Below are 144,179 nucleotides of genomic sequence, written 5' to 3' on the forward strand. Positions count from 1 at the left end.
AAATAACTTGTGTTTTTGTGAAGTTAATATTCAGTCCAGATATTTTTGCAAACCAATCTAATTCTAATAATGATTCTTGTAAAGATTTTTCACTCCCATCCAAAATCAAAGAGGTGTCATCAGCAAATTGTGACAATTTATGCTCAACCCGTGTGACCTCTATGCCACTAATGTCGCTATTTCCCCTTATTTTCAATGCCAGAATCTCAACACATAAAATAAAAAGATATGGAGACAAGGGGTCCCCTTGTCTACAACCTCTTCCAATAGTAAAAAAATCTGAAAGGTTCCCCCCCTGGATGACAGCAGAGTTGATATTTAATATTGTAAAAAACTTTAACCCAATTGATGATAGATTCGCCAAAATTGAAAAATTTCAAAACACTTATCAAAAAATCCCATGATATTGAATCGAAAGCTTTTTCGAAATCAATCAAAAGTAATAACCCTGGTATTTCATGTTCCTCTGTGTACTGTAATATATCATAAATGAGTCTTATATTTTCCCCAATATACCTTCCACTAATAAAACCAGTCTGATCAAAATTTATCAGTTTATCAAGGACACTCTTAAATCTGTTTGCAATAGCTGCTGATCCAATTTTATACACAGTATTTAGTAAAGATATAGGGCGCCAGTTTTTTAAAAAGTGGCGGGGTTTATTCCCTTTTGGCAAACAAGTAATAATTCCTTGTTTTTGTGTAACAGATAGTTCCCCTGTTTTTTTCACCATAATTTAAAGAATTTACAATAAAAATTTGAAGATCCTTCCAAAAAAATTTATAGAACTCTGCTGAAAAACCATCCGTTCCAGGAGTTTTGTTGTTTTTCATTTTTTTTAATGCTTCTCCAGCTTCTTTAACAGTAATTGTACCTTCCAAGTTTTCTTTTTCCAGAGACGAAAGTATAGGAACATTTAAATTTTTCAAGTCTTTTTTAAGATCACTTAAAGTACTTTTAGTATCCCTTTTTTTATAAAGATTGTCATAAAAATATTTAACTTCATTCAAAATATCTTTTTGTTTTGTTATAATTTCCCCATTTTCTTTCTCTACTTTGGGAATAATTTTACTCATAGAATTTCGTGATTCTAATCCACAGAAATAATTAGTAGGTTTTTCCCCTTCCTGTATCCATTGGACACGGGATCTTACTAATTTCCCTTTCAATTTTTGTGTTCGTAAACTTTCAAGCTCATGTTTTTTTGCTTCTAATGCATTAATGGAATGTTCATCAACTCTTTCCTCTAATTGAGTTATTTCATTTCGAAGATTTATTTCCCTTTTTTCATCTTGCTTTTTTTTATAACTTGAATATGAAATTGTCTTCCCCCTAATTTCCATAAGAAGAGTCTCAAGCAAAAGCTGACAGTTAATTCTAAAATGAATGTCTGTATTATCTATTTTGTCAATATTTTCCATATTATAAACTAAAGCACAATATTGTTTTTTCACTTCCTGAATTTTTTGCTTAATAGTATTTATATAGTCTATATCATATAATAAAGAGTTGTTAAACTTCCACAAACCTTTTCCCCTAATGAAAGGGTTAAATTCTAAATCTAGCAAAATCATAGAGTGATCTGACCGATAGCTTGGAAGTACATTACAATTTTTTAGACTGTTTAAAAAGTTTTCAGTGAGAAGAAAAAAGTCTAATCTAGCCTGTTTAAAAGGATTTCTTTTCCTCCAAGTGTATCGCTGTACATCTGGAAAAAGTTCTCTATACGGGTCTATCAAATTTCTTTCTTCAATAAATTCCAATACTTTTTCCCTAGCTTTGGGATTGTTAATATTCACATAGTTGCAATAATCTATACATGGGTTTTGGACAAGATTGAAATCACCACAAATAACAAAGTATTCATTTTCAAAATCATCAATAACAGACATAATATTAGAAAAAAAATCAGGATTGTCTGTATTTGGTCCGTATAGACATACAAGAGTTATCTTTCTATTTTCTACAAGAATATCTAAAATTAAATAGTTTCCATTTATATCTTTTTTTTCTTTCAACACTTTGCATTCAAAATTATTATTGAACAAAATAGCTACACCTCTAGAGTTTGAGCTAACAGATGAAAAATAACACTCATAACCCCACATAGATCTCACTATGTTTTCTATATCATTTGTAAAATGAGTATCCTGAATACAATATATATTACAGTTCTTTGACTTCAGCATATCAAATACGTCTCTTCTTTTTAATGTGTTACGGAGGCCTTGACAATTAACAGACAAAATCTTTAATGAACTCATTGATAGAAAAAAGTTTGCATCCAAATTACATCAAGTAGTTGAATGAAAGAAATAAATATAATTTTCCAATAATGATGTAAACATAGAAAAGTAATCAGAATGGGGATGTCAAACAGGATAATTTTCAAAGGAGTGTTTAAAAATAAACGAAAAAAAATAGAACAATAAATGAGAAAAAGTTTTAAAAAATATTCAATGGATTGAATATGACAATTGCGATAAAGCATTTTCATAATTATGAACAATGTTTCACAATTTTTTAGTTTTTACAGAATAATATCTTTACATTAACATTTGCCATAAGTGTCACTTATAATTGTAATTGTGAGAAGTATATATTTACATGTTCAATTATAAGAATAATAGAAATAAGTGACTCAAGGGAGATAACAAAAAATACAAGTTAAGTCACATGAAACATTATAAATGTCATGATTGTATATGCTTAGGTTTTAAGTATACTAATTTTACCATAAAGTTTCTATATAATATAAATTATCATCAATATTTCTTATTATTATAAAATAGTAATGTATAAACATAATCTACAGCAGAAATACTTGGACATATTGATTCAAGGGAGATAATACAAAATTAAAAAAAAAAAAAAACAAAACAAAATACAACAACATTGAGTCACATTCAAAATAGGTAGTTAAACTATTTCTTATTTCTAGATATAAATTTTTATAATTTTACAGTTACTATTTAAGGTGTCAAAATGAGTACTTGAAAAAACATTTTCTATTAATTTCAGTTAAAACCAAGAGTTTCAATACATTTTGTCTATTTTCTGTTTTGTAACCTTGTCCTTATATTATCAAATAAGTTAAACTTCAGTTGTAAACCATCTTCCATTCTACCATATACTCCAGAGTTGTAAAACCATACAGATTCAAAACAGTTCATGTCTCTCAGTTTACTAATCAGCTGCATGTTTCTCCAGGTAACGTCGTCACTAATGCGTACTCATATATTTGTTTTTAAGATTGACGATGACGGTATGAAATATGTAGAAGTAAGGGATTCTAATAGACAACCTGGTAAAATCAGTCCAAAAATGATTGCAACTAGAGACATATTCACATATATTGTCCAGTTGCCTCATTGATGAAGTATTTGACTAAGCGTAACAAAGCTTCCGAAGACTTCTTCAAACAACCTAGGTGTCCGAAATCTATGACTGATGACAGTTGGTACACATCATGTCCCTTAGGAAAAAGACAACTTGCAAAAATGATGAAAAATATATCTCCAAAGAAGCAGGACTGAGTCGTGTTTATTCTAATGTTGTGTTAAGGAAAACTATACTAGATTCTTTACTTTATATGCCTATGAAACCTGTAAAAGTACAGAAGTTCTTAGTACAGTCACACTTTTATTTATATTTAATTCAAGTGACAATAATATTATTAGCATTTAAAAGAATGATCAAATATCTTGTTTTAACTAGCAATGTGGTTTACAAGTCAGCTTACAAGAATGCATTTTAGATTTTCTTTTTTTGTTTTTATAAATTTGTAAATTATTATTTATATAGTAAAGAGATACAATCCTAGAAATAATTTCATTCCTTCAATATGAATGGGATGCAGACTTTTGTCAATATTCTAAAATACACAAAGGCCCTTGTGGACTTTGTTTTTTCCGTCGCCTGCAGCCCACCTCTAGCAATATTCTCTTTTCTTTGTAAGAAGATTGATTACAAATCATTATTAGCCTTTTTTATAATTGATTGTACTTGCAAATCTTTTAATAAAACAAAAGCAATTACAAAGTAACATGCATACTCCCACTGTGGGCAGGTGGACAAAGCAAAATTCACCGGAGCTTAAGTTTACAATGTAACAATAATGAAGTTGTCATGCTAAGCATACCAAAAACTAGTAATTTAAAGTATTAGCCAACAACCAATAAGGGTCTTGCATATCTTAAAAGTGCCCTCCTTTTTGTTTGATATTGCCATTTTTAAGATTTTAAAGAAAGAAGGAAAGAGTTAACAATCACGACTACAGACCAATATGGAAAAATAATTAGACAGGAATAAAAGGAAATGTTAAGTAAACATCAATTAGACAACTGTCTACTGACATAAAATACCATAAGAAATCAATTAGACAACTGTCTACTGACATAAAATACCATAAGACATCAATTAGACAACTGTCTACTGACATAAAATACCATAAGACATCAATTAGACAACTGTCTACTGACATAAAATACCATAAGACATCAATTAGACAACTGTCTACTGACATCAAATACCATAAGACATCAATTAGACAACTGTCTACTGACATAAAATACCATAAGACATCAAATAGACAACTGTCTACTGACATCAAATACCATAAGACATCAATTAGACAACTGTCTACTGACATAAAATACCATAAGACATCAAATAGACAACTGTCTACTGACATCAAATACCATAAGACATCAATTAGACAACTGTCTACTGACATCAAATACCATAAGACATCAATTAGACAACTGTCTACTGACATCAAATATCATAAGACATCAATTAGACAACTGTCTACTGACATAAAATACCATAAGACATCAATTAGACAACTGTCTACTGACATAAAAAACTGTCTACTGACATAAAAAACTGTCTACTGACATAAAATACCATAAGACATCAATTAGACAACTGTCTACTGACATCAAATACCATAAGACATCAATTAGACAACTGTCTACTGACATCAAATACCATAAGACATCAATTAGACAACTGTCTACTGACATAAAATACCATAAGACATCTAGTTCAGACTTTGTATTGTATACAAAAGGGCTTGGAGAAGTATAATAGAAACGCCAGGCCACAGCCAGGAATTTCCAAAGGGGGGTTATTTAGCCTCAAAAACTTGACTTTAACAGTCACAATTCGAACAGAACGTTGACTTTAACAGTCATTATTTGTTTTCAAGGGGGGTTCGTCATAACCACCCGAACCCCCTGGCTACGGGTATGAACGCGATACAATTCCATTACCAACAAAAAAAATCTTGGAATTGACAAACATAATATTATTAACAAGAAAAACAAAACAACACAGAGAAAACTACATGTTATTTAAAGATTGGGCAGCAGGTACCCCACTAAACAAGGGAAGAACTTGTATGCCCTGGAATGTTGGCAGTCTCTGCTCAATTGGTCCCAAGAAAGAAAATTAGGACAGATTTAAAGACAAGGGAAACATATCCCTGGCCATCTGTGAACAATTTTGCTACACAGAAATAGAAAATGAAAAATGTGATAATTAAAATCATCTCTGTTGATGTAAATTTTAGTTCAAACTTTCCCTAATTATTAATTTCTAGATGTGACAGTTAAGATGATAAGTGGTATCCCTTATTTTAAATTCATTATGATAGGTGTGTTAATATGGTAACCAAACATTTATTTATTCAATGATTGGCCATCATCTTTATAGTGGCACCTGGCAATTAATGACAGCTTTCTCTCATTTTAAGCCAAGTGAGCTTTTTGCATAACTTGAAATCTTTCGTTTGCCGTTGCCATCTTGTCTTTACTTTTACAAATGACTAACGTTCTCCCCTGAAACTTATGGGTCAAATTTAACCAAACTTTGCCACAACCATCATTGGGGTATCTAGATTTAAAAATGGGTTCCCCACCTGCTAAACAAGACGGCCGACATGGCTAAAGATAAAACAAAAGCATGATAAGGATAAAATGCAAGTTTTGTCTAATATTTTGAAAACTGTTATATTTTAAGAGAAAATCTATTAGTAGCTATAATGTTAAGCATGTTGAGCTCTACCAATTGTCTCTAAGTCATAACTGCAAGACGACTACTTATAGGAGTTATTTCTCTTAAATGGTAACATTTTTTCCCCATTAAGGCCTATTATTGTGAAAACTACAATTAATAGATGGAGAGCAAATTTAAATTGTAAAAATGAGCAACAAGACAAGTTCTACAAAAATAGTATACAGTGGTCAAAATCGTCATTTGACTCCTTTCTAAAGTTATTGCCCTTTGATGACAAAAAATTTACCATTTTTGTGGTTTTTTTTTCTTGTATCTTCAATAGTATAATGGATAGATATAAACTTAACTTTGTTTCGTTTTACTTATATGATGCATATCAAAATAGACATTAAAGAATTAAATCACAAAACTGACCCACAACACAAGATATACTTTCAAGTCATAGATAGTAGACTGTCCAACTTTACAGGAGTGATTGCCCTTCACTGGGTATGTATTTTTACCCTCTTTTGTATATTAAACAAAAACTAAAGAAGATAGAAAACTAAACAGACTATTTATTTAACAGCAATACAAGATTAAACAAGAATATATCCATAGTACACGGGTCACTAACTCGCACTATCATAAAAAAAATACCTTGACCAAAAACTTTAATCGGAAGCGGGACAGACAGAGGAACGGACCCACAGACCAGAAAACATAATGCCCCTCTACTATCGTAGGCGGGGCATAATACAGAGATTTTTCTCATGAACTCTATTCTCGTCCACAATTTTGGAGAGCGTCCTTTGTTGAATATCCAAATAAACAAAGGGGAGAGACATAGGTTCCTTAAGAGCCTCTAGCTTGTCTTGTCTACGACAAGTTACAGAATGCGAGACATAGGTTTATCAATCCAGTAGCGCCAAAGAGTATTTGTATTAAGCATTATATTTCAGGTTGGAAGACATAAGACTTTATACCTTCTATACAGATGCCTTATGTGTCAAAGTTTCCGTCTGTCATTATGAGTTGTCCTTGATCTCATTTTCATGGACTATTGACTGACAAAAACAGCTTTTTACAACCACATGTAGTATGTGTAATAGGATAACTATATTTGCATTATTTAGTCATGTCATTGATTAGTGTTCAAGGTTTAAGCTACTTGACTATACCTCTTTATACAACCGCAATAAAAGTTGCGGTCGTATATTGGTATCACGTCGTCAGCGTCGTCGCCGTCAGTGTTGTCCAAAGACTGGTGCTTTCCGGATAATAACTTTAGTATAAGTAAATTGAAATCAATAAAATTTTAATACAATGTTTATAACCACAAAATGAAGCTTGGGATTGATTTTGGGGGTTATGGTCCCTAAGGTTAAGGAATTAAGGGCCCTAAGGGGTCCACAACAAGCATTTATCTAGGTCAGGACAATAAGTTATGTATAAGTATTTCAATTGTTCTGAAATTGTACCACCATGTTTAATACCATCAGTAGAATGTTGGTATATATTTTAGGGGTTATGGGGCAAACAGTATAGGAATAAAGGACAAAAAAAGGGGCCAAAAACAAGCATTTTGGAAGTTTCAAGAAAATAAATTGGAGTTGTCTTTCTTTGTCCAGAATGGTTGTTGACTCACCTAAAACCATTGCTTTATGAAATCTTCTTTGAATATTGGAGTTATCTTTCTTTGTCCAGAATAGTAGTTGAATCATCTTAAATCAATGCTATATACAATATACAATGCAATATTCACTTTCACTACCAACTGATAAATTAAAGCAATCTTTACCATTCAGTGTTTACAAGCACTTTGATTACCATTCTAGGGTTATGCCCCTTTACAAGTGGAAAAATTGAAGAATTTTTTCGTTTCTGTTCTCTTAACTTAGTTTGTCTCAACTAAATTTAATGCTTATTACCTCTTAACTCAGTTAAGTTCAATTTTTGACAGCTTCACTTTTACAGTTCTTGAATTATGTCAATGGATATCCCATGAATCTGATTCTACATTGTATTAAAATATATGATAACATATGAAATGGAATTAAATGTTACAGGAATATTCAGGCTGTCCAACACTTGAAAATTTGTTTTGTGATTTGCAACATTGCAAAGATTTAACCTGCTGATAACAATTTGGAAATTGAGCAACAAAATGCATATCTTACATAAAGTATAATTTGTGACTTCATATTTGAAATAGTTCATCGAAATGATAGCAATGGAACTAAATTACTGCTACCTTATTGAATTTGTTTTCCTTGATTTTGTGTATTTGTATATAAGGTGCACAGTTTTCTCTGCTTTCAAAAGTTTGTATACGAAGCCGTCCAGGTTTCCTTCTATTGGAATTTTATCATGATTATCTGGAAGACATCGTTCATTACTCTGGAGAACCTCATGTTTATCATTGGAGATATGCTTCATAACCTTGGTAGTGGACTTGCTCACAATATACTATGCCCCAGCAGAGACATATTTTCCATTAAAAGTAGTTAGCTGGTTGTTTTTGAGTTTTAGGCTTAGTGTTTTAAGTGTTAATAGTGCTCCTTACATGCATCTGCCTGCTGAGATTACACAATTGAAATCCATTCTAAGAAAACCTACAAATAATTCGACTGCCTATTTCCTCAAATAAACAAGACTAAACACAATGAACCAAGTGAAACCATTGGCAGATCAATTGCCAGAGTTTTCCTGGGGTCGGAATTCCTTTTCAAAATGACTGGATCCTCGCCTGGAATATATCACATGTTGTGGTCAAAGGGTAGAGCTATCTTTTTTTATTAAATAAATGCAAGTAGAATATATAGTATAGTCTGTGTTTTTGTTAGATGTATTTCTATTTGTATCCATCTGATGAGTTGAACCTTTTTCAACTGATTTTTATGGTTTGTTCTTATATTGGAATAGTCTACCATAGCCCAGGGCAGGTTAGGGAGGGTTGGCGCCTGATACCATATTTTAAACCCCTCATTCTGTATGTGTCTTTCCCCAGTCAGGAGCCTGTGATTCAGTGGTTTTCGTTAGTTTCTGTGTTTCATACTTGTTTTTCGTTCATTATTTTGTACATATTTACACCGTTTAAGTTTTCTCCTTTTAATAGTTTTAGATTTGTCATTTTGAGGTCTTTTATACTTAGTTGAAAATGTAGTTATTGCTCTGCCCATTGTTGAAGGCCATACGGACTTCGTTGACCTATCTAGAGTTGTTAAATTCTGTGTAATTTTGGTCTTTTGTTGAGAGTTGTCTCAATGACAACCATTCCACATCTTCTTTTTGACAAGCATGCGACTTTTGTAGCAAAAGCGAGAAAGCGATCCTATATACATTCCGTCGTCGGCGGTGCTGTGTCCACAAATGTTCTTTAATTGTTATTATGTATATATGCAACCCGACTTTAAATAAAGATTACTGCTTTACCATGTTTACTTTAATACTTTACTTTATTGAATTTTGAAGAAAAATAATCTTACTTATAAATGGACTTAGTTTTTTCTGCAAGTTAACCATTGTTAACAGGTGTCTTCAACCTATGCCAACATTTGATAAAAATATATTCAACCTATGCCTACAAACAAAATACAATAGGTGTTGTTTTAACCATTATTAATTAATAACAGGTAAAATACAGTGAGTATTTTTTAGCACTTAATTCTACTATTTCAAAAGTTAGAAACAAATAAAAACATATTGCCAAATTTTGATTAAATTAATGATAAATAATAGAAAAAAAAAATAGAAAATAGAACATAAAAAAGGTATTTTTCTATTTTTAAGATAATTATTTTTTTAATTATTAATTATTATGAGTTATACAATAAAAAAAATACTGAACTGGTGTATTTTTTCAACTCTATACATTCCATGCTTTCGTTGACGGAGCCATCTACCCACTGGTTTACGCATTACTACCCGGTAAAAGCCAAATCATCTACACAAGGTTCTTGACACTACTCAAAGAAGCATGCCAACGCTTTGATCTACATCTACAACCAACTACTATATTCTTAGATTATGAAGTTGCAGTACGTAATGCAGCTTATCAAGTATTTCCTGGTATAACTGGCAAAGGTTGCTTCTTTCACTATACACAGTGTATATGGCGAAAGGCTGAAGATACTGGTCTTCAGACTCACTACAAGAACAACAACGATATCACCAGATTGGTTCGACGTGCAGCAGTTCTTCCACTTGTACCAATGCAACATGTAGAGGACATTTGGTTGAATGCATTAGAAGAAATAGATGAAGCCAACACAAACATCAACACATTAGCATTTACAGACTATGTTACAGAATACTGGGTTGAGACTAACCGCCACCTTTGGAACCATTATGACACAGTAGGCACAAGAACCAACAACCACTTAGAAGGCTGGCATCATAAACTGAAGAATCATGTAGAACACCCACACCCAAACATCTTCAACTTGGTAAAACTCCTGAAGAAACAGCAAGCAGCTATTGAGGTTAGACTCATTCAATACTCAGCAGGTGGTAAACGTCGTCAACGTAAAAGAAAGTACATCGAAATTGACACCAGACTAGCTGACCTAAAGCAGAGACTACAAGATAATAGCATGACACCAGTGGAGTATGCAGATGCCGCATCATATCTGTTACATATTAATTAGTGTAACATTTGAGAAATATCAGTGAACTTTATCTAATTCTGTTTCTGTGTGAATATTGTAAGATTTATTAGTGAACATTCAATAATGATAGTTTGCATAGGTCAGAATCAATGAAATATGTGCTTTAATAGTGCTATTGTCAGTATGTCAATGTATTAATATCAATATATTATTTGATATGAATAAATCCTTTAATAAAATTATAGAAATATTTATTTTCCTTTGTTTTATTATATATTATTCCTAATGAAAAAGAGATCATCAACACATACAATAACCTACATTCAGAATTTCTCTCTAATAAAAATTGTTGAGATTACACTTAAACGATAGATTTAAACTTGTTGTAAATTGATTAGACCCTAATCAATTTATGTTTTGATAACACTTAATCTGTTCAAAATTATTCAACCTATGCCAACATTTTTTCCTACTATTTTATACCTACATTTCAAAATGTTGGCATAGGTTGAATGAACCTGTTAACATTACATTCAACCTGGATTTTTTTTTTATCATAATTTATTTTAATGGTACTTAAGATGAAAAGAGAAAAAATCAAGTCACAATAATGTTTATTTACGATTTCCCATTTCATTGACAAATACAGAGTGGTCCAAAAAATATAGAAAAAAACAGAAAACTGGAATAAAATATTCTGTGCACAACGGAAATAAATAAATTGAAGGGTTTTTTTTAGTTACCATATTATAACCATATATCAAGCGCATGTAATTAATACGCGTTAGTTAGACATCATTCTGTGTATTGACCTTTTAATTTTAGAATAATGGAGTTCAAATATATCAATATCAAGGCCGTAACTAGGCATCTTATTTTAGTGAGGCAAAATAATTGAGCCGAGCGAAGCGAGGCGTTAATTTTTTTTGGAGGGTATGAAATGAATGGTGCAAAATCCTGCGTTCTAGGCATTTTTAGAGAGTTTGATAATGTTTTGAATTTGGACAGTTTTTATATAAATTGTTCATATTTAAAGACTTTTACTAATACCAAATTTTTAACAACTTTATTTGAATTTGTATGTAAGATAATCATCCAAATAACAATTTAAATCTGCCGCCAGAACATAGAACAAACATCGATTCAGTAGAGTTTGCCAATTATTTCTATGGTGGGTTCAGTCAAATTGTTTTAGAATCATAACTTTGGTCTGCTGATATCCTTATCGCGATGAACATGGAGCATGGCAAGACCGCACAACCTCTCGCCACTCATGTATGCTCTTTTCCTAGATTTCAGTCGTTTCAGGGCAGTCTGTGTTTCTAAAGGTAGCACATTATCATCAACACAATGATCAATGTCTTCTTCCAATTCCTTCTCCACCAGCAATTCGGTAGCAGCATCGGTAGTAACAGTTTTGTTTGCAAAAGGGAATTAAGCTTTCCTATTTATAGGCTAGCATCATCATACAGTCTCAGTTACAAAATATTAAACTCGCTTGTATGCTGACAAAGAGTAAACAAACTAGGGATAGAATGAGATAAGATACATGTATATGATCTATCTATAGAGTAAGTATATATGATATGGGTACAGGGGAATTAAAATGGAGTTTTGAAGTTTACATGTAGGTCCGTAATTTCAAATTATTTCTGGAAATAGTCGGGGGTATTTTAGTTCCAGAATCTATAAATTTAGGGGTTAGGGGTTGGGGGTGTCTGATTCCGAAACCCCGAATGTAAAGAAATGAAATTCCGTAGTCCCGAATAAGTAAAGACAAAATCCTGTGATAAAGGTTATATACCATTCCTCAATAATGTCAAATTGGAATATGGGATGTTCTTTCAATTTTTAAGGTTAAAGAAACATGGATCATGAAAAACTAATCCATGCATGTTTCATATTATTTATATTTTATTTATCTGTAAAGAGAAAGATTAAAGTTGATGAAACGGAGAAATGAATACACAAACAGGACTGTCCCCTTGCGATGTCCAGTACTTGATTTGTCAGTCTACTTATCGTTTTTGGATTGTTCTAATGAAGTTATATGCAATACGCAGAAGTCCTACGTTCACAAACAAATTAGTTTACTAGAATTATTCCTTCTTTACCTTCAGTGTCGCTTTTCCTTTTTCTGCAAGAGCCTGTTTTTAACCAGAGATCCATGATGATTATCGTTACTAGGTTAATGTAATTGAGAAACATCACCCGTTGAGATGCTGAGTTATATCCAGGAAGAATAGTTTAAAGGAATGATGACAAGTTATAGAAATTAAGGTTGAGACAGAACAACAAAAGACTATTTTATTTGTATATATGTATAAAAAAAAAATAATCAGTGTCGAAATTTTAGTTTTTTAATTGCCTCACTTGCCTCAAGGGTAGTTACGGCCTTGTAATATTCACGGTTTAAATTATTGTCATTTTGACGTAAATGTTTCTAAACCAATGGCAAGATACGATTTATTTTTCGATTATCTCTGATATATAGTCATATGATATGGTAAAGTCCCAACTGGTTCGAATAAGATCATCCCAGCATATGAGCATTGGTTTCCCTCCCCCTTACTTATATATGCCCCTGATGAGACAGACAATCGACAGCTGAATTGGAAGAATAAGAACGAATTATGTGTTCTTCGGTTTGAAATAACTGATGTCCAAGGCTGTAACAGCTTTATTTAAATCTTAGAATATCCCCTTTTTTAAAATGAAAATTCAGCAGTGTCCACAAAACCAGTAAACAAGACCGACACACAGGTATAAAAGATTTTGTTTTGAAAATTTTATCATAATTTATACATTAAAATTCGCTATATATCCCTAACCGTTGGAAACTGTGCTCGGTTGGTTATCCTGTTTAGTGTAGAACAGTTTGAAAAAGCCATATTAGTGTAGTCTGAGATTACATGGCCTGGAAAAACAGCCTTTGGATGTCAGAGTAATCTCAGACTACACGACAAAACTACTGTAATGGGAGTGAAAGTTTCCACTAGCTTCGTTATTGGACAAACTACGTAAAACTACTTAAATATAAGCAAGATGTTTATTTAACATGTTTAAAGACATACATTATGGTTGAATACAAGTTACATGAATAATACAATATACGGTGGTGGCTAGTCTACTTGTCATTGTGAAGTTCCATATTTGCAAACCAAATTGTATGAGCGTCTGCTCATTTCAAATCCTAAGTGTAGACTGCCCCGAACCGATGAGTGACGTCATACTAAGGCCAAATAAAAAAGTATGTGTGGTTCCAGTTACATCTGAAAAAAAGTTAGGGTAGGTAGGTAATGTAGGTAGGGATTTTTTTTTATTTTATGTTTTTTTTTACATTGAGTCTATGGGAGCAACATTCTGACTTTAACAGTGCTTAATGAAAAACGACAATAAAATATTTAGGGTAGGCTATTTTTAAGCCGCCAAAGTAGGTACTGGAACCACACATACATGTATATTTTTTTTTGGCCTAATAGTTCCTAGGGACAACGAGCCTGGCCGGGCATATGCAAGAACAGGAAGTCCCGACAAGAATAATTTACAGGGCCGGTCTCGGAAGAAAGAGTTACGGAACTATAAGTAATACTAAAGTTAACCAATTTCCCCAAATAAATAGAATAAACAAGTAAACAAAGTGACCACCATTACACTACCATGAGTGGTACCGAAGCAAAATGAAGAATATTGCAAAGTTATATCACTGATCTGTTGGTGCCTTATGTAATCATATAAACACAAGCACTAACAATTTTTATCGTCTATGTGGCTCATTCATGTCTTGTATGAACATGATGAAAACACAATAAGTCTGTTGCAAAACCATGTATGATGAGTGCGAAATGATAAAAAAAAAGATTAGTCCATTACAGTTAACACAATATCGCTACTTTGAAATCTTTTACTTTGTTACTTGTACCAGTATAAGTATTTCCCTGACTGATCTTGATGTTAAATTTATTTTTTAATAGACAACTTTCGAGTTCGATGCATATCCATGAAAAAAATCTGGTTTTAGTGAACGTAATTTGTGCCTTTAGGGGCGTCGTCACTTCCATTCCAATTTTGAGTGAGTGGTTGGAAAACTATAATTCTATATTGTACAAATTGTTCGGCAAATTGAATTCTCAAAATTGACAATCAGCACTGCTGTCATTAGGGAATTGTTATTTATAAGTACCTACAGAACAACCATTACATTGTATTTCTAGTTTATCCTGCACAATGACGATCACTAAGACACTTGATGAACGTAAATAGTGCAGGGATACAGGCGACCCCTCTATCTGGTAAAAGACATCATAAAGGCGCGCATAATTGACCAGTTTTTGCTGGTGATGGATGAACTTGAACTCGAAAGTGGTCTATTGCTACATGTACTTGTAAGTTAGTTTTCTTGTTGCTACATTCTTCTTCTTTTTTTCTTGATGCTTCTAACATGTCTACTAACTAGCATGTCTAGTTGCTAATTAGAACCTTTTTAGTCCAACTATAATTATAAAATCTTGAAGGGCTATTTATTCCTGCCTTGATGATCTCATAATTTTTTGGACTAGTACCACTTACATTACTTAATTTTGCTGTTAGAAATAAACAATTTTTTACAAACATTTTTAAACAGGAATTAACCCGTTTACATTTTTTTTATTCCCCACCTACATGACCTAGGGTCATAATGTTTTTCATTCTGTGCATGTGTTCGTTTTGTTTGTTTTTCTGTCTGTCAGTTTGTTCTGCTTCAGGTTAAAGTTTTTGGTCGAGGTAGTTTTTGATGAAGTTAAAGGTCAACCAACTTGAAACTTAGTACACATTTTCTTTATGATATGATCTTTCTAGTTTTAATGCCAAATTAGAGTTTTGACTCCAATTTCACAGTCCACTGAAAAAAGAAAATGATAGTGTAAGTGGTAGGATAATAGTTTTTGTCAAGGTAGTTTTTGATGAAGTTAAAGTCCAATCAGCTAGAAACTTAATACACATGTTCTTTATGATATGATATTTTAAAAATGGTGTTTGTGAAGTACAAATTAATTGATAAATTTATAAGTGTTAAAGCCTGTTTTGCTTTGGTCTTAAATCTTAATTACAATTAGCATGATTAGATAATTTTTTTTAAATAACATTTGATGAATATATTAGAAGTTTGTTGACATTTGCCTCATAGAAATTTAAAGACTGTAAAATTATATTTCTGTAAATCAGGATAAAAATCATTAATCTTTACCCTTATAAATTGCAATCTACTTTTATTTTAATGTCAATATTTTAAGAAAGTACAGTATTTTTTTTAAAGTATTTAAATGTCCTTCTACCGCTCATTTCAAAGGAGAATGAAAATGTTTAAACCTATTTGATAATCTTGGAGGGATTATCCTTACATTATAATGATATTAATTGATTTATTCAGTCAATATTTTTTACAAGGAGAATAAACATGATAAATAATAATTTACTTTTCTGACTCAGTTCTAAATCTGAATTACATGAATTACCAGCTAACACAAATAAAAACATGAAAAATGAGCTGATACATTATACTATCACCATATATTCCCCATAAATATTCAATTAGTGATAATTTTCATTGTCAATAATTTTGTTTAAAAGTAACTTATCAACTTCTTGCTTCAAAATATAACTTTTGAACTCTGTTTCTAAAACAAAACTTAATAGGTTATGATTAAAACCAGCTTTGATAGTAGTGTTGGAATCAGGGAAAAGGGTGGGGATGCGGGTGGGGGGAGGGGGTGTTCCTATAGAATTGGATCCAATCCTGGATAGTTTAAATTTTCAGTTCTTCCTTCCAGAATTTAAAAAACTTGTGTGAATCATTTTAAAAACAGTTTAAAAAAAATAATAAGTTTTCTAATTCATCGAAACTTTTGTTCAATCAAATAAGAAAGCATTCAAGAGCTGTATCAGGGATATATGTAATCAGACCACATCTGAATGACCTCCCTTTAATTTTCCAATATCACTTTTTATGACTCATCCTACATTTGAATTTATGGACACTTCCACAACGTTTTTACATATTATCAACTGTACAAAATGTATAATGCTTGTGTTTTAAGTTTGTAATATATTTCAAACAGAACACAAAACTTGTATTATTTCAAACAAAACACTGCTCATGGGTTTTGTATTTTTTTACGACTTAAATTTGATATCTGCAACGTATAACCGAAATAATCAAGTTCATCTCAGTATTTTATAACTGTTTAACAGCAGCGCGATGAGCGCATGATACACCCTTTGTCTTGTGTGTAAGGTTTATGCAATAATCATCAATAGTTTCTGAGATAAAGTGCGACATGTGAAAAAAAACCTTTTATAACAAAAAACTCAATAACTCAAAAATAAAATTTTGAATCAAAACCAAAAAGTATACAGATCTTATGATTAATATAACAAAGAAGTGTGTAAAGTTTTAAGAAATAATCATAAATTACTTTTGAGATACGGCACGACATGTGACAACCCCCATCCCCCCTTTTTTTTACCAAAATTTTGAATGGGATAAATTTTGACGAGTGTATAAAAATGATTTATTAAATTAAGCTATAAAAGGTCATGAGATTAACAAAACTTTAAATGTCAGGATAACTTACAATTATTGGTGATTTTCAAGTAAATATATACATGTATGTAACTTTTATACTTTTATGCTTTTTTTTCAGTGAGATAACCTTACACTATATGAAATACACAGAAAGAAGCTAAAGGATACCAGTTATTAGAAATATGGAAACCAGTGAACTAAATTTGTCATGTGAGAACATTGGTGTTTGTTTGAGGAATCAGGACAATAACAGTGAAATGGACAATGATAATAGATTTGAAATGTATATCACACCATTTAATGATGGGACACCCGACAGTTTGAATGACTCTGACACTGGATGTGTGTTCAATTCTCATATACCACAAACTGGGTCTGTAGGCCTTTTATCTACAAAAATGACAAACAGTCCAAATGTGAATCATTTTAAAAACAGTTTTAAAACTAAAAATCTGTTTTCTAATTCATCAAAACTTTTATACAATAAAATAAGAAAGCAACCAAAAGCTGTATCAGGGATTTGTAATCAGAGCAAATCTGAATTACCTTCCTTTAATTTTCCAATATCACTTGTTATGACTCCTCCTACATTTGAATTCATGGAAATAAGACTACCTTTACTACACACTTTCACCGACTCAACAAGAAGTATTACTCATACTGTTATAGATGAACATGGCCTTTTAGAAGGTCAGCAATTCAAATATAAACAGCCATTGTCTGATATAGATATTATTATTTGTCCAGCAAATGACACTTTACTTGAAAAGTTAAAACATAGTCTAACTAGTGAGGACTTTCAGTTTAAAATAAGAGAACATTGTTATCGCAATGATCTTACCGTTAAGGAAAAAGATGAAAATTTATATGAAATGGCGGAGAAAGAGTGCTCATTACTTTGTGCTACTGACAATATTAAACAGGATATAATAATTCAGAATCAAGATGCAGTTGACAATTTAATGAAGAAAAGAAATGACTTTTGTGGGGAACATTTTTACACCCTACCTCCTGGGAAACTTTTGATTGGTCGATCTTCAAGTGGTGAATGGTTGATTAGTTGCCCACAGCCTAAAAAAACTGTTAAATTCAAAGACACCAAGATTCCAAAATGGCCAAGAAAGGAAAATCTACCTCAAGAAAAACTATATTCCGATAGTTTACAAAATATTGAAGAAGAGAAGACTAAAACTGCATTAGGCATCAAGTCAGAGTCTCCTCAGAAAGACCCATCATCCAGTAGTTACATTTGTATTGAAAATCTTAGTTGTATGACGAAAGAGAATCTTCCCTGTTATAAAGAATCAGTAATGAAAGAAAGTACAGGTAAATATTATATAACTCACAGCAACATCAATTCATTTACAAATTTGGCAGCGTTGAGAGTTAAATAAGATGATTATATGATTTAGAACTAATTTGTGTCATAAATTTTCTAATTTAGCTATCATATATATTAGTATACTTGTATGTACACATTCAACATATATACTACACATATTTATACAGATAATCACTTGATGTGGCATAAAGCAACCAACAATCAATCAATCAGATATTCACTTTCACAAAAAGTAAAATCACAAAAATACTGAAGATTAAGAAAAAATTCAAAACAGAAAGTTCCCAACCAAATGGCAAAATCAAAGCTCAAACACATTAAGGAATGAAAAACAATTATTAACAGTATGATTAAAAAAATTATGAATAAAATACTGCTATAATTTTTTCAAATTTCATGAGCTTAAAATATCCGTTCATTGAATTTTTCATTGGAGTACTTGAGTATCACTCATTTGTCTTTGTTAGTGCATCATCACTGATCATGATACTAACTTTTATATTTTTATATATGAAGAACAATTTCCAAGCCGTAGTTCCTGTTGGCTTCTTCATAGTCTTATAGTCTTTCAGAACTATAAAGTTTAAAGAAATTAGTGTGACTTTTAATTTCAGATAAGACAAAGAATTACCAACCAACAATAAAACAAGAAAACCCAACAGACACAATTGATACTTCTATTCAACCAATACCAGTAATGATGGTGTGTAAAGAAGGAGAGTCATTGAAAGTTATACAGGTACCAGTTAAAACAGAAAACCAGCTAGTGGAGGAAAATATCAGTTTCCACTCAAATACATGTGAAAGTATTGAAAGTGAAGGCACAATTAAAGTGAAAGTAGAACCAGTTGATACTGGTTATGATACAGGTCAGATATGTATGTATGGTAAAGATATACAAGATGAGAATTCTCCACTGAATGTCAGATTTCCCAATTTAAAACAGTGTGGTATCCATGGACATGATGAAAATAAAAATACATCAAACAGTGCAGAATCTAAAGTTGGCCATAAAAGAAAGTCACCAGAAGATGACCATCAGTATATCAAGAAATGTATTTCAGTAAGTGCTAAATATTGCATGTATGCAGTAGATAACAAATCTATTTGAAATTTTTCAAAAAGATAGAGACTACTTGTAATAAGTATCAGTTGATACAGAAAATAAAAATGCTCAGCAAAAATAACTTAATAAATGTATGAACATTTCAATTCATGTGTATGTTTGGAAAAGAATGAAAATATAATATGTAAATATAGAAAATAATTATGCCTTGAAAGTTTGGACATTGTTCAATGTTGTACCAAAACATGAACTCATAAAAAAACACAGTATGATTTTCAAACCAAACAGCAAAGGCATTGTATTTCACATAATACAAAATTTTGTCAGTTACTAAAAAAGACTGCTAACCTTCACTACAAACTAGTTGAAACTACCCATGCTATTATCTGTACCATAAAAAAAAAAACGTCAAAATTTCTATCTCTAATGTTATAGATGAAAAAAGGACAAAATGTAGGAGTCCTGTTAGAAAAAAATGTAAATTTTGTTCACCACTTCTTTGATAATATTATAAAGTTTTTTTTAATCCTAATTGCCTGACTGCAAAAACTTTTAAAAAATAGCAGTAAATTTGAATTTACATAAAGATTATATTTTATGCTACACATGTCTATTGAACAAGATCTATTGTCCCTCGCCTAATGAGATGCAGGGGACATGGAAAAACTGGACATACATCCTTTCGTCAGTCTGCGTGTCTGTTTGTAAATCTGTCTGTACATCTGTCTGTCTGTCTGTACTTGTGAGTGTCTGTCCATCTGGTCATGTTAGTGCTCTCGAAGGTACAGTTCTTGCACATGTTGCAAGATTTTTATAAAACTTATACTATAGGTTAATATCAGCAATATCTCTGACAAGTTTTATAATGGTGGCTGGCTGACTTTTTCAAAAAAGAGTTATGTTGCTTGGAAATATTAAATTTATAGAAAATTGCCTCAGTAGCGTTCTAATGGATACAATTCTTGCTGATTCAAGACTGATAGTGTACTACGATTGTACAGATGTTCAAGATGGCGGTATACCATGAATCTTCCTTAACCAGTTTAGTTTGATAAATAGTTGGACAATATGTTACTGCAATAATATTTTATGAAAATTGTCTTGTTACATACATTGTTTTATATACTTAACAGAATCACACAATATGAATTTTAATTTCTCTTCTGCTTCAACATTGCATTGCAGGATATCATATCCTATTAAGGTGAAATGCTAGAATTAAAAGTATAATTTATATATTGATATTTTTATTTCAGGTTCCTTTACAAAAAGATCTGATTGCATTCAACAGTTCCCACTCAGAAGAAAAAGGTAAAAACAGTAATTGATAGGGTACTTTTATGATTCTGCCAAAAATCTGATTAAACACTGTAGTATATTTTATTGTCGAGCCTAGCCTGCAACTGTTGTTGCAGAAAGCTCGACATAGGGAAAGTGATCCTGCAGCGGCGTTAGCTAACTTCTTAAAAGCTTTATATTTTAGAAGGTGGAAGACCTGGATGCTTCATACTTTGTATATAGATGCCTCATGATACGAAGTTTCCGTCAGTTACATGTCCAATGTCCTCGACCTCATTTTCATGGTTTAGTGACCACTTGAAAAAAAAGTTCAAATTTTTTGTAATGTTGAATTCTCTCTTATTATAAGTAATAGGATAACTATATTTGATATGTGCGTACCTTGCAAGGTCCTCATGTCTGTCAGACAGTTTTTACTTGACCTCGACCTAATTTCATGGATCAGTGAACAAGGTTAAGTTTTGGTGGTCAAGTCCATATCTCAGATACTATAAGCAATAGGGCTAGTATATTCGGTGTATGGAAGGACTGTAAGGTGTACATGTCCAACTGGCAGGTGTCATCTGACCTTGACCTCATTTTCATGGTTCAGTGGTTATAGTTAAATTTTTGTGTTTTGGTCGGTTTTTCTCATACTATATGCAATAGGTCTACTATATTTGTTGTATGGAATGATTGTATGGTGTACATGTCTAGCGGGCAGATGTCATGTGACCTTGACCTCATTTTCATGATTCAGTGGTCAAAGTTAAGTTTTTGAGTTTTGGTCTTTTTATCTAATTCTATATGCCATAGGTCAACTATATATGTATATTTGGTGTATGGAAATATTTTATGATCTTTATGTCAGTCGTGCAGGTTTTATTTGACCGTGACCTCATTTTCACGGTTCATTGCACAGTGTTAAGTTTTTGTGTTTTGGTCTATTTTTCTTAAACTATAAGTAATAGGTCAACTATATATGTTGTATAGAAGCATTGTTAGCTGTACATGTCTGCCTGGCATGGTTCATCTGACTTTGACCTCATTTTCAAGGTTCATTTGTCTTTGTTTAGTTATCTTGGTTAATGTTCATGTTTATGTGATAGTTGTAATAAAACTTAGCTTTATACTTAGGACTATCAACATAATATCAATGATTAGTATAGAAGGCGAGACATTTCAGCGTGCACACTCTTGTTTTTATACGACCGCAAAAATTTTAATTTTTTGGTTGTATATCGCTATCACGTTGGCGTTGTCGTCGTCCTGCGTCGTCGTCATCGTCCGAATACTTTTAGTTTTCGCACTTTAACTTTAGTAAAAGTGAATAGAAATCAATGAAATTTTAACACAAGGTTTATGACCACAAAAGGAAGGTTGGGATTGATTTTTGGAGTTTTGGTCCCAACATTTTAGGAATTAGGGGCCAAAAAGGGCCCAAATAAGCATTTTCTTGGTTTTCACATTATAATTTTAGTTTAAGTTAATAGAAATCTATGAACATTTGACACAAGGTTTATGACCACAAAAGGACGTTTGGGATTGATTTTGGGAGTTTTGGTTCCAACAGTTCAGGAATTAAGGGCCAAAAAAGGGCCCAAATAAGCATTATTCTTGGTTTTCGCACAATAACTTTAGTATAAGTAAATAGAAATCAATGAAATTTAAACACAAGGTTTATGACCACAAAAGGAAGGTTGGGATTGATTTTTGGAGTTGAGGTCACAACAGTTTATGAATTAGGGGCCAAAAAGGGGCCCAAATAAGCATTATTTTTGGTTTTTGCACCATAACTTTAGAAATAGAAATCTATGAAATTTAAACACAAGGGAGTTTTGGTCCCAACAGTTTAGGAATAAAGGGCCCAAAGAGTCCAAAGTTGAACTTTGTGTGATTTCATCAAAAATTGAATAATTGGGGTTCTTTGATATGCCCAATCTAACTATGTATGTAGATTCTTAATTTTTGGTCCCGTTTTCAAATTGGTCTACATTAAGGTCCAAAGGGTCCAAAATTAAACTTAGTTTGATTTTAACAAAAATTGATTCCTTGGGGTTCTTAGATATGCTGAATTTAAAAATGTACTTAGATTTTTAATTATTGGCCTAGTTTTCAAGTTGGTCCAAATGGGGGTCCAAAATTAAACTTAGTTTGATTTCATCAAAAATTGAATAAATGGGTTCTTTGATATGCCAAATCTTACTGTGTATGTAGATTCTTTATTTTTGGTCCAGTTTTCAAATTGGTCTACATTAAGGTCCAAAGGGTCCAAAATTAAACTAAGTTTGATTTTAACAATAATTAAATTATTGGGCTTATTTGATATGCTTTATCTAAACATGTACTTTGATTTTTGTCGAGCCTGCAACTTTTGTTGCAGAAAGCTCGACATAGGGATAGTGATGCGGCGGCGGCTACAGCGGCGGTGTTAGCTAACTTCTTAAAAGGTTTATATTTTTGAAGGTGAAAGACCTGGATGCTTCATACTTTGTATGTAGATGCCTCATGTTACGAAGTTTCCGTCAGTCGCATGTCCAATGTCCTTGACCTCATTTTCATGGTTCAGTGACCACTTGAAAAAAAAGTTCAGAATTTTTGTAATGTTGAATTCTCTCGTATTATAAGTAATAGGATAACTATATTTGGTATGTGCGTACCTTGCAAGGTCCTCATGCCCGTCAGACAGTTTTCACTTGACCTCGACCTAATTTCATGGATCAGTGAACAAGGTTAAGTTTTGGTGGTCAAGTCCATATCTCAGATACTATAATCAATAGGGCTAGTATATTCGGTGTATGGAAGGACTGGAAGGTGTACATGTCAAACTGGCAGGTGTCATCTGACCTTGACCTCAATTTCATGGTTCAGTGGTTATAGTTAAGTTTTTGTGTTTTGGTCTGTTTTTCTCATACTTTATGCAATAGGTCTACTATATTTGTTGTATGGAATGATTGTAAGGTGTACATGTCTAGCGGGCAGATGTCATCTGGCCTTGACCTCATTTTCATGGTTCAGTGGTCAAAGTTAAGTTTTTAAGTTTTGGTCTTTTTATTTAATATTATATGCCAAAGGTCAACTATATTTGGTGTATGGAAATATATTATGATCTATATGTCAGTCCTGCAGGTTTTATTTGACCATGACCTCAATTGCTCGGTTCATTGCACAGTGTTAAGTTTTTGTGTTTTGGTCTATTTTTCTTAAACTATAAGTAGTAGGTCAACTATATTTGTTGTATGGAAGCTTTGTTAGCTGTACATATCTGCCTGGCATGGTTCATCCGACCTTGACCTCATTTTTATGGTTCATTGGTCTTTGTTTAGCTATCTTGGTTAATGTTTAGTTTATGGGACAGTTGAAAAAAAGCTTTATACTTAGGACTATCAACATAATATCAATGATTAGTAAAGAAGGCGAGACATTTCAGTGTGTGCACTCTTGTTGATTATGGGCCCAGTTTTCAAGTTGGTCCAAATCAGGATTCCATATCAAGTATTGTGCAATAGTAAGAAATTTTCAATTGCACAGTATTACACAATAGCAAGAAATATCTAATTGCACAATATTGTGCAATAGCAATTAATTTTCAATTGGAGTTATCTTTCTTTGTATAGAATAGTAGTTGATAATATATGTTGGAAATTTGCCAGACATGACTATGATGTCATTTTCTATTTTTATTTGCCAATAACTTTATGTAAATAACTTCATTGGAAATTTGCCAATATAAAATGTTGCTGAGTTCATTAGACCACATTCATTCTGTGTCAGAAACCTATGCTGTGTCAACTATTTAATTTTAGATTTAAATAAGTTTGAAGAAGAAATCTTTAATTGATTTGTAAAATCTTGACATTTGTTTTGTGTAAAAAACCCATATAATGTCAAAAATTTGATCACAATCCAAATTCAGAGCTGTATCACGCTTAAATGTTTTGTCCATACCTGCCCCAACTGTTCAAGGATCGACCTCTGCGGTCGTATAAAGCTGCGCCCTGCGGAGCACCTGGTTTAATATACCAGGGACAATATTCCCCAATATTCATGCAATAGGTCCAAGACCACAATTATTTCGTAGTGCATTTCTTTTAGACAATAAATGCAAATTAAAAAAATCCAACCTGTGCTTTCTTAATAAATTTTTTACAGTGTGTTGAACTACTTTTGGAACAAATTATATCAAAATTATAGGAAACTTCATCAGCCCTTACCCAAAATATAGACAATTTTATGTTAAGGGGGTCTTGAAATCTTTTGACAGCTTCTGACGTGCTAATTTTTAACCTTTTCCAACTGGACCAAATCACTACTTTACTTTAAAATTCAAATATTGTATATTAAAAGTGAACAATTTGTGGTGTATGGGAGGCAACTTTTGATATCTTGTAGGTTATGAAAAAAAATGATGCATGGGATAGTGAAAACTGAAAAGAGAACATAGAAAATGAGAGTGTGAATAGGGGTGCTTCAGTTTTGTATTCTTTATTTTTTTATTTCATTTTAGTTTAGGTCCATTATTCTCTATTCTTTATTTTTTGTCTATTTTTCTGAATACTTTTTTTTTACCTTTAGTCTGCATGTTTTGCCTCTAAATCACTTTTTCTATAAAACCCACCAAGACCCTCAAATATTACTCTTTTTTGTTTTTATATGTAATTATATACAAAAATGATTTATGTCTAATGCCTTTAACCAATTAGTGATGTTGAAGTATGAAAATTCAGATTTTTTTTCTCTAAAATATACTCTTCTGTATGGTAAAATTTAAAATTTTTAATATAATGCAATACAACTACTATTTTTGGTATTACAATACTTAGAGACCAATTAAAATAGCTTGATTCTGGGTCCTACTTGTTTGTACCACTACTGTATATCTATATTATATATATCGCATGGTTTGATAAATTGAATAGACTATTGTTTGAACTCAGTACTATATTATAAAATTAATCCTATGATAAATGTTGAATAAAACCATATTTGAATTAGATGATAGGAATACAAGGGCACAACATGTGCAGTATACTTCAACGAGACAGCAAAAAAGATTTGATGGTCAATATGCAGTCATGTTCAGTCCACTAATAGACTATTTTGAAATTACTGACTTTTGACTCAAGAGTATATAATTATTCTGCATATGTATGCAAAAAGCATGCAGTAATACAAAATATCATTGCAAAATGTAGGATGTGCCTTAGAATTACCACAAAAGTTTTAATCTTTTTAAACTTCTCAAAAGTTTGGAAAAAAAATGATTACATGTACGTTCACCAGAGATACCTTACTTAAGCATGTTTAGTAAATGTACTGATAAGTCTTGTGAAAGAAAGCAAGTGTGACTATCAATTTAACTACTTAATTTTAAAGCTTGTTCCAGTCTGTTAGAGGACAACTACTCTGGTTCTGGAGCAGAGGATTCAGAGACCAGCAGGAGTGGACAGGAATACTCTGGTATTAGATTTCCCGTAATGAATGACAGGGAAACAGATGCTTTAATGGATATTGAAACAACAAGAGGTACAAAGAGACAAGCAAGATGGGGAGTTAAAATGTTCAAGGGTTAGTTTATGTTATGGCAACTTGTATTGTATTACAGTAGTAAAAGATTACCATATATGTAGTCATTTTCAAGGTTAACTTAATTGTTCATGTAGTTTCTCAATGTCTGAAGTATGACTGAGGACATATATCTGAAGTTATGTGCTAAGAGAATACCATCTTTATATATCAACAGTTCAAGCTTTCAACAGCACTGAGGATAGAATATTTGATGTAATGTGCTAAAAGAGGGACGAAAGATACCAAAGGGACAGTCAAACTCATCAATCTAAAACAAACTGACAACGCCATGGCTAATAATGAAAAAGACAAACAAACAACAGCACACACGACACAACATAGAAAACTAAAGAATAAACAACACGAACCCCACCAAAAAACTAGGGGTGATTTCAGGTGTTCCGGAAAGGTAAGCAGATCCTGCTCCACATGTGGCACCTGTCGTGTTGCTTATGTGATAACAAATCCGGTAAATAGTCTTAATTTGGTAGGTCACATTCATGAAAGGGAAGGGGATTGTAGTTACGATGTAAGGAACATATCCGTTATCATTTGTGAAACGGTTATTCCATAACTGTCAACCAACTCGTGATGGCGTCCGTAAAATTTACGAAGGGATGATTTCAACTTCACTATTTGGAACTCTTGGTTTAATAGCTTCCTTGTGAGCAGCAACCCTCTATCAAGAAAATCATGATAGGAAATGCAAGCACGGGAATATCGTATCAATTGGGAGATATATACCGCAAACAGGTGCTGCTGGAATGTTGCTACTTAGAAATGGAAAGTTCACAATTGGAAAGCTGAAATCATCTCTTTTGTCATAAAGTTTTGTTTTCAACCGACCCTCATTGTCAATTTCTAGATGTAAGTCAAGATATGAGGCCAACTTAACTGTATCTGTAGTATCCTTTATCTCTAGCTCGATTGGATAGACGCGTTCCACATAGTCACCAAATTTTGAATTATTTAGAGAAAGAACATCATCTATATAGCGAAAAGTAGAATTAAAGGATATTGCTAACTTCTTATCTTTCTTCCTAAGAAGTTCCTGCATGAAGTCAGCCTCATAATAATAATGAAACAAGTCGGCAAGTAGAGGGACACAGTTTGTTCCCATTGGAATGCCGACAGTCTAATAAGAGGATCCCATCTCTTTATTATCAATAGTCCAAGGACATACATGTATATCTGAAGTTATATGTGCTATGAGAATACCATCTCTGTATCAACGATCAACAGTCCAAGCTTTCAGCAGCCATTTTTACACTGTGTTGTTGTTTTTGGTGGAAGAAGACTTCAAGTCTTCTGAAGGCCAATGGTGCCGACTTTAAATTCATTGAGCCTCCGTATGCAGCATTCGTTTCTGTGTATTACAATTTCATAACAAATTCTGATTACTGACAATGATTTTTATACGACCTGCAAAAATTGAAAATTGTTTGGTCGTATATTGGTATGATGTTGGCATCGTCATCTGCGTCGTCGTCGTCCGAATACTTTTAGTTTTCGCACTCTAACTTTAGTAAAAGTGAATAGAAATCTATGAAATTTTAACACAAGGTTTATGACCACAATAGGAAGGTTGGGATTGATTTTGGGAGTTTTGGTTCCAATATTTTAGGAATAAGGGGCCAAAAAAGGCCCAAATAAGCATTTTCTAGGTTTTCACACTATAACTTTAGTTTAAGTAAATAGAAATCTATGAAATTTTGACACAAGGTTTATGACCACAAAAGGAAGGTTGGGATTGATTTTTGGAGTTTTGGTTCCAACAGTTTAGGAATTAGGGGCAAAACAAGGGCCCAAATAAGCATTATTCTTGGTTTTCGCACAATAACTTTAGTACAAGTAAATAGAAATCAATGAAATTTAAACACAAGGTTTATGACCACAAAAGGAAGGTTGAGATTGATTTTAGGAGTTGAGGTCCCAACAGTTTAGGAATTAGGGGCCAAAAAGGGGCCCAAATAAGCATTATTCTTGGTTTTCGCACCATAACTTTAGTGCAAGTAAATAGAAATCTATGAAATTTAAACACAAGGTTTATGACCATAAAAGGAAGGTTGGGTTTGATTTTGGGAGTTTTTGGTCCCAACAGTTTAGGAATGAGGGGCCCAAAGGGTCCAAAATTGAACCTTGTTTGATTTCATCAAAAATTTAATAATTGGGGTTCTTTGGTATGCGGAATCTAACTGTGTATGTAGATTCTTAATTGTTGGTCCCGTTTTCAAATTGGTTTACATTAAGGTCCAAAGGGTCCAAAATTAAACTTAGTTTGATTTTAACAAAAAATGAATCCTTGGGTTTGTTTGATATGTTGAATCTAAAAATGTATTTAGATTTTTGATTATTGGCCCAGTTTTCAAGTTGGTCCAAATCGGGGTCCAAAATTTAACTTTGTTTGATTTCATCAAAAATTGAATAATTGGGGTTCTTTTGATATGCGGAATCTAACTGTGTATGTAGATTCTTAATTGTTGGTCCGGTTTTTAAATTGGTCTACATAAATAAAGTCCAAAGGGTCCAAAAATAAACTAAGTTTGATTTTAACAAAAATAGAATTCTTGGGCTTCTTTGATATGCTGAATCTAAACATGTACTTAGATTTTTTTTTGATTATGGGCCCAGTTGCACATTATTGTGCAATAGCAAGAAATTTTCGATTGCACAGTATGGCACAATAGCAAAAAATCTTCAATTGCACAGTATTGTGCAATAGTAAGTATTTTCAATTGCACAGTATTGCGCAATAGAAAGAAATATCTAATTGCACAATATTGCGCAATAGCAAGAAATTTTCAATTGGAGTTATCTTTCTTTGTTTAGAATAGTAGTTGAATCAACTTAAATCATTGTTTTATACAATATATATACAATGTATATTCACTTTTACTACCAACTGATAAATTTAAACCATCTTTACCATTCAGTGATAACAAGCACTTTATTTTACATTTTAATTTTTTATGATGTATTTAAATGAGTTGTTTTTGTTGCAAACTCCATTAGAAATTTGAATTGAGATCAGTTTAGGAAAAAGGGAAAGGGGGATGTGAAAAAAAAAATGGGGGAGGGGGTAAATTTTTCTCATTTCAGATTTCATAAATAAAAAGAAAATTTCTTCAAACATTTTTTTGAGAGGATTAATATTCAACAGCATAGTGAATTGCTCAAAGGCAAAAAAAATATTTTAAGTTCATTAGACCACATTCATTCTGTGTCAGAAACCTATGCTGTGTCAACTATTTAATCACAATCCAAATTTAGAGCTGAATCCAGCTTGAATGTTGTGTCCATACTTGCCCCAACCTTTCAGGGTTCAACCTCTGCGGTCTTATAAAGCTGCGCCCTGCGGAGCATCTGGTTATACCATATTAGGGTACTGAAAATATGTGTTATATAGGCATGGTGATAAATTTTTGATGGAGCATAAAAGTTGCAACTTCCTGAATCAGTGCAAAGATCAAATAGTTTGGTCCTTCTTTCATGTCTTATTTGGTTATGTAGCATCCCAAGTATTTTTGGAAAGTTTGCTATAGCTACTTTCCATAGGCGTCGGCCTCAACTTTCAGTGAGACAGACTATCGCAATGTTCTGCTCCAAGATAATGTAGTACTAGTGTTTGAATTTTGATTCTTGGATATTTTGAGTAACTACTCTTTTAAAAAGATTACAGCTTAAATAAATGAAGGAATGAATGTTCCCGACAATTCAGATGAATTTAACTTCATTTTGAAATAGGTATCGCAAACACTACTTTGCGGATGCCCCGTTGGCTGAAGAGAAAATCAAAAGAAATCTATGCGAGATAGCGTTTCATTCATGAATATTTCATGAATGAACATTTTCCAGCACTATTTTTTACTATGTACGATATTTACAACTGTTTATTATTGAATAAGTAAAAGCCCAAGTGTATCAAAAGAATCCGGTATGCGAGAACAAGTTGATATTTGACCAAGTTGTCGGATAATTGACACGTTTTATTTTAACAATACACAGGTGATAGAATATAAAATAATTGATAATTATATGGCTTATATGTCTCACGCCAAGGACGGGTAAAGGTAAATACAGGCTTTAATAGAAGAGTACATTGTTTTTGTCAAACTGACATCGATCTGAAAGTTTTGAAGCCAAAAATCATTTGAAAACTTTTAATTCCGTTATTTATAAAATACAAGCTGTTTCACTTTCCAATGTGGATATAAGGACCTCCACTCGTTCAACATGCTCAATTGGATCAAACTGACAACAGAAAAACATTGTCTAAATTAAAGGATGCTTTTGTCCAGACAGAGAAACTATGCCATAATTATTTTAATTTTTGATTTGACAAAAACAGTTGAATTAAGGCAGTGGCTATTTGACCGGCACCGGCAAATTTGCTATTTGACCGGCACTGGCTAAATAGCAAATTTGCTATTTAGCCGGCACTAAATAAAACTGTTCATTGATGTGATTAGAAGAGAATAAAAAAGCTTAATAATAATTTTAAATCATTTTATCACAATATCAAGCATTAAAGATACAGTACAATAAAAAATAAAAGATTTCATAAATAAATAATTTATAACTTTATAATATTAATTAAAATCATGAAAACACATTTGTAAATACATTATTAAATATATTTTTTCTAAAATATTTATAACAAAATGTTGATTTTCAAATTTAAATCTGTGTAAAATCTATCATGGTTTAAATATTCTGCCAGTGATAAAAATAGTGTTATGCAAAACTACATCATAAAACAGATATGACAGACAATATTAATAGTTGTTTGCTATGAATTTCAAATGGACACATGATTTAACATTTGCAATTTGAACTTAACATAACCTCATAAAAATCATATAATAATTTGAAGAAAAAAAATAATTAGAGAAAAACACTCTCACAATCAGTTTGAAAAGTTTCAAGAAGAAATATTCAATTGCAGAGTATTGTGCAATAGATTTGTAAGATCCGTTTGACCACATTAATTTTGTGACAAAAACCCATATTATGTCAAAAATTTGATCACTATACCCAAATTCAGACAGTATCAAGCTTGAATATTGTGACCAAATTTGCCCCAAATGTTCAGGGTTCGACCACTGGTGTCGTATATAGCTGCGCCCTGCGGAGCACCTGGTTCACCTTTTCATTCTCAAATATAATTCTAAAAATCAAGGAACATATATCCTTCTTATACTGAAAAAAATGTGGCTGATGAAATTTTTATTTTTTCACGGTTTTTGTTTAAAAGACCAAGCCAGATAATCGCTTGATTATTATTGTATTTCTCAAGTCTTCCCATGGTACTGAAAGACCATTCTGCGATTGCATTGGCAACACAATCACAATGCTGGTTCCGTAAATGAATAGAGTATACTAGTTTCCGAAATGTATTATAGCTACAAAGTGACTATTATCATATCTGTATTTTAATTTTTAGCTCACCTGGCCTGAAGAGCCAAGTGAGCTCTTCCCATCACTTTGCGTCCGGCGTCGTCGTCCGGCGTCCGTCATTGTTAACTTTTACAAAAATCTTCTCCTCTGAAACTGCTGGGCCAAATTAAACCAAACTTGGCCACAATCATCATTGGGTTATCTAGTTTAAAAAATGTGTGGTGTGACCCCGCCAACCAACCAAGATGGCAGCCATGGCTAAAAATAGAACATAGGGGTAAAATGCAGTTTTTGGCTTATAACTCAAAAACCAAAGCATTAAGAGCAAATCTGACAGGGGTATAATTGTTTATCAGGTCAAGATCTATCTGCCCTGAAATTTTCAGATGAATCAGACAACCCGTTGTTGGGTTGCTGACCCTGAATATGTAATTTTAAGGAAATTTTGCTGTTTTTGGTTATTATCTTGAATATTATTATAGATAAAGATAAACTGTAAACAGCAATAATGTTCAGCAAAGTAAGATTTACAAATAAGTCAACATGACCGAAATGGTCAGTTGACCTCTTTAGGAGTTATTGCCCTTTATAGTCAATTTTTAACCATTTTTCGTAAATCTTAGTAATCTATTACAAAAATCTTCTCCTCTGAAACTACATGGCCAAATTAATCCAAACTTGGCCACAATCATCTTTGGGGTATTTAGTTTAAAAAATGTGTGGTGTGACCCGTCCAACCAACCAAGATGGTCACCATGGCTAAAAATAGAACATAGGGGTGAAATGTAGATTTTGGCTTATAACTCTGAAACCAAAGCATTTAGAGCAAATCTGATATGGGGTAAAATTGTTCATCAAGTGAAAATCTATCAGCCCATAAACTTTCAAATGAATAGGACAACCGGTTATTGGGTTGCTGCCCCGAAAAAAGTAATTTGAAGGAAATTTTGCAGATTTTGGTTATTATCTTGAATATTATTATAGAAAGAGATAAACTGTAAACAGCAATAATGTTCAGCAAAGTAAGATCTACAAATAAGTCAACATGACCAAAATTATCAGTCGACCCCTTAAGGAGGTATTGCCCTTTATAGTCCATTTTGACCAATTTTTTCGTAAATTTTTGTAATCCTTTACAAAAATCTTCTCCTCTGAAACTCCTGGGCCAAATTTAACCAAACTTGGCCACAATCAATATTGGGGTATTTAGTTTAAAAATTGTGTGGCGTGACCCGTCCAACCAACCAAGATGGCTGCCATGGCTAAAAATAGAACATAGAGGGGAAATGTAGATTTTGGCTTATATCTCTGACACTAAAGCATTTAGAGCAAATCTGACTAGGTAAAATTGTTTATCAGGTCAAGATCTATCTGCCCTGAAATTTTCAGACAAATCAGACAACCTGTTGTTGGGTTGCTGCCCCCCAAATTAGTAATTTTAAGGAAATTTTGCAGATTTTGGTTATTATCTTGAATATTATTATAGATAGAGATAAACTGTAAACAGCAATAATGTTCAGCAAAGTAAGATTTACAAATAAGTCAACATGACCGAAATGGTCAATTGACCCCCTAAGGAGTTATTGTCCTTTATAGTCAATTTTCAACAATTTTTATAAAATTTGTGTGTAAATTTTTACTAACATTTTCCACTGAAACTACTGGGCCAAGTTCAATATAGATAGAGATAATTGTAAGCAGCAAGGATGTTCAGTAAAGTAAGATGTACAAACACATCACCATTACCAAAATACAATTTCTGTCATGAAACCCAGATGTAGCCAGGTGTATAGTGAGGCTGATAGAAAGTGACATATTTGATGATAAGATCTTTATTGTTTTACTAGTTAACAAAGGTGGCAGGTAGTCCTGCAAATACACAAAAAGAAAGTTTTTATAATACAATTGTCTACATGTAGAACACAACTTCAGTTATAATGTACACTATAATGTAAATGATATTGATCAGCAAAATACATAGTTACAATAATTTGCTTGCCCTAGCCAATATTACTCAGTATTAATACCAATAACTCTTGTATACATTTAATATGACAAAGTATGGTTTATATGCAGTAAATAGTACTTAATCATTTCATTAACTCTCTTTCATATTCAAAATGAAGTTTACTTAATCAAAACACTCATTTAAATAGAATTACAAAATATTGTTAAACCTGCGTTCCATAACAAGACACATTAATGTTAAACAGGCTTTCCATAGTTTTTATAGCAAATAGCTCTCGTGTACAAAATAAATGTTAATTAAACTTTACAGAAGTGAACACGGATGGTTATTGTTCCATCATTATAGATGCATGTGATTAATATACCAAAACAATTATTTAACAATGAAAAATACAATGTTTATGCAACAAAAACAACTAACCTAAATTATAGTATTCTACGTGACATAAATTATGTGTCACATAATTACAGAAGATATAATATGATATGTTTGTCAGTATTATTAATTCATAGTGCTGCTGTAAACACCGATAATGATACAAAAATATGGAAATATGTCGGCAATGGTTTGCCGTATAAATATTGTTTGTTTTGATGTGTTTATCATGTTTATATATGTGTTGAAGACTTTACACAAACAATAAAAGCAATTTATAATAATATAAAAGCCAGGAAATAATTAATACAATAATAATTTACCTGTAGATGGTATAAAAAGGCTTATTTTAAGATGTTTCTTTCATTCATTCCAGCGTTATCATAAGTGCATATTAATACGTCATCAAAACGGTGGTTCCGGTTACAATAAAAATAGAAAATTACCGGTTACACATAAATAAATTCCGGAATCATAAGTGACTTGCTCACATACTCCCCTGCTTATAAAAGTAACGTCCTCGTTACTGCAACCATAACACAAAAAGTACAATTTTACAGTATAGGACTCAATTTCAAAATATGATACAACTCATAATCATAATAAAACACACACACAAAAATAATTTCTTACTAGCAAGGTGTGATTATCTTTAACTTCAAATGCAATTACAAGTTATCTTTGACTAGAACTTGACTTCAAAACCTTCAATGCAATAACAGATTTACACAAAAAGGAAAAAATCAGCAAAAAGTCCAATTTTAAAGTGTCAAGAAAATAAAAAAATTCAAACAGGCACCTTTTAAAAATGAATTAAACAATTAATCAAATAGCATTAGCAAACAACCTTGACTAGAAATGGTAACGTACATCCCTTTAAAAGTCATTAAACATTTTACATTGGTACAATATAAAAAAAATATTTGATTGTCAAAAATTGTCAAAGGCATGAATATACAATTTTAAACAGTTGATCTTGGTTCATTATAAACATTTGAGTGTTCACCAAAGTTAGTTCTGTTTGATCGTCTCAGCTGTCGGTATCCGTTGTATCCAACTGCAATAGGGTCTTCGTCTGAACTACTGTCACTGTCTGTTTGTGGTTTGAATTTGCACACTTGTAAATTTGTTCTATTTTCGACGCGAGGTTGTCCAGATTTATCAATTGGTTCAATGAGATAAACATGACGGTCAGAGTCTAAGCACTTTATCACTTGATATTGTAAGGAATTCCACTTGTCCTGAATTTTATTTCGGCCTTGTACTCTATTACGAATAAGTACTCGAGTACCAACTTCAAGTTTATGTTCGGACGCTTTTGTGTTATGAGCTTTCTCTCGTAAAACAGCTTCTTTCCTTAAGTGCTCCCCTGCTTTTTCATACGCAATCTTCATTTTACTAAGATGTTCAGAAATATATTCATGTCTATTGTCACTAATATTTCCATCTTCTTCAAAGTCAAAAAGAGAGTCAACAGGTAATCTAGGCTGTCTACCCATCATTAGATAAAACGGAGAAAAGCCTGTAGACGCATGAACTGTTGAGTTGTATGTAAAGATTAATTCTGGAAGAAAATTTGGCCATTGCTGTTTCTGTTTTGGTGTTAGTGTTCGAAGTAGGTCATGTAAAGTCCGATTAAACCTTTCACATTGACCATTACCTTGTGGGTGATAAGGAGTAGTTCTGCTCTTTTTGATGTTGTAAATATTACAGAGCTCACTAATAAGTTCAGATTCGAAGTTCCTCCCCTGATCCGAATGAATACGTTCAGGTATTCCATAACGCATGAACCATGATGAAACTAGTACTTTGGCGGTAGTTGCTGCAGTTTGATTTCGTGTCGGAATCGCTGCTGTAAATTTCGAAAATACATCTGTTATAACTAAAACATTTTCTCTACCATCACTTGCTGGTTCTAGAATAGTAAAATCTATAGCTAGGATTTCATTTGGTTTGCTTGCTAAAAAATGACTCATTGGAACTGATATGCGGGGACATGGCATCTTTGCAACATTACAACGTTCGCATGCCTTGCAGTAATTGTCAATATCTTTGAACATTCCTGTCCAGTAACACCTTGAACGAATCAAGCTTGTTGTTCTTTCTATACCTTGATGACCTGCTTGTTCATGTAACATTTCTAACACTTGCTTTTGTAAAGCCTCTGGTACAACGAATTGATGTGTTTCCCCTTGTTGTGGGTCAGTTACCTTTCTATATAGAATCCCGTTTTTGTGAAACATTCTGTCCTTTTGACGTAACATAGATATTACTTTAGGAGACTCTTTCATACGCTCACTTTATGACGGTTTTCTTTGTTCATTAAAGTATATCAAAAACTGTTTAATTGTATTGTCACTATTTTGAATTAGTTTCATGTCACTGTTACTATATCTAGGTAATGCACTTACTTCATTACATAACGCTTGTAATATTCCATCCTTGTCAGGCTGTTCATGTTTTTTCTCAACTTCATATTCGATTGATTCTACGGTTCTCTGGTATGCTATAACACGTAAATCGGTCGGTACGTCTGTCGTGTGACTGGGTAATCGTGATAAAGCATCAGCAGCGCCATTTAATTTTCCAGAACGGTATGAAATTGTAAAGTTGAACTGAGCTAACTGAGCTGCCCATCGTTGTTCCACTGCTGCTAGTTTCCCGCTAGTTTGTAAATGTGACAGAGGATTGTTGTCTGTTATAATTTCAAACTTAGAACCAAGTAAGTAGTCTTTCAATTTTTCAGTTACTGCCCATTTGACGGCTAATAGTTCAAGTTTAGCAGAACTATAATTGGCATCATTTCGTTCACTAGGCCTAAGTGTGCGGCTAGCAAAGGCTATTACACGGAGATCTTTTCCTTGTTTTTGCATTAAAACTGCTCCAAGTCCTCTGAAACTAGCATCAGTTTCTAAAATAAATTCAGATTTATAATCTGCAAACCCTAATATAGGTGAAGTTATCAGCTTCTCTTTTAGATGTGTAAATGCGTAGGAGCATTCCTCTGTCCATGAAAGTTGCATTTGTTTGTTTGACTTCTGTTTTGTCTTTTCCTTGTTACAAACACTGATTAGATGATATAAAGGTCTAGCTACGTGTGCAAACTTCGGAACGAATCTACGATAATAACTCGCAAATCCAAGAAAAGAGCGCAAGTCCTTTACAGTCTCTGGTTGCGGCCATTTCTTTACAACATCCACTTTGTCTTGATCGGTTGCGATGCCATCTGAAGATATAATGTAACCTAGATATTTTACTTGTTCTTTGAAAAAATGACATTTCTTTCCTTTTAGTTTCAAGTTATGTTCTTTTAGCTTCGTTAGCACTTTATCCAATCTTGTCAAATGTTCTTCTATTGTTGAAGAGTAAATAATCAGATCATCTAAGTATATAAGCAAAATTTGGAAGACGGAATCATTAAAAATGTGCTGCATCAACCGTTGAAATGTGGCTGGACTGTTGCACAATCCGAATGGCATTCTAGTATATTCAAATAACCCAAATGGTGTACTGAAAGCAGTTTTCTGTTGGTCATCGGGGTGCATTGCAATCTGGTGAAAACCACTTGCAAGGTCCAAAGTACTAAAATATTTTGCTCCATGAAGTGCATCCAAAGTTTCATCTATCCGTGGGAGCGGAAATGCGTCCCGGACTGTCTTAAGATTCAACTTCCGGTAATCAACGCATAGGCGTATAGACTGGTCTTTTTTCCTTGCGACAACAATTGGGGCTGCATACGGACTTATACTTTCTTTTATGATATTTTTTGCCAAAAGGTCTTTGATATGCGTTTTAACTTCTTCGTACTGACTTGGTGGTATACGTCTATAAGGTTGAGCTACTGGTTTATCATCAGACAATTTAATTTGATGTTGCATGGTAGTGGTGTATCCTAGATCTAGTTCTTCAGATATGAAAACATCTTGATGCTTCTCGATCAAATCCACTATTTTCTGTTTTTCAGTTTCGCTACAGTTTAATTCTTTTAAAAAGTCCCGAGAAATGTCTTGTTTAGAATTGATTTCATTAATTTCAGCTTTTAAAACTATTGTTTCTTCATTATCATTGGTTTTAAAATATTCAACTTCTGATTCCTCTTGGTTTACCAAACAAGTTACTTCTCTTATAACACCAATCCTAGTATTTGGTTTTAGCCATAGATCAGATGATTTCAAATTTGCTATCCTCACGGGATATCGGTTTCTTTCTGTAGTTGACACAGAGTCAATTACCATAACTTCTGTATTTCTAGATAATGGTTCAATGTTTATAATTTTGTCCTTTGACCTTGTCTGTGTTGGTCCTACAACTGTTACAATACTAACAGAATTAGCTGGTACACAAATTTCAGAACTTCCGGCTACTCTTGCAAATCCCTTAATTTCAGAATGTTCTGGTTTAATTGAGTTGTTTATAGTTTTGAAAAGATCCATACATTGAGATATTATGTTCATACCAATAAGGCCAGACGAGTCCTTCCTGTTTACTCCAGGAGAATCCTTTAAAATCAAAATTCCTCTGTCCTTAATAGTTTCACCAAATAAAGGTAAGTATACATCTGTTTCTATATATCCAACGTACGGAATGTCTAATCCATTGGCTGCCCTAAGCCGAAGCCAACTCTTATCTTGATGCAATTCAAAATTTGACTTTAACATCTTATTGAAAAACGATTCGGAAATAGTACTAACCATTGATCCAGTATCTAAAATACATGATACAACTACATCTCCAATTTTCATGTCAACAATAGGACTACTTCCAACGGATTTCTTAACAAGGGACGAGCCATTTGTACCAGCGCCTACGGACCGGCTCCCTGCCGTAGACTGTTTTCGTTTAAATCATTTGTTTCATTCTTTTGGTTATGTGTAGCATTACCTTGATCTCTGATGAAGCTGCGACAATTCCTTTTTATGTGCCCAGTCTTACCACAATAGTAACAATCTCTTGGTTTTCTATATGCTCCTTGTTTTTCTTCTTTTAACGTTTTTACTTCTGATTTAATGCTTTGGAGTTCAGATTTGAGATCTTCAAGTACTTTTGCTATGTCGGAAGTTCCAGATGGTTTGGCCTGAGTAGCAAAAATGGGGACTTCAAAGTCGTCTGTCCTGTTGTCTTGTTGTTGGCAAGTTTCTTGAACATCACCGTCCTCCATGAGCAAAGTTGCTTCCTCTCGAATGTCATTAAATGAAATTATGTGCGTACCTCTTATGCGTTTCTTTAATTCTCTTTTGAGCCATGTTGGTCTTACATTCTCAGCAAACTGGTTGCGCAAGACAATGTCTCGATCTGTTATGCATTTGTGGTCTCGCTTGCATATCTTGTCTAGCTTACACATGAGGATATGTGAAAATTCTTGTAGTGTCTGGGTTTCTGTCTGTTTGCAAACATAGAAATCTGACAATAGTTCTGATATTGTTCCCCTTTCACCAAATACTTCCCTGAGTATACTTAACACACTTTTTGTTGTTTTCTTTTCAGAGAGTGGTCGGTACCTAATCTCTTCTTTAGCTGGACCCTCTAACAGACTAATTATAAAGTTAACCTTTTCTTCCTCTGGGGTGGGCCTACTCTTTATTGTCAATTCAACATCTTCGATAAACTCCTCTAATGTTTGCGAGTCCTCTTTCCTACCTGAGAATTTCTCTATTTTCCTTTCTCTTGGTGTAAAAACAACCTTCGGTTCTACTGTTTCTTTACATGCTATTACCTTAGCTAATCTCAGCTTAACATCATCTAGTTCCTTTTTCAAAGCATTGACATCTCCGTCGGCCATCTTGAATGTTGTTCTCCGTCTACCACCTTCAGTAAAAAGTTGTCACATTAATCCTGTCGACGACGCCAAATGTAGCCAGGTGTATAGTGAGGCTGATAGAAAGTGACATATTTGATGATAAGATCTTTATTGTTTTACTAGTTAACAAAGGTGGCAGGTAGTCCTGCAAATACACAAAAAGAAAGTTTTTATAATACAATTGTCTACATGTAGAACACAACTTCAGTTATAATGTACACTATAATGTAAATGATATTGATCAGCAAAATACATAGTTACAATAATTTGCTTGCCCTAGCCAATATTACTCAGTATTAATACCAATAACTCTTGTATACATTTAATATGACAAAGTATGGTTTATATGCAGTAAATAGTACTTAATCATTTCATTAACTCTCTTTCATATTCAAAATGAAGTTTACTTAATCAAAACACTCATTTAAATAGAATTACAAAATATTGTTAAACCTGCGTTCCATAACAAGACACATTAATGTTAAACAGGCTTTCCATAGTTTTTATAGCAAATAGCTCTCGTGTACAAAATAAATGTTAATTAAACTTTACAGAAGTGAACACGGATGGTTATTGTTCCATCATTATAGATGCATGTGATTAATATACCAAAACAATTATTTAACAATGAAAAATACAATGTTTATGCAACAAAAACAACTAACCTAAATTATAGTATTCTACGTGACATAAATTATGTGTCACATAATTACAGAAGATATAATATGATATGTTTGTCAGTATTATTAATTCATAGTGCTGCTGTAAACACCGATAATGATACAAAAATATGGAAATATGTCGGCAATGGTTTGCCGTATAAATATTGTTTGTTTTGATGTGTTTATCATGTTTATATATGTGTTGAAGACTTTACACAAACAATAAAAGCAATTTATAATAATATAAAAGCCAGGAAATAATTAATACAATAATAATTTACCTGTAGATGGTATAAAAAGGCTTATTTTAAGATGTTTCTTTCATTCATTCCAGCGTTATCATAAGTGCATATTAATACGTCATCAAAACGGTGGTTCCGGTTACAATAAAAATAGAAAATTACCGGTTACACATAAATAAATTCCGGAATCATAAGTGACTTGCTCACATACTCCCCTGCTTATAAAAGTAACGTCCTCGTTACTGCAACCATAACACAAAAAGTACAATTTTACAGTATAGGACTCAATTTCAAAATATGATACAACTCATAATCATAATAAAACACACACACAAAAATAATTTCTTACTAGCAAGGTGTGATTATCTTTAACTTCAAATGCAATTACAAGTTATCTTTGACTAGAACTTGACTTCAAAACCTTCAATGCAATAACAGATTTACACAAAAAGGAAAAAATCAGCAAAAAGTCCAATTTTAAAGTGTCAAGAAAATAAAAAAATTCAAACAGGCACCTTTTAAAAATGAATTAAACAATTAATCAAATAGCATTAGCAAACAACCTTGACTAGAAATGGTAACGTACATCCCTTTAAAAGTCATTAAACATTTTACATTGGTACAATATAAAAAAAATATTTGATTGTCAAAAATTGTCAAAGGCATGAATATACAATTTTAAACAGTTGATCTTGGTTCATTATAAACATTTGAGTGTTCACCAAAGTTAGTTCTGTTTGATCGTCTCAGCTGTCGGTATCCGTTGTATCCAACTGCAATAGGGTCTTCGTCTGAACTACTGTCACTGTCTGTTTGTGGTTTGAATTTGCACACTTGTAAATTTGTTCTATTTTCGACGCGAGGTTGTCCAGATTTATCAATTGGTTCAATGAGATAAACATGACGGTCAGAGTCTAAGCACTTTATCACTTGATATTGTAAGGAATTCCACTTGTCCTGAATTTTATTTCGGCCTTGTACTCTATTACGAATAAGTACTCGAGTACCAACTTCAAGTTTATGTTCGGACGCTTTTGTGTTATGAGCTTTCTCTCGTAAAACAGCTTCTTTCCTTAAGTGCTCCCCTGCTTTTTCATACGCAATCTTCATTTTACTAAGATGTTCAGAAATATATTCATGTCTATTGTCACTAATATTTCCATCTTCTTCAAAGTCAAAAAGAGAGTCAACAGGTAATCTAGGCTGTCTACCCATCATTAGATAAAACGGAGAAAAGCCTGTAGACGCATGAACTGTTGAGTTGTATGTAAAGATTAATTCTGGAAGAAAATTTGGCCATTGCTGTTTCTGTTTTGGTGTTAGTGTTCGAAGTAGGTCATGTAAAGTCCGATTAAACCTTTCACATTGACCATTACCTTGTGGGTGATAAGGAGTAGTTCTGCTCTTTTTGATGTTGTAAATATTACAGAGCTCACTAATAAGTTCAGATTCGAAGTTCCTCCCCTGATCCGAATGAATACGTTCAGGTATTCCATAACGCATGAACCATGATGAAACTAGTACTTTGGCGGTAGTTGCTGCAGTTTGATTTCGTGTCGGAATCGCTGCTGTAAATTTCGAAAATACATCTGTTATAACTAAAACATTTTCTCTACCATCACTTGCTGGTTCTAGAATAGTAAAATCTATAGCTAGGATTTCATTTGGTTTGCTTGCTAAAAAATGACTCATTGGAACTGATATGCGGGGACATGGCATCTTTGCAACATTACAACGTTCGCATGCCTTGCAGTAATTGTCAATATCTTTGAACATTCCTGTCCAGTAACACCTTGAACGAATCAAGCTTGTTGTTCTTTCTATACCTTGATGACCTGCTTGTTCATGTAACATTTCTAACACTTGCTTTTGTAAAGCCTCTGGTACAACGAATTGATGTGTTTCCCCTTGTTGTGGGTCAGTTACCTTTCTATATAGAATCCCGTTTTTGTGAAACATTCTGTCCTTTTGACGTAACATAGATATTACTTTAGGAGACTCTTTCATACGCTCACTTTATGACGGTTTTCTTTGTTCATTAAAGTATATCAAAAACTGTTTAATTGTATTGTCACTATTTTGAATTAGTTTCATGTCACTGTTACTATATCTAGGTAATGCACTTACTTCATTACATAACGCTTGTAATATTCCATCCTTGTCAGGCTGTTCATGTTTTTTCTCAACTTCATATTCGATTGATTCTACGGTTCTCTGGTATGCTATAACACGTAAATCGGTCGGTACGTCTGTCGTGTGACTGGGTAATCGTGATAAAGCATCAGCAGCGCCATTTAATTTTCCAGAACGGTATGAAATTGTAAAGTTGAACTGAGCTAACTGAGCTGCCCATCGTTGTTCCACTGCTGCTAGTTTCCCGCTAGTTTGTAAATGTGACAGAGGATTGTTGTCTGTTATAATTTCAAACTAAGAACCAAGTAAGTAGTCTTTCAATTTTTCAGTTACTGCCCATTTGACGGCTAATAGTTCAAGTTTAGCAGAACTATAATTGGCATCATTTCGTTCACTAGGCCTAAGTGTGCGGCTAGCATAGGCTATTACACGGAGATCTTTTCCTTGTTTTTGCATTAAAACTGCTCCAAGTCCTCTGAAACTAGCATCAGTTTCTAAAATAAATTCAGATTTATAATCTGCAAACCCTAATATAGGTGAAGTTATCAGCTTCTCTTTTAGATGTGTAAATGCGTAGGAGCATTCCTCTGTCCATGAAAGTTGCATTTGTTTGTTTGACTTCTGTTTTGTCTTTTCCTTGTTACAAACACTGATTAGATGATATAAAGGTCTAGCTACGTGTGCAAACTTCGGAACGAATCTACGATAATAACTCGCAAATCCAAGAAAAGAGCGCAAGTCCTTTACAGTCTCTGGTTGCGGCCATTTCTTTACAACATCCACTTTGTCTTGATCGGTTGCGATGCCATCTGAAGATATAATGTAACCTAGATATTTTACTTGTTCTTTGAAAAAATGACATTTCTTTCCTTTTAGTTTCAAGTTATGTTCTTTTAGCTTCGTTAGCACTTTATCCAATCTTGTCAAATGTTCTTCTATTGTTGAAGAGTAAATAATCAGATCATCTAAGTATATAAGCAAAATTTGGAAGACGGAATCATTAAAAATGTGCTGCATCAACCGTTGAAATGTGGCTGGACTGTTGCACAATCCGAATGGCATTCTAGTATATTCAAATAACCCAAATGGTGTACTGAAAGCAGTTTTCTGTTGGTCATCGGGGTGCATTGCAATCTGGTGAAAACCACTTGCAAGGTCCAAAGTACTAAAATATTTTGCTCCATGAAGTGCATCCAAAGTTTCATCTATCCGTGGGAGCGGAAATGCGTCCCGGACTGTCTTAAGATTCAACTTCCGGTAATCAACGCATAGGCGTATAGACTGGTCTTTTTTCCTTGCGACAACAATTGGGGCTGCATACGGACTTATACTTTCTTTTATGATATTTTTTGCCAAAAGGTCTTTGATATGCGTTTTAACTTCTTCGTACTGACTTGGTGGTATACGTCTATAAGGTTGAGCTACTGGTTTATCATCAGACAATTTAATTTGATGTTGCATGGTAGTGGTGTATCCTAGATCTAGTTCTTCAGATATGAAAACATCTTGATGCTTCTCGATCAAATCCACTATTTTCTGTTTTTCAGTTTCGCTACAGTTTAATTCTTTTAAAAAGTCCCGAGAAATGTCTTGTTTAGAATTGATTTCATTAATTTCAGCTTTTAAAACTATTGTTTCTTCATTATCATTGGTTTTAAAATATTCAACTTCTGATTCCTCTTGGTTTACCAAACAAGTTACTTCTCTTATAACACCAATCCTAGTATTTGGTTTTAGCCATAGATCAGATGATTTCAAATTTGCTATCCTCACGGGATATCGGTTTCTTTCTGTAGTTGACACAGAGTCAATTACCATAACTTCTGTATTTCTAGATAATGGTTCAATGTTTATAATTTTGTCCTTTGACCTTGTCTGTGTTGGTCCTACAACTGTTACAATACTAACAGAATTAGCTGGTACACAAATTTCAGAACTTCCGGCTACTCTTGCAAATCCCTTAATTTCAGAATGTTCTGGTTTAATTGAGTTGTTTATAGTTTTGAAAAGATCCATACATTGAGATATTATGTTCATACCAATAAGGCCAGACGAGTCCTTCCTGTTTACTCCAGGAGAATCCTTTAAAATCAAAATTCCTCTGTCCTTAATAGTTTCACCAAATAAAGGTAAGTATACATCTGTTTCTATATATCCAACGTACGGAATGTCTAATCCATTGGCTGCCCTAAGCCGAAGCCAACTCTTATCTTGATGCAATTCAAAATTTGACTTTAACATCTTATTGAAAAACGATTCGGAAATAGTACTAACCATTGATCCAGTATCTAAAATACATGATACAACTACATCTCCAATTTTCATGTCAACAATAGGACTACTTCCAACGGATTTCTTAACAAGGGACGAGCCATTTGTACCAGCGCCTACGGACCGGCTCCCTGCCGTAGACTGTTTTCGTTTAAATCATTTGTTTCATTCTTTTGGTTATGTGTAGCATTACCTTGATCTCTGATGAAGCTGCGACAATTCCTTTTTATGTGCCCAGTCTTACCACAATAGTAACAATCTCTTGGTTTTCTATATGCTCCTTGTTTTTCTTCTTTTAACGTTTTTACTTCTGATTTAATGCTTTGGAGTTCAGATTTGAGATCTTCAAGTACTTTTGCTATGTCGGAAGTTCCAGATGGTTTGGCCTGAGTAGCAAAAATGGGGACTTCAAAGTCGTCTGTCCTGTTGTCTTGTTGTTGGCAAGTTTCTTGAACATCACCGTCCTCCATGAGCAAAGTTGCTTCCTCTCGAATGTCATTAAATGAAATTATGTGCGTACCTCTTATGCGTTTCTTTAATTCTCTTTTGAGCCATGTTGGTCTTACATTCTCAGCAAACTGGTTGCGCAAGACAATGTCTCGATCTGTTATGCATTTGTGGTCTCGCTTGCATATCTTGTCTAGCTTACACATGAGGATATGTGAAAATTCTTGTAGTGTCTGGGTTTCTGTCTGTTTGCAAACATAGAAATCTGACAATAGTTCTGATATTGTTCCCCTTTCACCAAATACTTCCCTGAGTATACTTAACACACTTTTTGTTGTTTTCTTTTCAGAGAGTGGTCGGTACCTAATCTCTTCTTTAGCTGGACCCTCTAACAGACTAATTATAAAGTTAACCTTTTCTTCCTCTGGGGTGGGCCTACTCTTTATTGTCAATTCAACATCTTCGATAAACTCCTCTAATGTTTGCGAGTCCTCTTTCCTACCTGAGAATTTCTCTATTTTCCTTTCTCTTGGTGTAAAAACAACCTTCGGTTCTACTGTTTCTTTACATGCTATTACCTTAGCTAATCTCAGCTTAACATCATCTAGTTCCTTTTTCAAAGCATTGACATCTCCGTCGGCCATCTTGAATGTTGTTCTCCGTCTACCACCTTCAGTAAAAAGTTGTCACATTAATCCTGTCGACGACGCCAAATGTAGCCAGGTGTATAGTGAGGCTGATAGAAAGTGACATATTTGATGATAAGATCTTTATTGTTTTACTAGTTAACAAAGGTGGCAGGTAGTCCTGCAAATACACAAAAAGAAAGTTTTTATAATACAATTGTCTACATGTAGAACACAACTTCAGTTATAATGTACACTATAATGTAAATGATATTGATCAGCAAAATACATAGTTACAATAATTTGCTTGCCCTAGCCAATATTACTCAGTATTAATACCAATAACTCTTGTATACATTTAATATGACAAAGTATGGTTTATATGCAGTAAATAGTACTTAATCATTTCATTAACTCTCTTTCATATTCAAAATGAAGTTTACTTAATCAAAACACTCATTTAAATAGAATTACAAAATATTGTTAAACCTGCGTTCCATAACAAGACACATTAATGTTAAACAGGCTTTCCATAGTTTTTATAGCAAATAGCTCTCGTGTACAAAATAAATGTTAATTAAACTTTACAGAAGTGAACACGGATGGTTATTGTTCCATCATTATAGATGCATGTGATTAATATACCAAAACAATTATTTAACAATGAAAAATACAATGTTTATGCAACAAAAACAACTAACCTAAATTATAGTATTCTACGTGACATAAATTATGTGTCACATAATTACAGAAGATATAATATGATATGTTTGTCAGTATTATTAATTCATAGTGCTGCTGTAAACACCGATAATGATACAAAAATATGGAAATATGTCGGCAATGGTTTGCCGTATAAATATTGTTTGTTTTGATGTGTTTATCATGTTTATATATGTGTTGAAGACTTTACACAAACAATAAAAGCAATTTATAATAATATAAAGGCCAGGAAATAATTAATACAATAATAATTTACCTGTAGATGGTATAAAAAGGCTTATTTTAAGATGTTTCTTTCATTCATTCCAGCGTTATCATAAGTGCATATTAATACGTCATCAAAACGGTGGTTCCGGTTACAATAAAAATAGAAAATTACCGGTTACACATAAATAAATTCCGGAATCATAAGTGACTTGCTCACACTTCCTTTGTTTAATAGTCACATAGACCAAGGTGAGCGACACAGGCTCTTTAGAGCCTCTAGTTAATTTATCTTATTACTTCACTTCTATTCATAATAGATTCACCATATTTTTATTTTTGTAAAATTTTCGATTTGTTCATAGTTTTTTTAATTATTTTTAGATAAGAAGTTTAAGTGTGTATATGATAAACAGGAACAAAAGTTTTTAAATAGAAAATTTTGATATTTAATTATTATTCTTAAATTTTAATTCTAGTTGGATATAATTTAATTTTCTATTTTGCCGGTGCCGGTCAAATAGCCACTGCCTTGAATTAATAGCGAGAGGACTGTACATATTACCTATGCGTAATTTCATTGGAAATTATAACTATATATTTTTTTTTCACCACAGCGAGATGCATTGCAGGGTACATAAAATATCGCACGTTCATTCCTCTGTCTGTCTTTCCGGTCATTATGGTTAATTAGATTTTTCATGTGTACAATTCTTGTCAAATTTCTTTTAAACTGATATCGTATGGACACGTTCGAAAATGAGTGCATATCAACTATCCTTTAAAAGATACAGCGAGGACTGTGAAAAAAAACACACCTGGTTTGGTTACTCAAAATTTAAAGTTCACCAAAAATATACAGATCGTTTGACCATCATGAAAAAAACCAACCATGACATTAGGATAATATGCTGTACCATGATTCATGTTTACGACGGACAGAGGGAAGCCGGACATTTGTATACCATAATACGTCCCATCAAAATTTTTGCATGAATTATTTGCCACTGGATGTTAAGCAACCAACAATTAATCAATTTAATTGGTATTAAGCTGGCATTGAAGATCTCACAGAAACAGTAATGTGTTTTATTTCTTATGGTTTTATTATACTGTTATCATGTCAGAATCAAATCCACTAATATAACTGGGGTAGAAGTAAGATGCGGGAGAAACAGAAATTGGAGCATCGAAAAATCCACATTTACGTTTCTAATTACGGAAAATTACACTCATTACGTCCCGAAAAAAGTGACGTTTTGCGGGAATTTAAACACTTAACGTCGTGCCAAGAGTTAACTCCCTTGAAACTGTATCGGATGCCCTTAATTAATGACAATTAGTAGCATAGCATCTGTATAATTTAAAAGCAACCAAGTCTTAATATACTTCTTAGAATATTATAGTTCAGTGTTTCCCCCGTAATTAATATTGCCAATAATTAAGAAGTTCCGGATCGAGTCCGACACCGATACCAATAGTATATTCACCTGTTACCTATTGCCATATCTGTACGTTTCGAATCTGACAGGCGCACCACCAAACGGTATTTTTAGAATTATGCTGTATACTGTTGAGTAAAAAATACTCCATTTCAGGCCCTTTTGTTTTCCAAATTATTAATATTACCAATAATAATTGATAGGTTCCAGGTCGACGGGTTCAAACAGAAAGATTTTGCAAGCAGAGAAAACTGTGCGTCTTATAATCGGCATGACTTTATCAGATGACAATACCAATACTAAAATAAGGCATACGCATAGTTATATACTTTAAGGTAGCACAATACAAAGATTTTTCATTCCCAATCAAGAAATCTTTAAACTGATGTAATTCCACTCATCTTTCTTCAAATTTCATAAATGAGGTACCAAAAGAAAGGAGAAGGATTAATCTTTCAAATTGTGATAATTTCATTATGACATAATTGTTATGTAATTAATTACTTGTCATTCTGTGATGTCCATACTTGAATGAATTTAGCTTCTTTGTTCTTCATAGCATCCTAAAAAATTCTATAGATTCTTGCACAACACAGTTTGACCTCCAAAACTGTGTCTCAGATTTTTCCTATTGTATTTCATTCTCTCATAAATCTTCAATGAAGTTTGCAATATCAATTCATTAGAGACCACTAAGTTCAATTGGGTATAAAATTTGTTCTATTGATGTTTTTGGAAATCTGAGACACAGTTTTGGAGGTCAAGCTGTGTTGTACAAGAATCTATAAAATATTTTGGGATGCTATGAAAAACAAAGACGCTAAATTCATTCAAGTGTGGACATCACAATATAGCGACTAATTACATAATAATTAATTATGTAATAATTATGTCATAATGAAATTATCACAATTTGAAAGACTAATCTTTCTTCTTTCTTTTGGTACCTCATTTATAAAATATAAAGAAGGATGAAGTGAATTATATCAGTTTAAAGTTGTCTGATTGGGAGTGAAAAAATCTTTGTATTGTGCTACCTTAATAAGTCAGCCATGGACCCGCGATATCACGGGTGTGTTCTAGTATAATACTAAAATAACGAGGTCAATTTGTCAGCTGTCATGGGGTAAAAATGACTAATCAAAGAATTCAATTATATATATATATCCAATATAGGACAATGGTGTTGATTAAAAATTACACCACTCCAGGCCCTTTTTTCCCCACATAATTAATATTGCCAATAATTAACAAGTTCAGGGTCGAATCGGATACCGATACCAATAGTATATTTACCTGTTACCTATTACCTTATCTGTACATTTCTCATCTGACAGGCTCACCACCAAACCGTCACGGTATTTCGAAATTTGCTATTTACACAGGTTAATTGATTGGACTTCAACATCATCAAAAACTATCTCAACCAAAAACTTTAACCTGAATGGGACAGACAGACAAACAAACAGACGGAAGGATGGACGCACAGACCAGAAAACATAATGTCCATAAATGGGGCATTAAAAGTGATGTTTGGAAATTGCTGCCGAGACAATGGTTTTGTTTGAAAAATCCAAACTGTGATTAAATACATATTTGAAAATATACACGCCTATAACCTATTTGAAATAATACACATATACAGTTGCAAACTTTCCAGAGATGCTATCCAACACTTTGATTTTATACATCATCAGCTTTCTAAACACTAATTTCTGAGCATTCCCTTATACAGTTAGTCAAGAAAACACCTTGACCTATATATAGAAATTTGACATGATTTTAAAACTGAACACAATGAATATAGGTTAATTATTAAGTTGGTATACATAGATAACTGTTTTATATATCAATTTTAAGTGTTGTTACTGTTTTCATTTTTATGTGACACATTGATAGTCTTGCTATTTTCCTTTCAGAATGGTTGAAACAAGGGGAATTTGATCCAAATTTTGAAGATTTATCCATAAAAGTTCTTGATGAAAGACTTGAAAAATTTTATGCTGAATTAAGAACTGCTGATGGTAAATTATATGCAGCAAACTCATTCCGAGGCATCAGAGCTTCCATCAACCGTCACCTGACTACTAACCCGTATAATAGGTCATTATCCTTATTCACTGATCATGACTTTCATAATTCAAACATGGTCTTCAAAGTTATGATGCGGAAAATAAAAATGGAAGTTGTGAAGAAAGAACTACCACCACCAATTTCAGGAGAAGACATGACAAAGTTAACAAGATCACCTGTTTTAACTATCAACACTCCCAAAGGATTGCAGAACAAAGTGTGGCTTGATTTGACCCTTAATTTCACATACAAAAATTGTCTAAAACAACGTGATTATAGAACTCATATGTTTGTTTTTAAGACTGATGACAATGGAATGGAATATGTAGAGATAAAGGATCCTAATAGACAACCTGGTGAAGTCAGTCCAAAAATGGTTGCAACTCGAGACATATATTGTCCAGTTGTCTCATTGATGAAATATTTGACTAAGCGTAATAAAGCTTCAGAAGACTTCTTCCAACAACCTAGGTGTCCGAAATCTATGACTGATGACAGTTGGTACACGTCACGTCCCTTAGGGGAAAGACAACTTGCAAATATGATGAAAATTATATCCAAAGAAGCAGGATTGAGTCGTGTTTATTCTAATATAGTGCTGAAGGAAACTATACTAAATTCTTTACTTTATATGCCTATGAAACCTGAAAAAGTATAGGAGTTCTTATTACAGTCTACACCTTTATTTATATTCAATTCAAATGACACTAATATTATCAGTATTTAAAAGAACTATTGTGTTTTAAGATTGCTAGCAATTTGATTTAGAAGTCAGTTTAGAAGATGAATTTTATATTAAGGTAGCACAATACAAAGATTTTATAACTCCAACTCCCAAGTTTTAACATGTTGTAACTTTCTTAATAATGCTTCAAAATTTATAAAAGTGGTAGTTTTGGATAGCTAACAGATTACTCTTTCAAATTAATGCAATGTTAGTATTATGCAACAATTATGTAACCAATTATAATGTTAGCTGAGTCTAAAATATTTTTCACAAAATTTCCACTTTCAAATGAAATTAGCTTCTGCATATGTATCCCTAGAGGGTTGATTTTATTATATGTTGTTCCTATGGCCATTATCTACAAAAGGGTGTCTCAGATTTCAGATAGAATGTATAGAACAAATTTTACACGTAATTAAACATTTTCTTCTTTTATGTGGTTAGGATGTTTACACTAATTAGAGATTGATGAGAGAATGGAACACCATAGAGACAATCTGAGACACCCTTTTGAAGCCCATGAAGTGTTGATTAAGATTTGGTTAAAATTTTCTGTATAGTTAAAGAGATGATAGAGCTAAATTCATTCAAGTGAACCTACCCAGATTTTGCCACTAATTACATAATGATTGCATAATAAAAATATAGCATTCATTTAAAAGATTGATCTTTTATCTATCTATCTATATATACCTCTTTTTTTATTTTCTATGCATTCATAAGAAAGTTACAGCATTTAAAAGTTTAGTGATTGGAAGTAAAAAAATCTTTGTATTGTGCTACCTTAAAAAGTCATTTTTTAGCTCACCTGCTTACAAAAATCTTCTCCTCTGAAAGTACATGGCCAAATTAATCCAAACTTGGCCACAATCATCTTTGGGGTATCTAGTTTTAAAAAATGTGTGGTGTGACCCCGCCAACCAACCAAGATGGCCACCATTGCTAAAATTAGAACATGGGGGTAAAATGCAGTTTTTGGCTTATAACTCAAAAACTAAAGCATTTAGAACAAATCTGACGTGGGGTAAAATTGTTAATCAGGTCATGATCTATCTGCCCTGAAATTTTCAGATGAATCAGACAACCCGTTGTTGGGTTGCTGCCCCTGAATATGTAATTTTAAGGAAATTTTACTGTTTTTGGTTATTATCTTGAATATTATTATAGATAAAGATAAACTGTAAACAGCAATAATGTTCAGCAAAGTAAGATTTACAAATAAGTCAACATGACCGAATGGTCAGTTGACCCCTTTAGGAGTTATTGCCCTTTATAGTCAATTTTTAACCATTTTTCGTAAATCTTAGTAATCTATTACAAAAATCTTCTCCTCTGAAAGTACATGGCCAAATTAATCCAAACTTGGCCACAATCATCTTTGGGGTATCTAGTTTTAAAAAATGTGTGGTGTGACCCCGCCAACCAACCAAGATGGCTGCCATGGCTAAAAATAGAACATAGGGGTGAAATGTAGATTTTGGCTTATAACTCTGAAACCAAAGCATTTAGAACAAATCTGACCTGGGGTAAAATTGTTCATCAAGTGAAAATCTATCAGCCCCGAAACTTTCAAATGAATAGGACAACTAATTATTGGGTTGCTGCCCCGAAAAAAGTAATTTGAAGGAAATTTTGCAGACTTTGGTTATTATCTTGAATATTATTATAGAAAGAGATAAACTGTAAACAGCAATAATGTTCAGCAAAGTAAGATCTACAAATAAGTCAACATGACCAAAATTATCAGTTGACCCCTTAAGGAGGTATTGCCCTTTATAGTCCATTTTGACCAATTTTTCGTAAATTTTTGTAATCTTTTACAAAAATCTTCTCCTCTGAAACTCTTGGGCCAAATTTAACCAAACTTGGCCATAATCATTATTGGGGTATTTAGTTTAAAAATTGTGTGGCGTGACCCGTCCAACCAACCAAGATGGCTGCCATGGGTAAAAATAGAACATAGAGGGGAAATGTAGATTTTGGCTAATATCTCTGACACCAAAGCATTTAGAGCAAATCTGACTAGGTAAAATTGTTTATCAGGTCAAGATCTATCTGCCCTGAAATTTTCAGACAAATCAGACAACCTGTTGTTGGGTTGCTGCCCCCAAATTAGTAATTTTGAGGAAATTTTGCAGATTTTGGTTATTATCTTGAATACTATTATAGATAGAGATAAACTGTAAACAGCAATAATGTTCAGCAAAGTAAGATTTACAAATAAGTCAACATGACCGAAATGGTCAATTGACCCCCTAAGGAGTTATTGTCCTTTATAGTCAATTTTCAACAATTTTTATAAAATTTGTAAATTTTTAACTAACATTTTCCACTGAAACTAATGGGCCAAGTTCATTATAGGTAGAGATAATTGTAAGCAGCAAGGATGTTCAGTAAAGTAAGATGTACAAACACATCACCATCACCAAAATACAATTTTGTCATGAATCCATCTGCTTCCTTTGTTTAATAGTCACATAGACCAAGGTGAGCGACACAGGCTCTTTAGAGCCTCTAGTTTTATAAATTTGTGATTAATTATATAATAAAGTGATACAATCCTAGAACTATTGTCAGTCCTTTAAATGTGTGTTGGATGCAGTTTTATTTCAATATTCTATACACAACAGTCCTTGTGGATTTTACTTTTTCCACCTGGACAGCCCATCTGTGCCCACTCTAACTGCTTTCCCTCCTTTTTAGCTCACCTGGCCCGCAGGGCCAAGTGAGCTTTTCCCATCACTTTGCGTCCGGCGTCCGTCGGCGTCCGTCGTCGTCGTGAACTTTTACAAAAATCTTCTCCTCTGAAACTAGTGGGCCAAATTAAACCAAACTTGGCCACAATCATCATTGGGGTATCTAGTTTAAAAAATGTGTCCAGTGACCTGGCCAACCAACCAAGATGGCCACCATGGCTAAAAATAGAACATGGGGGTAAAATGTAATTTTTTGCTTATAACTCAAAAACCAAAGCATTTAGAGCAAATCTGACATGGGGTAAAATTGTTTATCAGGTCAAGATCTATCTGTCCTGAAATTTTCAGATGAATTGGGCAACCCGTTGTTGGGTTGCTGCCCCTGAATTGGTAATTTTAAGGAAATTTTTGCTGTTTTTAGCTCACCTGGCTCAAAGGCAATGTGAGCTTTTCTCATCACTTGGCGTCCGTCGTCGTCGTCGTCTGTCGTCGTTAACAATTTTTCAAACATCTTCTCCTCTGAAACTGCTGAATGGATTTGAATGAAACTTAAAATGATTGTTCCTTAGATTATCCTGCACAAAGTGTGTGCTTCGATTTTTGATCCGTCAAAAAACATGGCCGCCATTACTTAAAATAGAACATAGGGGTCAAATGCAGTTTTTGGCTTATATCTCAAAAACGGAAGCATTTAGAGCAAATCTGACAGGGGGTAAAAATGTTCATTAGGTCAAGATCTATCAGCCCAGAAATTTTCAGATGAATCAAACAAACCATTGTTGGGTTGCTGCCACTTAATTGGTAATTTTAAGGAAATTTTGCAGTTTTTGGTCATTATCTTGAATATTATTATAGATGAAGATAAACTGTAAACAGCAAAAATGATCAGCAAAGTAAGATCTACAAATAGGTTAATATGACCAAAATTGTCAATTGACCCCTTAAGGGGTAAATGTCCTTTAATGACAATTTTTCACAATTTGTTCATCATATTTGCTAACTTTAAAAAATCTTCTCCTCTGAAACTACTGAATGAATTTGGATGAAACTTAGCATGATAGTTCCTTAGATTATCCTGCACAAAGTGTGTGCTTCAATTTTTGATCCGTCAAAAAACATGGCCGCCCTTACTTTAAATAGAACATAGGGGTCAAATGCAGATTTTGGCTTATATCTCAAAAACGAAAGCATTTAGAGCAAATCTCACAGCGGTAAAAATGTTCATTAGGTCAAGATCTATCAGCCCTGAAATTTTCAGATGAATCAAACAACCCATTGTTGGGTTGCTGCCACTTAATTGGTAATTTTAAGGAAATTTTTGCAATTTTTGGTCATTATCTTGAATATTATTATAGATAAAGATAAACTGTAAACAGCAAAGTAAGATCTACAAATAAGTTAATGTGACCAAAATTGTCAATTGACCCCTTAAGGGGTTATTGTCCTTTAATGACAATTTTTCACAATTTGTTCATCATATTTGCTAACTTTAAAAAATCTTCTGTAAAACTACTCAACCATTTCAACTAAACTTCATTTAAATTATCAGTACGGTGTATAAAATAAAGTTTGTGTTTTTAATTTCTATTTCGTCAAAAAAACATGGCCGAAGGCATTGTTTACCAGGTGAGCGATTCAGGCTCTTGAGAGCCTCTTGTTTATTATTATCTTGAATATTATTATAGATAGAGATAAACTGTAAACAGCAATAATGTTCAGCAAAGTAAGATTTACAAATAAGTCAACATGACCGAAACGGCCAGTTGACCCCTTTAGGAGTTATTGCCCTTTATAGTCAATTTTTAACCATTTTTCGTAGATCTTAGTAATCTTTTACAAAAATCTTCTCCTCTGAAACTACTGGGCCAAATTAATCCAAACTTGGCCACAATCATCTTTTGGGTATCTTGTTTAAAAAATGTGTCCGGTGACCCGGCCATCAAATCAAGATGGCCGCCACAGCTAAAAATAGAACATAGGGGTAAAATGCAGTTTTTGGCTTATAACTCAAAAACCAAAGCATTTAAGGCAAATTTGACATGGATAAAATTGTTTATCAGGTAAAGATCTATCTGCCCTGAAATTTTCAGATGAATTGGACAACCTGTTGTTGGGTTGCTGCCCCTGAATTGATAATTTTAAGGAAATTTTGCTGTTTTGGGGTACTATCTTGAATATTATTATAGATAGAGATAAACTGTAAACAGCAATAATGTTCAGCAAAGTAAGATCTACAAATAAGTCAACATGACCAAAATGGTCAGTTGACCACTTTAGGAGTTATTGCCCTTTATAGTCAATTTTTAACCATTTTTCTAAATCTTAATAATCTTTTAGAAAAATCTTCTCCTCTGAAACTACTGGGCCAAATTTAACCAAACTTGGCCATAATCATCATTGGGGTATCTAGTTTAAAAAAAAATGTGTCCGGTGCCCCGCCCAACCAACCAAGATGGCCGCCATGGCTAAAAATAGAACATAGGGGTAAAATGCAGTTTTTGGCTTATAACTCAAAAACCAAAGCATTAAGAGCAAATCTGACAGGAAGTAAAATTGTTGATCAGGTCATGATCTATCTGCCCTGGAATTTTCAGATGAATCGGATAATTGGTTGTTAGGTTGCTGCCCCTGAATTGGTAATTTTGAGGAAATTTTGCTGTTTTTTTGTTATTATCTTGAATATTATTATAGATAGAGATAAACTGTAAACAGCACTAATGTACAGCAAAGTAAGAACTTAAAATAAGTCAGTATGACCAAAATAGGCAATTGACCCCCTAAGGAGTTATTGCCCTTCATAGTCAATTTTTAACAATTTTCTTAAAATTTGAAGATTTTCAATAACATTTTCCACAGAAAGAACTGTTACAGATAGAGATAATTGTAAGCAGCAAGAATGTTTAGTAAAGTAAGATCTACAAACACATCACCATCACCAAAACACAATTTTGTCATGAATCCATCTGTGTCCATTGTTTAATATTCACATAGACCAAGGTGAGCGACACAGGCTCTTTAGAACCTCTAGTTTTATTTTTTTAAAGAAGATTGATTACAAATCCTTATCTGCTTTTTCCAATTGATGGTACATGCAAGTCTTTTGATTCAACAAAATAAATTGCATGTCTACTCCCACTCTGGGCGAGTGGACAAAGCAAAATCCAAGTGAGCTGTGGTGTACTGTGTACATTGTAACAAAAATGAAGCAGTTCTCTTGCTAAAAAAACATACCCATAACTTATTTAAATTTAAAAAAAAAAAGGCATTAGGGGTCTTCCATATCTAAAATACTGCATGGTGCCTTATATGGAGCAAGATCTGCTTACCATTCTTGAGCACCTGTGATCACCCCGTTTTGGTGGGGTTCGTGTCTGTAGTCTTTAGTTTTCTATGTTATGTCTTGTGTACTATTGTTTTTCTCTGTTTGCCTTTTTCTTATTTAGCCATGGCTTTGTCAGTTTATTTTTGATGTCCCTCTGGTATCTTTTGCCCTTCTTTTAAAAGTGCTCTCAAACCAAAGAGGAACATAATTAGACATGAAGAAAAGGAGATGTGGAGTATAAAACAGTCTAATGATATAAAAAGTAAAATAACAAAAATACTGATCCCTAATTGAAAGTCAGTCAAATGGCAAAATAAAAAGCTCAAACACATCAAAGGAATGGATAACAACTGTCATATTTCTGACTTGGTACAGGCATTTTCTTATGCAGAAAATACCATAAGACATGTAGTTTAGTGTTTGTACTGTATACAAAAGGGCATGGAGGAGCAAATGATAAAACTAGCATCATATATTGTTATCTAATGCTGAGTTCACACGTAATTCGAATTCGATTTGGTATTAACTAATTCGAATTAGAATTCGCATCAAATTCGCTTTACTGTTCAAACGTTGTTATCTTGTAATTCGCATTATCAATTAAGTAATTGAATAATTTAAAAAGATTTAAATCAAAACAAAAACAAAATATTTTGGGGTCAATTGCGTCTCTAACATTGCTCTTGTGTGGATGATTTTCCTTTTCAGTATTTAAACATTTCAAGATGTGTTTTATAGCTAATATTTCGTATCTATTAGCTTTATTCTATTTAGTATTCATATATTGAGTATATATTGACATTTGAGTTCCTTTATTTGTTTTAAGTTTTCCACAATTTGCAATGTTATTCACTTTTGCTTACCATTTTGAAGGAAGTTGTTTAAATAAAAGACAGGCGCGGATCCAGAGGGGGGGTTCCGGGGGTTGGATCAATGCATTTGAATGCGAACATATAGCTGGAACCCCCCCTTTACTCTGCGTTGGGAACCCCCCCCTTTTTTTTAAATGGCTGTATCCGCCCCTGAAAGATAATAATAATGTTAAATGATCACTCTGACAGAATGCATTTTCTGACTAGTGTGTATACATAAGTTGAGACACGAAGCCAGTTTGAAATATAAAAATAGAGACACGAAGCTGTTCTGTGGCATATATGACAAGAGATTGGATTTTGATATAATACACAGATCGACTATATTATACCTCGCTACCATTAATAAATCAATTGTTCAGAAATATAAAATAAAAAAATAATACATTCGAATAAGTATGTATGTGTCTGTCCCAAGTTAGGAGGATGTATAAATTCATTGTTAAATATTTGTTTTTTTGCTATTTTTTTTGTACATAATTTAGGCCGTTAGTTTTCTTGTCTAAATTGTTTTACATTTGTCAAGGCCTTTTATAACTGACTATGCGGTGTGGGCTTTGCTCACTGTTGAAGGCCATATATTGATCTATATTTGTTAATTTCTATGTCATTTGGTCTCTTGTGGAGCATTTTTTCATTGGCAATATATATATATATATATGGTGGTGTTTAACGACCTTGACTGGCTATACAGCACTCGCACGGTCGGCTCGGTGCCCGAAGCCGTTTGGTGAGCTTTAACATGTTTTGATGCCGTGGGTCAGGAACAAGTAGTGGAGGTCGCAATATGTAGGCCGCCATCTTGGTTTTGGTGAGTAGATTTTTCTTTGTTTACTATTTTGATGTTTATTTTCACTAACGGCTGCTTTCAGGGCCAGTTTGGTCAGCTTGGCAGCCCGCTAGCCTCGATGATGGAGTACAGGTAGATGATCTCGGACGTAGTTCGAAAGATGACAGGAAGCATTATCAAGACCAAAGCCGTGAGGCAGTGAAATGAAGGTCATATCACCCAACAGCCTAGGATACAGCCCTCGGACGTTAATCGGCATAACACTCCCCATAATACAATGGTTTTGGAGTGCATGTTAACGCGGGTACGCCAACTACTACGTCTATCTGTACGGCATGGATTGGTTTCTGTCATCTTAAGTAGTAAGTCGTTGATATCTAACTGTAAACCCTCATCGAAGATAGCGGGTAAAGGAGAGCTGGCCCAGCACGTCCGTTCAGCTGTAATGACTGAGACGTGACTGAATATGTGATTCTCATTGGCAATAATACCACATCTTCATTTTTATATGATGTTACTTGTGACGTCACAAATGACGTACGTGTTCGGTATTCCTTGCAAGACACAATATATGGAGCACATAATTCGCAAAAAAAATGTGGTATCCGGTCGTTCCGGCCCCAAACCGATCCGGCCCCAAGTCAATCCGGCCCAAAGTCGATCCGGCCCAAGTCGATCCGGCCCACGTCGATCCGGCCCACGTCGATCCGGCCCCAAGTCGATCCGGCCCCATAATAAAATATGAATAAACTATATGCACTATATGGAGGAATTTGTCACAAATTTGAACAGTATAAACGGAATTTGCAAAAAGTGTCGATGATGGACGACAACAGATAAGTGAAGTATTGGAGTACCAGTTAAAGAACTATTTTAAATCGATACGAAACTGAGTGTTATTGTGTCTGTTTGCATATAAATAAACTCATCATATATACCAGGACTGTATAGCAGCTCCAACATATTTTAAAATGTGAAGATATTTTCCATGTTGACTTTGAATGTCATGGCGATTTTTATTTTATTTACTTCTCACACAGAGTAGCTAAATAGATATTTACAGTCCAATGGAACCGTTAAAATTTAACTCATCATAATGTCTTGTTTAACCAAATCATTAGTCTATAATTGGTTTGTTTATTCAACTATTGTCTGATGATTGTGAACTAAGGTAATGCCAATCGTAATCACTTAATTCAATCAAATCCTGATTAACTAAAGTTACGAAATCAACGTTTGATCTTTTGTTTGGTATTTATAATAAGTATTAATTGACAATGTATATTTTTTTTCAGGTAACATCAGAGGCTTCTATAACACTTGTTTTTTTGTAATATCGAATATAGTCAATATATTTTTTTTAAAGTTGACAATATTTTGAATAGTTGTGTGAAGATAAATAAAAACAAGTTATATGAGTATCCATTATGCTTTATTGCAAGAAAATAACATGACATTACATGCACAGGATTAGGCAAATCAAACAACATTTTAGAAATTTAAAGTCATATGAAACCTCAAGTTAAAAAAAATATGCATATGTTTTTTAAAACTAAATGGATAGTTTTCATTATACAACTTATGTGCATATACTTTTTTCTGAGGAAAATTCTTTAATTTGTCCACATTTAGAAGAAGTTTACTTATTTTTAATTGCTTGCTGCCAGGAAGCAATTCGTCGACATATTTTCCGTATGCATAGTGACCTAAGCGTGACCCAGCCTCCTCGTATCTGAGCATACATGCAAGCTACGCCACTGATTTGTTATATACGTTTTAATATAATTATACAATAATCTTGAAAACTTGTAATAAAAATATAACCTAGTTGTTTTATACCAGAGACATATAATACAAAAGAAAGAAAATATTTTTCAAAAGGCCTTTTTTATTTTTTTTTAACGTACACCTTTTACATTATAATAAAAATCATAAACATTTATGAATTACAATTAATATATATCTTTATTTTTATTCCTTTTAAATATATTTTTTATTGGGGCCGGATCGACTTTACATATGGGCCGGATCGACGTGGGACGGATCGACTTGGGCCGGATCGACCCGAAAGCAAAAAATGTTTAGCTTTGTTCTTTTTATTATAATGAGACTAGTTTTTTTCTGTAAGAATACAGAGTAAAAGAATAAAGAGGAGAATGGTCCTTCAAAATCAAAGATAGAGGAGAAAACGAAACTTTTTCCTATCTTTGCAACGAAGGCGAAAAATGGCATGTATGTTGTTCATAGATCTTGCCAGCAAGCCATGCACAGAAAGAGCGTTGTTGGCAAAAGAGAGAACAAATGACATATACATTGATGCAATAAGTGTTTGGTGAAATTTGGATTGGAGGCACAATATTAGAATTTCAAAGGAAACTTTTAGTTTCTTGGAAGAAGAGCTTTGGTCCACATATAAAAAGAAGGATACAGTGATGCGGTCGGCTGTTCCTGTTAGCAAAATGACTCTTTGGTATCTTGGTACACAGATGGCCTTTGATCTTTGGCCGCATTATTTGGAGTTGGAAAATCGACAGCGTGTATTAGTGTACACGAAGCTTGCATGACAATAAGACAAGTTCTAACTAAAACATTCATAAATTTCACAAGAAACCAAGCGGCTGATGATGTAGTAAGCGTCTTCGCCAACTTAGGATTCCCACAAACCGTTGGTGCTATAGACGGCACGCACATACCTATAATTGCGCCTTCTGAGAACTCGAGTGACTTTTACAACCGAAAAGGTTATTACAGTATAATTATGCAGGCTGTGGTAGATCATTCTTATAAATTCATAAATATACATAAAATTGAGAAAGGAAATGGGGAATGTGTCAAAGCGACAACAACCCGACCATAGAGCAGACAACAGCCGAAGGCCAACAATGGGTCTTCAATGTAGTGAGAAACTCCCGCACCCGTAGGCGTCCTTCAGCTGGCCCCTTAAAAATATGTATACTAGTACAGTGATAATAGACGTCATACTAAACTCCGAATTATACACAAGAAACTAAAATTAAAAATCATACAAAACTAACAAAGGCCAGAGGCTCCTGACTTGGGACATGCGAAAAATTGCGGCGGGGTTAAACATGTTAATGAGATCTCAACCCTCCCCCTATACCTCTAGCCAATGTAGAAAAGTAAACACATAACAATACTAAACATGAAAATTCAGTTTATTTCAATAACTCATGAAAGGTTTTTTACCAAAATTTTAGCAGATTCTATATTTCATGCTTTCGATTGAAGACTCGAGTAATACCAATGCAAATATTAGGCAAAAGTATGCGTTAGCCTTTTCCATCCTCTGTTTATAAATAAAATATCTCGAAAAGGAGTTCCATAACCTATCAATGTTTTAAGCTTATTTTGTTCCTTAATGAATGCTCTTTCGACAAACAGTATTAATATTAAAGTCATGATTTTTAAGATCTAAATGAAATATTTACCAAATGTTTCGTCCCTCTTTCTTTTCCGTGACTTGCAGATACATGTAGGTTTCTTTTGATTTATTTTTTTTTTCTGTTCTTTCTCTTCAACTAATTGGTCCAAATTAGCATCAATGCCATCATTGAAATTCTGTGAAGTCTCTGTCTCGAATGGTTCGTTTTAAAAAAGGAATAAAAGTATTATGAATGATTCCACTATGATTAGGACAAACAACACTTGTTTTCTCAAAGTGATTAACGGTAATAGTGTTGTAAATCGTTTAACGTAATAACTGTAATTATCGGTCAAAAGGACCGTATCGAATATCAAAAACACTTACCATCGATCACCTTTTAAAGTTTTAAGATATTGTAATTCTAATATAAAAATAAAGGAGATTTGGTATGATTGCCAATGAGACCAATATCCACCAAAATTAACATAAAGATTAAAACAGATGTAAGTAATTATGGCCTTCACCAATAAAAAAAAACCCAGCTAACCGTATTGTAAAATACGAACTAAGAAAAACGGGCTTAAACATGTTTGCAGGCGCCAGGACTGTGCAAAGCGAACCCTTATATAATGTCTTAGCATAAACCTTCATCTTATCATAAAACACTGCAAGTGTAGCGAAGGACTTTATATATAGAAATGTCGATTAATCGTGTGAAAGATGTACAAAACTGTTTATTTGGCAAGAATAGTTTTCCAACATCACCGTGAAAACAAATAAAAAATAATTTTATTTCTTACCATTTGAGCTTTCTAATTATAAGTCGTCAATTGCAATATTCACATACTCAGCTCCAGCGTTCACCACCAACTCAGGTTGAACTATTGGTCTGGTGCCATGAATTTGTCTATTTCATCAAAGTATGAAAATCTTGATTTGCCATGTCCTGATGTGTTGTTATGCATTTTTTGCCTTCCTATATTGAACTCTGAGAGATTTGACTTTAGTTCTGCATGCCTCCCAGTTTCTTATATATATCCGTGCTCCTTCATTTTGTATGAAATTTTTTCAAACACATGCCGATTCCTATGCGTACCAGACAACTCGGCTTCAATTGCATCATCTGCCCAACATTGGATAAGGCAGAAAGTCTCCATTCAAAATCACAGTTATATAGACTTTTTTTTCAACGCTTTCAGATAATGGGCTGATGTTTTGCATGTGAGTTAACCAAGATGAATTACAGATCAAATTTAAGTTTAGTTCCGCTCGGCTAATTATTGCTGTAATTTTGGGCTTTGGTGATAAACTTTTCGAAAATCACAGTTATACGGACCTTTTTTCTAAATTCTTTCAGATATTAGGCTGATTTTTTTATATGTGAGCTATAACCATGATGAGTTACAGATAAAGTTTAAGATTCGTTCCGCTCCACTAGTTTTTGCCAAAATTAAGGGTTTACAACTTCAGATTTGAGGTGATTTTTGATATTTAAGACTACCATCGTGTTTGTGTCCGCATGTGTTATTGAAAGTGCAGATTTTTTTCAACTTTTTGAGACTGGGTCATTCGTGTCGCTTTGATACTCTTACAGATTGAATTTTAAAAGTCTTGCTTTGAGTCCTTAACACCACTAGCTTACTGGAGAATCAGTAAATACAAATTTGAAGTAATAATGTAAAAGTCAAAAGTGAATGGAAAAAAGTAAAAATGGTTATGCTTGTTAATGCATTTACATCATAATATTGTATATACACTAGTATAGTCATTGTAGGCAATGGAATCAAGTGCGTGAGCGATTCTAGTTTGACCAATCTGTGTTGAACATCTACACCTTTTGAATGGGCACTATCAGATACGTTGTCCTTTTTTTGACATTTTTACTCTTTGAGTATGTTTGTTTTGTTCATGCATCGTTGACAATGTAATGGAATTTGATGCGACTGTCATACAAGTGAGAGGTTTAGCTAGCTATAAAACCAGGTTCAATCCACCATTTTCTACATTAGAAAATGCCTGTACCAAGTCAGGAATATGACAGTTGTTATCCATTCGTTTGATGTGTTTGGACTTTTGATTTTGCCTTTTGATTTTTGATTTTCCTTTTTGAATTTTCCTCGGAGTTCAGTATTTTTGTGTTTTTACTTTTTAATTGTATGGTTTCATAGTTTATGAAATATAAGGAGTAAATAAACTCAGCATAGATACTAAAATTGAAATTATGAATTTGCGCCAGAAGCGCGTTTTGCTCGGTCTACAAAAGACTCACCAGTCACGCTCGAATAAACAAAAATAAAAGGCCAAATAAAGGACGAATATGAAGAGCATTAAGGACCAAAAATTCCTAAATTTTTGGCCAAATACAGTTTATATAATCTATTCCAGAGGTAGAAAAGCCTTATATTTCAAAAATTTCAAAGTTTTGTTAACAGTTAGTTTATAATTATGACTATATCAATGACAACTCAAGTCATCACAGAAGTGCTGACTACTGGGCTGGTGGTACCCTCGGGAAATAAAAACTCCACCAGCAGGCATCGATCCAGTGGTTGTAAACAAACTCATCATAGACATCAGGATTGAAGTTTTGAATTTGCACCAGTCGCGCGCTTCGTCAACAAAAGACTTTTCGATCAGTGACGCTCGAAATTCGAATCAAAAACAGTTATAAGGCCAAATAAAGTACGAAGTTGATAGAGTCATTTAAATAAAGCGTAACAAGAAGGTTTACAATTCATCTTTATTGACTGTTTTTTATTTGGAGTATTTAAACTTATTATAGGTTCGTGGTCTTCTCTCTGGCTAGAATAAATTATATGTTTTGCTTTTGGTATTATTTCTCTAGCATGCATCTTTTGCAGTCACGAATAATACAAGCGGATGTACAAGTGAGGTCACTAACAACAATATCATAAATATTTTGACCTGAAATAAAAAGTCAATTGCATATATTAGGTATAATAGTACTAACAATAATATAGAAGATATTTTTCAATTGTATAGGTATTAACCATATATAAAATCTGCTCATGAACATATTTGTTCGTTCTACTTTCATTTCTCAGCTTAAATAAAATTTAAACGAAAACAGGTATAGTAAAAACGACTAGAGGCTCTCACGAGCTTTTGTCGCTCACCTGCATATTCAGCAATAGCATTTTTTGGTAAAAATCATGATAGTGCAATTACTATTTAAAGTGTTAACTGACAATTTCGTTTTGTAGATCTTATCCCAGTGATCAGTTTTGCTTTTAAAAATTCTATCAATATTTGTATCTATTATATACTTCTAGCAACACCAAAAAACGACAAGTGAGGAGAAATGCTCACTTGCCCTTTGAGGCAGGTTCGCTAAAGATATGTAGCAGTATACTTCAAAAGTTTGGATCATGGCTCAATCTCTGGATCAGGTTGAACATGTCACAATCGAGACAGGATCACACGCACAGGCACTTGTCTCAGTCATTTTTTTTTCATTTATAACTTTATATTACACGTGTTATATTAATTAAGGTATACTAGAAAGAAAAAAAAAAATTCTGAGACAAGTGCCTGTGATCACACGTTCCTTTGTGTGGTTGAATAAAGATATTTAATTTTATTTTAAATACTCAATTTTATTTAGATGATGACGCTATTTTGTACATCTAAAGCTGCATCAAATAAATATAATTAATATATATTAATGACTATAATGTCTTAAGAATTAGTTTACTTAGTGATGTGTATGTTAAGTTGGACACCTAAAAAAATATAAGATAATACGTGCATCAGATAGTTTAGGTGTTACTGTACACACATCATTCAGGAGTCAATTTATGGATCTTTGCAACACATCTCAGGCTGATCAGTCGCAGTAAATATATTTCCCGCCATATTCTATAAATCAAATATCTCGAAAAGGAGCATCTAAAAAGGAGCTCCATGACCTTTCAATATTTTTAGTAAGTAAGTAAGTAAGCAAGTAAGTAAGTACGTAAGTAAGTAAATTTTATTTAGAGTCGGACATGCTATGTGCAATTCAACAAGGTAAACATTAGCTTATTTTGATCCTTAACTAATACTCTTCCGGCTTCAAGTATCAATTTTGATTTCTTAATTTATTTAATTTTACCGTAGATCACATATGTACATCCTTAATATAACACAGTATTATATAAAGGTATACATGTATAGGGGAAAAATCTAAGACAGTAACACATATATCTTTCTCGTATTGATCAGTGAAATAGAAACTAACGAAATAATGGACGTCGTCTTCTATCATTTGTGAAATGTAATATTGGTCTTTGGGGGGATTTTCTTTTTTGTGAAGGTAGAAAAGGTCAAATAAATATTTAATGAGACAGACGATCGAATCGGAAGAATAAGAACGAATTATATGTTCCTTCGGTTTGAAATAACTTCTGTCCAAGGCTACAACAGCTTTATTTAAATCTTAGAATACCCCATTTTTTGTAAAATGAAAATTCAGCAAAAAAAAGGGTCCATAAAACCAGTAAACAAGACCGACACACAGGTATAAAAGATTTTGTTTTGAAAATTTTATCATCTTATACATTAAGATTCGCTATAAATCTAACCGTTGGTAACTGTGCTCGGTTAGTTGTCCTGTTTAGTGTGGAGCAGTTTGAAAAAGCCATAAGTGAGTTTAAGTGTAGTCAGAGACAATTTACAGCGCCTGGCAAAACAGGGTAATCGGTATCAGGTCCGTTCGCGCCCAATATACTTTCGCACCCTACACGTTCGCACCTCGCACGTTCGCACCCAAGGTCCGTTCGCACTCTACACATTCGCGCCCAATTTTAATTCAAATTCCAGTTGAATAATTGGAAAATCATCATTGTTGTTTCTAATTGCTTTCGTGTAAATACTGAATGTATTTATAGCTTGGTATGAGTAAAAGATTGAAGATTATAAATGAAAAACACAAAAGATAATTGTTTTTAACAGCTTAGTCCCTTTGATCTGAAACAATGAAACAATAAAATATAGCAATACACTATTATAACCAAAACATGATAAAATTTATTCAAGACTAAAAAAAAAACGTAGTCAGAATCTCACTTCATTTTGAAACAAGTCAACGAAACAAAGTTATAGTAATACACTAACCAAAACATGATAAAGAGTTATTCAACACAAAATAAAACGTTGACAGAATCCCACTTTATTTAGAAAGGAATATTTTTTTTTTAACAATACACTATTCAAAACATGATTAAGATTTAGTCAACACAAAAAAATGCTGTATCACTTTATTTTGAGACAATGAAAACAATAATATTTATAAGAATACTACTTGATTACAAAGTTGAAATTGGGCGCGAACATGTAGGGTGCGAACGGACTTTGGGTGCGAACATGTAGGGTGCGAAAGTGAAAGGGAGCGAACATGAGTGGGTGCGAACGTGAATGGGCGCGAACGGACCCGGATTCCAGAGTAATCTTACATATGGGACCCAACCGGCCAAAAAAAAATCAAGGCAATTGAACAAGTACAGAAAAGAGCTGCACGATTTGTGAATAACAACTACACAGACCGAACACCTGGCTGTGTCACAAATATGGTAAAAAATCTAAAGTGGGAAAGCCTCGAAGAACGGAGGAAAACAAATAGATTATGCATGCTATTCAAGATCCAGCATGAACTTATAGATATAGACCGTCACCAATATTTGACCCCGAATGATAACCGGACCAGAGGTAAAAACCGCTTCTTCCAAAAAAGAACAAGTACAGATACCTACGGCCAATCTTTCTTCCCGAGGACAATCAGGGACTTGAACAACCTACCAACAACAGTTACAGCGACCAATACCGTTGAAGGATTCAGAGCTGCCCTGAAGGCATGCTCTGAAAGGAAGTAGGAAAACCAGTTGTAAATAATTTTAATTGTATATTTTTTGCAAACGTTTTAAATGTAATTTGTAAATAGCCAAGAGAAATCTTTCTGTGTTGCCCGACACTGCGTAAAGTTTTCGCGCGGAACCATTAACATTCAGCAATGAATCAAGTTCCTTACCTGGAAGAAGAAGAAGAAGAATCTCGGACTACACTTCTACTTCTTCTACTATATATAATGAATGCCTTCAACACGTTGAAGTTTACGTCACTTGTACTGCGCATTGCTTTGTGAAGATATATATATATACAGTGAAATATAACAAATTTGTGATAGTAAACAAAAAACAAAAAATTTTTACATAGTGGTAGTGCATATTTTTAATTTATTATTTTTAAATATTAAGATAAAACTATTTACACATGATGAATTTACGGGCTGTAGGTGTAGTTTGAGACGGCTACTTTGAACGACTCTATAGAGTCGCTCATCACAATACTCGGGGGAAGGCTGTTCCAGATTTTAATTGTGCGTGGGAAAAATGATTGTTGTCTTATTTGTGTTCGGCAGGATGGAATTTGGTATGAGAGTGTGTGCATGTTCCTGGACTGTCTGAGCGGTTGAATTAATCTGTCTGTTTTTGTGATAGCAATGAGGTGATATGAGATTTTATAGAACATGACCAGGCGTGCATTGGTTCTTCTGTGTGCCAGGTCTCTCCATTGTAAATGATCTAGCATGTCACGAAGGCTAGAGGTGTTTCTGTGTCGGTTAGTGACATATCTAGCAGCCCTTCTTTGTACTTTTTCTATCTTGTTAATATCCTCAGTAAAGTAAGGGTCCCAAACTGAACAGGCATATTCTAGCGATGGTCTGACTAAAGATTTATATGCCTGTTCCTTTACTGAGGTGGAACTGATGTTAAGATTCCTTCGAAGAAAACCTAGTGTGCTGTTGGCTTTATTACAGATGTTGTTTACACAACAAAACAGCCGTTGGGCTTCATAGTAATCTCGGACTACCATGAGTGGTACCGAAACAAAATGAAGATTATTGCAAAACAAGATCTGTTGGTGCCTTATGTAATCATATACACACAAACACTAACAATTTCTTATCGTCTATGTGGCTCATTCATGTCATTGTTTGTCAGTATACCTGACTGATCTTGATGTTAATTTTTTTTTCTAGTTGCTACATGTGTAAATTAGTTTTCTTGGCTTCCATGTCGATCCGGCCCACATCTATCCGGCCCACATCTATCCGGCCCACATCAATCCGGCCCCATATCTAAAGTTGATCCGGCCCAAATAAAAAAAATGTTTTTATAAGGAATAATATGGGGACGAAGTCCCCTATTAGAAAAATTAAAAAAAAAAAAAAATCAGGAAAATTTCCTGAAATTTTTATTGTACAATGCACTAATGAACTCAAAATTGTTCAAACTTTTTTATGTCGTTTTTTTAATTCCCGCATTTGCGCAGAACGCAGAAATCAACTTCCTTCTTCCGGTCTCATTGCCAGTAGAAAAATTAAAAAAAAAAAAAATCAGGAAAATTTCCTGAAATTTTTATTGTACAATGTACTAATGAACTCAAAATTGTTCAAACTTTTTTATGTCATTTTTTTAATTCCCGCATTTGCGCAGAACGCAGAAATCAACTTCCTTCTTCCGGTCTCATTGCCATGAGACTTTGAGTAGTCTAGTAAAATATAGGAACTTAAGCATGTTAAGGAACACAATACCAATTTTTTCATTTTTAATAATTCTTTGTCTTTGATATTAATTTACATTACGGTTACCGTTACCTGATGCATTGCGTTTCTTTGTTTCGTTACATTGAACTTGACATCATAACTTAAATAACCTCACAAGTAACATCCCTAATAACAGAACCAAAATCGAAAACGTTACGGTATTTCCGTTTCTTTTTTTAGCTCACCTGGCCCGAAGGGCCAAGTGAGCTTTTCTCATCACTTGGCGTCCGGCGTCTGTCGTCGTCGTCCGTCGTCGTCCGTCGTCCGTCGTCGTTAACTTTTACAAAAATCTTCTCCTCTGAAACTACTGGGCCAAATCAAACCAAACTTGGCCACAATCATCATTGGGGTATCTAGTTTAAAAAATGTGTGGCGTGACCCGGTCAACCGACCAAGATGGCCGCCACGGCTAAAAATAGAACATAGGGGTAAAATGCAGTTTTTGGCTTATAACTCAAAAACCAAAGCATTTAGAGCAAATCTGACATGGGGTAAAAATGTTTATCAGGTCAAGATCTATCTCCCCTGAAATTTTCAGAAGAATCGGTCTATCGGTTGTTGGGTTGCTGCCCCTGAATTGGTAATTTTGAGGAAATTTTGCTGTTTTTGGTTATTATCTTGAATATTATTATAGATAGAGATAAACTGTAAACTGCAATAATGTTCAGCAAAGTAAGATCTACAAATAAGTCAACATGACCAAAATGGTCAGTTGACCCGTTTAGGAGTTATTGCCCTTTATAGTCAATTTTTAACCATTTTTCGTTAATTAAAGTAATCTTTTACAAAAATCTTCTACTCTGAAACTACTGGGCCAAATGAATCCAAACTTGGCCACAATCATCTTTGGGGTATCTAGTTTAAAAAATGTGTGGCTTGACCTGGTCAACCAACCAAGATGGCCGCCACGGCTAAAAATAGAACAAAGGGGTAAAATGAAGTTTTTGGCTTATAACTCAAAAACCAAAGCATTTTGAGGAAATCTGACGTGGGATAAAAATGTTTATCAGGTCAAGATCTATCTGCCCTGAAATTTTCAGATGAATCGATCAATCGGTTGTTGGGTTGCTGCCCCTGAATTGGTAATTTTGAGGAAATTTTGCTGTTTTTGGTTATTATCTTGAATATTATTATAGATAGAGATAAACTGTAAACAGCAATAATGTTCAGCAAAGTAAGATCTACAAATAAGTCAACATGACCAAAATGGTCAGTTGACCCGTTTAGGAGTTATTGCCCTTTATAGTCAATTTTTAACCATTTTTCGTAAATTAAAGTAATCTTTTACAAAAATCTTCTCCTCTGAAACTACTGGGCCAAATTAATCCAAACTTGGCCACAATCATCTTTGGGGTATCTAGTTTAAAAAATGTGTGGCGTGACCTGGTCAACCAACCAAGATGGCCCCCACCGCTAAAAATAGAACATAGGGGTAAAATGCAGTTTTTGGCTTATAACTCAAAAACCAAAGCATTTTGAGGAAATCTGACATTGCATAAAAATGTTTATCAGGTCAAGATCTATCTGCCCTGAAATTTTCAGATGAATCGGTCAATCAGTTGGGTTGCTGCCCCTGAATTGGTAATTTTGAGGAAATTTTGCTGTTTTTGGTTATTATCTTGAATATTATTATAGATAGAGATAAACTGTAAACAGCAATAATGTTCAGCAAAGTAAGATCTACAAATAAGTCAACATGACCAAAATGGTCAGTTGACCCGTTTAGGAGTTATTGCCCTTTATAGTCAATTTTTAACCATTTTTCGTAAATTAAAGTAATCTTTTACAAAAATCTTCTCCTCTGAAACTACTGGGCCAAATTAATCCAAACTTGGCCACAATCATCTTTGGGGTATCTAGTTTAAAAAATGTGTGGCGTGACCTGGTCAACCAACCAAGATGGCCCCCACCGCTAAAAATAGAACATAGGGGTAAAATGCAGTTTTTGGCTTATAACTCAAAAACCAAAGCATTTTGAGGAAATCTGACATGGCATAAAAATGTTTATCAGGTAAAGATCTATCTGCCCTGAAATTTTCAGATGAATCGGTCAATCAGTTGGGTTGCTGCCCCTGAATTGGTAATTTTGAGGAAATTTTGCTGTTTTTGGTTATTATCTTGAATATTATTATAGATAGAGATGAATTGTAAACAGCAATAATGTTCAGCAAAGGAAGATCTACAAATAAGTCAACATGACCAAAATGGTCAGTTGACCCCTTTAGGAGTTATTGCCCTTTATAGTCAATCTTTAACCATTTTTCATAAATCTAAGTAATCTTTTACAAAATCTCCACTGAAACTACTAGGCCACAATCATCTTTGGGGTATCTAGTTTGAAAAATGTGTCCGATGACCTGGCCATTCAAACAAGATGGCCGCCACGGCTAAAAATAGAACATAGGGGTAAAATGCAGTTTTTGGCTTATAACTATGAAACCAAAGCATCTAGAGCAAATCTGACAAGAAGTTTAATTGTTAATCAAGTCAATATCTATCTGCCCTGAATTTTTCTGATGAATTGGACAACTGGTTGTTGGGTTGCTGCCCTCCAATTGGTAATTTTTAAAGAAATTTTGCCGTTTTTGGTTATCTTGAATACTATTATAGATAGCGATAAACTGTAAACAGCAATAATGTTCAGCAAAGTAAGATCTACAAATAAGTCAACATGACCTAAATGATCAATTGACCCCTTAAGGAGTTATTGCCCTTTATAGTCAATTTTTAACAATTTTCATTAATTTGGTAAATTTATGTAAATTTTTACCAAATATAGTTCTCTGTTACTAATGGGCAAAGTTCATTATAGATATAATTGTAAGAAGCAAAATCGTTCAGTAAAGTAAGAACTTCAAACACATCACCATCACCAAAATACAATTTTGTCATGAATCCATTTGTGTCCTTTGTTTAATATGCACATAGACCAAGGTGAGCGACACAGGCTCTTTAGAGCCTCTAGTTAACAAATATTTAAGTAACAAAAAAAAAAATTCATACAAACTTCGTCCCCATTCACAGGTAATGCCTGCCTCATATTAATGAAGATATATAACAAAGATTGCCTGGTCCCCCACGTACTATATTCATAAAGATGAATGGCAGTTTCAATAAAAACAAAAATGACAGAGCCAAAATAATTCCCAACAGAGCAAAATTGCTTGTAGAAAACAGTACAATGAACTAGTACCTTCTTTAACAATATAGTGGCCCTAATTATTTAAAAGGGAAATAACTCTATCCTAGTTATTGTTGTAGAAATGAAGTACACTGTACTGCTGGAAAACAAAAGGCAAATTTAACTTTGTCAATTTATTTTGAACTACAATGCCATCCCAGTAAATACTATGTCAGAGGCTTTTTTTCTAACAATGCCCAGTGCTGATGCTGTTACATCTTTATGTACATGTATATAATATAAAAATCACAATATTTTAAAGAAACTTTACTTGTAATAAAAAAATCAGGAAAAAATGGGTTTATATATAAATAAGAAGATGTTGACGTATAATAAGGTCAACTGTCATTCAATTCTATATTAGATCAAATTTAATATGAAAGTGATATTAATAGGGTTTGGAGTTAAAATAAACTGATTCAAAGCAATGGTGTTTGTGAAGTACAAATTAATTGATAAATTTATAAGTGTTAAAGCCTGTTTTGCTTTGGTCTTAATTACAATGAGCATGATTAGATAAATTTTTTAAAATAACATTTGATGAATATATTAGAAGTTTGTTGACATTTGCCTCATAGAAATTTAAAGACTGTAAAATTATATTTCTATAAATCAGGATAAAAATCATTAATCTTTACCCTCATAAATTGCAATCTACTTTATTTTAATGTCAATATTTTAAAAAAGTACATTATTTTATAAAAGTATTTAAATGTCCTTCTATATATATAGCTACCGCTCATTTCAAAGGAGAATGAAAATGTTTAAACCTATATGATAATCTGGGAGGGATTATCCTTACATTTTCATTATAATGATATTAATTGAATAGTCAATATTTTTTACAGGGAGAATAAACATGATAAATAATAATTTACTTTTCTGACTGAGAGTTCTAAATCTGATTTACCAGCTAACACAAATAAAAACATGAAAAATGAACTAATACATTATATTATCACCATATATTAAACATGTTAAATATAGATTCTACCACTGCATTGAGTGTAATACGATATTTATCCACTCGAGACAGTTAAATTTTCAATTTTAGAACGCGAGGCTTGACCGAGCGTTTTAAATATTTAAAATTTAACTGTCGAGAGTGGATAAATATCGTATTACTCGAGATTTGGTGGTAGAATCTGTTTCTCTAATGATTTTCTAACATTATGCAGTCAAACTTATTCCTTCTTTTCGAATGATCTGCAAAAGATGTGTTCTTTTGTATGTGACGTCATCAGGCATGGTCGCCTTTTTTCATGCTGCACAATAGGAATTTCAGAGGAAAGCAAGAACATTCGACGTCATAATCGGATTTTAACCAATGAAGTACTGAGATCAAACAAACCACAGGTTGATTAATTTTTTTTTATACAATGGATGTAGAAAGGGATAAATTGACAAAGAATTAGAGAACCTGAAATATTAAATTAGTGTTAATTTTCATTGTTATTAATTTGTTAAAGTGACTTATCAACTTCTTGTTTCAAAATGTAACTTTTGAAATCTCTTTCTAAAACAAAACTTAATAGGTTATGATTAAAACCAGCTTTGATAGTAGTGTCAAAATCGGGGAAAAGCGGGGAGGGGGGTTCCTAGTGTTGGAGCCAATCCTGGATAGTTTAAATTTTCCGTTCTTCCTTCCAGAATTTAAAAAACATTTTTAGTAGACACTTCCACAATTTTTAACCGGATTTTTGTGACAAATATGTCGGTTATTGATTAGGGGATGTACGGCGGGCGGTCGGTCGGACGGGCGGCAATCAAATGTTGTCCGTGCATTTACTCATGAACCATTCAACCAAAGCTTTTGAAATATTTATATGTTGTTACTGATGACAAAATAGAGCTCAAGTTCAATAATGACGATTGTGACTTTTACCCTTCAGGCGTTATGGTTCTTGAAAGATTGTAAAATGGTGTTTCCATTCACGTTGTTGCATTTACTCATGAACCATTCAATCTAAGCTTTTCAAATTTTAATATGTTGATACTGATGACAAAATGGAGGTCAAATTTGATATTGACGATTTTCACTTTCACCATTCATCAGTAATGGTTCTTGTGATATTGCCAGGACACAAATAAATATTAATAAATCCGGTTTGCTGTCGTTGTGACAGCCTCTTGTTTTTACATATTGTCAACTGTACAAAATATATTATGTTTGTGTTTTAAACTTTGTAATATTTCAAACAAAACACAAACCTTGTAATATTTCAAACAAAACACTTTTTGTGTTTTTATACAACTTAAATTTGATATTGCAAATATAAGAAAAAATCTCATTGAATGATATACAAAAGTTAGTTCTGCAATGTATAAGCGAAATAATCTATCAAGTTCGTCATGGTATTTTATAACAAAAAATGATTTATTAGCTATAAGAAGTCATGAGATTACAGTAAGAAAACTTAAAATGTCAGGAGAACTTACAATTATTGGTGATTTTCAAGTAAATATATATGTAACTTTTATACTTTTATGCTTTAATTTTATTTCAGTGAGATAACCTTACATTATGTAATACACAGAAAGAAGCTGAAGGATACCATTTATTAGAAATATGGAAACCAGTGAACTAGATTTGTCTTGTGAGAACATTTGTGTTAATTTGAGGAATCAGGATAACAACAGTGAAATGGACGATGATAATAGATTTGAAATGTATATTACACCATGTAATGATGGGACACCTGACAGTTTGAATGACTCCGACACTGGATGTGTGTTCAATTCTCATATACCACAAACTGGGTCTGCAGGTTTTTTATCTACAAAAATGGCAAACAGTCCAAATGTGAATCATTTTAAAAACAGTTTTAAAACTAAAAATCAGTTTTCTTATTCATCAAAACTTTTATACAATAAAATAAGAAAGCAATCAAAAGCTGTATCAGGGATTTGTAATAAAATGACATCTGAATTACCTCCCTTTAATTTTCCAATATCACTTGTTATGACTCATCCTACATTTGAATTCATGGAAATAAGACTACCTTTACTTCACACTTTCACGGACTCAACAAAAAGTACTACTCATACTGTTATAGATGAACATGGCCTTTTAGAAGGTCAGCAATTCAAATATAAACAGCCATTGTCTGATATAGATATTATAATTTGTCCAGCAAATGACACTTTACTTGAGGAGTTAAAACATAGCCTAACTAGTGAGGACTTTCAGTTTAAAATAAGACAACATTGTTATCGCAATGATCTGACCGTTAAGGAAAAAGATGAAAATTTATATGGATTGACGAAGAAAGAGTGTTCGTTACTATCGGCCCCTGACAATATTAAACAGGATATAATAATTCAGAATCAAGATGTGGTTGACAATTTAATGAAGAAAAGAAATGACTATTGCGGGGAACATTTTTTAACCCTACCGCCTGGGAAGCTTTTGATTGGTCGATCTTCAAGTGGTGAATGGTTGATTAGTTGTTCGCAGCCTAATAAAACTGTTAAATTCAAAGGCACTGAGATTTCTAAATGGCCAAGAAAGGAAAATCTACCTAAAAAAAACCTCTATTCCGATAGTTTACAAAATATTGAAAAAGAGAAGACTAAAGCTGCATTAGGCATCAAGTCAGAGTCTCCTCAGAAAGACCCATCATCCAGTAGTTACATTTGTATTGAAAATCTTAGTTGTATGACAAAAGAGAATCTTCCCTGTTATAAAGAATCAGTAGTGAAAGAAAGTACAAGTAAATATTATATAACTCACAGCAACATCAATTCATTCACAAATTTGGTATCATTAAGAGTTAAATAAGATGATTATATGATTTAGAACTAATTTGTGTCATAAATTTTCTAATTTAGCTATCATATATATATTAGTATATGTACACATTAAACATATATACTAAACATATTTATACAGATTATCACTTTCACAAAAAATAAGATCACAAAAATACCAAGATTAAGAAAAAATTCAAAACAGAAAGTTCCCAACCAAATGGCAAAATCAAAGCTCAAACACAATACAAAACGGAAAACAATTATAAACAGTATGATTTAAAAATTTCAATAATGCAGAAATTATGAATACAAACATGCTATACTGCTATAATTTTTTTAAACTTAAAATATCCGTTCGTTGAATTTTTCATTGGAGTATACGTACTTGAGTATCACTCATTTGTCTTTGTTAGTGCATTATGATACTTATTTTTATAATTTTATATATGAAAAACAATTTCCACGCAGTAGTTCCTGTTGACTTCTACATAGTCATATATATAGTCATGACACAGGTTATGTTCTTCTCATATATATTATGATGGTATCATATGATACTAAACCCCTCACTGGAAGGATTGTGCCTAATATTCATATGATGAAGACATAATCTTTCAATCAGTTTAATTGAAGTCTGGAGCTGGCATGTCAGTTAACTGCTAGTAGTCTGTTGTTATTTATGTATTATTGTCATTTTGTTTGTAAATTTTCTTTGGTTACATTTTCTGACATCAGATTGGATTTCTCTTGGACTGAATTTTAATGTGCGTATTGTTATGCGTTTACTTTTCTGCATTGGCTAGAGGTCAATGGAGGTATAGGGGAGGGTTGAGATCTCATCAACCTGTTTAACCCCGCCACATTTTTGTGCTTGTCCCAAGTCAGGAGCCTCTGGCCTTTGTTAGTCTTTTATTATTTTTAATTTTAGTTTCATGTGTACAATTTGGAGTTTAGTATGGCATTCATTATCACTGAACTAGTATATATTTTTGTTTAGGGGCCAGCTGAAGGACACCTCCGGGTGCTGGAATTTCACACTGCATTGAAGACCTGTTGGTGACCTTCTGTTGTTTTCTGCTCTATGGTCGGGTTGTTGTCTCATTGACATATTCCCCATTTTTATTCTCAATTTTATTCAGAAGAACTAGAAAGATTAAAGAAATAAGTGAAACTTTTAATTTCAGATAAGACAAAGAAAAACCAACAAACAACAGAACAAGAAAACCCAACAGACACAATTAATACTTCTATTCAACCAATACCAGTAATGATGGTGTGTAAAGAAGGAGACTCATTGAAAGTTATACAGGTACCAGTTAAAATAGAAAACCAGCTAGTGGAGGAAAATATCAGTTTCCACTCAAATACATGTGAAAGTATTGATAGTGAAGGGACAATTAAAGTGAAAGTAGAACCAGTTGATACAGATTATGATACAAGTCAGACATCTGGTAAAGATCTACAAGATGAGAATTCTCCACTGATTGTGAGATTTCCCAATTTAAAACAGTTTGGTAGCCATGAACATGATGAAAATAAACATACATCAAGCAGTGCAGAATCTAAAGTTGGCCACAAAAGAAAGTCACCAGAAGATGACCATCAGTATATCAAGAAATGTATTTCAGTAAGTGCTAAATATTGCATGTATGCAGTAGATAACAAATCTATTTGAAGTTTGTCATAAAGATAGAGACTACTTGTAAGAATGGCCATTAAGGAATATGCACATATTTGTTGAATTTTTTAATCAGTCAACACATGGTCAATGTCAGGTGATACGGAAAATCAAAATACTAAGCAAAAATAAGTTACAAACTCTTAATAAATGTATGACGATTTGAATTCATGTCTATGATCGATTGGAAAAGAATGAAAATATAGTATGCTAATATAGAAAATAATTATGCCTTGAAAGTTTGGACATTGTTGTACCAAAACTTGAACACTAAAAAACAGACTAAGGTTTTAAAACAAAACAGCACAGGCCTTTAATATATATCAAGATGCACCGGTATATAAATAAATCATAATAGTTTATAATTGTTGTGACTAAATCAAAGATATATATATATTATCACACTTATATTTATAATATCTATTTCAAAAAAATTCTATATTTTGTTACAAAATTTTTAAATTAAAAATTTAATTATAAATATTTCCTTCCCATTGCAATTATCTTCTATAAGAGGCAGATTTAGAGGGGGCAGGGGCTCCCCCCTCCTTTTCTGGAAAAAAATTGGTTGATTATATAGGGAATCACTAAAGCATGACCAGGGTGGCCCCTTCTTAGGGAGTCAGTGGATCCGCCACTGTCTATATCATAGAAATTTATGGCAGCTTCGAAATGAAAGATAAGAGTAGACATATCACTGAATTTGTGAATTACAAATCTTTATAAATCCATCTGACGTTTGGAACTGAGCACAATAGTTGAAGCCACACAATTCTGATTTCAAAATTACCTTTCCAAATTACAAAAACTTCTCAGTGTTGAAAAAAAAGACTGCCAACCTTTACTTCAAACTACCCATACTATTATGATATTATCTGCACAATCAACAACAACCTCTAACATGTAGGAGCTTCAAAAATCTTTTTGAACAATGTAATCAAAATCTATTTATGTTTGTCATTGTTTTTTTTAAACATGTTAAATGTGTGCATGTATTTTAAATATATAAAATGACTGAATAAATATTCAACGATCAATCTTACAGGGCGATGGATCATGTAATATGATTCTGTACACTACAAAATATGATATATAACAAGTCAAAAAGGGTACAACATCACCATTAAATAACTATAAAATGAACAAAATTTTTTTTTTAGATATTTTGGATAACAGATATCCTTCTACAATAAAAGCACGATGTCAAATGAATCATGTAAATATATTCAAACTGAGAAACTTTTTCTAAATCTTGAAATTTATTCAATTTAAGCGAACACCACAGACGCTGATACAATTTTTAAATTTCCAAACACGGCGCAAAGATTACAAAGATATGCCAAATGAAAAAGTTATTTTCGATGTGAACTGGCACAACTCCAAATTTCCAAAGGTTGTGACAGTTTAGATGTTATAACTGCATTGGGCAATTGCAAAAGAAACTACATATTTAAGCCTCCCAAACGAATAGCAGTCTAATAATGATTAGAAAAATAAGTTTTTTCTAATGAGGTAAAATAATTGAACGTGGCTACGTACTTATACATCCATCCCCAATGAATGGAGCCCTGTAATTTAAACTGGTATTTTAAAAAACATTCAAACTGTAAAGCCAGTACTAAAGCCGGAGTTACTGGAAACAAGTGATGATAGGACAATGAGGGACTAATTCTATGTTTTTTCATTTATGCCCTTTTAAATATATATATATATATACCGGTATATCATGTATATATATATCATAATCTAATCACTTAACATGATTATAAAGAGTAAAAATATTTTCCCAAATTAATTTCAATAAATGTATAATGGGAATTAAAAAATAAATAATCGAAACAACTCTATTTAAAAAAATATCAAAACCGCCATCTCTCCATCTCTCATGTGATAGACATGATAGATGTAAAATATGAGTTCCAGTGAGAAAAATGTGTAACATTTTTCACCCTGTCTTTTATAATATGATAACATTTTTATAAAAATTCTAAACTGCATAATACCTCTCAATGAAAGCAGTACATATTGTATAAAGATTATATTTTAATAATACAATTTGCCTTTGTATGTAAGCTGTTCTATTTCTTAACATGGTCACAAAATATAAATTGTTATTTCTCCTCCTTAAATATTGCATATAATTTCCTATTAAGTTGTAATGCTGGAATTAAAAGTATTATTTATATATATTGATATTTTATTTCAGGTTCCTTTGCAAACAGATCTGATTACATACAACAGTCCCCACTCAGAAGAAAAAGGTAAAAACAATAATTACATGTAGTTGACAGGGTACTTTTATGATTCTGCCAAAGGTCTGGTTAAATACTAGCATATTTTGTTTTCAACATTGATAATTTCATATTTTGTGTACTTTTATGTAAAGAACAAACTTTAGTTATGCATTGGACCAGGAGTATAGTCTCTAAGTTTAAGCAATGGGATAAGCAATTTTACATGTATGTGTTCCTAATATGGATTGATTTAACTTTGTTTATTTGTTATCCCATGAACTGTTAGCTTACAAATATTCAAAACCACAACTTGAACAGTCTTAAAGGGGAGAAAAATCAAATGTTTTATTAGTGAACATTGTGTATTAAACATTCTAAAATAGTACAATTAGAGGTGCATGGGAGACAACTCTTGATACCCATTTCTTATGAAAGGCATGTTTCATTGAACAAAATATGAAAAAAAGTTGCATGGGAATGTGCAAAGAGAAAATAAAAACAATAAGATGTAATTTTTTATGCCCCACCTAGGATAGTAGAGGGGCATTATGTTTTCTGGTCTGTGTGTCCGTTCGTCCGTTCGTCTGTTGGTCTGTCCGTCTGTTCGTCCGTCTGTCCCGCTTCAGGTTAAAGTTTTTGGTCAAGGTAGTTTTTGATGAAGTTGAAGTCCAATCAACTTGAAACTTAGTACAAATGTTCCTTATGATATGATCTTTCTAATTTTAAAGCCAAATTAAACTTTTGACCCCAATTTCACGGTCCACTGAACATAGAAAATGAAAGTGCATGTTTCAGGTTAAAGTTTTTGGTCAAGGTAGTTTTTGATGAAGTTGAAGTCCAATCAACTTGAAACTTAGTACACATGTTTCTTATGATATGATCTTTTTAATTTTAAAGCCAAATTAAACTTTTGACCCCAATTTCACGGTCCACTGAACATAGAAAATGAAAGTGCATGTTTCAGGTTAAAGTTTTTGGTCAAGGTAGTTTTTGATGAAGTTGAAGTCCAATCAACTTGAAACTTAGTACAAATGTTCCCTATGATATTATATTTCTAATTTTAATGCCTAATTATATTTTTTATCCAATTTCACGGTCCATTGAACATGGAAAATGATAGTGCTAGTGGGGCATCCGTGTACTTTGGACACATTCTTGTTACGACATGTATTAAAGCTTTTTTAACCAAGTCACCAAGTTTTATCAAAATTATAATTATTAATGCTTCCCCAAAATTCTTTGGGGTTCTTTGGGCTTATCTCATTTATTTGTTTTATCAAGGAATGAAAAAAATCCTTTTTCAATTTATTTTTCAATTTATTGTACTCTCTTTTACAGTTGCAATAAGTCAATCTTAATGCATTATTATTAGGGGCTTTAGCTAATCTATTTCCAAGGGAGCGAACTTCTTTTCTAAGGAGTAAGCAATCATTTGACATCCATACTTTTTTTTAGGTTTTGCCTTTTTTGTATGTCTTTGCATTATGGACTTTTTTAAACTTGCTTTAAAAGAAACTGATTTTTTTGCAGCCTCTAAATAGATTTCATTAGTTTTGGTCACTAAGAAGTCAATATCATTAAAATTATTATCATCAATTAGTTTATTTAAAGATAGAAGGTCTTCTACACTGTTTTCTTCTAATAAAGCATCAACATAAATTTGTCCTTACTTTGATCCGCCCATTTAAATGTACCAGGAAGGGACCATAGTTCTTCCTTATCTATTTCTTTAGAATTTTTATAATTAAAAATATTCAACGCTATTAAACAATGATCTGATAGATCAGAAGGTGGTTTTACCATAAAGTTATTGATGGTATAAAATAAATTCTGTGATGTCAACATACAATCTACTGTGCTCTTACCATTACTATAATAAAATGTAAAGTAGCCAAGTGAGTCACCAAGGAATCTTCCATTCACAATTCTCATTTGAGAGGACTTACAGATATTTACTAGTAAATTCCAATGTAAATTGTTTTTTTGATCTAATTGATTTCTTTCCAAGGGTAAATCAGGTGTATAATCTTCCGGTACTGGACAGTCTGTAAAATTGTCATTAACACCATCATTTTGAATAAAGTCATTTAATCTTATTATATAAACAGATTATTTTGTTTTAATGTTTCAGATAAATGCTCGTCAACTTCAAGATAATTTTGAATCGCAGAGCATAACTTGTTTGTACATACTTAATAAATTACAATTGCCTTTTTTTTTTTTTTTTTTTAAATATGAGGGTGAAGATGGGGAGTCTACATTTATATCTATGTATATTCTTTAATTTATTACACCATTAGTCTCTATTCTATATATTTTTGGTCCATTATTCTCTATTATATATAGATTTTTTATTTTTTTTGGGGGGGGGGGGGATTCTATTTTTCTGTTGTTTTTGTTTGTTTGTCCTTTATTTTGCATGTTTTTAGCCATATGTTTTGAAAGTTTTGAAAAAAAATGATCACATGAGAGTTAACCAGAGATATGCTTACTTTTGTATATGTACTGAAATGTCTTGTGAAAGGAAATAAGTATATACCTATTTATTTGCTACTTTTATTCAAAGCTTGTACCAGTCTGTTAGAGGACAACTTCTCTGATTCTGAAGCAGAGGATTCAGAGACCAGTAAAAGTGGACAGGAACCCCTTGGTATAAGATTTCCTGTAATGAATGACGGGGAAATAGATGCCTTGATGGATATTGAAACAACAAGAGGTACAAAGAGACAAACAAGATGGGGAGTTAGTACTTTCAAGGGTTAGTTTAAGTTATGTCAACTTGTATTGTATTGCAGTAGTAAAAGATTACAAAAGGGGCATTATGTTTTACACATATATCCGTCTGTACGTACGTACCTCCCTCCTTACATCCATACGCCACAAAGTTGGTTTTCATTCTCTTACTTCAGTTTGCCTCAACCAAATGTGCTGAAACTTGTACACAATGCTTATAACCACAAATAATATGTCAAATTTGCATTTTTGGGATTGTCACTAAGTTTTCTAGAGTTATGCACCTATCAAATGAAAAAAATATACATTTTTTTGTTTCCGTTCTTTAAATTAAGTTAGCATCAACAAAATTTCATGAAACTTATACACAATATTTATTACCACAAAACTTAGATCAAGTACAAATTTGGGTAGGGTCACTTTCTTCAGTTATGTTCTTTATAACTTTATATAATATCTCTTTATCTGATATACAAGCATCATCTGTGTCCCATGGACACATTCCCTGTTTATTTGATCAAAGTAAAGTTTTGTTCATGTAGTTATTCAAAGTCTGAAGTATGACTGAGGTATAGATAGGGTATAAGGTGCTAAGAGAATACCATCTCTAAATATAAAAAGCTCAAGCTTTTAACTGCAATTTCTGTACCAATAGTTTGTTTTAATATGGACATTTTCTTCTGACCCTATCACTTTGACTCATTTTACAACCAAAATTGGAAATCCCATTTTTAGCTCACCTGACCTGATAGGTCAAGTTTACCCAAAAGACCAAATTTACCCAAACTTAGCCACAATCATTTGGGTATCTAGTTAAAAAAATGTGTCCGATGACCCCGCAAACCTACCAAGATGGCTGCCATGGCTAAAACTAGAACATAGGGGTAAAATGCCGTTTTTGGCTTATATCTCTGAAACTAAAGTATCTAGAGCAAATCTGACATGGTGAAAATGTTTATTAGATGAAGATCTATCTGCCCTGAAATTTTTAGATGAATCAGACAACCTGTTGTTGGGTTGCTGCCCCTGAATTGGTAATTTTAAGAAAATTTTGCAGCTTGAATATTATTATAGATAGAGATAAACTGTAAACAGCAATGATGTTCAGTAAAGTAAGATCTATAAAAAAGTCAACATGACCATTTTGGTCATTAAACCCTTAACAAGTTATTGCCCTTTAGGCCAATTAAAATTAATTGATAGATTTTCATCCCCGCCCGCTCCTCTGAAATCGTCCCGCCCCGATTTTTTTTATTTTGAAAATTTTACGATTTCCGGATTTTGTTCCTTTCCGTTACCGGTAACCGTCGATAATTTCGTTTTATTCGAACTTCCTGTTTCGAATTTCGGTTTTCATCTTTCTTGTTTCGAGTACTTTAAAACGATTATGTTCACAAATTCTGCTGCTCAATGATGACAATATCATCTACGGAGAATAGAGATAGATTACCAGAAGGGCATGAAATATTCGGGTTATGAGTAAAACGCTGTGTCCAAGAACGCAAATCGCGGTATGTTACAAATTGGAAATTTCTGTCATTAGAAAACCGTGGATGTTTTTTTAATAAAACATTGACTTATTGTCAGCGAATTTGGGCTCTGAAAGATTTCAAAAGCGCAAGAATCGTGGAACACATTGGTAGAAAAAAAACAGAACTGGATTAAAGAAACTGACAAAAGCACGAACCTGTTAGATCTATGACCGTATATTGAGTTCAAAGAGTCGGCAAACATACACATTGTGTTATAGAAAGCCCTTAGATTTACCCATTGCTATTGTTTTTGTTCAAAAACACCAAATACCCTTAAAAGAGTCATTAAACAACTTCATGCTTTACATTGTAATTATATTTGCTTCAGTCTTGCATAACTTGAGAATCTTAAAAGGCGACAACCCTACTATTACCAACACTGTTTGAGTCCTCATTTCATTCATAATACTTGTGATGCATACCATTGCATTTGCATAATTTTATGGGGACTACAAACCATTGCTTAAAAAGGAGTCCAACTGAATAGAGAATTTCTCCATTATTTAACTGTTTACTGGAAATAGCTTTCTAAAGTAGCAATTGCATAGAACAGTCGTTGCCAATCAGAGATATTTATTTAAGAATTTGAAAAATTATGTATGATTCTTCATACATGTTTACACATGTACATGGTATAAGCTAATTATAACACTTGCATATATAAATGAAGTTCATGTCGCAAGAAGGTTTCATATTAAATAAAATTTAAAAAATAAAATCCTCCCACCCGCCCCATTTTTTTCAAAACTTTGGATGAAAATCTACTAATTAATTTTAGTTGGCCTTATACTAAACTTTTGTTAATTTTTTCGTCAATTTTTGTAATCTCTTATTAAAATCTTCTCCTCTGAAACTACTAAGACAAATTTAACCAAACTTGTCCATAATTATCATTAGGGTATTTAGTTTAAAAAATGTGTCCAATGACCCCGCCTGGCGAACTAAGATGGCTGACATGGCTAAAAATAGTACATAGGGTAAAATGCAGTATTTGGTTAAAATCTCAGAAACCAAAGCAAATCTGACGAAGATAAATTTGTTTGTTAGGTTAAGGTCTATCTGCCCTGAAATTTCCAGACCAATCAGGCAACCTTTTGTTGGGTTGCTGCCCCTGAATTGGTGATTTTGAGAAAATTTTGCAGCTTTTGGTTATTATCGATATCTTGAATATTATAAAAAGTAAAATCACAAAAATACTGAACTTAGAGGAAGATCAATTGGGAAAGTCCATAATCACATGGCAAAATCAAATAACAAAACGCATCAAAAACGAATGGACAAAAACTGTCATATTCCTGACTTGGTACAGGCATTTTCAAATGTAGAAAATGGTGGATTAAACCTGGTTCTATAGCGCTAACCCTCTCACTTTAATGACAGTCTCATCAATTTCAGATATTTTTACATTGATGCGTTAAATAAACAGACACAATAAATATAATAGTCAAAATATGGGTACATCAGTCATCATCGTTTAACAATTTTAAAAGGAACAATTTAACAGAACACAAAAACATCTACTATCTACGAACACATTTATTGATTTGAGTGTCTGACGTCAGAAAATTTTATACGTCATATAAATTTGTCATTCAATGTACGTACAAACAATTTAAAAATTTTCATGGGAATGTTAGCATACAGGGTTAAAAAATCAAAAGTATGTGAGAATAAATTTAAGAAATAGACCGAGATTTAAACTAGTCCAAAAGTTATATATAGAATTTATAAGAATCCAAAAATAGTTAATTCCACTACGCGATTGAATGATTTTGACGTTTGTGGTTCAATGTATATTGTAATTCATAATAGAAATATATCATAATGACATATAAATAGAACAATATCATACTGACGGGATCTTTTAAAGTACAGAGTCACGTTATAAGAACAAAAGAAATACAAAAAGTCGCAAATACAAAACAAACCACAAAAAAATGAAAGTCGATACAAACACATTGCAAGATGTATAAGTACCGAGCCACGTGAAACGGAAATCACATGAAACCATTCAACAGTAAAAGTAATATTAATAATAGAACAAAGACAAATGAAAGAACTATAAAACACGTTGTAAAGATGATAAACAACATCAGTATTTATCTCTATTATAGATAGAGATAAACTGCAATAATGTAGAGCTAAGTAAGACCTACAAATAATTTCAATGATCAAAATGGTCAATTGACCCCTTTATAGTCAATTTTTAATAATTTTCATAATTTTTATAAATCTTGTAAAATTTTACAAATATTTTAACTACTAGGATAGATTCATAGGTTCATTATAGATAGAGATAATTGTTCAGTAAAGTAAGATCTACAAATGCATCACCATCACCAAAACACAATTTTGCCATGAATCCATCTGTGTCCTTTGTTTATGATATGCACATACATTTTGTAGCATGCATAGACCAAGGTGAATGACACAGTCTCTTTAGAGCCTCTAGTTTAAATTGAGAGCGTGTCAATTTATGAATGCTTAGAAAGTTGTTTTGTTTTAGATTAAGCTTTTAAAATTTTTCACCAAAACCCAACCTAAAACAATAAATAATAAGTCAGTATATTAAATATTTGTCAGATCACAAAAATTTGGTATGTTAGAAATTAATTTACAACTATCATGTGACCATTGTGTAATTAACACACTTCTTGTGGACTTTTAGTTATTTATAGTGTTACAGGATAAACATGATAAAGTAGTTGTCATTTTTTCAGAAAAAAAGACCCTAGTTTATTTGAGTTTATGATATCTTCCCCTCTGTAGATTTTAGAAAATTCAATTGGTTGTGTGACATCTTGATCAAAATATTTAATTCACATCTACGCCCATGCTCCATATAAAATTTAGTAACCATTTTTATCCCATATTATGGTACTGAAAATATTTGTTATATAGGCATGGTGATAAATTTTGGATGGAGCATATAATAGTTGCAACTTCCTGAGTCAATGCAAAGATCAGATGGTTTGGTCCTCCTTTCATGTCCTATTTGGTTATGTAGTATCCCAAGTAATTTTTTTAAACATCATCAGCTTTCTAAACATTTATTTCTGAGCATTCCCTTATACAGTTAGTCAAGAAAAACACCTTGACTGATATATAGAAATTTGACATGATTTTAAAACTAATCACAATGAATACTAAAATTTATGATAAAAGAGATGATTTTTCATTTCCTATGGTTAATTATCCATTTTTAGTTGGTGACGTTCCCTTGTCACCATCTTACGGTGTTTATATATGTAGGACTCTAAAGTGCGATGGTACTCTAAAGTACGATGGTCACGCTAAAGTTCGATGGTCTACGCTAAAGTACAATGGTGCCTCACGCTAAAGTGCGTTGGTTGTTTGTATGCTAAAGTACGATTATATATCACGCGAAAGTGCGATGGTCCAAAAAGGGTTATGACTAACACGTTAAAGTATATGGATTAAAATTATATGGCTAGACTAAGTATGCTAAGGTCTTTCATATGTGATGGTCTTTATAATTTACTTGTAGGCTTACGTGATTGTTTCTAATTAAATTTAAAAGACCGAACACGTAATAATTGCTAAAAAGGTAATTTTGTTGTCATAAAATGGTCCATTTCCTGTGGATAATTGGTGTAGATTGCCGTTCACACAGTCTATTACTAACGTAAAGTCGTCATTGTAAATTACAAATACAAAATTCGTTCATTGTCGGAAGGTGTAACATTTATCTGTATATTTGAAAAAGTCTACTCTCTTTAACATAAACTGTTAACAAATGTAAGTTTAAAATTTTTCATACATTTTGAAGGCCTCTTTTTCAGATTGCATGTCGAAATTTGCCGAGTTTTTTCCTTTTTTGTTGCTAGGAAAGATACATGTTATATTTTCCTACAATGTACAAACTAATGTTTTAGCCGACAATTTATAATTTACGGTTGAAAACATGTTCCTTTATTTGATCGAGGTTACTTTTCAATAAAATCGATAATATTTTTATAGGGACAGCATTTAGTAAACTGCAACGCAAATTATGATTTTATTTATATAAAAACAAAATGTGTCCGTTTGCTTCCAATAGAAGCAGGATACAGGATACGTATTTCGTATATAAAGTAAAATGATCGACTGCAGGAAACAATTCCTTCTTCCAGCCCCCCCCCCCCCCCAAAAAAAAAACAAACCCCAACAACATTTGCTTCATCCGACAAAGCACGGTTAAGGTTAAATAAATTTAAGTCATGGAAATTTGTATAGAATCTGTTATATCACATCAAATATTCTTAATTTATCTTCCGGCATGAACATTTTTGGTTTGTACAAACGGCTGTTGACGTCATAATCCAACTACGTTTAGTACGTCTATACTTTCGCGGACCACCGCACTTTACCGTATGCAGGCATCGCACTTTAGCGCAGACCATCGCACTTTAGCGTGACCATCGTACTTTAGCGTCCCCATCGCACTTTAGAGTCCTACAACTTGTACGATTCGCTTGTGTATGTAACAATGTTTTAGATTTTAACGAGAAAAATTTATGTATTACTGAAAAATTATTACACCAGGGTTTTTGATATCACAAATTAGTCAAAACATTTACTAAATTTTATCATCGGTATAAGGACATCATTCGTAAATATAGCTCAACATGCAGACTTCTTATACGTTCAGGTATTTCACATCCAATTTTTTATGGAAATATTCTTTATAAAGCACAAAGGTGTCAGTATTCACCTCAAAAACTAATCAAACCTTTGAATAGACTTATTAAGAAGGGATATAGTAACGATACTGTTGTCAGGTCATTAAAGATTGCATATTTTGGCGTTAATATTGATTCACTTATAGGGTCTTTGCATCGGAACTAAACACATTTATTCAAAAACCAGTTGTTGGCATGACACAGGTTATGTTCTTCTCGTATATGTTATGATGGTATGATACTAAACCCCTAACGGGAAGGATTGTGCCTGATGTTCATATGATGAAATCATAATCTTTCAGTCAGTTTAATTGAAGTCTGGAGCTGGCATGTCAGTTAACTGCTAGTAGTCTGTTGTTATTTATGTATTATTGTCATTTTGTTTATTTTCTTTGGTTACATCTTCTGACATCAGACTCAGACTTCTCTTGAACTGAATTTTAATGTGCGTATTGTTATGCGTTTACTTTTCTACATTGGCTAGAGGTATAGGGGGAGGGTTGAGATCTCACAAACATGTTTAACCCCGCCGCATTTTTGCGGCTGTCCCAAGTCAGGAGCCTCTGGCCTTTGTTAGTCTTGTGTTATTTTAATTTTAGTTTCTTGTGTACAATTTGGAAATTAGTATGGCGTTCATTATCACTGAACTAGTATATATTTGTTTAAGGGCCAGCTGAAGGACACCTCCGGGTGCGGGAATTTCTCGCTACATTGAAGACCTGTTGGTGACCTTCTGCTGTTGTTTTTTTCTATGGTCGGGTTGTTGTCTCTTTGGCACACTCCCCATTTCCATTCTCAATTTTTTATTGGTTAATTATTAAGTTGGTATACATAGAAAACTGTTTTATATATTAATTTTAAGTGTTGTTACTGTTTTCATTTTATGTGACACATTGATAGTCTTGCTATTTTCCTTTTAGAATGGTTGAAACAAAGGGAATTTGATCCAAATTTTGAAGATTTATCCACAAAAGTTCTTGATGAAAGACTTGAAAAATTTTATGCTGAATTAAGAACAGCTGATGGTAAATTATACGCGACAAACTCATTCCGAGGCATCAGAGCTTCCATCAACCGCCACCTGACTACTTTCCCTTATAATAGGTCATTATCCTTATTCACTGATCATGAATTTAATAAATCAAACAAGGTCTTCAAAGCTATGATGCGGAAAATAAAAATGGAAGTTGTGAAGAAAAACTTACCACCACCAATTTCAGGAGAAGACATGACAAAGTTAACAAGATCACCAGTTTTAACCATCAACACTCCCAAAGGATTGCAGAACAAAGTGTGGCTTGATTTGACCCTTAATTTTACATACAAAAATTGTCTTAAACAACGTGATTATAGAACTCATATGTTTGTTTTTAAGACTGATGACAATGGAATGGAATATGTAGAGATAAAGGATCCTAATAGACAACCTGGTGAACTCAGTCCAAAAATGGTTGCAACTAGAGACATATATTGTCCAGTTGCCTCATTGATGAAATATTTAACAAAGCGTAATAAAGCTTCAGAAGACTTCTTCCAACAACCTAGGTGTCAAAAATCTATGACTGATGACAGTTGGTACACGTCACGTCCCTTAGGGGAAAGACAACTTGCAAATATGATGAAGAATATCTCAAAAGAAGCAGGGCTTAGTCGTGTTTATTCTAATGTAGTACTGAAGGAAACTATACTAAATTCTTTACTTTACATGCCTATGCAACCTGAAAAAGTACAGAAGTTCTTAGTTCAGTCTACACCTTTATTTATATTTAATTCAAATGAGAATAACATTATAAACATTTAAATGGATTATCAAATGATTATCAGATATCTTGTTCAGGATTGCTAGCAGTGAAGTTTAGAAGTCACCGAACACCAATGCATTTTACATCATCTTTTTTTTTTATATAAATTTGTGATTATTGTTTAGTAAAGTGATACAATTCTAGAAATAATGTCGTTTCTGCAAATATGCATTGGATATATTCTTTTGTCAATATTTTAGTATGAACAACAGCCCTTGTGGAATTTGCTTTTTCCTCCTGCCCATAGTGGACAGCCCATCTGTGCCAAATCTAGCTACTGTGGATTTTTTTAAATTGTCGTGGTTAACAATTTTTGTGGATTAAAGAAAACTAACATGTTCATGGATATTTATTTTGAGATTTTGCCTTAGCCTGGATACAAGCCTATTAGAAAATTGTCATTGGTTGAACATAGAATTTCGTGGTTCACCTTTATCCACGAAATAAACCCAAATTGATATCTAACAAATAGTAATGAATACACAGTAAATTCTCTTGTTTTCGTAAAAAATTGAAATCTTAAGATTTTTTTTATCAATTGGTTGTACTTGCAATTCTTTTAATTCAACAAAATAAAGTGCATGAGCTATTGCCATTTGATGACAAGATTTATAAAATTTTGGGGATTTTTCCTTGAGTCTTAAATATAAATGTATAGAGATAATTTAAATGAGCAAAAAGGATCAACAAGACTAGATAGACAATTAAATATTTTATAGATGAAATGGTTGGATGACTCATTACTGTAGGCTCTTAAATGAAGATTTTTCGGGTTGTTTTTGTTTGTTTCGTTATACATATTAAAATAGACAAATAAACACTTTAACTTTAAGTCACAAAAGAGATCAGCAAAACCAGATCCACTAATAAGTCAAATATTGCCAATATAGTTAGTAGACTCCCACTTTACAGGAGTGATTGCCCTTTAATAAGGATTTATTTTTACTATCTTTTGTGTATTTAACAAAAAACTAGAAGATAGGAAACTAAACAGACTAAATGACCAGCAATACAAGATTAAAAAACAGATTTTTATCATGAATTATATTCTCATCCACAATGTTAGATAGCATTCTTTGATGAATATCCACATAAACAAAGGTGATAGATACAGGCTCCTTAAGAGCCTCTAGTTGTCTTCACCCTTGCATAATACAGAAGTTACAGAATACAAAACATAGGGATATCAATTCAGTAGCAGCAAAAATTATTAGTGTTAAGCTTTGTATATCAGACATAAGACTTCATAACTTGTATCGGTATACTGATGCCTTATGTTTCAAAGTTTCTGTCTATGATAAGTGCATTGTCCTTGATCCAAATTGTTTTTTTAGTTATGTGAATTTCTCAACTACTATGAGTAAAAGGATAACTATATTTTGTTTGTTGGTTCCTAGCGATGTCTTTGTGTGCCAGACAGGGTTCACCTAATATTGACCTTATGCATGTCGTTGATTATAATTAGTGATCAAGGTTAAAGCTACTTGATTAGACCAGGGTTGAAGTCATAGAACTTTGCTCAGTGCTCTCGGAGCACAACAATCATGCTCGAAACATGAAATCCAACATTTTGATTGGTTGATTTTGGAGTGCGATTACAAAAAACTGACTTGAAAATTTTTCGACTTCAAGGCCTGGTTCTCATAAGTAATTGGTCAAAGGTTCATTGGTCGAAAATTAGTTTTCCTGGTTAAATATGTTTCTCTGGTACTGTAAGAAATAAGGTAAACTATATATTTAATGTATGGAATGATTGTAAGGTGAACATGATTGTCTGGTAGGGTTCATCTAACCATGAACCAATTTTTCACGGTCAATATTTAAGTTTTCATGGTATTGCCTATTTCTTGTATACTATATACTAGTTTTAACAATAGGCCAACTAAATTTGGTGAATGCAATGATTGCAAGGTGTATTTTGAACTATCAATGTAAAATAAATCATGAATTTTAAAGCAGGAGAGACATTTCAGTTTGTGCACTCTTGTCTTTGGAAGTTTCTATATGAAGTAAATGCCTCATAAGAATAAAGGAACAATTCGGCAAGCAGAGGGGCACAGTTGCTTACCCTTCCGGACCACCTGAGAACGCCTCTAGTTGTTTGTGAGTTCGTGTTGCTTATTCTTTAGTTTTCTATGTTGTGTCATGTGTACTTTTGTTTGTCGTTTTCAATTTTAGCCAAAGCATTGTCAGTTTACTTTCGAATTACGAGTTTGACTGTCCCTCTGGTATATGTCGTCCCTCTTAAATTGGTTCCCACATGCAAGCCGATTGCCAGTTTCAGTGATCGTTTTGTGTCAATCAATGATTTTTTTTATTACAACGTATGAATTATCCCTTCCTTTAAAAGATATTTGTATTTGAATTACAGAGTGTTTTTTTGAAGTTTAAACCGACAAGTCTGACTTGCTCTGAATTCTAAACACCGCTAGCTTACTGGCGAAGAAGCAAATACGAATTTCAAGTGTAAATATGATGGTCACAAGTGAATGAAAATTGTAAATGTTTGCTTTTTTTAAAACCTTATCAATGCTGTCCAGGGACATCCAAAAACACGACTATTTAAGCTGGTTATGGCATATACATCATGATAATGTATAGTGATAGTAGAAAATCTAATGACAGTGAGTGTTTCACGCTCTTAAGAGCTATTTTGAACTCTGTGTAGAGTATTTAAACCTTGTGCATGTCCACTATCAGATCCGTAGTCCTCATTTATTGTATAAGTCCATAGTATGAAAAATCAGGAAAAAGAGAGTCATTTAGATAAAGCGCAACAAGAATGTTTGCAATTCATATTTATTGACTTTTTTCGACTTTGGAGTACTTCGATATTGTTACAGGTCCGTGGTCTTCTCTCTGGATGTAACAAATACTTTGCCTTCGGTATCTTTTTTCTTGCATGCACCTTTCGCAGTAATGAATAATATGAGTGGATGTACAAGTGACGTCACTAATAACAATATCATGAATATTTTAACCTGAAATAAAAAGTCAATTGCATTGTGCATTGGTATAAAAATACTAATAATAACTGACATGTGATTTTTCATTTGTATAAGTATTAATAATATTAACCTGCTCGTGAAAATATGTGTCCGTTTTACTTTCATATATATTTCAGCTAAACAAGTTATTGTTAAAAATCCAACGAAAGCATGCATAGCAAAAACGACTAGACGCGTTAAAGAGCCTGTATCGCTCACCTACATCTTAAAAAATCATCATGAACAGAAGGCGATAACTCTACAAAGAGTTAACTGACAATAACAGTCATGCTGACGTTTTGTGAGCTTATATATAAATCCAAGCAGAGACATATAATACATATGTTTTATATGTCTATGATGCAAGTTTCTATCAACATTTATATTTATTATATTTTGGGTAAAACGCATAAATCAAATTACTAGTCGACCATGAAGATTTCAGCAATGATGACTTATAGTACAAAATGTATGTAGTAAAGTGATACAATTCTAGAAATAATGTCATTCCTCAAATAGGTATTGGATGCAGTCTTGTGTCAATATTTAGATATGAACAACAAACCTTGTGGATTTTGCTTTTTCCTACTGCCCAAAGTGGACAGTCCACCTGTGCCAACTCTAACTACTGTGTTTTTTTTAATTTTCGTGGTTACCAATTTTTGTGGATTAAAGAAAACTAACATGTTCGTGGATATATATTTTTGAGGTTTTGTCTTAGCCTTGATACAAGCCTATTGGAATAGTTATCAAAGGTACTAGGATTATAATTAAGTACGCCAGACGCGCGTTTCGTCTACAGAAGACTCATCAGTGACGCTCATATCAAAATATTTAGAAATCCAAACAAGTACAAAGTTGAGAGCATTGAGGATCCAAAATTCCAAAAAGTTATGCCAAATACGGCTAAGGTAATCTATACCTGGGATAAGAAAATCCTTAGTTTGTCGAAAAATTCAAAATTTTGTTAACAGGAAATTTATAAAAAATGACCACATTATTGATATTCATGTAAATACAGAAGTGTTGACTACTGGGATGGTGATACCCATGGGGACGAAATGTCCACCTGCAGTATCATCGACCCAGTGGTGTAAATAGTTACCAATTATAATTTAGTACGCCGGACGCGCGTTTTTTTCCTTCATTTTTTCATATGTTGAACATTGAATTCCACGAAATAAATATTGAAGATTTCAGCAATGATGATTTATTTATAGATCTAGATCATGTCTTGTTGATTATTTCGGTCCTTTAAAGTTCCATCTATCTATTACAGTTTTTCAGATACCGGTATTTCTACTGGGCAACCAAAACAAAATGACATGCATGTAAATAACAGCCGGAAGATCTGATATTATCATTTTTACAATTTTGTTTCTGTTAGATTTCCTCCACCCAGCAATTTTCGAGATAATATAACAATCTTACATTATACCAATATGTTAAATTTTTAACCATGTTGGCCATGATGGTTGGCAAGCGGGGTCATCTGACATTTTTTCCAAACGTTTAAACTAAATACCCCAATAACGGTTGTGGCCAAGTTTTGTTAATTTCGGGCCAATAGTTTCAGCGGAGAATATTTTTGTAAAAGATCACGACGACGGACTACTAAGGACAAGCGACGAGAAAAGCTCACTTGGTCTTTTGGTGTCTTTTTTTGCTAAGTTAACCAAAAATATGTAGCAGTACACATCACTAATTTTGATCATGGTTAAATCTCTGTATCACGTTAAACCGTCATAATCTAGATAGGATCACACGTTCCTTTTTGTGGTTGAGTAAAAATATTTCATTTTATTTCAAATGCTTAAATTCATATAAATGATGACGGTATTTAGTACATCTAATGCTACGTTAAATTTTTAATATAATATATAAGGTCTACTTAGTGATGTGTATGTTAAGTTGAACAATTGAAAGAAAAAAAATAATTCTTGAACACGTGCATCATTTTGCATTAGATAGTTTTAATAGGTGTTATTCACGCAAGGAGTCGATTTCTGAATCTTAGCAACTAACCTCAGTATGCTCACAGTAGATATAAAAGACAATGAATTATTGTATTTCCTAATTTTGTAATAAATAATCCCTATCGTTTATTTACTTCGTCTTTTTTATATGATATGGCCACATGTGTTTGTGGAGTGGAACTCCTTTTTTTGGTTAAGATAGAGGGAATATATATATCTTTTTTACTAATATTGTTAAATCGCATAGAAAAGACTTTGAACACCTTAAATAATAAAACTAAGTTAATCAAATCTACAGACACCTGTGGATATGACACAAAAGCATTCCTGTATTCCGAATTATTTTATAACTGTTTGCTTACCTGGAATTGTGCATTAGTAGATTGGTTGTACCACAGAAAGATAGCGTACTGTGACAAGGAAAAAATTCCTCCAGTACACAAACCCAAAGGAAATATCACATTGGTATGGTTTAGTGGATATCTAAAATACAGAAAGTATATTTAGAAGTGTTTTCTTAAATTTTTGTGCAATGCAAATATAAATCAGACATATATTCGTCTAAACATATATGAGCACTTGTAATATATATAATAAGTGATCCTAAAATCCAAGAAGGTTGAAATGCCTTTTATTGTCAGGCTCCAATGTTAATTTTCGACAAACGTACGCGTCAACTTGTGGTGGTTTGTCAAACTAGCTTTATTTGTCAGACGTCTGAATTATTCAAACGTTACCGTAATAATGGAAAAATATACCCTGATTCGTCAAATTCATTTGATTTTTGAATCGTCTTTGAGAAATTTACTCAATGTTTCATTGTGGAGTTTTTGTGGTCTTTTGTTTGAATTTTCGTCCCTTTTTAACATGATGGAGTCTGACTTATGAATTCTTCATGTCCCTTTGCATTGTTTTCTCGTTTAAACAAAAAAAAGTTATTTACGTTGCATTCAACATATACATGCATCACATTTTGAATTATTTCAAGCATTCACTTTAGACCCCAATAACTCTGTTTAAATTTTCTTAAAGCATTCAGGTTGTCTTTTTAAAGGTACACGGATGTCTGTCAACCTAGTTTTAGATTTAATACAAGTCAAACAATTTTGTTAAACGATGATCTTTTTTTATATATCTTTTTAGAAATACAGTTGTTGTAATCAAATATGAATACATTACATCATTTTACACAGTATATTAATATCATAGGTTATAATCTTATCAATTTGTTCTTTTAAATACAAATTCACATTAGCCATCTGCATTCCTGCATCAAATTTTGCTAACTTGATTGCAGATCTTGACCTTGGATTCACCGTTTTTTTTTTACAATTCAAGATAGCGAAAGACACCCTTACCACCTTAAAAGACTGTAATGTATTGGTAGTATATGACTAAAGACTTTAACTGTATCTGACAAAAGTTCTATTGATGAAATTTTTAAAGTTTTTGAAATGTATGAAGCCAGTTCAGGCGCCAAAATAAATAGACAAAAATCAGAGATATTGCCAATTGGCAAAAGTAGAATAGCTGATAATGAAAAAAAACAAATATAATTTGGAAGTTTGCGAAAACTATATTTTATTGTTAGGAGTGTATGTTGGCAAAGACAAAACTGTTTGTGATCATTTAAATTCACGGCCGACACTCGGCTAACCGAGAGATTGGTCGGTTAATCTATATTGAGTATGCGGCTATATCGGCGGTTGGTCTGTTAATCGGGTTGGCTAAAGTCTGTTAATCAGGTGTTATCGAGAAAATCATTGAAAACTCAGCATGTTTCATTGTATAACCTTTTAAATATATGTTTATCATAAAAAATATTTATGTCTAACAAAACTATTCAATGTACTGAATCCAGTGGTGTAATTATTATTTTTCTAGCTTCTATGTACGATCTATTAAATGAAAAGGCAAGTTACTCATCAATAAATTTATACACATTTTACACACACAAAATGTACACAAAATGACACTTGTGTTGAATTTACTTGCATGCAATATTTTGAACATCGAAAAAAGCCAGGCATTATGTGTGTTAACCAAATTGATATCATTGTGTGAAAAATCTACACGAAAATCCGTATTTTGGTGACATAAATCAATCTTTTTTTAAAACCTGGTCTGTTAATGGGTCGGATGTATAAAACCCGGTCTGTTAATTGGTCTGTTAAGAGTAATGAATGACAATAAAAGTATAATTTTATTACTATATAGTGTGTTAATTTGGTAGGCTCAAGACGAGCGGCTAAAATATACGGAAACAACACTTGAGCAATGGAACATAAAATATATACGGAAACAAAACATGAGCAATGGAATATAAAATATACGGAAACAAAACACATGAACGATTAACAATTTAGGCAATGGATATTGAAAATTGATAAAAGTGGTTTCAAAAACTTTTAAATTAAAGTAAAATTAATTTTATCCGAGAATGGTCGCATATATTCTGTGGATTCTGTTTTATTGTCATGAATGACACCAATTTGTCATCTACATTTGTAACCAGTATATAAATCAGAGATTAACGTCGTAATGTAACTAAACATTAGTAAGTAAAAATATATTGGGATGCCTAAATATAAAGAATAGAGAAAGAATAATGAGTAAGATAAATAAAATGTATAGAAAAGTAACATATCAATTTAAAGAATACAGAAATAATCAACACCCCAATCCGACCCTCATGGTATACACGAGAATCTGGATGGAGATACAGAATATAAATAAAAGATAAGGACAGTAGAGAGTGATGTATTGCTGATACAGAATATTAATAAAAGATAAGGACAGTAGAGAGTGATGTAGTGCTAAAAAAGAGAAAAAAACAATAATTATTTAAGAATAAAGACATGAAACCACCCTGGGTGTTGAAACAGTAACGGATTGCGATGTACTCATATTGGTAACAAATGCTTGAAGTTTACATGTGGACATTTGCAGTTCTCCAATGCACATATGTAGAAAAGGAACTAAACGGAATAACATGAATTCAAACTTAATACAACCAAATGTAGCTGCATTCGCTCCTTTCCATTTACTTCTTTAGAATGATTTATAAACAACAGATGATTAAGTAATAGAAGACAAGAACCAATTGAATGATGCTGACGAATTAGAGTTTAACGTCCAGTGACAAATATCATGTACATATGAGCCCGACAACACATTATATGTACCCTGTGTTGTATAAGAAAGACACGTTCAGTCGGATTTGAGAACATGCTACTTTTTGCAGACACAAAAATTAAGGCTGATTGAAATCGTTAATAATAAATTCATGCATATTCCAGAGGCCGACCCAGATCACGCTATATTGAAGTGACACACTCTTTAATCAAATGCAAAGAAAGTAAAAATAAAAATGCGTTTACTGGAAGGATAGTGCTGCACCGTGTTATCATTTTTTTACTCTCATTCTTAACTTATTCAATGGGAAAATATAAAGGTAGCAAAACTATTTTCGTTGCTAAATAACTCTTAACTGACACAATTTCAATTGTCCAACCCATTAACAGACTTTATAACCCATAATTTTCACTAAAACGTGGTATTACTCACGTTATATTACAATTATGAAATATTTACTAATGTCAATTTATATGCAAGAACCGAAGTAGTATTTTGTGTCTTTTAAATGATATCTAAAATTGTTTGTTTCGCCTTTTATTAAAAAAAATTGCTATGCGTGTAGTCATAAATACTACATACTTGCTCGACGCCTTTTACTTTTACTGAAAACTGCGTAGACTATGAAATGTTTTTAAAGGTGGAAAATGTTCTATGATAGATATCATTTTGTCAGACACTTTTCTTTTTTTGATTTGACTCTTATAATATGCCAAAAATCTGTATATTTGATAGAGTTTAACATTAAATTGTGCGTTTTACTCTTAACAGACGTATAGCCAACCCGATTAACAGACCAATCTCCCATATAGCCGCATACTCAATATAGATTAACCGACCAATCTCTCGGTTAGCCGAGTGTCGGCCGTGAAATTGGAGTGGCAAAGTTAGTAAAATTAAGTCCTTATTGAATATGTGGATGCAGAGGCAATTGACAATACAGGGTAGAGTGAATGTTATTTCTTCTTTATTTATGTCAAGATTATGGTATTCTTTGTTTGTAACATCGATGCCAGATCAAGTTTTACGAGATATTAAAACTGCATGCGTTAGTTTTGTGTGGAATAATGGTGCACACTTAGTAAAATATAACACCATCATTGATCAAAAGTGTAATGGAGGTTTACAGTTACCTGATATTGAATCAAAGATGTATGCATTTAGATTAAAATTTTTAGCCAGGTTTTTAGACAAGAATTATAAAGTGCTATGGAAGTCTACATTTAAATATTTTATTTCAAAAATTTTAAATATGAACTTATCAGAAGAAATATTATTCATGTCTTTACCTGAAAATTTGAAGTGTATTCCTAGTGTTTTCAAAGAAATGTTTAAAGGTTTTAATCTCTTAAGAGATGATATTGAATTTGATCTTAGCACTGAAAATGTATACGATCAACCCTTATTTTGTAATCCAAATGTGTTGTTCGATGGAAAAACTGTTATATGGTATGATTTTATAAATGCTGGAATTGTTCAAGTAAAAGATATAATATATGTTATGAAGTTATAGAGGTTTTTTTTTTTACCAGAAATGGCTATAGTTGAGATGATACAAAATGTAACTAATCATTGTGATATTAACAGTATTGTAAAAGATATAATACTTTAAAAGTTGTATTGCCTAAAGAATGGACAGAAATTATTCATAAAAATATTCATAGGAGAAATGTTTCTCGCTCTATAAATATTAATGTCATTTTCAAAGACAAATTGTCAGAGTTTTCTATGTGTTCGACAAAAGAATTGTATTTATTACTTACTAGTAAACTATGTCAGCATCCTATTTGCTATAAAAAGTGGACGGAAGTTTTTGAGATTGAAGAGAATGATCTTTGTAAAGTATGGAAAAACGTTAATTTTTATTGGAAACCATCTATATTAATGGATCTAGATTTCAAAAAAGCACATTATTGTATTTTCACAATTTCTAAACTTATGACTATGAAACTTATAAATTACAATGTATGTGATGTATGTGAAAAGGAAGTAGAAAATATCATTCATTTATTTCTATTATGTTCTGAATTGGTAGAATTTCATCTGTTTATGCAACACAAGTTGTCAGTTTTATTTGATAATGTTGATTCTGACAAAATTGATAATTTAGTGTATGAAGAGGTATTTATGTTTGGTTTATTTGGATCTATCAAAGGCGTAAATGTCAATTTCATGTTATCTGTAGCAAGATATTGTATCTTCAGAAGAAGGAATTTACTTAAAAATTTAAACAGTAATGTTGATCTTATTAGACTATTTAAATACACTGTAAAACATTATATAACTTACCTGTATGAATATTTGTGTGATGCAAGATGTATGAGAAATGTTTTTGAGAAACACTTTTTAAAGAATAATATTCTGGTACAAAAAAACCGAAGGTGTCATAACATTTAATTTCTAATTATTGTGCTGATTATATATGTGATTATACTTAAAAACATTGCCTTGTGATATTTTTGTGTAATATGTAATATATCTGTTGTATATATATGTTGAAGAATTGAATAAAGATAAAAAAAAAAAAGTATATGACTAATGAAACTTTAACAGCATAACAACGTGAAATATAACCAACTGAAAATTGAGTTTCTCCACATTTTGCGTACATTTAACATTTACACAAGTTTTCTTTTAAAAAAACTGTGAGGAGAAAAGGAGTATTTTTTTCAGGAATTCTCTTTTAATTTCATGATCTATATGTTTTAAAAAGAAATAAAAAAGAAATGTAAGATTTAACGCACATTTTTTAAATAACTATACATGGAAAAAACATGTAAAAAAACAGGAGTAGCAAGCATCCCTTATGGTGTGTAAACTACTTCAACAAGCCTGTGGTGTACTCAATTGATATTCGAGGGATGCTAAAATCTCCGTTTATAAAATTACAAGAATCTCCATTTTATTCGCTCACCTGGCCCACAGGGCCAAATGAGCTTTCTCATCACTTGGCGTCCATCGATGTTCGTCGTCGTCGTCCGTCGTCGTTAGTTTTTAAAAAAATCTTCTCCTCTGAAACTATTGGGCCAAATTAACCACAATCATCATTGGGGTATCTAATTAAAAAAATGGGTCTGGTGACCCGGCCAACCAATCAAGATGGCCGCCATGGCTGAAAATAGAACATGGGGGTAAAATGTAGATTTTGGCTTATAACTCTGAAACAAAGCATTTAGAGCAAATCTGACACGAGGTTAAATTGTTCATCAAGTCAAGATCTATCTGCCCTGAAATTTTCAGATGAATCGGACAGCTGGTTGTTGGGTTGCTGCCCCTGAATTGACAATTTGAAGGAAATTTTGCCGATTTTGGTTATTATCTTGAATATTATTATAGATGAAGATAAACTGTACACAGCAATAATGTTCAGCAAAGTAAGATCTACAAAAATGTCAACATGACCAAAATGGTCAGTTGACCCCTTAAGGAGTTATTGCCTCTAAAGTCATTTTTAACAATTTTTCGTAAATTTTTGTAATCTTTTACAAAAATCTTCTCCTCTGAAACTACAGGGCCAAATTTATGTCAGCATCCTATTTGCTATAAAAAGTGGACGGAAGTTTTTGAGATTGAAGAGAATGATCTTTGTAAAGTATGGAAAAACGTTAATTTTTATTGGAAACCATCTATATTAATGGATCTAGATTTCAAAAAAGCACATTATTGTATTTTCACAATTTCTAAACTTATGACTATGAAACTTATAAATTACAATGTATGTGATGTATGTGAAAAGGAAGTAGAAAATATCATTCATTTATTTCTATTATGTTCTGAATTGGTAGAATTTCATCTGTTTATGCAACACAAGTTGTCAGTTTTATTTGATAATGTTGATTCTGACAAAATTGATAATTTAGTGTATGAAGAGGTATTTATGTTTGGTTTATTTGGATCTATCAAAGGCGTAAATGTCAATTTCATGTTATCTGTAGCAAGATATTGTATCTTCAGAAGAAGGAATTTACTTAAAAATTTAAACAGTAATGTTGATCTTATTAGACTATTTAAATACACTGTAAAACATTATATAACTTACCTGTATGAATATTTGTGTGATGCAAGATGTATGAGAAATGTTTTTGAGAAACACTTTTTAAAGAATAATATTCTGGTACAAAAAAACCGAAGGTGTCATAACATTTAATTTCTAATTATTGTGCTGATTATATATGTGATTATACTTAAAAACATTGCCTTGTGATATTTTTGTGTAATATGTAATATATCTGTTGTATATATATGTTGAAGAATTGAATAAAGATAAAAAAAAAAAAAGTATATGACTAATGAAACTTTAACAGCATAACAACGTGAAATATAACCAACTGAAAATTGAGTTTCTCCACATTTTGCGTACATTTAACATTTACACAAGTTTTCTTTTAAAAAAACTGTGAGGAGAAAAGGAGTATTTTTTTCAGGAATTCTCTTTTAATTTCATGATCTATATGTTTTAAAAAGAAATAAAAAAGAAATGTAAGATTTAACGCACATTTTTTAAATAACTATACATGGAAAAAACATGTAAAAAAACAGGAGTAGCAAGCATCCCTTATGGTGTGTAAACTACTTCAACAAGCCTGTGGTGTACTCAATTGATATTCGAGGGATGCTAAAATCTCCGTTTATAAAATTACAAGAATCTCCATTTTATTCGCTCACCTGGCCCACAGGGCCAAATGAGCTTTCTCATCACTTGGCGTCCATCGATGTTCGTCGTCGTCGTCCGTCGTCGTTAGTTTTTAAAAAAATCTTCTCCTCTGAAACTATTGGGCCAAATTAACCACAATCATCATTGGGGTATCTAATTAAAAAAATGGGTCTGGTGACCCGGCCAACCAATCAAGATGGCCGCCATGGCTGAAAATAGAACATGGGGGTAAAATGTAGATTTTGGCTTATAACTCTGAAACAAAGCATTTAGAGCAAATCTGACACGAGGTTAAATTGTTCATCAAGTCAAGATCTATCTGCCCTGAAATTTTCAGATGAATCGGACAGCTGGTTGTTGGGTTGCTGCCCCTGAATTGACAATTTGAAGGAAATTTTGCCGATTTTGGTTATTATCTTGAATATTATTATAGATGAAGATAAACTGTACACAGCAATAATGTTCAGCAAAGTAAGATCTACAAAAATGTCAACATGACCAAAATGGTCAGTTGACCCCTTAAGGAGTTATTGCCTCTAAAGTCATTTTTAACAATTTTTCGTAAATTTTTGTAATCTTTTACAAAAATCTTCTCCTCTGAAACTACAGGGCCAAATTTAACCAAACTTAGCCACAAACATCATAAGCGTATTTAGTTTAAAAAATGTGTGCGGTGACTCAGCCAACCAACTAAGATGGCCGCCATGGCTAAAAATAGAACATAGGGGGAAAATGTAGTTTTTGGCTTATAACTCTGAAACCAAAGGATCCAGAGCAAATCTATCAAAAGTTTAATTTGTTAATCTAGTCAAAATCTATTTGCCGGGAAATTTTCAGATGAATTGGACAACTGGTTGTTGGGTTGCTGCCCCTAATTGGTAAGTTTTGAAGAATTTTACCGTTTTTGGTAATTATCTTGAATACTGTTATAGATAGAGATGAACTGTAAACAGCAATACTGTTCAGCAAAGTATTATCTACAAATAAGTCAACACAACCAAAATGGTCAGTTGACCCTTTGAGGAGTTATTGCCCTTTATAGTAAATTTTTAACAATTTTCATTAATTTGGTAAATTTTTGTAAATTTTTACAAAACATTATCCTCTGTAACTAAAGGGCCAGTTTATTATAGATAGAGAAAATTATAAGCAGCAAGAATATTCAGTAAAGTAAGATCTACGATCACATCATCATCACCAAAACACAATTTTTCATGAATCCATCTGTGTCCTTTGTTTAATATGCACATAAACCAAGGTGAGCGACACAGGCTCTTAAGAGCCTCTAGGTTAGCTGCTGGTACAACTGGATAATTTCCATTTCAAATTCATTCTTTACTGTAAAAGATTAAATAACTTTTTTCGCATGATAGAGAAAATATGACAGTTCATGTTGAAATCTTTTTGATGTTGTTCGACCTTTCAGGGGACATTTGTATTATTAATTGCTTGCAACACAACAAATGAGAATCTATTAAATACCATATCTCTTCCTGTGCGACGTTTAAATTATGACGTTAAACGCGCGATTCTACGTTAGAGTCAATGTAAATCTAACCATTCGGTCCTGTTACTACAAATTTTTCAATCGTTTATGTGTGGATTTAAAATACGTAAATAAAATTCAAAACTAAGAAAGCAGTGGCCTTTTTGTGCTTCTTTGTTAAATATTTGTTTGTTTTTATTGTGATTTAGATACTTTTGGTACTTGTAATCCTGTCATTATTGTTTTTGATATACTCGTATTCTTGTCTTTTGTTTTTACTGATGCGCTTTATCTATATGCCATTTGGTATTACTTCGATACATATAGCGTGGCTCTGTACCTTTACATCCTGTTATTGTGTTATTGTAAAACATGTTTGTTGCTTGTCTGTCTTGTTTTGCCATGTGCTTTGTCTATATGTCTTTTTTGTGTTTTTTGTGACATACATGAAGTGGCTCTGTGCTTTAACATACTGTCATTGTGTTATTGTAATATTGTAAATAATTTTTTTTATTGTCTTTTATTTTTTGCTTATATCACTGATTCTAAACCACACCGGCAAAAATTGTTCGGACTCGATGGTATCTAACATCCGGCACAATGACGGAACATCAATAGACAGAAGAAAGGTAGGTTTCTCCTTATTCCTTATTTTTTTTTATGATATCGAGGAATATATATCATTTCTATTGTGAGATGCAATATTTTCTACAACCGTTCTATATTAACGGAGAAATAAGTAAAAATGCACGTCAAAATGACGAATTGAGTGAACCTTGCCTCGAAATTGTTTAATGTCTCGTTAAATTGTTCACATGGTACGGAAAGAAAGGTACGGGAAGATAGATACTGACACGGAGATTGCAAAATTAGTCATTATGAACATCTCAATACTTGTATTACTGAGTATGGAACGAAAGAAATGGGTCATGTCAAAATGGAACTGGCCGGTTTTGTCAATGTTTACCGCCCGGTTTCGTCATAGATTTCACAATGCATAACCCAGTTTGGTCAAACGATCTGTAAACCTTTTAGTGAAAATGAAATTAAATCTTTTTGAGTTACAGGACTTTGTAAGTAAAACAGGAGTGTGTTTTTTTAACATGTCACGCCATATCTCAAAAACGATTTATTATTATTGCATCAAACTTTACATAATTCTTAGATATATAAATCTTAACTTCTGTATACTTTTTGGTGATATTTTAAATTTTGTTTAAGCTTTATTGTGTTTTTTTGTAAAAAAAAGGGGGGGGGGTGGGATCACATATTGCGCTGTATCTCAAAACCTATATAAAAAAAAATTATAATGTTATAAAATAATTAGATATCAGTGTTTGCTATTGAGCATTAATATTCCATTTAAAATTAGTTTGAAATTAAGTGAAATAAGGGATACGCCTTTCATTAGAAAAATGTGCATTACTATAATTACCTATGTCCAAAAGTATAAAAAAAGGAAGAAGATGTGGTATGATTGCCAATGAGAAAACTTCCCACAAAAGACCAACATGACACAGACATTAACAACTATAGGTCACCGTACGGCCTTCAACAATGAGCAAAGTCCATACCGCATAGTCAGCTATAATAGGCCCCGATAAGACAATGTAAAACAATTCAAACGAGAAAACTAACGGCCTTATTTATGTAAAAAAATGAACGAAAAACAAATATGTAAGACATAAACAAACGACAACCACTGAATTACAGGCTCCTGACTTGGGACAGGCACATACATAAATAATGTGGCGGGGTTAAACAGGTTAGCGGGATTCCAACTCTCCCCTAACCTGGGACAGTGGTATAACAAAAGTGCCCGTTTAAAATTAATTTAAACACGCCAAGTTTACTTTACAATCAATATATATTCAAATTCTTTCGAAAGACAATGCTCAGATCCGTGTTAACGTTGCTTTTCCTAAATTGTTGGTTTAAAATAAAAAAAAAAACGGGTGATATATATAGACGAAACCGGGTGATTGTGTAGTTAACAACATTGACAAAACCGGTGTATTCTAATTTGACATGACCGATTTCTTTCGTCCCATACACAGAAATACCAGTATTGAGATGCTCATAATGACTAGTTTTGCAATCTCCGTGTCAGTATCTATCTTCCCGTACCTTTCTTTCCGTACAATGTGAACAATTCAACGAGAAAATAAACAATTTCGAGGCAAGGTTCACTCAATTCGTCATTTTGACGTGCATTTTTACTTATTTCTCCGTTAATATAAAACGGTTGTAGAAAATATTGCATCTCACAATAGAAAATAGTTGTATATGTATATATATTCTTCGATATCATAAAAAAAAATAAGGAGAAACCTACCTTTCTCCTGTCTATTGATGTTCCGTCATTGTGCCGGATGTTAGATACCCTCTAGTCCGAACAATTGCCGGTGTGGTTTAGACACAGTGAATATGCTCAATCCATATGCCATTTGTGCTCTTTGTTACATATCTGTTTTTTTTAGTGATTAAGATTATAAGACAATGTTGACTGCTGTATTTTTTTCATGTTTACCTACAATGTATTATGTCTGTTTGTTTTTGTCGCGCATCGTTGTTAATATATTGGAATTTGATGTGGCTGTCATACAAGTGAGACCTTAAGCCAGCTATCAAACCAGGTTCATTCCACCATTTTCTACATGAGAAAATGCCTGTAACAAGTCAGGAATATTTCAGTTGTTATCCATTAGTTTGATATGTTTAAGCTGTTTGATTATAGACTTTTTATTATTATTATTATTATTATTATTATATAGTTATACAGTATTTATAACAGCGCATGATATAAAACTAAAATTACTCTAAGCGCTTTACAACATGTATCAATTCACATATATAAGTATTTACAATATAGTATGAAAGCCAATGTTAAAAATTCTTAAACAAACAGATTTTAAAAATATAGCACTGATAAACATTAAGATTTATATAAAACGGGCATGATAAAATTAAGGAGATAATGAATCCGTACCAATAAAAGTAAGTTAAAACTTCAAAATATTTGCAAAAAAAAACCATTAAAAGTAAGTTAAAACTTCAAAATATTTGCAAAAATAACCATTAAAAGTATGTTAAAACTTCAAAGTAATTGCTTAGAAATTCATAACAAAATTACAATGATATAGAAATATTTCAAGAACTATGAAAAGCATGTCTGAATAAATGAGTTTTCAGGTTTTTCTTAAAAACGTTCACACAATGGATGTTCCGTAGATCACTTGGTAAAACATTCCACAGAACGGCTGCTGCTTTGTCGAATCTTTTTTCCCCATATGTTTTAGTTCTTACACGTGGCGTTGTTAAAGTCATGTAATTTTCAGATCTAAGTGCTCGCATTGGTTTATATAATTGAACAAGTTCTTGAAGGTAGACCGGTGCCTCCTTGTGCAAAGCGTTGAACACATACACAAGAAGTTTATACTGACATCAATATGTTACGGGCAGCCAATGGAGAGACTTGAGGATCGCTGTTATGTGGTCGTACTTCCTCTTCCGTGTAATGACCCTGGCTGCTGTGTTTATACGCAGTATGAGGTCCTGAATGAAATCTTTATCTCCCGTAAGACACGTCGTCGCTTATAGTTTACTTCGAACTATAATTGCCTGATCCATAGACAGTCTTTGGGTATTGGAATATTTCGTCACTTGGTAAAACTAAGTTTATAAATGTTTAAACATTTTTGAAACACTATTTTTATACATGTTTCGTTGTATGCGCTTACCTGACTTATGTCTTCCTTTTGCTTTTATGTTCTGTCATTGTTTGATCATATATTCCTACAGGTGCATGTTTATATAGCCTTAGACAATGTTAGGTTAAAACTGTCAAAAGTACGATTTCCTGACCAGTTTAATTTAAACAAAAAGCTGTCTGGATGCAAAAGATTTATACAATTGAGAGTTTATAAACGTTTAAACATTTTTGAAACACTAGTTTTATACATGTTTCATTGTATGCGCTTACCTGACTTCTGTCTTCCTTCCCTGTAGATTTTTCTTACATTTAACATTATCATCTTTTTCCTTTTCAAATATATTTGAAAAAAGAATACCAAGGATTTTATGCGATTTTTGAAACAATGTATGCGTTTATATCTAATGTAAATTAAATTGTGGACAGAAAAGTAGGGATTTTATAGCAGGCAAACTTGCTTAGTCCCGTCACATTTTGTATGTTAATTTCCAAAGTCATGAGACTGTTATTTCTTTGTTGCTGTATATCAAAATATCAAAACAGTATAAGATTATGTTTGCCATACACAGTTATAAGTCTAGTTTTGTTAATTGATTGATTGAACTGAAAATGTACTGCATTATTATACGAAATATTCCAATACCCAAAGACTGTCTATGGATCAGGCAATAATAGTTCGTAGTAAACTATAAGCGACGACGCTGTCTTACGGGTGATAAAATGTCATCCAGGACCTCATAATTTATAATCATTGCAAACATACTGCGTATAAAACGACTCTATTTGATTTATGATGTAAAATATGTATTTTTTTAAATTAATTGTTTACCAGAGCATTCTGCCTTCTTTAAATAATTTATAAACAGCCTTCAATTATTGTAGCACATTTTTCACTGAAAGGTTAAACAACATGTGGTTTCCTGTCAATAAATGTTAAGGTGTTAAATTACTTGTTATTGAAAAACGTCACATGATATATTTAAATACACCAGTGATTTAATCGATTAATTTAAATGCAAATCAAGGAATCAGTTAAAGGGGCACTAGCTGTCAAATTCATGTTCACCGATTTGACTCAAATTTTCATATTTTTTTTATAACAATGTAAAATATTTTTTCCAAACTATCAAAAGTCTAAAATAAACAATTTACAGGACATGGTTTCAATTATATGTAGGTTCGTTTCGTGTGTATTTTTAGTTTACACACCATCTTATTAACTATCGAGTTGACCTTATAAGACCATATAAGCGATGTAAACATAAACATAAATATAAATAGATTATGCAACTCGTGCAATTGGAATTTTATTGGTCTATTAAATTTCGTGTTATCGATTAAAATATATGTTTATCGTTGTGTTTACCTGTATAAGATTTTTTTTTGTGTGGATCGAATCAGTCAATCAATTGATTTACCTTTGTTTCACTTTCAATGTTGACATTCTTTTTCTTTAAATAACCGTACACGGACAATGCATGCGTTATTCAATCTCTTTCTAAGGGGTTAAATTGGAGTTCACATGAATACGAATTTAATGAGGTCGAACTATTCACTTATTCATTATCAATGTTTATTAGCTTAATTTGACAACATTGAACCATTTTAGCTGCTAAAAGCGAATTATCATATCACTATTTCACTTTCATTAATGATTGAACAAAAATAAATAAATCATACTTTAGATATTTTATATATTTCGTGCCCCTTTAAGGTAATGTCTCAAACAATTATAACAACTCAATATTTAATTAAAACTAAACATCACAGATGCAAGGAGGATCATGTCTTCCAAATTTCAAACTACTAATGAACAAAATATATACATGTCTTGAAATGTGTTATATATTTGCATTATAAATTGGTTCGTTTATTATATGTTATGAAATAAACCAAAACAATTGACAAATTAGCGTGCAATTTATTTTCATGTGCGCCATATTGGTAAATCTAGAAGATTTCTATTAATCTGACAAAATAAAACCTATATTTTCAACACAAAAAAAAATATTGTTTGAATGCCAATGACACAACTCATACATATTGACCGCTTTCATGCCTGCTTGCGTATAAATAGATATGATCTTTGCGATGATGAACCAAAGAATTATAAGTCACAAAGGAATAAGTAAACAGCTTGTGTCAGATTATAAAGTATATACATGTTACATGTAACAACAGTAAAGGTCAATTATGATGTTCTTCAAACGCTTTGAGTACACACCCGTGGTAAAACATGATTATATTGTATTAGCTGTTCCAATTATATTTTCATATCATAAGTTTTTTTAATAAATGAGTTGTTCGATGTTATTTTAAAATGACGTAGGAATACAGTAATTAAACGGGAAAATGCATGATTGTGAAACCAACAATCATCTCAATATGGAAACGTGAACAAACGATGCTAAATTGATTGGATTATATTTTGACTTTTGCAATATTGAAACATGAACATTCTGTACGTATAAGTCTGCACTTCATAGACTTTCGTATACAGGCAATCACGTTATTAACATGTGCGTATGAGTTGTTCTAAATACTGATGAACTCGTCTTTGTATTGTATTTAATGGAATTTGTGAGCTCAGAAAAAATATATTTAAGACAAACCGTCACCAAACATAGCTTCAGTCGAATCATAACTAGATCATTGTTTACTGTCACACTAAATATTACAGATCTTTGAAAATAAAAACCTATTTCAGGATTCGTTTAGAATAGTTTATCCCCGCTGTTGGTGAGATCAAGAAACATGCTCGATAACTCTTGTCGTATTATTTTTGATTCTATGTTCTAAGTACTTAGACTGGTTTTGTCATCAAACTTTTGAATAATATTTGCATACATGTACTCGTGCTACTCCGACTAATTCTCTGTGTTCTGTTATGTGTACTGTTCAGCTTTTTTTTGTATTTGTTGCCATGGCATATTCAGTTTGTTTTCCAATTATGAGTTCAAATATCACGTTGGTATCTTTTGTCCCTCTATCACTTACGTTATTCATTTTGAATTAGCCTAAAACATTTCTAGACAGTTTCTAACACCAATTTTTCCGTCATTTATATTCTTTTCAACACAATATCATTTGCATGTTTTTTTAAACAGAAAAAAAAATATTTTGGGCTAAAAAAAAATTCATATTTCTACTCTTATTCAAATACTTCTGATTATGTTGATAGGAATAGACAGATATGCTTGACATATGTCGATAAGTTAGAAAAAATGACGAAAAAAACATGGAATGATCATATATGTTTACAAAAGAGGAACGAAAGATAGTAAAGGGACAGTCAAACTCATAAATCGAAATTAAAGGTGTCATACCACCAATTAAAAGTCCCTATCTGTTCAACCAAATTTTGCAATTTTCACAGCTTTCTAAATATTTTACCTTAAGTTTAACTTCATAGAAACTAGGTATATCCTGAATTGTACCGGTGTCACCTTTCTGCATGCCAATTTTCAACATACATTCAAAATCATATAAGAAAGCAGAGAGCCTCCGAAAGGAGGTACCACTAAAAATAACCCCTGGTTTTCTGGAAATCTTAAATTAGTATACTATGGAGCGCATTAATCCTCAATTTTTAATGCAAACTCATAGACAGGTAAATTTTGACTCAAAATGGTCTTAATATATTTCTCTTTCAATAAAACTTTCATTTCTGCAAATTTGTTAGTTAGTTTAGGTGAACAATGACATCAAATGCACTTTTTTTGTCCGAGTAGACCTACTTTCACATACGTTCTAAATTTGAGGGAGTAATTGGTGGTATGACACCTAAACTGACAACGCCATGGCTTAAAAGGAAAAAGACAAACAGACAAACAATAGTACACATGACACAACATAGAAAACTAAAGAATAATTAACACAAACCCCACCAAAAACTAGGGGTGATCTCAGGTGCTTCGGAAGGGTAAGCAGATCCTACTCCACGTGTGGCACCCGTCGTGTTGCTTATGTGCCAACAAATCCGGTAAATAGTCTAATTCGGTAAGGAACATATCCGATATCATTTGTGACCAACCACTTTGATGAACATTTTATCGTGAACATTTTGTTTGAACTAGGAGCTCTGATTCAAACCTATATATATTATTTTTATATTATCTAGTAGCCAAAATAATGCTGATCTCATAACACAAATCGATAACCATTCGATGATAATAATGTTATGAAGAATGGTACTTCTTTCATCGGACAAGAGGCAAAATTTCTAAACTATAATACTAATGTGGTGATTGATAAAAAGTTTTTAAATTATTTAAATATACGTTATAGATCTTTTGTCTCAATCGCTAATTTGTTGACAAACTAGATGTGTCTGTGTCTCAAATTATTACATAAGCTACCCGAAAAGTTGTCTGATATATATATAGTTATCAAAAGTACCATAATTATAATTTAGTACGCCAGACGCGCGTTTCGTCTACATAAGACTCATCAGTAACGCTCATATCAAAATAGTTATAAAGACAAACAAATACTAAGTTGAAGAGCATTGTGGATCCAAAATTCAAAACAGTGGTGCCAAATACGGCTAAGATAATCTGTTCCTGGGACAGAAAAATCTTTAGTTTTTCGAAAAATTCAAAGTTTTGTAAACATGTATATAAAGTTACTTGTTGTGGCATGACAATGCTTTCACGCTGCTACTACGTCCTAACTACGCTTCTACAACAATCCCGCTACGTTTATACCACGTTCTCCTCGCGATTATTCTGCGACCTCACTACGCTTATCAAGATCTTTTTACGCTCATCACGTTCTCACTACGAACATACCACGAATTATCCGAGGGCAACATGATCTTACCACGCTTCTACTGCGATTATAGCACGTTCTTTCCACGATTATACTACGTTCATACCGCGATCTTACTACGTTCTAAGCAATAACGTCAATATCGTGTTCCATATCAATACAGTTCCATTCTTTCTATTTCTGATTAATACGTAGATTTCTCGGAAACAATGCAGTCATGCCACCAAAATCTACTAGAACACGTGGGCGTGGTGGTATTGGTTGATGTAAAGGCAGAGGGAGCTCTGATAGTAACGAATTCTGATCAAGCAGAGATGTAGGACCGATCCAACCTAAATTACAACCTATTGTTGGTCCATAAAGCTCAAATGACGATATCTTAGTGAACAATAGCAGAGATTACACAGATGTGTCAATAGATAAAGGAAGATATGGTATGAGTGACAATAAGACAACTTTCCATCCAAGTAACACTTTATAAAATACCATTATAGGCCAAGGTATGGCCTTCAACACAGAGCCTTGTCTCACACCAAAAATTTCTAGTGTAAAACCATTCAAACGGGAAAAATTAACGGTCTAATCTATATAAAAAAGAGAAGCATGGTTGAGCCGTTAGAGAAAATGGACAAGACGACCTAATTACATACAGATAAATAAACAAATCACCACGATCTTGAAGACCTCACCACGAGCGGGATACGACCTTACTGCGATCTACGCGATCGTACTGCGATGATCAAAATTCGCATTTTTTTCACAGATCGTAGTGCGATCGTGGCCTAGTGAGTGCGGTATAAAGAACACGCAAGTAGACAGACTGTAAATATCTGTGCAAGCTTTTTTTAATTTTTTTATATGATTATATATTCAATGCATTTCAAAGTATTTTTAGAATGTATCATAAACTGAGCATTAACTTGTAAACTTTTACTATGTCTTATTCGCATCATATCAATAGTATAACAATATATATATTAAATAAATATAAATCTTTCACTAAACGATCAATCAACCCTTATGTTCCGTATTGAATCCTCGATAAACCATTATGCTGAACACACTAAAAGGTAAAATCAAACAAATACTGAACATTGAGGAAAATTGAAAAAGGAAAGTCCTTAATTAATTAATTAATTATGAATAATAACTGTCATATTCCTGACTTGGTAAGGCATTTTCTTATGTAGAAAATAGAGGATGAAACTTGGTTTTACAGCTAGCTAAATTTCTCACTCGTATGACAGTCGCATCAAATGTCATATATAACCTTCGGGCCTGGTTAGCTAAAAAGATCTCAAGGGTTCAATCTAATCACATAGGCCGGGTTGAGCTACACAGGCCCTTAAAGAGCATCTAGTTTGTCTTGCCTGAGGCAGAATTTGAAGTATGCGAGACAAAGGGATTACAATCCAACAGAGGGGAAGACTATTTGTATCAAGCTTTATACTTCAGAGTGTAGAAAACGGAAGACTAGTATACAGATGCATTATGTTACAAATTTTCCGTCTGTCATATGTGTGTTGTCCTTGATACCACTTTTATCGACATCTGACAGTTTTTTTGTTTTGTGAATACCTCAGTTACTGTGAGTTATAGGTCTGGATAACTACATGTATATCTGATCTATGGCAGTTCTATATGAAATAAATGACTCTTAAGAATAGAGGAACAAGTCGACAAGCAGAAGGGCACCGTTGGTTTCCTCATGACAGCCGATTTTCAGTTTCAGTGATCGTTTTGTGTCAAACGGAGAAGTAATAGTTTATTACAAAGTATGATGTATCCCTTCCTCTATAAATAAGACAATATTTGAATTAACATTTCCTTCTCTTCCTATCTGTCTTCATGTTTAGAACGTGGTATACTTATGACTGTAAAGCACAAGAAGGAAAAATACTATTTTTATTTATGTTATTGCATTAGGAGACAGATTCTAAGTATTCTAACAGATCTTTTTTTTCCTTTTTTGTTTTTTTTTAACCAACACAATGTTGCTCGACTCCTGACAAATTTGTTATATAGATGATACAATTTATCACAAAAAACAAGGTCCCATCATTGTAAATACTAGTTTCATGATTTTCCATTCAAGCTTCACACTTTCTTGTTTTCATTTTGTCTATCAAAAACTATTTCCATATATATATATATATATATATATATATATATAAAAGATTTGTAATCAGCAAGTAATCATATGGAATGTAATCTTAAAGTAATCTAAAAGTAATCATGATTACACTTGTTTACCCAAAGTAATCGATTACATTTTGATTACTTGTAATCAGAAATGGCATGATTACTGATTACATAGTATTACACTATAAAATGTAATCAATTACAGCTGATTACGATTACTGATTACGATTACCACATGTCTGACACAAAAGTGTTGACTATTTGGCTGGTGATACCCTCGGGAAAAATAACTCCACCAGCAGTGGCATCGACCCAGTGGTTGTTAACAAATTAAAACATCATAGATACCAGTATTAAAGTTTTGAATTTGGACCAGTCGCGCGGTTTGTCTTCAAAAGACTCATCAGTGACGTTCGAATCAAAAACAGTTAAAAGGTCAACTTAAGTACGCAGTTAGAAGAGTCATTTAGATAAAACGTAACAAAAAGGTTTGCAATTCATTTATGGCCTTTATTTATTTGGAGTACTTTAATCTTGTTATAGGTTCGTGGTCTACTCTCTGGCTGGAACACATGTTTTGCTTTTGGTATCTTTTTTCTGGCATGCATCTTTCGCAGTCACGAATAATATAAGCGGATGAACGAGTGAGGTCACTAATAACAGTATCATAAATATTTTAACCTGAAATAAAGAAAAAAGTAAAATCACAAAAATACTGGACTTAGAGGAAGATCAATTGGAAAAGTCCATAATCACATGGCAAAATCAAATAACAAAAGGCATCAAAAACGAATGGACAAAAACTGTCATATTCCTGACTTGAAAATATTGCATAGGTATAGTAATAATATTATTAAGATAAGATTTTTCATGTTTATAGGTATTAACCATATTAAACCTGCTCGTAAAAATGTGAGTTCGTTTTACGTTCATTTCGAAGCTAAATTAGAAATTCAACGAAAACACGTATAGCAGAAACGACCATAGGCTTTGAGAAGCTTGTGCCGCAAACCTGCATATCCAACAATAGTCACCTTTTGTTAAAAATCATCATGACAGGGCAATAACTATTTACGAGTTGACTGACAATTTTGTTTTTTAGATGTTATACAGTGACTGGCCAGTTTTGCGTTTTTAGTTTCCATCATTTGTATCAATTATACTTTTAGCAAAAATCACAACTCCAATCACGAGTCGACTGAAGATTTCAGCCATGATGACTTATTTTCACTTGTTGGTCATTTCTTTTAAAGTTTCAATATATCTATTACAGTTTTAAAGATATAATACTATTAGACAAAAACTTGTCGGTCATAAAGGTTGGCAAGCGGGTTCATCTGAAAATTTTGCAAACTGTTTAACTAAATACCCTAATAATGGTTGTGGCCAAGTTTGGTTAAATTCGGGGCTGTAGTTTCAGACGAGAATAAGTTTGTGAAAGACGAACGACAAGTGATGAGAAATGATCATTTGACCTTTGATGCAGGTTCGTTAAAGATATGTAGCAGTACACTTTACTAGTTTGGATCATTGCTCAATCTCTGAGTCAGGTTGAAACTGTCACAATCGAGACAGGATCACACGCACAGGCACTTTCTCAGAATTGTTCCCCCTATATATATACCTTTATATAACATGTGTTATATTAAGGTATATAGAAAATGTTGTTTTTTTCTGAGACAAATGCCTGTGATGACACATCCCTCTGTGTGGTTGAATGAACATATTTCATTTTATTTCAAATGCTCAATTTTATATAGATGACGACGCTTTTTTGTACATCTAAGTTGCATCAAATAAATAATTATAATGTATACATACAGTTTTACTGAGTGATGTGTATGTGTAGTTGGATACTTAAAAAAAATAAAATATTAGAGCTCTTGGACACGTGCATCAAATAATTTATGTGCAACTAATAGACCCTTTCAACAACTATCGACACCGACTAATGACACATACAGTTTACAGGTAAAATGAAATGGTCGTTTCAAATACAAACACGTCTGATTATCATTACGTATATAAGTTCGATTTGGCGGTTATATATATCTACAGAAGATATATATAAAAAAAAGTAAATACAGTTAATTTTCTATCATATAATATTGATATTACATGTATTTACACAACATTTCACGTAGAATAGATTTATAAATTACAGCAATCATTCCGTACCTGTCGTGCTCAACTGTAAGTGTAGAAAATTGTTGAAAAGGTTTAATAGCAAGAGTCAATTTCTGGATATATGCAACTAACCTCAGTATACTGAACAGTAAGTATACAAGACAATTGTATTTCCTCATTTTGTCATAAGTATGTTCCAATCATTTATTTATTTTGTCTTTTTTACATATGATATATGACTCAAAAAGAATTCTTGAATTCCGAATTTTATCACTGTCAACTTACTTGATATTGTGCATTAGTAGATTGGTTGTACCACAGAAAGATAGCGTACTGTGACAAGGAAAATATTCCTCCAGTACACAAACCCAATGGAAATATAACATTGGTATGTTTTAGTGGATATCTAAAATACAGAAAGTATATTTAAACATTGAATAAACTGTAGAAGTGTTTTCTTAAATTTTCGTGCAATGCGATGAAATATAGATAAGATATATATTCGTCTAAACATACACTAGCCCTTGTAATATATATATATATATATATGATAAGTGATCCTAAAATCCAAGAAGGTTGAAATGCCTTTTATCGTCGGGCTCCAATTTTAGTTTTCGACTACCGTAAGCGTCAACTTGTTGTTTGTCAAACTATCGTTATTTGTCAGACGTCTGAATAATTCTAACATTACTTTAATAATGGAAAAATATACCCTCATTCGAAATGATTTTGAATCGTCATTGAGAATTTAACTCCATGTTTCATTGTGGAGTTTTTGTGGTCTTTTGTTAGAATTTCGTCCTTTTGTAACATAATGGAGTCCGACTTATGAATTCTAAATGTGCTTTTGCATTGTTTTCTCGGTTAAACAAATAACAGTTATTTACGTTGCATGCAGCATATTCATGCATAACATTTAGAATTAATTCAAGCATTGCGATGTTAAGACCCCAATAACTTTGTTTAAATATTCTAAAAGTATTCAGGTTCTCTTTTTAAAATACACGGATGTATGTGACCCTAATTTTATATTTCTTTAGAAATAAAGTTTTTATATGATATAAAAAACCTATATTATCTCATTTTAGATTTTAAAATGTACGTTACTTGTATAGATATTTGAATGCACACTAATATCAATTGGATCTTAATCAAACACATGACATATAATGTATAACGAAGTACTTTCAGACGAGAATGATTTTGTAAAAGACGAACGAGAAGTAATGAGAAATTATCCTTTGACCTTTAATGCAGGTTCGCTAAAGATATGTAACAGTACACTTTACTATTTTGGATCATTGCTCAATCTCTGGGTCAGGTTGAAACTGTCACAAGCAAGACAGAATCACACGCACTGGCACTTTCTCCGAATTGTCCCCCTATATATATATACCTTTATATAACATGTGTTATATTAAGGTATATAGGAATTTTTTTTTTCTGAAACGAATGCCTGTGATGACACGTCCCTTTGTGTGGTTGAATGAACATATTTCATTTTATTTCAAATGCTCAATTTTATATAGATGACGACGCTTTTTTGTACATCTATAGCTGCATCAAATAAATAATTATAATGTATACATACAGTTTTACTGAGTGATGTGTATGTGTAGTTGGATACTTGATAAAATAATAGAGCTCTTGGACACGTGCATTAAATAGTTTATGTGCAACTAATAGCAAGAGTCAATTTCTGGATATATGCAACTAACCTCAGTATGCCGAACAGTAAATATAAAAGACAATTATATGTCCTCATTTCGTCATGTTCCCATCATTTATTTATTTTGTTTTTTTTACATGATATATGGCTCAAAAAGAATTCTAACGTTACCGTAATAATGGAAAAATATACCCTGATTCGTCAAAATCATTTGATTTTTGAATCGTCATTGAGCATTTAACTCCATGTTTCATTGTGGAGTTTTTGTGGTCTTTTGTTTGAATGTTCGTCCTTTTTTTTTTAACATAATGGAGTCCGACTTATGAATTCTAAATGTGCTTTTGCATTGTTTTCTCGTTTAAACAAATAACAGTTATTTACGTTGCATTCAGCATATACATGCATAACATTTAGAATTAATTCAAGCATTGCGATGTTAAGACCCCAATAACTTTGTTTAAATATTCTTAAAGTACTCAGGTTGTCTTTTTAAAAATACACGGATGTCTATGACCCTAATTTAATATTTTATAAATTCTAAATTAATATATGTTATAAAAAACCTATATTATCTCATTTTAGATTTTAAAGTGTACTTTGCTTGTTTAGATATTTGAATGCACACGAATATCAATTGGATCTTAATCAAACACATGACATATAATGTGTAACGAGTATTTTTATATTTTACGAAAGCCGAGAAGGATCATTCATAATTCAGAATTCACAACTCGCAAATCAAGAAAGATAATCCTGTTTTATTGCAGTTGCAATCCAATTGAAGGTCTTTCCATCTCGATAATAAGAATGAAATTTAAAAAACGATGGTAGAAAATGTCACTCCTTGTTGATGCAATTTGGTTCTTCAAATTGATATAAAAAATAAGACTGATAGGTAGATGCAGATGACTTAATTGTTTTACTATGAACTGAACATAATTTTTAGCAAAGGTCAAAATCTAGAACGTCAAATTGACCTTTGACCTTGACCTCAATTTCAAGGTCAAAGGTAAGTGATCTCAAATCGAAAGACCCCAGGTCAATCATTTATATGGTTGTGGAGAAATACTGATTTCAAATACATAAGTGGAGAAAACTCCTATAAGGGTTAACCAAAACACTTCGACGGAAATAGGTTGAAGTTGCGCCTTTTTGTAAACAGTAATTTGGCAAACAAATTATATCATTAACTGTAACAGTTTCTTTTGAATAACGATAACAAGCAAAATTCAAAATTTATAACATGACCTTGACCTTCCACCTTGATCTCAATTTCAAGGTCATAGGTCAATGAGTGAACTCAAAACGGAAAACCGGAGGTCAATCACTTGTATGGTTGTAGAGAAATACTGATTTCAAATACATAGGGGAGAAAACTCCTATAATGGTTAACCAAAACACTTTGACTGAAATAGGTTAAAGTTGCGTCTTATTGTAAACAGTTATTTGACAAACACATCATATCATTTACTGTCACAGTTTCTGTGGAATAACGATCACAAGCAAAATTCAAAATTTAAAACATGACCTTGACATTTGACCTTGACCTCAATTTCCTTCAAATGGACCAAGGACTTTATATCAAAAGACTGTAGGTCTCTACGACTTATAACGTATGAATTTATCTAACAAATCGCCTATCTTAAATTTTCAAAGGGAAATAACTCCCATAAGATGTCTTCCAAAATTAAATCATTCTCAAGATTAGACGAACAATTTGGTGAAAACAGTTTGCTAAAATCTTTTACGGTTTTAGAGATATAGCGATAACAAGAAAAGGGGGACGCGGGGAGATAGATCCTATAAGAATAAGTGTTCGGTCACTCAGGGGGAGTTTTGAAACCTCCATTACTGTAAAACATAATTGGCCAAAAAATCCATTCGATATGTTTAAGACAAAAAAGCATCTCAGACGGCAGAAAAAAAAATTAATCAGAAGAAAAACAAAAGGTCTTTCCACGAAAAGTGGAAAGACTTAATAAATATTATCTTAATCTGATCAACTGATCTGATAAAATATACCGTAGATTAATAATATAATAGTGCACAGACAAACATTATAACACTTTTCAAAGGATATGTGCCGACATTATGTCAGACAAGTGAATCATTTCTTGTTATCACTTTTACTTCGGGAGAGAGAGATATTGAGTGTCACTTCAATCCTTTTTCCATTTTTTTCTTCTTCTTTTCATGACTTGAGAAACTTTCATAATATAAAAATAAGAAGATGTGGTATGATTGCCAATGAGAAAACTCTCCACAAGAGACTAAAATTACTCAGAAATTAACAACTATAGGTCAACGTACGGCCTTCATCAATGAGTAAAACCCATTTCACATAGTCAGCTATAAAAGGCCCCGAAATTTATACAACACAAAAAATATGTCGTCCACTTTTCGGTGTAGTGAATGAGAATTATTGTCAGGTGTAAAATTAGAGAATAGGCACGCAAAGAATAGAGATCGTAGCGTTGGTTTTTTTATCCACACAGGGAACACATTGAGAGTTTTATGCTGTAAGAAATTAAGCATTTCGCATTGTGTCCAAAAAGACAAATTTTATTTCGTTGTAGAGGTTGCTAACATAGTTTTGACATACTATATTTGAATGCTATATAAAATTTCAACTGTTTTTGTTTTAAATGATTATTTATTAATTTATTTCTGTTATTTCTTTAACCCAAAACTGCCTTTGAAACTTGTGAAAATGTTTTTCAATGTTCCTGGATATCAATTTTACCAAGGGTTTTCGGATTTTTTCATTGCTGTCATTGGGAAATATAGTGTCAAAATATTACCTTCTAAGTAAACACTGAAAACTTGATCGTCCAATGTTGGTTCTGTTTTAGCAAAGACACTTTAAGTTAAAAATTCACAAAAAAACTTTCTGGTAGTAACAATAAAAAAGATTTGAACTACAAAATAACATTTCCAAATAAAGTTATCATTTCCCTCCTAAAATAGCAATTAAACGACGAGCACAACAGGCTACAGAAACTTTGTGTATAATAAAGATAAAAAGAAGCTTTGTGTCAAATTAGGTGAAAATACTCCTAATATGCGAATATATTCCTGGAGTACCAGCTTTAATTTATGTTTTTACCGGCTGTAAACCTCTCTGGAACATGCTAATTTTCCGCATATGTATCATATGTACATTTTGGTTCAGTGGTGCTGATGGCATTTGAAGCAGTCCTCTTTTTCATATAATGACATCGGGGTTTTATATAATTTGCTATGTGGTATGGGTTTTTCTCATTGTTGAAGTGGTAATAGGCATTTTATGTAACTTTCATAACATTTGGTTGAGGCAAATAAAGTTAGAGCGCATAGACGACAAACTTAACATTTTTTCCATTTATAAATGGGCTTGAACAAAGAAAGTGATGCCAGCCAAATTTAAACTTGATCTCAGTTTGGTGGTAATTAGCATTGTGTATAAGTTTCATAGTATTTGTTTGAAGCAAAATAAAGTTAAATTGCGGAAACTTCCAAGTTGTAAATTTTCCCATGAATACGTACGGACGTACAGACGGACAAGCGTTAAAATTAATGCCCCCTCCGCTGTAGCTGAGATTATTCCGGCGGCACGTCTGTCTGTGTATACCTTCGTATAGAAATATGCCATTTATAAAAATGCATAAGTTTGAAAAAAGTTTGTGTGTGGAAAAGGGGGAGGCAAACTTCTGAAATTGACAAGAAAAAAAACCTATTTTCTATGTAGTGTAATAATCTTAAATTAAGTGATTGTTCTCTTTCATTTTCATTTTTTAGTTTCAATTTTTGTCTTAAAATGGGAGGGGCCATAGTTTTGTCCCCTTTTGCCCCTGGCTCCGATACGTACACTGTTATTATGACATATTTTTGTAATAGCCATTTCGAATACCGGTATGAAAATGAGACTGTTCTATGACGACTTTTATTTATTGAAGGCACTAATTTATAAAATACAAAATTATTGTATTTATTGGCTCTTAGTAATGTTCAAGAGCGTATTTGAATAAAATTTCAAAGAATTAAATTTACTACAATACAAACCATTCTTAGCTCTATTTTAGAACATGTAATTTAAACTTGTTGAAACGAAGTTAGTTTAAAAGTCAAAGTAAGCTTTAAGAATTCCTTCTTTTATTTTAGATTTATTATGCATGTCTCCATACATAGTATGCGACGCGTTACAGTTTATAACTAAGTGTTTTGATATATGAATTTGATACGGTGCATTTGTTATGGATATATTTCAGACTCCATTTATGAAATAAAATCTATAGAGCAGAGAATTTTGATTTTTTTTGTGTATCAATTTAAAATGTAGATTCAAATATTTTTCACTTCAAACGATAAAGTAAAACTTCTTCAAAACTTATATATAATGTAAAGTTCGGCGTTCGTAAAAAAAAAAAGCCATACGTATTTCATTGAATCTCGATATTTATCATGTTTATAATTTTTCTAACAATGACGTTCTAACTCCATAAACCTGGAAATGTCATGGCAGATCACAATTGTAATATATAAATATAGGTACCATATATTAGTTAATATTATATAAAAATGGGTACATTGTTTTAGACAAACATAGCACACCCCTACCAAAAAAAATCGAGGTTAACCCCTCCACCCAGATTTAAATTGATAATTCCAAGATAAAAGTTGGAAATAGCAAGATTAAAGTCGACAATTTGAAAAAAATAAATAAATAAAAAAGGATGACCCTAATACGCTTTAGTAATGAATGGAATTACACAAGTAAATGCCAAAAGTATCATCTTTCATCAATCATAGACCGTAACTCCCAAATAACATAAAGAAAAATCGTCAAAAACGTAACACAAATTTTGTTGATATAACAACATAAAATTATCAGAATTTAATGAACGATACACAAAATCTGTCTTTTGTATATACATATTTTAATAACTAGATTCTTCCGTTGGAAATCTAGGTTATTATAAGAGATTTGTTGTTGTTTGCTTAACCTCCAGTGGTAAATATTTCATGCATATTTAAACTTTACGAAAAAGCGATGATTTCAATGTTTCCATTGTGAACGTTCCATTTCAGTGAAGCGACTTTCCAGCTGTAGTATTTTATGGCTCGGGTTTCCTTTCCTTTTTTTCTTGATAGATGGTTTCTACTTGCAAGGACGCTGTGTTACCAAGGGTTTCAAATGGTAAAGTTGGCTGTATCCCATTGACGGTGTAACGGACCCTTTGCCTTGTTTCAATGGGTTTGTGTTCTTAAAATGGCTTTCAGTAGTATATTAAAGTGTAAAGTGCGATTTTTTTTGGCTTTCGTAAACGCGGGGAATCATGATAGTTTAATGTAGGATTTTTGAGTTTGAAATTTTGAATTTTGAATTTTGAATTTTGAATTTTGAATTTTGAATGATCCTTCTCGGCTTTTGTAATATTTCATTAAGAATACATAATACAGTGATATTCTAAAAGAATTTCCAATGTTCAAGTTCGTTGTATTATTAAACAATCAAACGATTTTTCTTCTCTTTCCTGTCTTATTTAATTTTTCTGCTGTCATGCCATTGTGTGGCTTTGTTTTCTATAGCTGATGCTTTATTATTTATATTTTTGCTGTAATAATATGTGGGTATTGTATATGCAATTAGAGAACTTAATATAACTTAAAGTTGTAATAACTTGTGTCCAATCTTATTGCTCGATTATACGAAAAGAGCATCAGACGTATCAAAATTATAAGCCTGGAACTTGTGATAACTATTTACACCACTGGGTCGATGCCACTGCTGGTGGACGTTTCTTCCCCGTGGGTATCACCAGCTCAGTATATCAATTATATGGTCATGGTTTTTTTTTTTTTTATAAATTACATGTTCTCAAAAGTAAGAACTAATCAAAATACTAAGGATTTTCGTATCCCAGGCATAGATTACCTTAGCCGTATTAAGCACAACTTTTTGGAATTTTGGAATTTTGGGTTTTCAATGCTCTTTAACTTACTACTTGATTGGCTTACAACTATTTTGATCTGAGCGTCATTGATGAGTTTTATGTAGTGGAAACGTGCGTCTGGCGTATCAAAATTATGAGCCTAGAACCTTTGATAACTATTTCAATAAAATATAAATAAATTAAGTTAACAGTTTTTAAACTCTACTTTTGGTTTCTACTTGAGACAGTTGTCTCATTGGCATTCATGGGTTACCCCCTAATTTAATGGATTAGAATAACATAACATACGTACGTTGAAACCACAAACAACATTGCTGAACTGAATAGAAATGAACGAAACACTGTGATTACAACAAATTCGATGTATAGTGTCGTTTCCGATGTGAAGAACGATAAAATGTGAAGCACTATTCCTAATAAACTGACAGTGGTTAATGGCAGAATGTTTGGCAAAAGCGCTCTTTGCTTAATAACTTTTCTATCTGAAATAAAGAAATAATTTTATCAATGTATTTATGTTATTCAATTCAATAAGACAGACACAGAATTGAATAATCGGTTGATGAAGAGGAGCAAGAGATGATGTTAACTGGAAAAAACGTCGACTAATGAAAGCTTAATTAAATAATTAAATCTACATTGAATTTTGAATAGAATACAGCATAGCTTATCAGTTCACCATTGTTAACCATAAAACTTTTTTAAGGATTTTTATTTGGTAGTTGTTACACATAAAATAACAGTTTTAATTTATGATCTGTACTATATTGTACGTGTTATATCTGTTTTACATAACCAGTATTGTTGATTACAAATTGTATCTGTAAACGTATATATAAGACATAAATGTATACCTTTGAATAGCTTCCTTTGCGATTCCGCCATAATCCCTGGCAGGAATGCTGTCACTACACCACTGAACATAATATAGGATAAGACATTGGTGAAATAACTCACTGAAATAAAGAAATAAAAGTTCAAGAACCACACTGTATATTAAAAGTTGATTCCATTGTCACATATCTAAAAAGACATTGTTGTCTCGATGGCAAACTCGAACCTAACAAAAAAGGAGGGGGGTTTGTACCAGATGTTGACAGATCCTGTTCAACATGTATATATTTATATATATAATTCGCTAAAACATTAGCCCAACATCGTAAGATCTGTAAATTTGCGGAAGCAAACTTTTTGTTCTTCCACGGCCGGGATTCGAACTCATGCTACTGAGATATCGTGGCACCAAATCGCCTTGAACTTTGACGCGCTCTAGACAACTCGACCACCTAGGCTCTACAAATAATAAATCTTTCGGTGGCCGTTGAACACTTTTTTAATACTTTTTATTCTGGATTACAAAAAATATGACCAGAAAAACCTTAAATGATCGTCGAATCACCCAAAAGTTTTGAAGTTACACATAGGAAGTAGTGCTCATTAGGAATCCTTGTGTAGTTTATTATGACCTGTGCATTTGGCTAAGATGTCAATGAACAATTGTATGAAATATTTAATCGCCGAAATATCTTAAGACAAGTAGTTTTCCCAAATGGCAAAAGTTGTAGGAATATTGTTTGTCATCAATACGTAGTACAACTACGTCAGTAGTCTTTTATATAATAAGTTCAACTGTTCATGCTGTTGGCGGCAAGTTCAAATTAGAAAACGAAATTTTCGTATCTTTTCCATTTGGAGGCAGTGGTTCAAATTAGCAGTGGTCCGAGGTCCGCGACCTTCCACTTTTGCAAGCGGAATTTCGACTTGGTTTCTAGCTACGCCCGACGAAGTAGCCTTCCACTTGAAAGAAAATACGAAATTACTTTGCAAACCTTTTCACCAAAGTCTCCAAATAAACGATCTAAAAACTTATTTTTGTCATTTTTATTCATGACAGCGATGTTCATTTTGTTCAACCGCTATCTATAATAAAGAAAATCGTCGACAAATAATGTGTAAATTCGAGTAAAATCGTATCTGATTGACAAAAACAAAAACCATTGTAAACACAACAACAATGGCTGCCACGAAGACAAAATTTACAATATCGGATCCGATTCCGGAAGCGTATAGGGGAATTCTGGGTGTAGGCGATCAACTACAAAAAAAAATCCAGGCAGGTGACAAAATACATCTATGAATGGTAAATGAATATAAACACCAGAATTGATAACCGAAAGATATATGTAAAAGAAAGAAAAAGCAGAAAATATTTTATACTGAAACTCAAACTTACTTTTTGACAAATTTTAATGTCAAAATCCAATACAATATGACAGCTTTGAATAGTATATCTAACAATATATATGTTCATGTTCACAGTGTAAATTTTCTTTATCAGTAATAAATGATGATTACGCATGTGAGATGCTTTTAAAGTGTTAACATATTACTGCAATTTTGAACGGGTATTTTTTTCAATTTTGAAGGGTTAATTAAAGTAGCCGGAAGTTTCTAACTTTATTTTCACAAATAATGCAACTATATTATACAATACCTGAATGTAAGCAAATCATATGATATATAGGTGCGTCCTTTGGGCCACTCTACCCCCTCCTGCTTGATAACTTGGAAACGGCCAAGATCCCCACCCCTAAACCATATAATCAAGTAAAGGACACTATAATAAATCAAATAAATATAGGGGAAGTCCCTGGAGTCACCCCACCCTCTCCTGCTTGGAAATGGTCGAGATCCCCACCGCTTAACCATATATATTCATGTTTGTAACAATATGAAAAATAAAATGTAAAATAGGGAGAGTCAATGGGGGTCACCCCACCCCTCCTGTTTTAGAATTTAAAAACGGTAGAGATACCCACCCCTTAACCATATATATTCATGTATGGGACAGTATAACAAATCAGATGAAATATAAACGGAGTCCCTTGGATCCCCCCACTCCCTCCTGTTTAAGAATTTAAAAACCGTTGAGATCCCCACCTCTTAACCATATATATTCATGTATGGGACAATGTAACAATTCATTTGAAATATAGCGGGAGTCCCTATGGTCACCGTACACCTCTTTTTTGAGATCTTGGAAATGGTCAAGATCCTCACCCCTCAACCATATATACTCATGTATGGGACAATATAACAAATGAAATGAAATATAGGGGAAGTCCCTGTGGTTACCCCACCCCTCCTGTATGAAAACTTGGAAACGGTCCAGATCCCCACACCAAAATAATATATATTCATGTATGGGCCAATATAACTAATTAAATTAAATATAGGGGAATCCCTGGGGTCACCCTACCCCTCCTGTTTGAAAACTTGGAAACCGATGAGATCCCAATCCCTAAACCATATATATTTATGTATGGGACAATATAACAAATCAAATGAAATGTTGGGGAAGTCCCTAGGGTCACCCTACCCTTTCCTGTTTCAGACCTCACCTTTGATCCCAGTAGTAGTGAACATTTGTCTGATTTATGTCTCATAACTTTTGTACTATAGAACCCAAACTCTTTTCAGGGAAACCAGTCCATTCATACTATTACATGTTCGTACTAAGTCAACTTGTACTACTAGCAGTCAACTTAAACCATCGTTAACTACCAAGTACAAGTAGAACAACTACAATCATTGCAAACTTGTACCACTGCAGACTCACCATAAAAAATAAACATTGACATATGCATGGCTTTTGAAACCTTGATATAAACATATGAATTATTTGCCTTAATAATTAATTCATTAGATAAACATAAATGTACTATATATGAATGGTTAATGTTGAAGCAACATTGCCACAGTTTTCATAATATTACGTTTGCCTTGGTTTTTGGTTAACTGCCTCCAGCGCTTACAGCGCTTTGATTTATTTAAGTTTCTTGTGTATATTTCGGAGTTAAGTAGGACGTCCATTATTAACTAGTATACATTTTTGTTTAGTGGTTAGCTGAAGCACACCTACGGGTGCGGGAGTTTCTAGCTGCATTGAAGACCCCTTGGTGGCTTCCGGCTGTTTTCTGCTTTTTGGTCGGGTGGATGTCTCTTTGACCCATTTTCGTCCTCATTTTTATGATAAAGAAAACAACTTACCTTGGTCGGGAACTGCATTCTGTAGTCTGCTATTAATTGTTCCAATGTAGTACAGGAAATTCAACATGAAAACTACCATTATGAATAGAAAAGAAATAGTTGGAAGGCAACATAAACTGTCTTTCAAAGAGGGACCATTCTGCACAGTATCAATCTCTGAGTTTTCATTGTATGTCCTTTCAAACGAGCCATCTAGCCCTAAAATGACAAATATGAACTATATGAAATAGAAAATATAAGGAGAATGCAAGACAAGTATAGAAAGTACTGTTGCAAATTGTTTATTTTTTTTTTTAGTTTTGAGCTTTCCTTGTTTAAAAAGATAAATCTAGAAAAGCGTTTCGGACAAACTTTATATAAGGTCACGGTGTTAATTTTTCATTTCACATCTTTTACAAATGTTAGGGTTTATCTACTGAACTTACATGTTCAAATGGTCTAAGTTTTGTTTGTGTCTTATGGTCAGACAAGAGACATTTCATTTGTAAAATGATAAGCTATTGTATAAGGACTCATACACATATTACCTGTAACGAGAGTTACAAGGCGGATGTGCTGGAGCAAGCAATGCTTTCATTCTGGTGTAACTGTGTTCACCCAATTATTTGTGGTATGTTCTGAATCTCAATCGTTCATTTCTGTGTTGGTCTTTTCGTATTTTTCTTTCTATCATTGTTTTAAGTGTTTTTATTTGACCTCATTTCTCCTACTTCCCTAACTGTAATTTTACTCCTTTAAAAAACTTTTTTGAATATTTTTCCATTGACACAAACAGAATTTATCCATATACTAGGTGGGTTTACTAAAGCTATCTGTACAGTAATTTGTAGGTACAAGACACATGCATTCTTTATATATATTAAAAGATATATATGATTGAACGCATTTTATGGATATAAATGCAGTAGTGAAGCTGAGAGTAAGAAGTTATGAGGACCTTTCGCTGCCCCTTTCAAGACAATATTATGATGTTTATAGTTTTTTTGTTTTTTTTTAAATATATTGTATTACCTTTTTCTTTTTCCAAGAACATTCCTGTATTATTCGAATTTATTTTAACAATTGTTTCTGATTTCTGTTCATCTGTCGATTTTATGTCAAATTTTCGATGCAACAGAAGACTACTTCCAGCGACGATGATATGTAATATGACAAACCCAATAAATGGATATCTATATGGAACACCATAGTCATGGAAAACCTGGAGGAGAAAAAAGTTATTTCTACTCCTATGATGAACATTTATTTTAGCTAAGATATGTTCTTAGTGTTTTGTTTGCTTTCGCAAAATAAGAAATCACAAATTGGTTGCAAACGAAAAAACTTTAATTTGGTGCACCAGTCGAGCTTTTCTTAGTTTACCTTCAATACAAGAGGAACGCTCATATAAGAAAATATCAGAACCTCAGTTTTTAATAATTTGGTAATGAATAAAAGCGTAGAAAAGACTTATGTAATCAGATTTTGAATTTCAGATAATTTCAGAAAAATTCTAAGAAAAAAATATTTCCTAGTGATTGACAGGTTAATATGAATACACTGACGGTCTTTCCTGTATTAAAACAAAAAATGCTACATGTATTACATCAATACTATGATATTAAAGTCCTTTCTCATGATATTCACTTACTTTTATTATCCGAAATGTTATAACCGAGGAATCATAAGCACCACTAAGAATAGCAATATATAACCCAGAACCAATGGTTAAAAGGGAACTTATCTGTAAAAACAAATTATATAAGTTTGATTACCTAATAGATGCTAAACAATCAATACCTCAAATTTAATAATGCTTGAAAAGATATGTATGTTTTAAGAATGGAGCAAGCTTTAACTGACATCAATAAACGACCTGAACAATTATTAGTACATTGTACTTTGAATTATTTATAATCCTATTACAGGCGTCACAATGTCCAAAACTTGATACTAGATTGACACACAGTTAAGGAAAATTAATGTTTAAACGTGGGTTGGATAGGAATACGATGTCGACAAAGACAGCTGAATTTGAGTAGCTCAAGCGTTTTACATGTGTCATGGTAAAAGGGCATTTAAAAAGCTAGTCTCAGATCATTTCCCTCAGATAGTTATGCGCAATTCTACAGAACAGAGGCATGTAACTCCCAAAGCTTTAATTTCAATTATTTACAGTTCGGTTCCTGCAGAATGATTAGTGACTATTATCAAATCCTGTCCTTGCACATGTTTTGCTTTCTTCAGTTTTGCTCTAAATCCCACCTCCCTTATCATCTATAATTTCTGCGATACCATCAAAGCCAGATTTGTTAATGAGGTGGTCCATTGCCTTACTACAAATGATGAGTTTGCCGCCATTGCTGAACAGTTTAAAAAGAAATGAATATTCCATACTGTTGTTGTGACAAGATCTCCATGAACAGTGTATGATACAACAACATGAAGACCCTACTTGGAGATTGATCGGCCATGTTCTAAGAAGTATAGTTGAGGACTTGACTAGATTTGTCCTAAGATGGACACATGAGGGGAAAAGAAAACATGGACGCCCAAAAAAAATTGGAGAAGAACGGTTGAAGCTGAAATGAAAGAACTCGAAATCAGCTGGGGCGAAATTGAAAAGAAAACACATAACAGACATGTGTGGAAAGGTCTAGTCCTTGCCTCATGTGTCACATAAAAGGACTATGTAGGTAGGTAGATAACGTTGTGGTGATATGAATTGCTTGCATTTGACAGTCTACTGTCTCTGTGTTCAGAAGCTACAAGGGTTTCTTCTCCATGTTTTCATGACCCAATTCGACGCAGGCTACAAGTTGACTTAATATCGGCTCTATGTTCCAGGAAACGATGCCATTATCTTCAATGGTTCAGAACTGATGAAAGCCATTGAAATATTGAACCACATATTCGATTTGCCTGGAGAAAAGTCTTTACTTGAAGATGGCATTACTGTCACACAATACATACTAGGGGACATAGCTTTTGTAATCAATAGGCACCTGATCAACCATCTCTATGAGAAACCTCCATCAGCAGTCACATTGACACAGTGGGTGTAAATAAACCCATCAAATATACTAGGCTTATAATTGTGTAAGCTTGGCAAGCGTGCGTTTCGTGCAAAGATGAACCAACAGTGACGCTCAAATAAAAAGGTGAAAAGATCAAATAAATTAAGAAGTTAAAGGAAATTGACCACCCAAATTTTTAATGGTTTTGCCAAATACAGCTTCAGTTTTCTCTATTCCTGGGGGTAAAATCTTTTGTTTTCCAACAAGTAGTAATATTACCAAGTAAGGAATATGATAGTTGTTTTCCATTTGTTTGATGTGTTTGAGTTTTGATTCAGTCATTTAATAAATGATTTTCAGTTTTAAATTTTCCTATGAGTATTTTTTTACTTTTTTCTTTTTATAAATACGACCATATCAATAATAATTGACCAGAGATAACAGGCTTAATATATCATTCAATAAGTAAAGGTATTTTCTCATGATAATATACAAAATTGCTGATTGAAAAATAGGAGCAATGTTAGACTTTTCCTTTGTGATCAATATTATTCTATCAAAACATTTGTATTCAACCTTGATAAAAGTATACAGCTTATCGCTATTCACTCCTCTCCGGGAAAAGTTACTTAGACAACTTCATGTTAAGGTCAGATGGAGCAAAACAAAGGTCATCAGCTATGTGCTACGGGAGGGAAAAGTTGAAAATAGAAAATGATTTGTTCGATGTACTTACGATGGTAAAGACATTTCCCTTTGAAAAGTTTTATTCACAATATATTATTTGAACATGGCTTCAGATAGCTTCAACTGGTTTGAAAAGTTTAATAATTTTAGAACTCACCCGGATAGCAATAAATAGCGAAAAGGTGTATAAAGAACGAATTCTCTACCTTTAGATTTATTGTCATCAAGCATATTCCGCCAACTCCAACACATACAATACCGGGTACAATCAGAAGTGGCATGTCTGTAATTAAAATTTTATTTATTATACAACTTTATTTTAACATAACATTTAAGCAGACCTATTTTTATGTTCTTTTTGGTGATACACCTCTTCAACCGTTTTGGTTATTATGAATCCTTGGCTTTCATCAATTTCATTCGGCTTTCAGCGTCCCTAGTGAGATGAATCTGGAAAAGCAGGGAAAGCGGTACGGACCCGGTGGCATAGATGTCAATAGCCAGATTTTACACAACTTTTTAAATTTTTAGTTTTCATTGGCCATTGTTTTCAAAGTCGGCGGGACTGTTTAGCTTGGTAGGGATAATTCTAGCTTTGAAAACAATTTTTAAATTATTATTTTGGGTGGGGCTATACCATGTTTGTTTTACTTTGTTGCTTTTCAATGTACAATATTATCCGATTTCCAGCTGAACAAATTGGTTTTATTAAACAAATACCTCTTGGTAATAGTATATATAAACTGCCAGGGGAGAGAACCTACAGTCAATTCAAAGTAATATATAGAGAATAATACATGGCAAAATCCGTATCATATGTCGTATCATCCCGAGACATCAATATCAGCCCAAGGGCCTTTAGGCCCGAGGGATGATATTGGTCGAGGGTGATACGGCATGTGATACGGATTTTGCCATGTATTATACACTTTATCATATATTTCAACAGAAGAGAATTATATTATATGAACTGTTTTCTGATCCATAGCACTGGGTTCTGTACCTTCAGTTCTACTTTTGTCTTGTTTCAAAGGCCTTAAAAGAACTGCTCAATTACTTATCCGAATCACCTGGGTTACCTTACAATTTGCGTGCTGTTGTTTTAAAAATATTTTGTTTATTATTGTATTAATTTTTGTGTTTTGTATTTTTCATAGTTGCATTTTAGTGTGCCAAAAAATATGAAAACTTGACGTTCGTGACGTCACATTCAATATGAAAACTCGACGTTCGTGACGTCACATACCAAACAATGACGTCATTCAAAAAATTTACCTATTTTGAGGAAAATTTTTCTTAAGCAAAAAAAAAACCAAAACTGACTTTATGTAAAAAAAAGAAAAAAAAAAAAAAAAAAGTAGGGGTGTGATAAAGGGTAGGGGTGTGATAAAGGGTATGCGATAAAGGGTAGGGGTGTGATAAAGGGTATGCGATAAAGGGTGCGCATCAAAGTTGCGCGATATTGATTAAACAGCAGGCTATTTATCACATATGCAAAACTACTGTATTTACTACTAAACATATGATAAATATTGATATTCAGTACATTTTCAATCCCATATCTAATTGTATTCAACTCACCTGGATTTACAAAACCAAGAAATAAGCAACCAGAGCATATTATTATTCTGAAAAACAAAAATGACAAAAATGGAATACAACTGTGATAAAAAGAGGTTGATATTTAATTTGGAATTTAAAAACAGAACTGGCTTCTGTAAACTTTAAATCCTTTGTCACTAATTTTCTTTTAATCTAAGATTTGGTTCCATACCAAATGCAATCAAATATATATTTCATGTTTACAATGATCACACTGACAAGTAGAAAAAAAAAAAAATCAAACAAACAAACAAAACGGTCAGTTGAAAAGGAAAAATTCACAAAAAACAACTTATAAAACTAACAACCCAGCAAAACAGATCCTACAAACTACCGAGGATGATCTTCAAAAATGTTCCAACATGTAAGCATGTCCTGCTCCTTATGTATCACCTGGCGTGTTATTTATGAAAGTACAAACCAAGAGATACGTCGTACGGTGATATCACATTTGATATTAAGATGCCAGGATTGCGGATACTTTTGGAACATGATGGATATAAAAATATTGCTTCATATAGCAAACGTATCATTTTTCAAATATCATATTTGTGTCAGATATATAACATAAATGAGTGTTTGCTTTGTTGAAATAAAATATTTTCAAGTTACAGATAAATAAATGGTATAACCATTACGCAAATAGTAAATTAAGGTGAGGGAAAACGTTAATCGTTTCTGGAGTCTGTCAGTAATGTTAGTACGTTTCGTTTAAATGGTGAGAACGAAGGAATGTTCATTTCAAATTCTTATACATCTTATCTATAAGCATTTCAGTTGGAAACAAAATGAAAAAAAATCCCGACCAAACCGATATATTTACAATTACAGAAATGTAAATCAGGTTCTCGCGTTTTCTAAAATTAAATGAGAAAAGTAAAATGTACCATGTTATACCATTTCGACTATAGTGTTTGAAAGTCCTTTTGGTATTTTTTGGTAACCCTTAATACATAGTGACCAGAATAGTAGTATACCTGAAATGTTCAAATGCTTTATTAGGTGTGTCTGCAGCAATGTATGAAAGCATTTTTTCCCGATTGACTCAGATACTTCATGGTATTAATATAAAAGTTAAACCAGGTGTTACAGTCACTTCCTCAAACGCAAAAAAGAAAAATTAAACAGATGCTTACACAAACGTGTATATATCCATCTTCCGTTCCAAACAAGGATGTATTTTGAAATGAACGTGTATTTACACGTCTAGTCTGGCACCATCAAAAGGACAACCCTCAACAGAAGATGTTGTCAGGGCTTTTGCATATCAATAGTTTACTAGTATATTATTTCCCCTCATCTTTATCGTAAATTGCGACCGTTTTAGACAGGACGTACGCGCATATCGATACTCCCCTACCTTTTGTAGTGAAAGCCTGCATTAAACCATTAAGATTTGGTTATTTTCTTTTGTGGAATGCATGCGCTGCGGGAAACAGATATTCTATAATGGTCAACTAACAATCCTATTAAGTTTCAAGTAAATCAAATTTAAGTTATGGTTTAATATGTACAAACACTAAATTTAAGAACTTACCAATGATTATGTAAAATTTTGAGGAAACCAGTTTTTGGCATACTGGGGTTAACGTGCGATGTATGAAAAGTAGTATTTATCCCTGGAACACACAAAGCAATATATCGAACGGAACTATATTGCACCAATATTACACGTATGTCTAATGTTTTCAAATCAATTTATTTCAAACCAGATGCAATACAGATAAGAGGCATATTATGAATATATACATATATATCATGGGTACTCTTGATTTTTTTTTAATATCTGTTGCGTATTTTATTTTTTCCAGAATTAGACAATTCATATACATTCTTTGTTGACAATAATTGAACTAGTTTAACAGCTAGTTAAAATAAAAACTAACGTACGAATTGGTTTTAGCTAATTGAGTAATCGTTCGAAGTATTGACAGATGGACGGACAATGGTACACAATTGAACATCACGTCATCTACGGGTGTATAAAAACGAAACTAATTCTTTGCTTTTTAACCACGTATATTATTTGGTCTTTTTAATATTTTCGCGAATGTGTCTTTGGCAGACGCAACTAGCATCTGTCGAACTTAATTATATACAAGGTGTCTTTGATGAGTTGATGAATTTCAAAGTCTTATATTTTATATATGATAGTTTCACTTACAGTAAAGAAAATCACAATAATCATGTACTGATGGCATTTAAACCACAAGAATGATAGCTTAGTCTGGATTGTGATAGTCTTGATATTAAGAGGCGATATCTACAAAAGTCATGTTATGAGTTGAAGAATAAAATTCCGGGTAAATTTGGTTCTTTTTAGGTATCCATGAAATATAAAGAATACTTATGAACGCAATTGTATTCAAACAACTCTATTTTGTCGTTATTATGAGCCGGGCTCATTAATTAAGAAGAAATATGTACATGTAACATGCGTTCACCTTTAAACCTCTTTGAAATAGTTCTGCAAATGCGTAATTTATTAGAAATTATCAATTTCACTTCTAAATTCCCATTGAATTTTAAAATAGCTTTTGCTTGACTCTTTTTTTCTGATGATGAATATATCGTATGTAAATCGGTAAGGATTGCTATAAATTGACCAGACACAGAAGAAGAATTATATGAAATGTATATATATTTTTAAAGTAATCGACTAAAACCCAATTGATAGATCAATAAATAATAGATCAATGTGTAAAATGGTAGGTTTAATGTATGCCAATTTTGGCAGTTTCTTATGGTAATCTGTGTGATTTTGTTTTGTCATTTCTACGTCTTATTTTGTTATGATTGTATCGTTTGTTGATCCTTTCGGCAAACCATGTTTGTGTATAAGTTACATTTAATGTTCCACGTTAATCTTACGACTAAACGTTACAACTTTCATTTGTTGGGCTTTAAACGTGATTAATTACCGATTACATTGTTTCGATCTTTCTTTTAATCGTTGTCTTGGTAGATCTGGCTAAAAACGTTATACTTTTCTTTTTTTAGCTACATGTGTGTAAGTTGACAGTCTAGCTTAACATTATGTTATTTTTGCAAACACATTCATTATTTATTCAATCGAAATAGGATGTGGACACCTGTACATGTGTTAGGTACAATGAAGATGGCCACGTGATAAAGAATTATTTTGTCGGGCCGATAATATAGGTATAACAGTAATACTGAACTCCTAATCAATTTATAAAGGAGAAGTACTTAATACAAACAGACAGAATCAAATGTTGTCAACCAACAGAACGAATTGAAAACAACTGTCATATTCATGATTTGGTACATTGAATTTTTTTTAAACTTACTTTTGGATAAAAAAAAAAAAGAAAGCAATTATCGTGAATAGAATGTTATGGACGCAACCATTTAATATCAGATTATTTTTTATAAATATTTTTTAAACATTATAAGGTATTGGATGAATGTGCATTCAGAATTGTTTTTTTTTCATCTGCTAGACCAGAATAATTTGTTTTACCCCCCAAACCCTGGAAATTAAATGGTCGTTTTCTAAGAATTATACCAAAATTCATTTCATTCGAATTAATATTTTCAATATTTGTGAAAAAGTTGTCAACCTATATTAGTGATAAGCGTCACGGTAGATAATGCATCATTTCACCAAATGATGAGTTGATTCGTTATTATTAATCGTTGGATTTGTTAGTATTCCGAAACCTGTAAAGAATCTTGAAGCGTAACATTTCTCTACAAAAATACCGACGCATTAGGTTGGCTGGATTTCCTTATTTTGTATTCGCTGATGAAAATTTAATGACCAACCATAATTCAACTTGTTTAAACTTTGTTTTCACGGGTATCATTCGGTTTAACGAGAGAAATAGTCGTGAAAGAATATCTAACGGCGGTCAAGTATTGAGAGACGATCGTGAAAGCTCTGGTAACGAATCGTGAATGACATTTAATGAAAATTCTAGGTCAGAATCTTTGAAAAAATCGCTTAATTTTCAAAACGAGGAACAAATCAGAACAAAAAATATGTCTGTCAAAATGGTTTAACTTCCTCAACATAACTGTGAAATAAGATAGAGAAAATATGCAGTACTTTATGAAAAAACACAAAAGGCGCAATGCATGTCTATGAAATTAATTACAAATAACACGCTTTTTGTACCTATAATGGTCATATTTCAGTTTATCGTGATATATTTGAAATTAAATCTTTGGTGTATCTGATAGTACAGTAAAATTAAGGTATGTTCTTCTCTTAAAAGCATTAATTTGTATATGAGAACCTTGAATTTGTTGACTATCAATCAAACTTGATCGTGAAAGATCAGGCAACGCATTATTTTGATCGTGAAAGATAATACGTGGCCAGACTTATTACTAGTAATCAGAAATCAGTATTTCTTTTACCATTTGATAAACCTGCAACTGGTTGAAGCCTGTTACTATTTTGATAAGGATGAATATTAAAACTATTTTTTTTATTCAACCCTTTACCTCGAAAGTTATTAAAACAACAACTAAAAACGTCTCTAAATAAGTTTGAAAGATTCAGCTCTGAGAATCAGTCAAGTGTAATTCAGGCAGATTGACACTATTTAGCAAATAATATATATATGCAACGTTTAAACCAAAATGATATCCATCAAACAAAAAAATACAGCATCTTTCATGAGTAATTTGAGATTGAACGATAACCAACATTTTGTGCAACAGTACTTTCTTAAGTTCTGTATATACAACGCAGATGTGGATTGATTTAACTATATACTACAGACTATAGAATACCAGAGCGCAAATGCTGTAATGTCTCGTCTGCTTTTCTTATGATAGTTAATTTTTGGAACGTCTGTAATATCAAGGGTTTTACTAGAAGTGTCAAATGCGCTTAATGCACTTAATATATTTTTGTCCATCTGATGAGTTAAGCCTTTTCAATTGATTTTTAAAGTTCGTTCTTATGGTGTACTGTTATACCACTGTCTCAGGTTACGGGGAGGGTTGGGATCTCGCTAACATGTCTAATCCCGCCACGTTATTTATGTATGTGCCTGTCCAAAGTCAGGAGCGTGTAATTCAGTGGTTGTCGTTTGTTGATGTGTTACATATTTGTTTTTCGTTTATTGTTTTATACAAATAAGGCCGTTAGTTTTCTCGTTTGAATTGTTTTACATTGTCATATCGGGTCCTTTTATAGCTGACTATGCGGTATTGGCTTTGCTCATTGTTGAAGGCCGTACGGTGACCTATAGTTGTTAATGTCTGTGTCATTTTGGTCTCTTGTGGATAGTTGTCTCTTTGGCAATCATACCACATCTTCTTTTTTTTTAATTATGATTGTCAATGATTCAAAAAAAGAGTGCAAGGTCAGATGAACCATGACATACAGATCTCTACAAATATCCCGTAGACCAAATAAATGTGTTCCGATCCTTACAGTGCCTTAGAAACTGACAAATGTAAAGGTTATGCTTGGCCAATTAATTCGAAACATAAGGTCAAAAGTATATGAACCCTGACCGACAGCCAGCCATAGACATCTTACTATCATTCAATATATCAAATACAATTGACGTCATCATGGTCATATACGAAACATGCAGACAGACATGTACACCATACACGAAATGCCATGGCGCTATAGCATACAGGTTTATATCCAAAAGGCTAGACAACATAAAACGAGCATTGCCGAATGATGCATGAATATGAGTTCGATGTTATTTGAAACCTTGCAGAAGTCGAAAATGTACACAATCATAACAACAGACAGTTATCCTAAAGCTTAACGAATCCGCGATACGGAATTTACCACAAAAATGAATCTTCATCCATGAAAGAAGGCATATTCGGGGTCAGATGAATCCTGTCTGACGGACATGTAGTTTATAGGATCCAATATACAAAATGTGAGTAACCTATAACTCGTGATAAGTGAGTACTTCACATGACAATCAAAAGCTTCATCCTACAATCATCCAACTATTTTACATTTCATTTTCTGAAAATATTAATACTTTGAAAAGCTTAAACCTAGTGAGGATGTTGACCTATATAGCTTATCTCAATACCAATAACAAATATTAATTATGATATAATTGAAGAATAATTTGATTTTTTGTGATTTTACTTTTTACTACAACCAAGTCGATGTCAAATTTCTTCCTAGAAGAAACTTTACTGCTGGTGGATTATTCCCCGAGGACATCATTAACTTGGTAGCTGTATGCATGATGAATACAAAGAACAAACCGGCTGGGACGTCGCCCGGGTTACCAAGGTCCTCTTTTGCTGCACGGAACACTGTAGCATTTGATTTGTGTGTTCCACAGAATATCCTCCGGGATACCCCTGATTTGACTTATGATCAGCCAGAAGGTAATTATTATTTCAAACATTCAGATACCTTTCATAAATTAAAGCCTTGTTGCGTTAATATTTTCGACTGTTTAAAGACACCTGCTACAAGTGAATCAATACCTATCATTTCTTCTTGTAAACATAAAAAAGGAAAAAGGAGCACGTGTAAGACATGTGATATGTTAATCACGACTCCTGATTTTACTAGTAATTAAACATCTAAAACATATCATACTAATTTTTTCGAGCCTCTGGACTGTTCCACGGACAATGTCGTGTACGGAATCGAATGTACTTTGTGTGGACTACTTTATGTTGGTGAAACTCGTCAAACTTTGCGTAAAAGAATGAATCAACACCGGTCTGATAATAAAGATCCTCAATTTAGGGTTCTTTATAACCATTTTAATCAACCGGACCATGATCCTTCTTTATCTATGAAAGTACGCATTATTGAAAAAATTTATCACCACACAAATAGCACTGTACTAAGTACTCCTTTCCACAAAGATAGAGAAAATTTCTGGATAAGGGAGTTAGGGACTGCAATGCCATATGGTTGCAATAATAATATTAAAGGAGTAGAAAATTTGTCAAGTCCTGCCTGCAGTGATGTTAATGTAATGAGTTTATTTAATACTACCTTACGACAACAAAGTAGGCATGGGCAAAAACATTACCATCCGCCTAATGTAAAAAAGTTTTTTAAATCTAGATCACCCTCTGGGAGCTTTGATGACATTCTTTCACATCTTCATCATCCACTAGGGTTACATTACATAAGAACTATTCTCGTTTCACTGCCAGTTAATTTTCTAAAACGTTTGAGAGATTATGCACTTTACAAAGGAGGCACCAATACATTGTCTGCAATATACAGACTAGTCAGTATTATTTGTGATGTAGCTCTTTTCCGTCTTTTCCAACCAGTAAGAATGGAACCTTTACATGAGGAAAAGAGGGAATTCCGTCCTGTTGATTTTGCCAATAGAGGAATTGATGCAATCAATATCTGCAACGTTCTACATCACAAGGAGGTAACATAAAGCATTTCTATTTATTTTCAAAATCAGTCTGTTCCTATTGTATCCTACAGTTACACCAAAACCATTGCACCTAAAATATTTAACTATAAACAAGCATTGCAGGCCCTTGACTTGGAACAATACATAAAAACCGTCCGACATGTGACTGTTCCCACTCGCCTTATAATTACAGCCCCTCTGGTCATGTTATAACTGGGGATCTAAACATAATTCAACATGAAAATCTCCGAAAGGTGATTTCTCATGGTCCTAAGTTTAGAGAAGCCCAACACATCAATTGGAACCATAACTTCAAAATAATTATGGATTCCATTGAGGACTACGCCAGAGCATGGGCTAAGCGAGAAGAAGTTGAACTGGACACTTTGTCAGAATGGGTTAAAACTATCAGATCTCTGATAAAACGTCGCATTCACAAATTGAAAAACTGTGTGAACGATCGACCAAAGTCTGTTTTCAGAGACAAGGAGGCCATGAAATGTCTATCATCTCTTCATGATAAGTATGTTTTTGTTCCTACGGACAAAGCTTCAAATAATATTGTCTTTGTATGTAAATCGTATTACTACGAATGTCTTGTAAAAGAATTGGGTATAAAGGAGCAATCAGGTAATCCCACATACAAAGACATATCATTTGACAAAGATGAGATTTTAGCAAATCATAAGTCTTCATGGCTTCAATAAACATTACATTGAACACCAAATCGGAGGACTTACCTTGTTTGTATTGGATACCAAAGCTTCACAAAATTCCGTACAAACAACGGTATATTGCTGGCTCATCTTCATGTTCCACTAAAGAATTGTCCATTAGATTGACTAAAATTATGTCCACAGTGAAAGAGGGTCTTCAGAAATACTGTGAAACTGTTGACTCGCGAAGTGGTATTAACCATATGTGGATTCTTTAAAATTCTAAAGAACTTCTAGACAATTTTAAATCTAGGTCTTTTTCTGAAATTAGTTCTATCAAAACCTTCGATTTTTCAACCCTGTAGACCACCATTCCCCATAAGAAATTGAAAAATCGCCTTAAAGAAATAATCCACAATGCCTTTCAGCATAAAAATGGTAGCATACGCTATAAA

The 144,179-nt window shown here is 32.7% G+C and overlaps 4 protein-coding genes and 1 long non-coding RNA gene across 7 annotated transcripts in view; 2 read left to right on the plus strand and 3 right to left on the minus strand.

Annotated features, from left to right (window-relative positions):
- Positions 1-9,861: 9,861 nt before the first annotated feature.
- Positions 9,862-10,809, plus strand: LOC139511749 (uncharacterized; the record flags this gene model as incomplete). Its single annotated transcript, XM_071298795.1, has 1 exon — positions 9,862-10,809. A coding segment is annotated over one exon (789 nt), but the record flags the coding sequence as incomplete, so codon positions are not given.
- A 2,303-nt stretch (positions 10,810-13,112) lies between these two features.
- On the plus strand, positions 13,113-92,123 carry LOC139511750 (uncharacterized). Of its 3 annotated transcripts, XM_071298798.1 has the most exons (7): positions 13,113-13,374; positions 17,295-18,502; positions 19,133-19,581; positions 20,841-20,895; positions 26,239-26,430; positions 50,638-52,328; positions 52,795-54,085. In XM_071298798.1, exons 2-6 carry the CDS (start codon positions 17,359-17,361, stop codon positions 51,447-51,449), a joined length of 2,652 nt encoding a protein of 883 aa, XP_071154899.1. In that variant the 5' UTR covers positions 13,113-13,374; positions 17,295-17,358; the 3' UTR covers positions 51,450-52,328; positions 52,795-54,085. The 3 variants fall into 3 exon arrangements, with proteins under 3 accessions (XP_071154899.1, XP_071154897.1, XP_071154898.1); XM_071298796.1 differs by lacking the exons at positions 50,638-52,328; positions 52,795-54,085 and adding an exon at positions 90,900-91,928 and having other exon boundaries at positions 13,170-13,374; XM_071298797.1 differs by lacking the exons at positions 13,113-13,374; positions 17,295-18,502; positions 19,133-19,581; ... (2 more) ...; positions 50,638-52,328; positions 52,795-54,085 and adding exons at positions 66,868-67,102; positions 75,875-77,080; positions 78,305-78,747; ... (1 more) ...; positions 83,599-83,790; positions 90,900-92,123.
- On the minus strand, positions 45,393-47,488 carry LOC139511747 (uncharacterized). The gene is made up of 2 exons (XM_071298792.1): positions 47,329-47,488; positions 45,393-46,530 (listed from the first exon to the last, which is right to left on the minus strand). The coding sequence occupies exon 2, from the start codon at positions 46,365-46,367 to the stop codon at positions 45,393-45,395; it is 975 nt and encodes a 324-aa protein (XP_071154893.1). The 5' UTR covers positions 46,368-46,530; positions 47,329-47,488.
- A 2,443-nt stretch (positions 92,124-94,566) lies between the features above and the next one.
- LOC139511751 (uncharacterized) lies at positions 94,567-97,227 on the minus strand. The gene is made up of 2 exons (XR_011662085.1): positions 97,107-97,227; positions 94,567-94,762 (listed from the first exon to the last, which is right to left on the minus strand). It is a non-coding gene; the product is annotated as an uncharacterized lncRNA (long non-coding RNA).
- A 19,905-nt stretch (positions 97,228-117,132) lies between these two features.
- The window catches only part of LOC139511752 (equilibrative nucleobase transporter 1-like), a 54,458-nt gene continuing 27,411 nt past the window's right edge, over positions 117,133-144,179 (minus strand). Inside the window, exons 2-10 of the mRNA XM_071298799.1 lie at positions 135,687-135,733; positions 134,312-134,388; positions 132,053-132,145; positions 131,434-131,623; positions 130,423-130,620; positions 127,227-127,328; positions 126,665-126,854; positions 119,056-119,176; positions 117,133-117,324 (exon numbers count right to left, since the gene is read on the minus strand). Of these exons, the coding sequence (XP_071154900.1) occupies positions 117,196-117,324; positions 119,056-119,176; positions 126,665-126,854; positions 127,227-127,328; positions 130,423-130,620; positions 131,434-131,623; positions 132,053-132,145; positions 134,312-134,388; positions 135,687-135,733 (1,147 nt within the window). The 3' untranslated portion in view covers positions 117,133-117,195. The remainder of the gene's footprint in view (positions 117,325-119,055; positions 119,177-126,664; positions 126,855-127,226; positions 127,329-130,422; positions 130,621-131,433; positions 131,624-132,052; positions 132,146-134,311; positions 134,389-135,686; positions 135,734-144,179) is intronic.

The sequence above is a fragment of the Mytilus edulis genome, chromosome 2 (assembly GCF_963676685.1).
Source record: "Mytilus edulis chromosome 2, xbMytEdul2.2, whole genome shotgun sequence".
Lineage (NCBI taxonomy): Eukaryota > Metazoa > Mollusca > Bivalvia > Mytilida > Mytilidae > Mytilus > Mytilus edulis.

Bases quoted from the DNA above. Each gene is read 5' to 3' on its own strand.
- LOC139511750 (XM_071298796.1), top strand. From the start codon at position 17,359: ATGGAAACCAGTGAACTAAATTTGTCATGTGAGAACATTGGTGTTTGT. The intron at 19,582-20,840 runs GTAAGTGCTAAA...TTTTTATTTCAG, and splicing joins ATATCAAGAAATGTATTTCA to GTTCCTTTACAAAAAGATCT. The intron at 20,896-26,238 runs GTAAAAACAGTA...TTAATTTTAAAG, and splicing joins TTCCCACTCAGAAGAAAAAG to CTTGTTCCAGTCTGTTAGAG.
- LOC139511747 (XM_071298792.1), bottom strand. From the start codon at position 46,367: ATGGCCGACGGAGATGTCAATGCTTTGAAAAAGGAACTAGATGATGTT.